The sequence below is a fragment of the Ornithorhynchus anatinus genome, chromosome 5, assembly GCF_004115215.2.
Source record: "Ornithorhynchus anatinus isolate Pmale09 chromosome 5, mOrnAna1.pri.v4, whole genome shotgun sequence".
NCBI classification, from domain to species: Eukaryota; Metazoa; Chordata; class Mammalia; order Monotremata; family Ornithorhynchidae; genus Ornithorhynchus; species Ornithorhynchus anatinus.
Window position 1 is genome coordinate 57044611 of NC_041732.1, and position 140096 is coordinate 57184706.

General features: G+C 52.0%; 5 protein-coding genes and 1 non-coding gene across 21 annotated transcripts in view; 2 read left to right on the forward strand and 4 right to left on the reverse strand.

Moving 5' to 3' along the window:
• The first annotated feature begins 6252 nt into the window (after positions 1–6252).
• Positions 6253–16983, forward strand: MMP23B (matrix metallopeptidase 23B). The gene is made up of 8 exons (XM_029065697.2): positions 6253–6621; positions 7354–7490; positions 8237–8376; positions 12073–12240; positions 14503–14667; positions 15221–15331; positions 15681–15807; positions 16527–16983. Exons 1-8 carry the CDS (start codon positions 6442–6444, stop codon positions 16699–16701), a joined length of 1203 nt encoding a protein of 400 aa, XP_028921530.1. The 5' UTR covers positions 6253–6441; the 3' UTR covers positions 16702–16983.
• Positions 16984–17302: 319 nt separating this feature from the next.
• LOC100089998 (cyclin-dependent kinase 11B) lies at positions 17303–37518 on the reverse strand. Of its 7 annotated transcripts, none has more exons than XM_029065689.2 (20): positions 37439–37518; positions 33736–33861; positions 32906–33021; positions 31874–32001; positions 30872–31010; positions 30076–30230; positions 28495–28617; positions 27511–27606; positions 27235–27387; positions 26595–26657; positions 26026–26201; positions 24426–24516; positions 22860–22981; positions 22341–22446; positions 21287–21408; positions 20839–20946; positions 20315–20431; positions 19820–19968; positions 18955–19144; positions 17303–18838 (listed from the first exon to the last, which is right to left on the reverse strand). In XM_029065689.2, exons 2-20 carry the CDS (start codon positions 33844–33846, stop codon positions 18746–18748), a joined length of 2358 nt encoding a protein of 785 aa, XP_028921522.1. In that variant the 5' UTR covers positions 33847–33861; positions 37439–37518; the 3' UTR covers positions 17303–18745. The 7 variants fall into 7 exon arrangements, with proteins under 7 accessions (XP_028921522.1, XP_028921527.1, XP_028921526.1 ...); XM_029065694.2 differs by having other exon boundaries at positions 26026–26195; positions 30076–30212; positions 37431–37509; XM_029065693.2 differs by having other exon boundaries at positions 30076–30212; positions 37431–37509.
• Positions 37519–45052: 7534 nt separating this feature from the next.
• SLC35E2A (solute carrier family 35 member E2A) lies at positions 45053–79592 on the reverse strand. Of its 6 annotated transcripts, none has more exons than XR_005660022.1 (10): positions 78506–78766; positions 63513–64027; positions 62363–62498; positions 60619–60746; positions 58117–58237; positions 54673–54726; positions 53781–53853; positions 52984–53129; positions 49701–50947; positions 45053–45656 (listed from the first exon to the last, which is right to left on the reverse strand). XR_005660022.1 is itself a non-coding variant. In XM_029064869.2 (10 exons), exons 3-10 carry the CDS (start codon positions 63823–63825, stop codon positions 50710–50712), a joined length of 1209 nt encoding a protein of 402 aa, XP_028920702.1. In that variant the 5' UTR covers positions 63826–64027; positions 78506–78593; positions 79535–79583; the 3' UTR covers positions 45053–50709. The 6 variants fall into 6 exon arrangements, 5 of the variants coding, with proteins under 5 accessions (XP_028920702.1, XP_039767977.1, XP_028920704.1 ...); XM_029064869.2 differs by adding an exon at positions 79535–79583 and having other exon boundaries at positions 45053–50947; positions 78506–78593; XM_039912043.1 differs by adding an exon at positions 79535–79552 and having other exon boundaries at positions 45053–50947; positions 78537–78593.
• A 16578-nt stretch (positions 79593–96170) lies between these two features.
• LOC103170872 lies at positions 96171–120127 on the forward strand. Its single transcript, XM_029066491.2, has 9 exons — positions 96171–96306; positions 101399–101495; positions 102402–102555; positions 107662–107819; positions 108820–108996; positions 112880–112996; positions 117392–117478; positions 119441–119588; positions 119864–120127. The coding sequence occupies exons 1-9, from the start codon at positions 96287–96289 to the stop codon at positions 119893–119895; spliced, it is 990 nt and encodes a 329-aa protein (XP_028922324.1). The 5' UTR covers positions 96171–96286; the 3' UTR covers positions 119896–120127.
• On the reverse strand, positions 105216–105353 carry LOC114812501. Its single transcript, XR_003760153.1, has one exon. It is a non-coding gene; the product is annotated as a small nucleolar RNA SNORA7 (small nucleolar RNA).
• Positions 120128–122224: 2097 nt separating the features above from the next.
• The window catches only part of NADK (NAD kinase), a 36006-nt gene continuing 18134 nt past the window's right edge, over positions 122225–140096 (reverse strand). For 3 of the 5 annotated variants that reach the window (XM_039912046.1, XM_029065412.2, XM_029065414.1), the window contains 10 exons: positions 137739–137822; positions 129302–129431; positions 128748–128856; positions 128463–128548; positions 127646–127748; positions 127156–127310; positions 126567–126666; positions 126063–126220; positions 125441–125523; positions 122225–124892 (listed from right to left, as the gene is read on the reverse strand). In XM_039912046.1, coding sequence (XP_039767980.1) covers positions 124745–124892; positions 125441–125523; positions 126063–126220; positions 126567–126666; positions 127156–127310; positions 127646–127748; positions 128463–128548; positions 128748–128856; positions 129302–129431; positions 137739–137822 — 1156 coding nt within the window. In that variant the 3' untranslated portion in view covers positions 122225–124744. Of the gene's footprint in view, positions 124893–125440; positions 125524–126062; positions 126221–126566; positions 126667–127155; positions 127311–127645; positions 127749–128462; positions 128549–128747; positions 128857–129301; positions 129432–131684; positions 132398–137738; positions 137823–140096 lie in introns of those variants that run through there. The other 2 variants (XM_029065413.2, XM_007670495.4) reach the window with 2 other exon arrangements.

Below are 140096 nucleotides of genomic sequence, written 5' to 3' on the forward strand. Positions count from 1 at the left end.
GAGAGGGAAGACAGTCTTAGAAATATTGACTATGCATATTTTCACAAGTGCTAAGGGTGGACATAGCCAAAATGCAAAAGGCAGGTAATGGGTTGATAGGGTGGGCTTCCTGGAGGAGGAAAGATTTTTTAAGGAAGTCTTGAAGGGTGGCAGATTTTAGGGGGAATTGAGTTTCAGGCACTTGGTCTGAGAGCATGAGTTTGAAGACAGGCAAGGGGAGAGCTGGGTGCAGTGAAAGAGGAGGATGTGGAAGGAGTGAAGAGTGGGAGTTGGGGTGGAGGGGGCTGAGGAGAAAAGTGGAGAGGTTGGGGATTGGCTGGAGAGGAACCTGAAGCCAAGTCTTGATGTGGAGAGGGAGGTAGGCAACCATTGGAGAGAGCTGAAAAGAGGGGAGGCATGGGCCGAGCGATGCTTCGGGAAGTTGATCCAGGCAGCAGTGTGGCTGGTGGACTACGGTGGGGAGGGGCTGATGCATTTGCCCAATTGTGAGACGTTGAGCTCTTGAAGAGGGTAATGGCCCAGTGGGTTAAGAAGGGGCGGATCTGTGAAACTTGTCTGCTAAAATTGGTAGGTCTCAGCAGTAAATTCTAGGCTGTAAACTCCTTGTGGGCAAGGAAAATGTCTACCAACTCTTGTATTGAACTCTCCCAAGTGCTTACTTACTACAGTGCTCTGCACACAGTAAGCCCTCAGTAAATACCATTGCTGGGTAGGTTGGATAGGAGAGCAAGATGCCAGGGGCTTCTTTCCCCTTCCTCTCCCTCCCATTCCCCATTCCTCCGTTTTCCTTCTCCACAAGAGTTTTCTGAAAGTTCAGGCTCCTTGTCTGGCAAAGCTGGCAGCAGAAGGCAGCAGGGGCAACAAGACCAATCTGCTTCCTACACAAGCATTCCCAGAACAGGGCAGGGGCCTTTGGCGTGAGGGCCTAGAAGAAAGAATATAGGCCCAGGAGTCAGGGAACCTAGGTTCTAATCCCACCTCTGCCCCTTGCCTGCTCTGTGGTTTTGGGCAAGACATTTGACTGCTCTGAGCCTCAGTTTCCTCATCTGTAATTTGGGAATTAAACGGCTCTTCTCCCTCTTAGACCGTGAGCCCCATATGGAACAGGGACAGGGCCTGTGTCTGATCTGGTTGTAATGTGTATCTACCCTCAGCATTTAGCACAGTGCTTGGTGAATATTAAGCACTTAACAAATACCATGATTGTTGCCATTATTAGAACTGGCACTAGAACCCAGATTGTCTCGATCATTGGTGTTTGTTGAGCACTTTGTGTGGATTACTGTACTAAGAGCTTGGGAGAATACAATCCAATAGATAGGACAGAGTGAGGAATAGGGAGGTAGGGGTGAAAGCTTATAAAGGAAGGCTTCTTGGAGAAGGTACCATTTCAGTAGGACTTGGAAGCTGGGGAGAATACTGATCTAACGGGAGGGAGGGAGCGAGGGGTTAACAGCGGAGGAGGAGAGATCGAGGCCCAGCCAGTAGGCTGGTGTTAGAGGAGCCAAGTGTGTGGGTTGGACTGTATGGGCAAGAGGAGCCAGGTTAAGTAACGGGAAGAGAGCTGATTGAGGAAGGGCTTGAACCTGAATTTTCCGACCCACATCCTGGAGCTCTTTCCATTGGATCACACTGCGTCTCTTGGTTGACAACCAATCGATCGTATTTCGGTCAGTGGTATCTATTGAGCACCTACTGCATGCAGAGCCCTATACTAACAGCTTGGGAGAGTATACTCTAACAGAATTGGTAGATATGATCCCTACCCACAACAAGTTTACAGTGTAGAGATGGGGCACATCATTAGAATCTTAAGGTGGTCCCCCAGCTTCTTAGGTTCCCTGGGGTGCTGGGAGGGAGTGACTGGGGACCTGGAAAAGTGGAAAATCACCACCATCCCATACCCACCCAGCCCTGTCGTAGGACTTGTCCACCTGCCAACAGTCTCCTGGAAGTCCGAGGAGACTGGGTCCCACCCCCAACAGCAGGGGGTGGCATCCCTGTCTCCCAGGACAGACAAGGACAGGGCAGGGGATGGGAGAAAGGAGCAGATTCTCAGAAGGGGCAGCTGGGGTGGAGGAGGGATTGGCAGATTTGGAGGACAGACCTCGGGAGTGACGTTGGGCCTAGGGTCTCTGGGAGTTTCTCCTCCCCCAATTCCTCTGGCCCAGAGCCCCCAGCGTTGCCAGAGATCCGGGGCAGCTGGGGGAGACGCGCGCCTCTCCTCCTCCCCATGTCCGCTGTCTTGCCCGAAGCAGCCTGTACTGCGGTCTGGAGCTCCAGCTGGTCAGAATGGCCAGCTCCCAGGTACTGCCGGACAGCCTCCACTCGCCTGCTTGGAAGTTGCATCTGCATCGGCTGTAGGCCTCGGCCCTCCCAAGAATCTCCTCCTCCTCTCCTTCCCACTCTGCTGGCTGTGCCCCCAGGCCCCCACCCAGGCCACAGTTAGGAACCGGCTTTCCCCAGGGAGCATCTCGGGGCCCGGCACCGGGTGGCACCAGGCGGCACCGGACTCCGCCAGCCTGGAAAGAGCCCTGCCACCAGGGAGAGGGGAGCTGCCAGCCAGTTGCTGTGTGGGAGAGGCCTCAGGGCGTAAGGCCAAGGAGGGGACCTGGCTTGACCCTGCAGCCCACTCTGGACACCTCTGCCGGGCTGACAGTGGCCTCCTCCTGAGGCCTGCCTGGCTGAGGGCTCCTCCAGCTGCCTGATGCCCTGCTCCACCACCGCACAGCACGGGCCCGGGGAAACCCCGGGCATCCACCCGAACATACAGAAGTGGTCTTTCCAGCCCACGGCAGCCACTCCCAAGTGGGCCCCCATATTCTGGGGGAGGAAAGTGGAGTCCACTCCATTGCAGCTGGCAGCACTTTCCCTCTGCTTTCCGGCCCGTTTATCCCTTTCTCCCCCTCGAATCCATAATAATAATAATATATCGTGGTATTTGTTAGAACCATAGGGGGGGGTCCCTCAGGGGTTCCTGCCTTGCTGGCCTGCTGTGTGATCTTGAGCAGGTCACATCCTCCCTGGGCCCGAGTTAATTCCCCAGTAAAATGGGGCTAAGCTATCTGCTCTCCTCCCAATCAGACTGCAAACCCCAGCTGGGAAGGGGTTAGGAAGGGATGGGGAAAGGGGTAGGTGTGGCCCTAGGCCAGAGGCAGCATTCTCTATAGCCCCCTTTCCTGTTGGGGGAGTGGGCTGAGGGGGAAGCCAGTTGAGTGCCCATGAGGGAGGGATGGGGAAGAAGACCCAGCAACTGGTGGGGGTGGTCCCCTCAGTCCTCACGGACCCTCCAGCAGAGGACGTAAGGAGAGAGGCCGGTTGGCTGGCCGGCTGGAGGGCTAGGAGTCTGGCCGGCTAGGAGGCTAGAAGGCCGGTCTTCTGGGAGGCTAGGAGGCCGGTCAACTGGCTGGCCGGGAGGCTAGGAGGCTGGTCGTCTGGAAGGCTGGTCTTCTGGCGGGGGCCCTCGGTGCGGCAGGGAGCAGCTGGAGGAGCTGTTGTATCTGGAGCTGCGGCGGCCTCCAGACCGCGCTGGCCAAGGAATGTGCAAGCTGGGCCAGCTGGAAGCCCAACCGGCCCGCAGCCTCCCTCCCTCTCTCCCTCCATCCCTCCCGCCCAGACCGGCTTTCGGCAGAGAGTGGGGAGGTGGGGGGACCCCGGGACTGCAGAGGCGGCCCGGACCCCCACCGGGAAGGCCAGTCTTACTTTCGGCCTTCTCCATGGGGAGCCGCGGGGGGGGGGGGGGGGAGGCCATGGACAGAGCCGGGAGAGGCCGGGAAAGGGAGGCCACACTAAAGAGTCCAGTCCAGCTGAGACCAGAGACACTGCCCCGGGACTCCCTCTCCCCCCACCCCCATTCCAGCACGCCAGGCAAGGGGGGGTCAGAGAGCTGGGGGGACGGGGACGCGCCAGACAGAAGGAGGAGGGAAGAGGAGAGGAGGGGGAAGCCGAGGGGGGGGGTGGGCGCGGTGGGGGAGAGGGAATCAGGCGCCCAAATGGGCCCACCCCCGGGGCCCCCCCTCCTGCCCCTCCGCCCCCTCCTCACTCTTGCTCTCCCCTTTCCTTCCCTTCCCATCGACCTCTCCGCCGTCAGCTGCCCCCTCTTCCCCTCCGTCCCCCGGGCGGGTGGGGGGACGGGGGTCGGGCCCCGGAGCCGAGGCGCGGCCCTGGCTGCGGCGCTTACAGTTGGCCTCGGGCCCGGCCCCACTGCCGCGGGTTCAGCAAAGGACTGGCCTCCAAAAGCAGCTAAGGAAAAGCTCCAAGATGCCGCTCCCGGCCAAGCCCTGGCCCGGCCCGGCCTGGCCGGCGAGGCGGGACAGTTGAGCTTCGCTTTCCAAGAATCACTGGCGGCTCCTGGCACCTCCAGGCAGCTCCAACCGCAAGCCCCTGCCACCTCCACTCAGACCCGGCCCGCAGAGACCAGCTCCAGACCCTGGCACCTCCAGTCAGCCCCAGTCCCCAGTCCGGTCCCTGGCACCTCTTGTCAGCCCCAACCCGCAGTGTCCGGCTCCAGCCCATGGCACCTCCGGTGAGCCCCAGCCCCTGGCACCTCCAGAAAGCCACAACCCGCAGGGCCCAGCTCCAGGCCCTGGCACCTCCGGTCAGCCCCAGACCCCAGTCCGGCCCCTGGCACCTCTTGTCAGCCCCTACCCGCAGTGCCCAGCTCCAGCCCCCGGTACCTCCAGACAGCCCCAACCCCGGTCCCCTACCCCCTCCAATCCACCCCAGCCCGCAGCCACCAGCTCCAGTCCACCCTATTTATTGAGCGCTTCCTCTGTGCAGAGACCTTGTTGAGCGCTTGGGAGAATACAATATAACAGACACATTCCTTGCCCACAATGAGCTTACAGTCTAGGCCCGGGCACCTTCAGTCTGCCCCAGCCAGCAGCCTCCAGCCCTTGGCACCTCCTGTCAGCACAAGCCCCTGGCACCTCCCTGCAGCCCTCAGTCCCCAGTCCCCAGCAGAGATGGCGTTTGGCCATCCCCGGCCGGAGTCAGGCTCACCGGCCATGCAGGACAGTTGTCCTGGGCCGGCCCAGAGGGTGCGGATCATCAGCCTGGGAACCCGTTACTGAGCAGGGATTGTCTCTATCTGTTGCCGAATTGTCCATTCCAAGCGCTTAGTACAGTGCTCTGCACATAGCGCTCAATAAATACCATTGAATGAATGAATCGGGGCTTGGAGGGTCAGTGGGTGAGCTGTCCGGCTGCCCCCGACTGGGTGTGGATAGCTCGACCCTGCAGGGCAGATCTGCTGCTGCCCCCAGCCCCCAGGTGAGCCCGGGGCAGGGGGCTTCGGCCCGTGAATTCCGAGGAGGGGCTGGGGGCTCCTAAGAGCCCGGGGGGAGGGGGCTGTAGCTAGATTTGGAGAGGTCCCCGGACTGTTGGACTCCGCGGAGCCGACCCCCGCCCGGCTTGGGCGGCGGATTGGGCCGGACACTGATTTATTTGGGGTCCGGGGGCCTGGACCCTGGACCGGACACTGAGCCGGGGGCGGGAAGGTGGCCAGGGACCTCGCCCCAGCTGGCTGCATTCCCCATCCCATCCGGCAGAGAAGCAGCGTGGCTTAGTGGGAAGAGCCCGGGCTTGGGAGTCAGAGGTCGTGGGTTCTAATCCCGGCTCTGCCACTTGTCTGCTGTGTGACCTTGGGCAAGTCACTTCACTTCTCTGGGCCTCAGTTACCTCATCTGTAAAAATGGGTATTACAAAAAAAAAGTGAGCCCACGTGGGACAATCTGATTACCCTGTTCCTACCCCAGAGCTTAGAACAGTGCTCTGCACATAGTAAGCGCTTAACAAATGCCATAATTATTATTATTATTATCCTTTTCACGGGCCCCCGCTGCCCCTTCCTTTTCCAGTACACCCCGGGACCCTCCGATCCCTACCTGGTTTATTCCCTTTCCCCGCCTCCCCCTTTTTGGCGCGAAGGAAAATGCCCTACTTTGAGGATTTATTCAGGCTTCACTTGTGCCAAGATAATCGGATGAGACACAGTCCCTGTCCCACGCAAGGGGCTAAGGTCCCGGAGGCAGACAGCGGGGGGGGGGGGGGCGGGAGGGGGGCGGGGACCTCCCCCCACCCCACCCTTTTTCAGAGGGGGAAACTGAGGCCCGGCAGGCCAGAAGAGAGTGAGGCCCGGAGCCGCAGCTGGTCCTGCGGAGGGGGCGGCCATCCCGCCCAGCTGCTTTCCCTTTAGCGGCTGCTGGGGCCGCGGCCCCGGGCCAAGTCACGTGAACCCCCCGGTTCCCAACCCCTCGCTTGGCCCGGCGGCCCAGAGGTAAAACCGGCGGCGGAGAGGGGAGCCTTCGAGCCCGGCTCCTGCCCCGCTGACAGCCGGCTCGACGCCCACCGCCCAGCCTCTTCCATCCTCCTCCATCCTCCCCCATCCCCATGCGGCCGGCCCACTGATTTCCCCCCCCCCGCCCCAGGCCAGAGGCGGTCATGGGGGGGACCCCTGGGGCGGAGCCCCCCGAGGGCGGCCGGGAGCTGGGTTCCTGCTGCAGACCCCTCCTGGGAGCACTCTGCCTCCTCTTCCTCCTCCTCCTCCTCGTCCCCCTCCCGTTGGTAGAGCTCCTGGAGAGCCTCGGAGACCCGGCCGGCCCCTCCCTGCAGAAGACTCAGGTGAGCCAGCCCGCCACGCCCCATCCTGGACCCGCCCGACCACGCCCTCCTCGGACACGCCCCATCCCATCCCATCCCATCCCGTCCCATCCCAACCCATCCCAACCCATCCCAACCCATCCCATCCCATCCCGTCCCTCCCACGGGCCCCCGCTGCCCTTCCCTTTGCCGCCAGGGAGCGACGCTGCCGGCCTCCCCGCAGAGGCAGGAGAGGCCCAAGGCCGGGAGGCCGTGGAGCCGGGTCACCCCCAGGGCAGGGGGCTTTGTCCAGGGTTTTGCCCCCTGCCCTCCACCCCCCCTCCGTCCTCTCCTCTCACCCCTCATTCCAGCCTCCTCCCTGGGGAGTCGGTGGTGGAGAGGGGGCTTCTGGCCGCCTTGAGGCCTGGCTCGGCTCTGAAGTCATCCTGCCTTCCAGCCAGGCTGGGGGAGGGTTGGGCTGGGGGACGAGAGGAGGGGGAGGAAGAAGCGGGGGAGGCCCTGTTGAGGGCGGAGCGGTGCCTGCACCCTCTCTGACTCCCTCTTCTCCACCCAAGCCCGCTGGACCGGCGCGGGACGGTCTGCCCGGCCCACCTGCTGGCCCTCCGCCTTCGGCCGGGCTCTGCCTCCTGGCTGGCTTTGGCTAAGACAGCCCTGTCCTACTGCCCGAGGTCTACTCTGAGCTCTTCTTTGCCCCAGATGGAGCCAGCCTGGACCTTGCCCCTCTCCCCCGACCCCCTCTTCTGTCTCTTTAAGGAAGATACCAGAGCCGCTGGCGCCCCTGGCCCTCGGCCCCCCACCGTCCCGGCCCCCCTGCCCCGTCGGACCCGGAGACGACGCTACACCATTACCCCAGGCAGGCTTCGTTGGGACCACTTCAACCTGACCTACAAGTGCGAGCGGTGAAGGGGTGGGGGTCTGGAGGGCGGTGGGATGGGGACTCAACAAGACCCGGGACTCCACAGATGAGGGAAGGAGTAGGGGTATCTAAAGGATCAGAGATGGGGGGGTGCTAAAAAGCTGGAAATTAAGCGCTTAGTAAGTGCTTTCTTTGCACACAGTAAGCGCTCAATCAATACAGTAAATGGGGTTGGTGAGTGGGTCTTGGCCCTGGCCCCTGCAGCTGAATGAGTGGGACGGGTCAGGCCTGGCTGGGACTGGGCCAGGACTAGGGCTGGCTGGCTGGTCCTGGGCTGACTGGGCTAGAGATGGTTGGGAATGGCCTGGCTGGGCCTTGGGCTAGGGCTGGCTGAGGCTGAGCTTGCTGGGCCTTGGGCTAGTGCTGGCCGGGCCTGGAACGAGGTCTCGAGAAGCAGCGTGGCTTGGTGGCAAGCGCCTGGGTTTGGGAGTCAGAGGTCGTGGCTTCTAATTCCGACTCTGCCACTTATCAGCTGTGCGTTTTTGGGCAAGTCACCTAACTTCTCTATACCTCAGCTATCTCATCTGTAAAATGGGGATTAAGACTATGAGCCCCATGTGAGACAACCTGATTATCCCAGTATTTAGAACTGTGTTTGGCACATAGTAGGCGCTTAACAAATATCATCATCATTATTATTATTATTAACTAGGCTAGAAGAGGGCTAGCCCTGCTAGTGGCTGGCAGGGTTCTGCGATGTGCCGGCTTCTCTGCCCCCAGGATCCTGTCCTACCCCAGGAACCTCATCAATGAGAGCGAGACCCGGCGAGGGCTAGCGGCTGCCTTCCGCATGTGGAGTGAGGTCTCCCCGTTCAATTTCAAGGAGGTGCCTCGAAGCCGGCCCAGCGACCTCAAGATTGGTAGGGTCCCTCCCCTCCTTTCTACCAGACCCCCAGCCACTGTTTGTGTGCATACACCCACACACTCACACATGCACACTCATTCAGCCGTGGTCCAGCTTGCAGGGATCTTTCCTTCATTCAGTAGTATTTATCGAGCGCTTACTATGTGCAGAGCACTGTACTAAGCGCTTGGAATGAACAAGTCGGCAACAGATATAGTCCCTGCCGTTTGACAGGCTTACAGTCTAATCGGGGGAGACAGGCAGACAAGAACAATGGCAATGAATAGAGTCAAGGGGAAGAACATCTCATAAAAACAATGGCAACTAAATAGAATCAGGGTGATGTACATCTCATTAAACAAAATAAACAAAATAAATAGGGTGGTAAAGATATATACAGTCGAGTGGACGAGTACAGTGCTGAGGGGGTGGCATGGGAGAGGGGGAGGAGGAGAGGGAAATGGGGGGAGAAGAGGGTTTAAGCTGCGGAGAGGTGAAGGGGGGTAGAGGGAGCAGAGGGATAAAGGGGGGAGCTCAGTCTGGGAAGGCCTCTTGGAGGAGGTGAGTTTTAAGTAGGGATTTGAAGAGGGGAAGAGAATTAGATTGTCTGAGGTGAGGAGGGAGGGCATTCCAGGACCGCGGGAGGACCGTCGGTCAAGGGTATTTTATTGAGTTCCTCTTGCATTTGTTCATCCACTCTGTGCGGGGCCCTGAACTAAGCACTTGGGAAAGTGCAGGATATGTAAAAGACATGATCCCCACCTTCAAGGAGCTTAGGGTCCGGTAGGGAAGACAGAAGAGAGGCTCCCAGTGCCAATTCTATCTGCTGGGGCAGTGCCGGTGATGGTGAGTTTCTGCTGTTAGGACCAGCTAGGGAGTTGGGCCAGGGGATGGATCCAGTAGGAATCATGAAAAATAGTTGGCTAACGCACACAACAGAGACCCAGTGGATGCCAAGGCAACCATCTGCTGGGTAGGGCGAAGCGTGGACCCTCTGCTGGAGTCATTTTGGCTCTCAGTGGGTCCCATACTGCGAGTGTTCAACACTTAGCTGCACTCCCGCTGGCCAACTCATTTTTATTCATTGTATTTACTGAGTGGTTACTGTTTGCGGAGCACAGGGCTTGAGAGAGTACGGTATAACAATAAACAGAAGCATTCCCCTCCCACAACTCGTTGCCAGCCAGTCTCCAGGGGAGGGTGACTGGAGCAGAGTGTGTGGGCTAGTGGCCCTGTGGCCACTAAGCACCGAGCACCAATCCCCCCTCACAGGGGCTCGGTCCCGAAGTCTCAGGATGGTGGCTCCCCCGTCGCTGTGGATGGGGCTCTTCATCATCACCATCAACTGTACCATCACCACCTGCCAACTCTAGTTGGCAGAGAAAGAAGGCCGACTGCAGGTGCCGAGAGCAGAAGCTCCTTGAGGTCGGGGATCGTTTCAATCAATCGATCCGGATTCATTGAGCTCAGGGGTTTAGTGGAAAGACCCCGGGCTTGGGAGACAGAGGTCGTGGGTTCTAATCCCGACTCTGCCACTTGTCAGCTGGGAGACTTTGGGCAAGTCATGCCACTTCCCTGGGCCTCAGTTACCTCATCTGTAAAATGGGGATTAAGACCGTGAGCCCCATGTGGGACAACCTGAATGCCTTGTTATCTACCCCAGCGCTTAGAACAGTGCTTGGCACCTAGCGCTTAACAAATACCATCATCATTACTATGTTCAGAGCACTGGGGAGTATGTCGTGGGCAGGGAATGTTACTATTGTTGTTTTGTACTTTCCCAAGCACATAGTACAGTCTCTGCACACAGTGCTAAATAAATGTTGGGCAGGGATTGTCTCTATCTGTTGCCGAACTGTACATTCCAAGCGCTTAGTACAGTGCCCTGCAAACAGTAAGCACTCAATAAACACGATTGAATGAAATAAGAATGAATGAATGAATGAATGAATGAATACAACACAGTTGTATTCCCACAGTGAGCTTGCAAAGTAGCGTTTACCAACTATATTGGATGGTAGGCTTCCAAGGGCTTAGTACAATGCTCTGCTCACAGTAAGCACTCAGTAAATACCCTCGATGGATTGTTTCCCAGGGAATGCTGGGAGTGGTATCTGTGTGTAGCTCATGCGTGAATGAATCGGTGTGGGCGCTTGGCCATTCTTAGCACAAATCTCTGATCACTTCAGTCAGTGGTATTTATTGAGCACCTACCCTCTGGCCTCTCTCCACCCACTCCCAATCCTCCTCCAGCTTGGCGTAGAGGAAAGAACACGAGCCTGGGAGTCAGGAGACCTGGATGCTAATCCTGACTCTGCCACTTGCCTGCCATGTGACTTTCGGCAAGTCGCTTCACTTCTCCGTGCCTCAGTTTTCTCATCTGGAAAATGGGGATTTACTACCCGTCTCCCTCCTTCTTAGATTGGGAGGCCCATTGTGGGGCAGGCACGATGTCTGATCTGATTATCTTGTATCTAACCCGGAGCTTAAAACAGTGCCTGGCACATAGTCCGCACTTAACAGATACCATGGGGCTGCCAATCTAGGTGGAAGGGAGTAGGATTTGATCCCCATTTTACAACTGAGAAAATCGAAAGGGAGTAGGATTTAATTCCCATTTTACAGCTGAGGAAACTGAGGCAGTGCAGTGACTCGCCCAAGGTCACGCACAGACAAGTGGCAGAGGTGGGATTAGAATCCAGGTCCTCTGACTCCCAGCCCCGTGGTCTTTCCACTGAACTAAGCTGCTTCCCTTCTAATTAGAGGAGAATACAGGTAGCAAATCACAGGTTTCCAGCCCTCAAGGATCTTACAATCTAATGGGGAGCAGACAAAAATTATTTCCAGAAAGTGAAAGAAGCAGGAGGCCCGCTTCAGGAAAAATAGCTGAATGTACAGATTTATAAGTAAAAGTGCACTTAGTTGCAGGGCTAAAACTAAAAACACCCAAAGGCTAAAGGTGGGAGTTGGGCAGAGATGACTCAGTGGAAAGAGCCCGGGCTTGGGAGTCAGAGGTCATGGGTTCGAATTCCGGCTCTGCCACTTGTCAGCTGTGTGACTGTGGGCAAGTCACTTAACTTATCTGTGCCTCAGTTACCTCATCTGTAAAATGGGGATTACTGTGAGCCTCATGTGGGACAACCTGATTACCCTGTATACCCCAGCGCTTAGAGCAGTGCTCTGCACGTAGTAAGCACTTAACAAATATCAAAATTATTATTGCAATGTGCAACTTTGTGTATATGTGTGTATTTGTTGTCCAGACCCCCGTGTAGCCATTGGCCCTCAGTAGCCATGCAGATGTGTGGAGAAGCAGCGTGGCTCAGTGGAAAGAGCACGGGCTTTGGAGTCAGGGCTCATGAGTTCGAATCCCAGCTCTGCCACTTGTCGGCTGTGTGACTGTGGGCGAGTCACTTAACTTCTCTGTGCCTCAGTTCCCTCATCTGTAAAATGGGGATTAAGACTGTGAGCCCCACGTGGGACAACCTGATTCCCCTATGTCTACCCCAGCGCTTAGAACAGTGCTCGGCACATAGTAAGCGCTTAACAAATACCAACATTATTATTATTATTATGTGTGTCCTGGCCCACTCTGGTCAGTGGCAGGGGTGAGGAGCTGGGCTGGGGGAACAGAGGTCTTGGGAGACAACAGGTCGATTCCCGGGCCGGAGTGGGGTGCAACTGGCTGAGCCCTCGCTCCCTGCGTATCCAGGTTTCTACCCAATCAACCACACGGACTGCCTGGTGTCCCTCCTCCACCACTGCTTTGACGGCACGACCGGCGAGCTGGCCCACGCCTTTTTCCCCCCAACCGGCGAGATCCACTTTGACGACAGCGAATACTGGATTGTGGGCAACACCCGGTTCAGCTGGAAGAAAGGTGACTGGGGTCTTCTGGGGGTGGGAGTGGGTAGGGCTTCTTCCGGGCGACTGGAATCTGATGGGAGTCGGGGTGACTCCAGCAAGTCCCTGGTGACTGGACTCCAGTGGTGGGGGTCGGGGCTGGAGGGGAGTGGGCAGAGTCTTGGCTTCTGGGTTGGAGGATCGGGGAAGAAGGGCTAGGTTAGGGAGACTGGCCCAGCCTGGTGAGAAGGCCTAAGAGAGACTTTGATTTCCTATCGTGATTTCCAACACACGGGGAGAAGAGGAAGTGGGATGCCACTGCGGCAGGAGGCCTGTAGAGGATACAGCAGTCAGGACTTATTATTAATAATGATAACAATTATTATTATCATGGTATTTGCCAGGCACTGTACTGAGCACTGGGGGGGATACAAGCAAATCGGCTTGGACACAGTCCCTGTCCCAAAAGGGGCTCACAGTTTCAATCCCCATTTTACAGGTGAGGGAACTGAGGCCCAGAGAAGTGAACTGACTCTCCCAAGGTCACACAGCAGACAAGTGGTGGAGACAGAATTAGAACCCATGACCCTCTGACTCCCAGGCCCACGCTCTATCCACTACGCCAAGCCGCTTCCTTAGCAAAATAGGACGGAGGGGGGTTCGGGGTGGAGCCTGACTCTCCTCATGGGGAGGGGACTTAGTCGGACAGTCAATCGTATTTACTGAGCGCTTACCGTGTGCAGAGCACTGTACTAAGCAATTGGGAGAGCACAATATAACATTATAGCAGCCATATTCCCTTCCCACAACCAACTTACAGTTTAGAGGGGGAGGCTGACATTAATATAAATAAATAAAATGTCAGATATGTACATGGGGAGAGAGAGAGGAGGATTTGGGGGCTTTCTGTATGGGGCTGGCGGGATGGGAGTGGGAGGATGGGGAACATTTGGGGGCCCGGGTGGCAGCTGTTTTGTGGTTCAGCCGGTTAGCTCGTCTGGGAGCCGCTGGGCCGGGCTGAGTCACGCAGCAGCTCCTCCACGTGAGGCTCTGGATCGGGCCTCGCAACCCCAACCCGCGGAGGGAGGGAGGGGCTGACACGTGCATCTTCTCCACACTGGGCTTTGCATTCTTGCAGCCGAATGTAACTGGGAACCGACCAGGGGCCCGTCTGGGACCTCCGAATGGCCCTGTGAAAGGAGGCCCGAATTCGGGGCTTGTAGCCCTCAGGTTGTCAGTGGCCTGGATATACGGGGCTCCAGGTGCGTGTGGGATGCCATCCGGTCCGGGATTGGGGGCAGTGGGCCACGGGGAGAAGCAGTGTGGCCAAATGGAAGGAATGCCGGGCTGGGAGACCAGAGTTCTAGGCCCAGCTCCGCCACTGGCAAGCTGGGCGACCTTGAGCAAATCACTTTGCTTCTTTGGGCCTCTGTTGCCTCACCAGTAAAACGGGGGTGAGATCCCTGCTCTCCTTCCCTCTTAGCCTTTGACCCCTTTCTGAAGTGCAGGGGCCATCTGTTTCTCATCATTATCTCATAGCAACCCAGGGCTTAGCACACAGTAAGTGCTTACTCAACATCATTGTGGTAATGAAAAACCCCTAGCTGAACAGTCCCGGAAACCCTGAGGAAAAATTCTGCTCCTCTAGCCACAGCTCCCTACTGACTTTTGTTTTTAATTTGTGTGTTGCTTATTTGTCCTCGTCCCTTATGGCTGTTGTAATGTTTTAGTGTTTCATTGCTCCTTATGTGTTCAACTCTGGTCCACTAACCCCACTATATTCACAGGTTGTGAGCCCCTAGAGGGACAGGATCCATGTCTAATAATAATAATAATTCTGGTATTTGTTAAACGCTTACTATATATATGCCAAGCACTGTACTAAGCACAGGGGTGGATTCAAGCAAATAGGGTTGGACACAGTCCTGGTCCCATGTGGGGCTCAGGCTCAATCTCTATTTTACAGATGAGCTGACTGAGGCCCAGAGGAGTGAAGTGACTTGCCCAAGGTTTCACAGCAGACAAGTGGTGGAGCCAGGATTAGCGCCCTTAACCTTCTGATTCCCGGGCCCATCCTCTATCCACTATGCCATAATTTCTTCCTGTATACTCTTTCCTAGTACGTAGTACTGCACAGAGTAAGCGCTTAATAACATACTACTACCGAGCCCAAACAGAAACTGGGCGGCAAGGATGAAAAGAAACCAGGTGGTGAGATGAGGAGTAAGGTGAGGCGTGTTGGTAGGGTTAGGAGTGGCACACTGAGGGCCTCGCCGTCCCCTCTGTCCCCTCTCTTCAGGCGTGTGGCTCACGGACCTGGTCCATGTGGCTGCCCACGAGATAGGCCACGCGCTGGGCCTCATGCACTCCCTGAATGGGAACGCGCTGATGCACATCAACGCCACACTGACGGGCAAGAAGACCATTTCACAGGACGAGATGTGGGGCATCCATCGGCTCTATGGTAAGCGTGGGAGCTGGGCGGGGGGGTGTGGTGTGGGCTGGGCTACACCCCCTTCACTCCCTACCGTCTTGGCCAGACCAACCTGGGGCAGCAGTGGGGGCAGATGGGGCTTAGCCGTTCCCCCGGGAGTGGGGGTTAGCTGGACTACAGGGGCCCAGGGTCATTCCCCATCTTCCGAAGTGACCCACCAGTCCAGCTGGGGGGTGGGTGAGGGGAGAAGACTCTCTGCTCTGGACCAGGCAGCTCCCCTACCCCCACCCCACCCCACCTCCACCCAAGCCCCCAACACTCATCCCCCGTACCCTTGCTACCTGACTTCACCTCATCCAGGCCCGCCCCCTTGCAGCAACCCCGGACTGGCCCTTGGGGCCAACATGGGTGACTCCGCCCTGCCCTTTGCTTGGATCCATCCATCCACAGCCCCTCCGCCTGCCCACACTGTTGCTGGAACACTGGACTGCCCAGGACCAACAGGCTGGGCTGGACTGGGTTTGGTCCCTCCCTGGGGCCAAAATAGGGCCTGAGGTCTGACTGACCCCTTCTATCCCCTCAGGCTGCCTGGACAGGCTCCATCCCTGCCCATCATGGGCTCGGAGGGGTTTATGCGACTCGCGCAGGAAGTTCATGAAGAAATTCTGCCCCAACAGCTGTGACTTTTGCTACGGTACTGCATGCCCGGGCTCCCATCCCAGTCACCTCTGCCCCTGCCCTGACCCCGAGGGGGACGGGGCTTCCCCTCTGACTCAGCCCTCGTCTCCGGCACCCGTGGGAGAGGCTGGCCGGAATCACGGGCCGGCGGGGTGGCTGCCCCTGTTCAGCTCAGCCCACCCCGTCCCTCGGTATCAGGCACCCCCCCACCGTAGCCCTCCATCCTGGGTCAGTAGGGTGGAAGCAGTGCCCTGGGGTCCACGTTCAGCAGCGTGGCCCGGCCGCTCCCTATGGGCCTAGGCGGGGGCAGGGGGTTTCGGATTGGCTCTAGAACCTCAACAACCACACTCCTTCTCCCCGCACAGAGTTCCCCTTCCCGACGGTAGCCGCCACCCCTCCGCCCCCCAGAACCAAGACCAAGCTGGTGCCAGAGGGCAGGAACGTCACCTTCCGCTGCGGCCAGAAAATCCTCCACAGGAAAGGCAAAGTGCAGTGAGTCCTTGGCCCCTCTCCGTCCCCTTCTCTACCCGCCCGTCTCCCTCCCCCACTCACCGGTCAGGGAGCCCAGGGCCCCATTTGCCCGGGCTCACTGGGTGGTGCTGGCCGCCGGCCGGGCCCTGTCCAGTAGTGTTACAGCCGTGGATGGCTGTGTTCAGGCTTTTCATTTCCGGGGCCCGATCTCCCTCCACCCCCTCTCCTGCTGCTCAATTCCATGGCATGGAAGTGGTGCCAGTTAATAGGTAAGTAAGGGAACGGTTTGGGCATGGGGATTTAGGGGTGCCTCTAGAAAGATGGTCAGTGGTGGGGATTGCCAAAAAAGGTCCCAAATGCTGTTCCATCCTCTACAGGGTGTAATAATAACTACGGTATTTGTAAAGCACTTACTATGTGCCAGGCACTATTCCAAACACTGGGGTAGATCCAAGGTGATCAGGTTGTCCCACGTGGGGCTCACAGTCTTAATCCCCATTTTACAGATGAGGTAATTGAAGCAAAGAGAAGTTAAGTACCTTGCCCAAGGTTGCACAGTGGACAAGTACCACAGGGTCGATAAAGTGAGGTCCCGTGTTCCTGAGTGATGGCAGGGCTCCACTACAGCTGTTCCTCTCCATATGGGGGGGTGGGGAAGGGGGTCAGAGAGGGTGGGGCTGGTGGGGGAGCTGCACATCGCTTCCCCTTAACCCCTTGTTTGTTGGCCCTGCCCCATGCAGCTGGTACAAGGACCGGGAGCTGCTGGAGTACTCCTACCCAGGCTACCTCGACCTGAGCGATGCCCACATGAGCGTCATCGCCAACGCCATCAATGAGGGCACCTACACCTGCATCGTGAAGAAGAAGGAGCGCATCCTCACCACCTACTCCTGGCGGCTGCGTGTGAAGCGTTAAGTGGGGCCGGGGGTGGCTGGGGCCCCGGGCCAAAGAGCTCCCGCTCCCCTGTGCCCCTTCCTGTGGGGTGGGGGCTCAGGAACAGTGAGGCACCCGCTTCCCCAGAATGGACTCTGTGGGCCAGGACAGAGGGGAGGGGGCAGCGGCGAGGCCAATTGAGTGGGCTGAAGCCTGAGACTTTGCTACGGCGACTCCCAGCCCAGGCCGGCAGCCGGTGGGGGCACCCGGGTGAGGGGGGTGCTGCCGGACAGGGCCCGAATGATAAATGCTTTTGCCAAAGAACGACTGCTGCCCTGAGCCTTGGGCTGGGAATGGGGAAGGATGGAATGGATTGGACCAAACACGAGAAGCAGCAAGGTGAGGGGGCAGGGAGATGGGGAGTTCACCTCTCCGGTGACCGGCTGGGGGGCTGGTGCTGCCAAGGGGACTTCGGGTTTCTCCCAGGGGATCAGTCCTCCCTGCTTGCTCTGGCCTGCACGGAGTTTCCCCAGGGTTTGGGCAGCAGCGGGTTAGGGTTTCCCCGGCAGGCCGGAAGTGGGAGAGGAGAGGAGGGGAGTTGTCTCCGTATCCTCCGCCCTGCAGCTGGGGTGAACCGGCCAGCTGCAGTGTTGAGACATTCTCTTGGTGCCAAGACATTCTCTTGGGGCCGTGACCCAAGGGGGGATTCCTGGGAGAACATGACGTTGCTCTGATGGGAGTTTACATTAGGTTATCGGCTGGCCCCGGGCCCCGTCTGCCCAGAAATGTGCTTCCCTTCCCTTCCTCCATCTCCAGCACCTCCCTCCGGCTGGCCGGTGCAGGCTCCCACGTGGCAGTGGGACTGGAGCCTTTTCTCCAGAACAGCACTCTGGCACTGGGCCCACCCCCCACTTACACCCCAATAAGGCCAGGGTGGACTCCTGCTGCTGAAGGGGGTCAACCCGTGGGAGGACCACGCCTGGGTCGGGTCATCCCCACGCACCCATGCTTCCTCTGTGCCTGTGTGGGCTGGAGGGCTTGCTGTGGACATGTGGCTGCTGTGAGGCATGAAAAATAGTGCTCGGCTCCCGCCGGGTCCATCGTGCTACTTCTCTACAATCAGTTGGCACCAGCAACAAGTTGCAGAAGTCTTTTCACAATACCCCCTGCCCATACACCCTCTTTGCCTCAGGAAGGGGGAAGCAGGGGGCTTTCTAACTGGGCTTCTCAGGTACCTTTCCCACCACCCTCTGTGCCACCATGCCCTGATGTGCCCCTTTGCCGCACCGAGCCAGGGGACAGGGTGTCTGCTCTCTGAGGTCCAGCTACCACACACATGGTGAAGTTTTCCTCCAAGAATATTTTACTCTATTTTAAAATTTATGACAATCTTAATATACAAAACTGCTCCCCGTGGCTCCGGACCCCTTTCGACAGGGAAGCAGGTACCCCCTGCTCCTCCCACACAGTCTGGGGTCCCCGCTACAAAAGAGGCTCCAAGTTGTAGAAAACAGTGAGACGATTCCTGCGTTGGGCCGGACACGTGGGAAGGGGAGGGAGGGTTTGGGTACGCTAAGGGTCAGGTGGGAAGTGGAAGGGCTCCTCTGACCACCCCCACCAACCCCTGCCCCTCTCCCACAGCCATTGCTCTCCTACAGTAGCGCCCGTCTGGGATGATGGGGCCAGGGTTCACGGTACCCCAGCACGTCACTGACCCTGCCAAGGCCGCTAAGACCCGGGTTGAACATGGCAGGTTTCCGCAGGGCCCATTTCTGGGGAAGAGCTGGGCCCACCCAAGACGTGGCCCTCCCCTTCCCTGACACTCGGTAGGGAAAATGGAATTTCACTCCAAGTGGTACGAGCTCAGAAAAAGATGGGGAGGGAAGAAAACCAGCAGTAAAGGCCCAAGAGTGTCCTGGGGCTAACCGGCTGAGCTCAGGCCCCCGCCCTAAGGCTCCCCGGTGTCATGGGGGGAGAGGGGGGGCGTAGGGAGGTGGGGGTAGCGCAGCCGTGAGCGGAAATGACCGTCGGTCCCACCCCTGGCAGCAGGCCCCAGTCCACGTCACATCCCGGGTCAGCCTCTGGTTTAGAACTTGAGGCTGAAGCCCGGCCCGGCAGCAGAAGCCCCCTGGTTGGTGGTGGTGAGGTGGAAGCCCGTGTCCTTGAGGTCATCGTCCCCCTGCACACAGACCGGGGAAGGGGAGCATGTGAGGGGCTCGGGCAGGGCAGCGGGGGAGGCGGTTCCCCCGGGGCCAATCCAACTTCCCTCCCCCCAACCCCACCCCATCAACCTACCAGCTGGCTGTAGCCTAAGCCACCCTCCGGCGGGCGGGGGCTGGTCCCCCGCTTCACCCGCTGCTGCTCACTCTTGGCAGGCCACGTGGGGAACATGGATGGGTCGATGGGCAGGGGCGTCTCTTGGAAATACTCGTGCTTCAAGCCGTCCTCGGCGGTGATCCTTCTCCCAGGGTAGTAGGTCAGGAACCTGGGGGACAGTGGGGAAATTGGGTGGCAGGCACCCAGCCCAGTAGAATTTGAACGATGCTCCCTTGCTCCCCTCCCCGGCATCTCAGACCCCTGGCCCGATCCCAAGCCCCACACCCATTCATTCAGCCGAGGGAAAGCTGCAGGCCTCAGAGCAGCTGGATGTCCTGTGACGGGCCCCTGCCACGGGTTCTCAGGGCAGACCAGGGCAAATGGTGTTTTGGGGGCAGGCTGGAGCCACCAGAGAATAATAATAATGTTGGTATTTGTTAAGCGCTTACTATGTGCCTAGCACTGTTCTAAGCACTGGGGTAGACATAGGGGACTGGTCTAGGGTTCTGCTGGTGCTCAGGATGTGAGGACCATAGAGGGGATTAAAGAGCGACGGCCCCGAGCAACGGTGGCTGGGGAAAGGTTAACAACCGCGGTTGAGCCAGAAGTCAAAGGGGATGGGAGACGCCGTCTCCACTTCTTAGATGGGTTTCTGGTGATGGGGAGGGGGAAGTTGGTGACCAGCTGCTCTCCCAGGTGGGAATCGGCTTAGAGGGCAGCAGGCGGGCGTGCGGTTAGACACAAAGAGGACCAGTCCCACCCGTCTGTCGTGGATGGGTTTGCCGCCCACCGGCCCAGTGAGCCCTCATGGGCCCTCCCGTGGGGGGCTGCTCCGCTCCCTCACTTGTTCATGAGGTCGAATCCCTGGTCGGAGAGGAGGGCCCCGAAACGCTTGCGCAGGTTGTTGTAGGGATACTCGGTGAACGTCATCTTCTTCACCGCCGGCAGCTCGTTGTAGCCGGGCCAGATCTTCTCGCTTGGCGTGCCCAGGTCCTGCAATGACCACCAGTGTTGCCCGTGGGGCCCACCCCGTCACGCCCCAGCGGGCGACCCCACAGGGACTGGAGCGGAACTGGGGTGAGAGGGGGGTGCCCACCCGGCCACGCCATAGGTCCCTCTTCAACAGGCCGCCGAGCTCCAGGGCCCCAGCAGAAGGCAGGAGGCGCCCCATGGCTGGGAGAAGCCACGGGTGCAGTGTTGGGGGGGTGTGGCGTTGGAGGTGTGGAGGCCGCATCTCCAGCTCCGTGACCCCATTTGGCCCTGGCAGCCGCCAGGTCAGAACGGTGGTCCCCAGTTCCAGCTCTGGCGCTCAGGGACTGGGAAAGCCTGGGCACGCTACCTTAAACACCTTGTTGATCTGGTCGATTTCGGACTTTCCTGGAAAGAGCGGTTTCTGCGTCAGCAGCTCCCCAAATATACAGCCCACTGACCACATGTCGATGGCAGTGGAGTACTCCTGAAATAGGAGGGGCGGCATCACATGCTCGTGCACGGCAGACATGGCGGCCACAAGCCCGCCCCGGGGGAACGGTCCCAGCTCTACGCCCCAGTAGGGATGGGAAGGGTCCCCGGCACCTGGCATCCTGAAGATCAGTGTCCCAAGGGCAGTAACCCCCAATAATAATTATTGATAATTGTGGTATTAGTGAAGTGCTTATTATGTACCAGGCACTGTGCTAAGCGCTCGGGTTGATAGAAGTTAAGCAACTTGCCCAAAGTCACACAGCAGACAAGTGAACAGATGGGATTAAAACCCAGGCCTGTACTCTATCCACTAGGCTGTGCTGCTTCTCTAAGTATCCTGCACCCTGCTCACCGCCCCCAAGCACACCCCACCCTGCCCCAATGGAAACGGGCTCCTACCTTAGCGCCCAGCAGCAGTTCTGGGGCCCGGTACCACAGTGTCACAACAACCGGTGTGTAGGCCTTCAGGGGAGACCCGTACTCCCGTGCAAGGCCAAAGTCCCCCACCTAGGAGCATGGGAGCAAACAAGCAGGTGAGCCCTACCTGACCCCGCCGCCCCCTGGCCAAACCCTCACTTTAATGCAAGACCCCAGGCGGGTCCAGCCCCGATCACTTTCTGGCCGGGTTAGGCAGCAGATGGGAGGCTCCGGCCCAGGGCTGCCACCGGCTCCAGTGGGTCCCCTCCTGAAAGGTTCCTGCCAAAGGCTCAGGGGATTCAACCAAAACCACCCTGAACTTGCTCCCTGCAGCGTGAGGTTACATTGTCACGGCCCAAACCCAGGGCCACTCTGGGCCACACTGTGTCCCGGCCACTGGCCCTGCTTGGCCCTTGGCTGGCAGTCTTACCTTTAGGATGCCGGCGTGGCTGAGGAGCAAGTTGGAGGTCTTGAGGTCGCGGTGCAGTATCCAGTTGTCGTGGAGATGCTTGACTCCCCGCAGTAACTGAATCATGAGGGTTTTCACCTCCCCTGGGACACACAGACCCGGCCCCAGGTCACGCCACCCGCCCTTTCCCCTCAAGAATCAAAGCCCCCTGTACTCCTGCTACCATGTGGAGAGGGAGGACAGACACCTGACCACAGGCTTTTGCCAGCTCAAGTCCCACTGGGTGGTACATTTTTACTGTTTCCTAGGGAAAAAGATCTCACTGACCCTAGAGGGGATCCCTCCTTCTACTCCTACACTACACTCCAGAGCCCAGATCAATGACCAACATCACTGCGATTCTCTCATCTCTCCCCTTCTCAAAAGTCTCCAGTGACTACTGGTTTTCCTGAGCACTAAGTAAAACCTCGAGACCAGTTTTCCAGGGTCTCCTGGGCTCTCTCCTTATCTATCTGCCCTCTCCAACTCCTTCACCTCCAAGTTCCACTCTGCCCTGCAACTCCCTACTCCTTCAAAAGTGCCAGACCACAGATCCCCTAAGTTTCAAGGTGCTCCTGAAATCCCACCTCCAAGTGGCTTTCCCTGATCCACTGAGTACCTACTGTGGGCAAAGCACTGTCCTAAATGCTTGTGTGGTCACCCTAGGTAGAAGTCAAGATCACTGCCCTCTAGGAGCCTATGGTTTAGCCAGAAAACACACACGAAGTGATTTAGAAAAAAGGGAAAGTAAAAACTGGGGTGCAGGGTGAGTAAATACTGCCACCCAGGGCGCAGACACTCACGCTGACCCCACAGTCCTCCTGGACATATCCATCTACGTCCTTTTAAAGCCCTTCTTTTTTCCCCTCGCCGACTTTCCATTCCCTTTTCCCTTCTAACTGTAAATGATTGTGCATCAGTCATTCCACCATCAAACCGTAGACTCCTCCCGGACAGGACCGAGTGCGTGCGTAGCGTTCTGCGCACCGTAGAGGAGAACCCCCGGCAGGCTGCGGTGGCTGGGGTGGGAGGTTACCTGGTAGGAACGGCTGCTTCATTGTTTCCATCAGACTCTTGAGATCGTGCTCCACGTAGTTCATCACTATGTAGATCTTATCCATGTTGCTGCCCACCACGATCTCCTGCCGAAGCAAGCCGTCAGGCCGGCCTGAGACTTCCAGCCCCTCAGCCTGGCCATGCTAGGTCACATCTGCTCGGGGGGGCTAGGTGTCCACATCCTCGGGAGCTGGAACTCACCCGAGGCCTCCCTCCCCGTCTCCGGCCCAGGCCGACCCACGACCGGGTTCAGCGCCGGGGCAGAGGCCTTGGGGTGAGTAGAAGCCCGACTGGCTCCCTTTATTCATCCCCCGTCCCAGCCCCACAGCACTTATGTACATATCTGTACTTTATTCATATTAGCATCCGTCTCCCCCTGTAGACTGTAAGCTTGTGGACATGGAATGTGTCCGTTTATTATTATATTGTACTCTCTCAAGCACTAAGTACAGTGCTCTGCACACAGTAAGTGCTCAATAAATAGGATTGACAGACTTACCCGGACTGTGACAATGTTGGGGTGCTGGGCCTTTAGAATGGTGTTGATTTCCCGGAGAGATGTGATGGGAAAACCTTCTTTCTCCTTCTCCATTTTCAGTCGCTTCAAGGCCACAATCTCATCTACGAGGAGGAGGGGGTAAGCGGAAGAGTGAGGGAGAAGAGTTACGAATGGAGCCTGTGGCCCAGGCTACCAACAGAGGTCTGTGGTTTAAATGATCCAATTCCTTCTGGCCTAGGGGGGCAAGCTGAGCCCCTCTGGGCAGGAAACCAGTCTTGTGGGTCTGCTACTGGCGGCAAGGCATTCACTGGGCGACGGGGAAGCAGCATGGCTTAGTGGAAAGAGCATGGGGTCTGGAGTCAGAGGACATGGGTTCTAATCCCGGCTCCGCCACTCGTCTATATGACCTTGGGCAAGCCACTTAACTTCTCTGTGCCTCAGTTACCTCATCTGATAATTGGGGACTAAAACTGTGAGCCCCCCGTGGGGCTTCTGATTACCTGATTACCTTCTATCTACTCCAGTGCTTAGAACAGTGCTCGGCATATACTAAGCGCTTAACAAAAACCATAATTATTATTAATCATTATTATTATTATTCCTACCATGAGGCAGTGCCACGGTGAAAGTGGGAAAACCGGAAAACAACTCTGGAAAACACGATCCCTCTTCCCTCTCCCCAGTTGCTGTTGTCTGGGTCCCAGACGGACTCTGAACCTAGATTCTTCTCCACAAAGTCCCAGAGAGGTCCTAGAACCACCAGAGAGGACATGCTAACTGCTTGCAGCAACCCCTTCAGGTTGGACTGTGCTGCCTGACCTGACCTGACGGCTATTCTGGGGGTTATTTTGCTGCTCAGAATCCAGAACTGAGACAGCCCAGAAAAGAGCCAGAACAGAGCAATAAGACAATATCCCTCACATCAGAAACTTCTGTATGTCTGCCCCCTAGCATCCAGTGCCAGAAAAGCAGGTTATTAAATAATAATAATAATAATAATAATATTTCTTAAGTGCTTACAATGCGTCAAGCACTGTTCTAAGCACTGGGATAGACACAAGTTAATCAGGTTGGACACAGTCTGTATCCACTATGGGACTCCCACTCTTAATCCCTATTTTACAGATGAGGTAACTGAGGTGCAGAGAAGTGAAGTGACTTGCCCAAGGTCACAAAGCAGACAAATGGCAAAACTGGGATTAGAACCCAGGTCCTTCTGACTCTTAGGCCCATGCTCTATCCACTAAGCCACACTACCCCAGTGCCCAGGGCCTCCCTGCTCTGCAGTCCATGCAAGCAGACCCTCCACCTGCCCCCCCTCTGGCCCAGTCCTCGGGGACCAGAGGCCTTTCCTAGTGTGCTGAGGAGAAAATGTTCTCCGCCTGAATGACGGACTCAATCTCTTCCGCACCCCTCCAAGTGTTGGAACCCCATCCCAATCTCCCATGTCCCTCCGCCTCTCCAGGAGCAGGTTTCAATGGGCCAGGCTCGATCCCTGTCCACAAATCGGGAACATTCCCACCCCCAAGAACCCGATCGCGGCCCCCGCTGCCAGGTGGCACTAACCGGTTTTCTTGTCCTTGGCCCTGTAGACCACCCCATAGGTCCCTTCCTCGATTCGGTTGAGACACTGAAATTCCTCCACACTGCGACAGCCCTGTGGACAGATGCATGCTTGGTACATGGGCAGAGCCTGTGGTCCTGCCTCCGGGGACAGTGGGGCTGTAATCCCAACCATGTGGAGAGGGGAGAATGGGGCTTTAAGCTCAACTACGGGGGTTCCTGAAACTTTTCTGGTCGGCTGCCAATCTCCCCATCCCTCCCGAACAGCAACTCTCTCTGCATCAAGCGGGAGCTCTCCTGACCCTTGGCTTTGAGGAATTCAGTGGAATCCTCTATTTATCCATGCTCTCTTTTCCAACTGCACCCCAACTCCCAATCTCTGGTACTCTCAGTCCCATTTACTCACTGGGTCTCACTTTCAACCCTCCCGCCACCAACTTCTTCCTCCTGCCTCCTCCACTGCCTGGAATTCCCTCCCCTTTCTCATCTTAGAGATCACTGCTCACCCCATCTTCAAAGCCCTGAAATTTCATCTCTTCCAGGAAGCCTTCCCTGATTAATCTCTCATCTCTCCACCCTATAGGCTTCCAACTGCCAAGTCACCATTGCTTTGTCACCTAAGCACTTAGGCACTCATTACCCCACCCCTCCCCCTACCATAGCATTTATATATATCTTTAATCTTGATACTCGCCCCTACTTGCAATAAAATTTGAAGTCTCCCTTTCCTGCCAGATGTGAAGCTCCTTGAAGGCAGAGATCATGCATACTATCTCTACTGTACTTTTCCAAGAACATAGTACAGTGCTTGGCACAAACAGGACCTGAAGTAATACAAAGACCACTGACGTCTGTAATAGCTCTGGCAACTCAGAGACAAGTGACAACTGCCCCTTGATCCCCTGCCAGGTGGAAAGACACCCTCTCCGGCTTCCCCTGGGCCATGGCAAGATGGAAGAACGACAAAAAGGAAGGGCCCAATAAATCTCCTCAACCCAAACTCCACTTTCCCAAGTCTGGCCCTCTGCCCGGCCGTGGGAAAGGGCAAAAATGGCCCTTCTGACCCTGGGTGCCTCCAGCCAGTTGAACCTCTCTTCCTGCAGCCAAACCTCCCCTTCTAGGTACCAGCATATGGTCCGCCCATTCAAAGAGGAGGCTGATGAAACCACACCTGGTTGCCAGGCCTAATCCCCAAAAGTGACCCAGACGGACTACACCAGCCCGACCTGGACCCAGAAGCCATGGGGCAAGGAGGGGAGGGAGATTTTAATCACCCATCTTGGAAGTTCCCTTATGCTACCGACCTTACTAAGTCAGCCATTTGTGGAAAAAAAGTCTCTCCCACCTCCATGAAGTTAGTATAGCACCAACAGCTAGGGGCCCAGAGGACCCAACCCTGTTTCCTCAGGAACACCACTGGATGAATAACCATCTTCAGGCTTCACTCTCCCTTTGCCCCTACTGTAGCCACCCCTCATTATGACCATCACAGCTGCCCACAGAAAGGCGGAGAGGAACAGAAATGTCAGGGGATAAGAATGGAGCAGGGGACGGAGACCCCTCTGAAGCCGGAGCATCTGGCAGAGGCTGTGGGGGCCCTGACCTGCAGCGCAGGGAGGTACTTGGGGAGCTCCTGCTGTAGTTCGACGGGTGAGGCGGCCGGAGAGTCGGGAACATAATCTCCCTCCGTCATGGCAGTGGACTGGGGAGTCACCTCTCCCACCTCTTCCTCGCCTTCCTCACTCTCTCCCGAATCCCGGTCAAATCTTGACTCTGGAACTTTAAAAGTTAGAATCAAACAAGGAACCAGATCCCAGGCCGGGGAACGGGAGAGAGGAAGGGGGAGCCGGCACTCGGCTTCCAGGTGCAACAGGAAAAAGTGTCCTGGACTGGCCAGGAGAGAGAACACATGGGCTCCCCCTGCCCTAGGCTCATTCCGCCCTCCAAATCCACTGGAATCCCTGGATTGTGGGCACCTTAGGGAGAAAGCAGAGGTTAATGGGTGGGGCCTAGGAGAGGAGGAATCATGGCCAGACCCCCAATCCCCTCTCCACCAGCCCCCAGAAAACCCCTGCCCCTCCTGGGTGGGGCCTGAACTCCACCTCTCCGCTCCTCCCAGCCCCGGCCCCTCCAGCCTTAGTCTGAGAGCACAGACGGGGCAAAGCCTCTTACCAACTAAGACGTGGTTTCCATTCTCTCGCTCTTCATCGCTCATTTCTTCCTCACTCACTTCCTCTGCAATCAGAATGTCACCGGCCCATCATGCCCGGCCCGACCCAGATTCCAGTACAGTCCAGCAATCCGAACTCACCCTATCGGGAAGCCTTCCCCAATTCACTCCCTATGCCTCATGTCACGTCAGCCCATCAGCCACCCTCAACAGTGACATATTCATAACCACCCTCAGCACTCATATATTGAGAGACATTCAACTACCCATTCAATTCTTTTTCCTGATATTTCATGCCAGCACATTTATTCTTCTATCTAATCTCTGCTCCTGCTCCCACTTTCCACTGCCACGTTAATGATTTCTATCCAGCTCTCCGTTTTAGACTGTAAGCTCCTGGAGGACAGGCGGAGTTCGTTTTGCTCCCCTTGTAAATTCTCTCAAGTGCCTATGGTAAGCACTCAGTAAATGCCAATGACTGAATGATCAGGAGGAAAGGAATGGAGGCTTCTCGGCCAGAATAGTGGTCGTGCTGGGGAACTCATAGGTAGAGAAAGGTCCTGGAGGCATGAATTCAGCTCAGGATCCTTGTCCGACGGGGTGGGGAACCAATCGGCGGGCCAAAGGGGTCACGTCACTCACCGGCAGACTGCTCTGAGGCTTCCTCAGAATTGCTGCCCGTCTCCTCCTCTTCCTCCTCCTCTTCTTCCTCCTCCTCCTCTTCCTCTTCCTCCTCCTCCTCCGACTCCTCGCTGCTACTTTCTTCCTCTTCTTCCTCGGAGCCCGATCCAGATTCTGCCGGGGAACAGACACAGAGAGCCGGGGGGATGAATTTCCACAGTTCCTCCGGTCAAGCAGATCACCGGGAAGCTCCCTTTGCTGGTGCTGAGGCCCAGACTGGAGGCCACCCAACTCTACCTGAGGAAGATTCGGCTGAACTTGTTTTCCTCTCGCTGTCGCTCACATCCTGCAGGTCGGAGAGGGGGTCTCTCTCTTCGGGCCGCTCCTCCTTCACTGAGAAACAGAGCAAATACAGCAGAGTGGGAGAAAGAATCCACTACTCAAGATGACCTTCAGGATTTTCATTTGTCTAAATTCCCACTGAATTCAGGACGGAGTCGCTCTCGCTCTCACTCCCACACAGTTGAAGAATAGCCATATTCTTAATATACCTGAAAGGTCACAGAGGACCACAGGCAGACTGGGAGACAGCCCTCTCAACCAGTTGAGAATTGAATTTTACTCATCCACAATGCTTGCATATAGAAGCATATTTATTTGAACGGTTCAATTTATTATGACTGCACCTTTGGGGAATATTTTAAAGTCTGTTTCCCCCATTAGAATGCACTCTAATGCAAGCTCCTTGAGGGGAGAGGCCATGTCTCGTGTTGCTACTGTACCTCCCAAGAGCTTAGTACGGTGCCCTGCATTCAGGAGGCGTTCAAAGTACTTCTACTTCAACTGAAAATCTGATCCAGACACCGTTATCCAGAAACGTGTTTGGTGACCAAACCCTATGGTCACGGTTCTGTTGTTGGATAAGATGCTGAAGTGTCTTTGGGACCTGGCCCCCACCTAAAGATAGGATAATCAACGGACCACTCCAATCCAACACCTCTGGAACTGTTAATGCTTTTCCGTGAGTCCTCAGTGAAAATGTACCTTGCGACCACAAGCCCATTGATTTATAAACTGGCTGATGATTCCCTTGCAGTTGAACCACCCCTCCCCATCTGGGTTACCCTGGGAAAAGGGGTCTGGGCCCCACTCACCTCTAGGGAAGCCCATCCCTGGGTCTAAGTTTCGCCTCAGGCCACAGCAGTTCCGGGGCGCTCAATCCCTTCCCTGCTCGTCCCATCCCCTTCTGAGGCTCCCAGAGCCCAACCCCCACTTGCTCACCTGGCTTCCTGCTGTCCGCTTGCTCGAATCGTTCCCGCTGCTGCCGTAACGGGCTGCGGCTCCAGTGGCTCACTTTCACCTTGTCTCCGTAGTCTTCCCTCACGGTCCGGTGGTGGGCAGACACTGCAGCAGAACAGGGAGCAGAGCCCGGCCTTTGAAAATGCCCGGCCACTAACACACTCCGCCTCTCAGCAATGCCACCTACTCTCTGGGCCCCTGGCTGCCTTTGCCCTCCTCTGCAGCACCCAGCTAGATGTCATCCTCAAGTCACCCAGCTTTACCCACAGCTCCCGCAAGGGCCCCAGGGCTGTTTCCACTCTTCTGAGTCCACTTCCCACGTAAGTACAAGGCAGCACAAACATGGAGCCCAGCGGCTCAGAGCCCTCGGCTGCCACGTTTAGAGCATCTGGAAGGCCGTGGCCGTTTGTGAGCAGGAACTGATGACTACAACCTCCAAGTTCCGTTGACCAGTGTGTTCCTTACTGCCTGTGACTTTTACTGTTGAATTACAACTTGTTTCCATCAGTATCTCTGACCAATGCCTGCCCTCCTTTTCTTCACTCCCTGAAACTGAGAGGTCCTTATAGGCCCTTAGGACCATGCCTAGAATGATTTTTGGGGAAATGTTCCAGGGCTTTTTTTTTTTTTAATGGTATTTGTTAAGCACTTACTATGTGCTAGGCATTGTACTAAGCCCTGGGGTAGATACATGCTAATCAGGTTAGACAAAGTCCATGTCCCACTTGGGGCTCAGAGTCTTAATCCCCATATTGCAGATGACGTAACAGGCAGTGAGAAGTGACATGACTAGCCTTCGGACACAGCAGACAAGTGGTAGAGCCAGGACTAGAACCCAGCTCCTTCTGACTCCCAGGCCCTTGCTCTATCCACTAAGCCAGGGCTTAGTACAAGCACACTGTAAGCATTTGTCAAATCACGATGAGCAGAAAATCTGTTGTTTCCCTCTTACTTCAGAGCCTTAGCCATCAACATGATCACTTTTGGGAAGGGGTTAGCAACTGGGCTACTGTTTAACGCAAGCCATTAGAGTATAAGCTCCTCAAGGGTAAGGACTGGGTCTTTAAAGAACTCTCCCGGCACCCGGTACAGTGGTCTGTGCCGAGCAGGAGCTCAATACAAATCTACCAAGTGGAGTCTGAATGTCCTTTAGTGTACCGGTGTGGGTGGACAGAGTGGAGAGACACAAAGAAACACAGTCTTTGTACTTATGGAAAGGACAGATTGGGTTTGAATGGCTCATCAAGAAATTTGTTTGTGGGTGGCCAAGACCTTTGGATTTGGCAAGACCCATTCCTTTAAGGGCCCTGGAATTAACTCTATCCTCACTACAATAAGCTACTGTGAGGAGGCAATGGGCTCAGGTGTTTTCCAAGGCCAGTCAACCTGGGACAGTACTTGGAGGCAGAATTCACCTACAGGCAGGACTGAAATGCTAGTGCATTCCCACACCACCCCTTCCCACCGCGCCTCCCCCAGAGCCTGGGAACCAGAGAGTTTCCCAGTCCTCCTTGGGCTCTGCCCTGGGCCCCAGGACCCTCTCGCCTCCACTTCCACCATTACCTTCTCGCCGTGCTTCTCGTTCTTTGCGCCTCTCCTCAGCTCGCCTTTCCCGCTCCTTCTGTTCCCTCTGCTCTTTCTGCTGCTCCCTCATCTTCCGCTCCCGCTCCCGTTTGCGCTCCAGTTGTTCAAGGCGGTCCCTGGAAGCAATCATATGCCTATTTTTTTTTTAATTCAAGTAGGAAGGGTCAAGATTTTTTTTTTCCCCAACATTTCATTTACACTTAAAGCACAGCATCTGTTCTTTTCAGGTCAGCCAACACCAATGCTAGCCTCGGGTCGTCAGATGGCCAACACCAAAGCCGACCTCCAGGGAAGAGGGGCATCCCAGAGCCAGTTGGGGCCAGTACTAATCATTCTGAGGCCTCAGACCAAAGCTGAGCCTTTCACAGAATGAGGCGCACGTATTTCTCGCAGCGTTTCAGCTCTGTCAACTCCCTGGGCCAAAGACCTGGCTCAAGTGACAAGTAAGGGCCTAGGTTTGTGTAAAGATCAGGAGGTGAACTCTGGGGAGCTAGGAGTCCCAAACTGGACTTCCCCGGGACTCTTCCAGTGGGGCGACTGAGCCTATGAAAATTAGGGGGGGCGGTGTGTCCAAGGTGGGGTATGGTTACACCTAAGAATAGTCAGCATATTGAAGACCCACTCCCAGGGGTCTGGTTCTGGGACAGAATGTACCTGGGCCCAGCAACACCACATGTGGGGCCATGTGGTGGGAGAGTGGATGGAAAATGGACAGGAGAGAAAGGAAAGTGTGACCCTGCCATGTGGACCTGGATCTAACTGGTAGCGCCCTCACCTCTCTCTCCTGGAGTGCTCCCGGGCCATCTCCCTCCGCTTCTGCCTCTCCCACTCGCGTCGAGCCTTTTCCTGCTCCTCGCGATGCCGCTTCCGCCGCTCATGCTCTCGTTCCTTCTCTTTCACCCTGGCATGCTTCCCTGATGGGCACAGACACTGCATCAACAGCCCGAGGCGCCGGCTGCGGGTCGGAGTTTAATCCAGGAAAGACTGGGGGAAACCGCACTCCCCTCCAGATAGGTCTGAGTTGGGTTTACTGCATGCTGGCTTAAGACGTTGCTGGCTGGGGGGGCTCCTCCCGATAAGAGGGAGCTAAAGATTAAGCCAGGAGTTGAGATGTTTCGGATCAGAAATCCACCCTGGATATGTACCAAGGAGACCAACTCTTGAGCCTCTGCTTCAGTGACACTTGGACTGTTCTGGCTCTGACGCCAAACCCGCCTTTTCCCCCAATTATGACGGATGCTGGGGAAAGAGACGGTGGCCCATATCGTTGTATTATATCTACCCCAACGTCTGGCACAGTGTTTGGCACATAGGAAGCACTGAAATACCACAATTATTATTATTAGATCATGATTAGATTATGAGAAGCGGCATGGTTTAGTGGATAGAGCCCGGGCCTGGGAGTCAGAGGGACCTGGGTCCGAATCCCGGTTCCGCCACGTCTGCTGCGTGACCTTGGGTGTCACTTAACTCCTCTGTAACTCAGTCACCTCATCTGTAAAATGAGGATTAAGAGTGTGAGCCCCATATGGGACAGGGGCTGTGTCCAACCTGATCAACTCATAACTTCCCCAGAGCGTAGAACAGTGCTTGGCACATAGTAAGAGCTTAATAAGTACCATAATCATTATCATCATCATCATCATCATCATCGTGGGACACAATCGGTATCTAAAACAGGTCTGGGCTTTCGGACTGAGCTAGAGTTGCATATCAAGATGCCAAAGGACCAAATTAAAACAGACTTCCAAAGAGAAATGCTTCTCCAGGTCATTACCCCCTTCTGTCGAATGGCTTCGGTGTCTACGCTTTTCTTTCCTCTTTTCATCTTTCCTGTGGTGGGTTTTTTCCTTCCGGGACATTTGCTGTGGTGGTTTGATAGCCAAGGAGTCATCTTCCTCTCCTCTGTAATAGAAAGCCAGTGGCCCAGCCCCGTCACGAGTCGGGTAATCAGAAAGCGTTACAACGTGAGCAACCCGGTCGTTAGCCCTGACTAACCACCACGGCTATGGGCGGACACTTTGGTCACCAGGCGGCCTGTCCCCCTGCCCTCTCCGGATGCGGAGACCCCGCCCGAGTGGGAATGACTACCGCAGATCAAACAACCACATCAGATCCAGGCCTGTACGAATGCAAGGCAGGCTGGGATTCACCATTTTGGAGGTGAATCAGCAAATAGGATTCACCATTGTGGAGCCTGGCTTGAAACCAGAGCCAATAAAAGCCGTTTTCGAAGGCGAGTTCCAGGCGGGAGGGCGTGAAAAGTCAACATGCACTTCTAGCAGGGTTTGCAGATTGTGATTCCAAGGCCAACAGTTGGGTAGCCAGAAGGGCCTGAGCCCTGGTCCCCACCCACAGCTCGGAGAACTCACGCTCACGGCCACTAACTGGTGGCACCACAGGGTGGTTGACGGGGCTCTTGAGAGGCTACCGGACAGGAATGCGATGCCCTTGACTGCTCACTGGTGGCTTCTGGGCAAGGTCTGCCCCAACCCACCACGGAGGTTCTTCTGGACCAATCTGCCCCCTTCCCCTCTGAAGCCAGCTCTGCCCTTACCCCCCACTATGTCACCATCACACACCCGCATGCATGCATCCCCCATACCCAAGAGGTAGCCATAGGAAGGCAGCAGTTGGGAGGGTGAGGGAGGTGGAGCAAGTCACTGGGCAAATCCCCATGCCCACCCCACTCATGCCTCAAGAACTTTGAAAGATGATCATGGGCGGCTCCTCGGGACCAGGAATTCTGTCCCGTTCCAGGATCTGGCGGCTTGGAGGACCCACCGACACTTGCTGCCTCTCCCCTCACCTATCTTCCATAGAATCTTCTCGCCTATAGGGGGAATTCCGGATCGTTATCTCCATGCGGTGATCTCTCAGCTCCCCCTCCTCAAGGGAATCTCGCTTTGAGTCTCGATCATCAGACTACGGGTGGGGGGAAGAAGAACAAAAAGAATGAACTTTTTCTCTGGCAGCGAAGACCATTTTTAAATGACAATCAAGGAATTCTTCAAGAGCTCACAGACCCACACCTATTTCCCAGGGGCCTGGGGAACAGAAGCAGAACCTGAGGCCCTCAAGGAGCTACAACCCTCTCCACCAAGCAAGACTGTACCAGCCAAGAGGAACTCAGACTGAACTTGGCCTGTACACTCAGGAAGGAGACACTGACTCCAAGACTCATCACCAGCCTCCTGAAACTTCCTCCCGGGGTTGGGGAAGGGGGCTCTCATAAAAATGAGGCAAGAGAGAAGTTCATTTTTAGAATCGAGATGATCGACAAGAAGGATCTCCCCCCCGCCCCCAATACCATTTTACTGTCACTCGGGAACGAGATTACTGGACAGGTGCCCAACAGTAATATTAGTCTAATTATACTCGGGCACCTCCAGTTTAGATTCTGGGTTCCCAAAACTGTTTTAGCCACAGCGATTCTGCCCAGAGAGCACTTTAGTTGGTGAAAGGAAACTGAGCAATCGGGTGTTTTTGTTAATTTTGGGAAAGAGATTTTGGGCTCACCTGCGACATTTGGAAGTACAAAACAACTTCACCGAAGAAGCGATGTTCTAATGGGAAAATGAGGGTAAAGAAATTAAACCTTCTCTATTAAAACCCAGGATGCACACAAAGATGGCTTACATTTTTTATGCGTTTTATCTCTGCCTTCTCTTCTTGCTCCTTCCTACGCTTCTTTTCCTGAAGAATTTCATCTAAAGTTTTCACTTTCCAAGAGTCCTTTTCATCACCCATTTGAGTTAAAACACACTGGAAAAGAACACAGTGACACAATGAGAGCTCTGCATCGCCCCGGGTTGCCCCGTCGGGAGTGGCAGACAGTGGGGGTGGCAGGCACTGGAGGTGGGGCGGCCCAGGAGTTCCTCCTAAGTCTCTTTGACGTCCGGGCACTCTTCCCGGAGGCCACAGGTCCAGAGGGTGACTTGGACAGAACACGCTTGGCTAGGCGGAAGAATGGGTGACACAGGGCCATAACACAGGCACGCATGGCAGTAAAGCAATGGAGACCCTGCAGGGATGCTACTTTCAAATGCTGCTTTCAAGCAGGATCAAAGGTCGCTATGGCAACATGATTAGCGACTCATTAGGATGGCTGCCTTTCAATGTATATCCCTGGGCATAGGGGAAGCCAGATGTCTAGGCACAAACCATCGCCACTACTGGAAAAACAACTCAAGTGCACGTCCTCCTGGCCTGGTAAAAACACTCCCCCGCCCCACCGCCACTTAGAAGACTAGGCAATGCTCACCCCAGATTGTGAGAAGCAGCGTAGCCTAGTGGAGAGCAGGGGCCTGGAAGTCAGAAGGACCTGGGTTCTAATCCTGGGTCTGCCACTTGTCTGCTGGGAGACCTTAGGCAAGTCACCTAACTTCTCTGTGCCTCAGTTATCTCATCTGTAAAAGGGGATTTAAGACCGTGAACCCCATGTGGGACAGGGGCTGTGTCCAACATGATTAGTTTTTAATCCACCCAGAGCACATAGTAAGTTTTTAACAAACACTATAAAAAAATTGGGCAGAAATGGTGCACAACTGCATTTCTATGGACAGAGTGTGCATGTGTGCAAGAAATCACAGGAAACTCAGCAACACTCATACTCATGGACACAATCTCACAGTCAGGAAAGGCACCTAATAATAATAATGATTGTGGTATTTGTTAAGTACTTACTATGTTGCCAAGCTCTGTTCTAAGCACTGGGGTAGATATAAAGTAATCAGGTCAACATAGTCCCTGTCCCACATGAGGCTCACAGTCTCAATATCCATTTTACAGATGAGGGAACTGAGGCACACAGAACTAAAGTGACTTGCCCAGGGTCACAGTAGATACGTGGCACAGCCGGAATGAGAATCCATGTCCTCTGTCTTTCAGGCCTGGGCTCCGTCTATTAGGCCACGCTGCTTCTCAAGCACTTACTATATTCCAAGCACTGTTCTACAAACTGGGGCAGATTCGAGTCAAACTATCAAGCACCTCCAAACTGATGCACTGAACAGGAAACCCCCTGCAATCCACCACTGAGAGATGAACTTTAAAGCCGTTGCAAATCGCTTTCCTGGGCTGCACTTACAAACTGCAGAAGTGAAGGGCAATCCAGACTACTCGAAGCAAGCTTTTTGTGTTTCCCACAACCTTCTTGATTTTCACCCTCCGTGACAGAAGCCAGGTACTCTTTCCATAACCCTGTATTTCCCATTGACACAGTGGTGGACACGACAGCGGGGTTTGCACAAACCCAACTATGGTGTGCTAGGCAGAATGGTTGCCCATGATACTGGCACACTTGGCCGCTTCTGGGTCAACGCTCAACAGGGTTACTTGCCCCACCACCTCTGAAACACCCGAGCACCAAGGGGGTCAACATTGCTTAGCGACATTTAATTGTAAACATGCTGGGAGGGGGTTGTGTCTCATGTTGGAAGGTTCAACTTTCTGTAGGGCTGGGGGAAAGCTACCACTCACCACCCGAATCACCCTTGAGACTGTAAACTGGCTGTGGGCAAGGACTGTGCCTACCAACTCCATTGCATTATACTCTCCCAAGGCTTAGTAATAATAATAATGATAGTATTTGTTAAGCGCTTACTAAGTGCTAAGCACTGTTCTAAGCACTGGCACTGGTCTAAGCGCAGTACGGTGCTCTGCACGCAGTAAACACTCAATAAATACACCGACTGAAGCAGTGTGGCCTAGAGCACGGGCCTGGGAGTCCAAAGGACCTGCTTCTAATTCTAGCTCTGCCACTTGTGTGACCTGGGCAAATCACTTTATTTCTCTGTGCCTCAGTTCCCTCACCTGTAAAACGGGAATCAAGAATGCATCCAACCTGATTAGCTGGTATCCGCCCCAGCCCTTATTATAGTTATACTTCACTTTGGAGAAGCAGCGCATCCTAATGGGTGGAGCCCAGGCTTGGGAGTCAGAGGTCGTGGTTTCTAATCCCGGCTTCGCCACTTGTCTGCTGGGTGACCGTGGGGAAGTCACTTCACTTCTCTGGGCCTCGGTTACCTCAGCTGTAAAATGGGGTTTGAGACCAGGAGCCCCACGTGGGACAGGGATTTGTCCAACCTGATGATGCTGTATCTATCCCAGTGCTCAGTACAGTTTCTGGCACACAGGAAGCACTTAAAAAAAAGTCACTTCTTTACGCTCTGTGTTCCTTCGCTGGGACAGGGCCTGAGTCCAACCTGATTAGCTTGAATTCCCCTCCATTGCTCAGAACAGTGCTTGGCACATAGTAAGTGCTTAACAAATATTATTATTATTGTTAATTGATGCCAAAGGGGCGGGGAGCCCTGTGGCTCACAGAATCGTATTTATTCATTCATTCAATAGTATTTATTGAGCGTTTACAATGTGCACAGCACTGAGCTAAGCGCTTGGAATGGACAATTCGTTTTAACAGATTTACTGAGCGCTTACTGTGTGCAGAGCACTGTCCCAAGCGCTTGGAATGGACAATTCGGCAACAGATTTACTGAGCGCTATGTGCAGAGCACTGTCCCAAGCGCTTGGAAAGGACAATTCGGCAACAGGTAGAGACCATCCCTGCCCAACAACTGGCTCACAGTCTAATTGGGGGGGGGGGGGACACAGACCACAAAACAAGTAGTCAGGCGTCAATATCATCAAGATAAATAGAATCATAGACATAGACAGATCATGAACAAAACAGAGTAATAATGATACACAGAAATCTGCAGCAGTGCTGGGGGGGGAGGGGAAAGAGTGGGGGAAGGGGAGCAGAGGGAAAGGGAGGGCTCGGCCTGGGAAGGCCACCTGGAGGAGGGGGGCTCTCAGGAGGGGCTCGCTACACCCCCCCGGTTCCTCCCGCCCCTTCTCCTCGGGATCCCTCCTGTTCCAGAGGGGCAGTCGGGGGGTCTGGAAGGGGAAACACTGAGCCATCGTTTAGACTGTGAACCTGTCACTGGGCAGGGATGGTCTCTCTCTGCTGCCGAACTGTCCATTCCAAGCGCTTAGGACAGTGCTCTGCCCATAGTAAGCGCTCAATCAATACGACTGAATGAACTGATGCCTCTCTACTTGTTTTGCTTGTCTGTCTCCCCCGATGAGACTGTGAGCCCGTCACTGGGGCAGGGATGGTCTCTCTCTGTTGCCGAACTGTCCATTCCAAGCGCTTGGGACAGTGCTCTGCGCGGAGCCGAGGGGGGGAGGAAGGGTCGTCCTTGCCCGGCTGGGCCGCCCCGTCCCCCTCACACCTCCCGCCCCCCTCCACAACTCCCGGTCCCGCTCCGGCTCCCGCGGAGGAGCAAGAAAAGGCGGGAGCCGCCGCCGCCGCCACCGCCGCCACTCACCACCGCACCTGCCGCCGCCCACACCGCCGCCGCCGCCGCCCGCCGGGCCCCGAGACTGAGGAGAGGCAGCGCCGGGCGCGGACGCTGCACGTCACTTCCGGGCGGGGCCGGACCCGGGCCACGGGCGCCGGATGATGACGTACCCCGGGGAGGGAGGGGGCGGGAGGGAGGGGGATGGCCTCGCCTGGGCTGGCTACATGGCTGACTGACTGAATGGCTGACTGGAATGACTGACTGACGACCGACTGGCCGACTGGACTGGCTGGCTGACTGACTGACAACTGACTGAATGGCTGGCTGACTGAATAGCAGGCTGGCTGGTTCGCTGACTGACTGGCTGGCTGGCTGGCTGGCTCGCTGACTGACTGGCTGGCTGACTGAATGGCTGACTGGAATGTCCGACTGACTGGACCGTCCGACTGACTGGACTGGCTGACTGACTGACTGGCTGGCTGAATGGCTGACTGGAATGTCCGCCTGACTGGACTGGCTGGCTGACTGGCTGGCTGAATGGCTGACTGGACTGTCTGACTGACAACTGACTGGCTGGCTGACTGAATAGCTGACCGAATGACTGCTGACTAGCTGGATCATTGACTGGCTAGCTGACTGACCAACAGACTGACCAAATGACCGGACCCACTGACCGACAGACTCAGTGACCGACGATTAGCAGCCTGGTGGTAGCGGTTAGAGCCCAGGCCCGGGGGTCAGAAGGTCAGCTCCATGACCTTGGGCAAGTCCCTTCCCTTCTCTGGGCCTCAGTTCCCTCATCTGTATATTATTATGTTGATGTTCGTTAAGCGCTTACCCTGTGCCAAGTGCTATTCTAAGCGCTGAGGGGAATAGAAGGTGATCGGGTTGTTCCACGTGGAGCTCACCATCTTCATCCCCATTTGATAGATGAGGTAACTGAAGCGTAGTGAAGCGACTGACCCAAAGTCACACAGCTGACAGGCGGCAGAGCTGGGATTCGAACCCATCACCTCTGACTCCCAAACCCAGGCTGTTGCTGCGACTGTCAGCCTCAATGAATACCATCGTCATTATCATCATTACCATACTGCCTCTGCCCACTCCAGTGCCTACTTCACTCTGCTGCCCAGATCATTTTTCTTTAAAACCATTCAGGACATGATTCCCCACTCCTCAAGAAACTCCAGTGGTTGCCCATCCACCTCCGCAGCAAACAAAAACTCCTCACCATTGGCTTTAAAGTGCTCAATCACCTTGCCCTCTCCCACCTCACCTGGCTACTCTGCTACTACAACCCAGCCCTGGCACTTTGCTCCTCCACTGTGCCTCGATCTCGTCTATCTCATCTCCCACCCCTCAGCCATGTCCTCCCTCTGGCCTGGAACACCCTTCCCCTTCAAGCCTGACAGACAATTACTCTCCCCCTGCTTCAAAGCCTTGTTCAAAGCCTGCACATCTCCTCCAAGAGGCCTTCCCTGACTTAAGCCCTCCTTTTCTCCCCCTCTTGTGTCTCCCTGACTTCCTCCTTTTATTCATCTCTTCTAAATAAATGTCTCCCCCTCTAGACTGTAAGCTCACTGTGGGCAGGAAATGTGTCTGTTTATTGTTGTACTGTACTCCCCCAACTGTTTAGTGCAGTGCTCAGCACACAGTAAGCACTCAATAAATATAATTATATAAATCAGTTAAGCGGGTTTCTGGGATTTCTGTCTGTGGTTCCGCATGTGGGGTGGGAGGCAAGGGGCTGGAAGCTGGTGCTCACGTATGGATTGGGGGCTGCAGGTCTAGGGGCTGAGGGGTCAAGGGGCCGAGGCAAGGGGTCAGCTTGTGTGGAAGCAGCATAGGCAAGGCAGGGTGACCATCAAGACCTGCCAGTCTAAACTGCCTTGCCTCTTGGGCCCAGATCTGTTGATCAATCAGTGGCATTTATAGAGCACCAGCATAGGCCCATTTCAGGTCATTCGCCCCTCCAGTCCATGTCCAGAGTGGAAGCGTGAAGCAGCGTGGCCTAGTGTAAAGATCCAAGCCTGGAAGTCAGAGGACCTGCGTTCTAATCCTAACTCCACCACGTACCTGTTGTGTGACCTTGGGACAGTCACTTAAATTCTCTGTGCCTCAGTTCCCTCGCCAAGGCTATACCTATCTTTTTCATGGTATTTGTTAAGTACTAGGCCAGGCTCTGTACTAAGTGCTGGGGTAGATACAAGTAATTAGGTTGTAAACAGTCCATGTCCCACATGGGGCTCACTGTCTTAATCCCCATTTTACCTGTTCTTACTCCTTCTTAGGCAGTGAGCCCCAAATAGGACTTTATCATCTTATATCTACTCCAGAACTTAGTATCGTGCTTGATGCACAATAAATGCTTAACAAACACTACAATTATTATTATTATTATTATTATTAGCTGGGTACTTGCCCAAAATATTCCCACCACCCTCGCTCCAGTCCTCCCATCCACCGCCCTGAGCTCTTACGACTTTTCGGTCACACTCAGACCTTACATAATAGCAGCCTCCTATTTATTTACTCTTCTATGTATCTTTCCAGACTTCTGCTATTACCAGTTATAGATTTGTTTTTCCTCCTGCTTTCACCATTTGTAAATAATCCATATCTGTCATTTCCCTGGTTGAAATGGTTGAAACCCCCTGGAGGGCGGAGACTATACCTTTTGCTTTTATAGTGCTCTCCCAAGTGCTGAGTCCAGAGGCCCAGAATCCAAGTCAGAACCGCAGACTGCCCCGGCTACAGAAGCTGCCACACAACCTTACCGAGGTTCTAAAGTTTGCAGTGGTCCATGTTGTGGCTGCTTCTGTCATTGTGGGCAGGGAACGTGCATGCTAACTCTGTTGTTTTGGACTCTCCCAAGTGCTTGTACTCTGGTCATAGTAAGTGCTCAAAAAATACCAATGATTGTCATTTTCCTCAGGACATGGCGGTGAATATATTTACACATAAGAGTAATAAGTACCATTGAATTAACATACACTCAAGTGCTTAGTACAATGCTCTGCACACTGCAAGTGCTCAATGAATCAATCAATGGTATTTACTGAGCGATTACTCCGTTTAGACCACTGTTCTAAGCACTTGGGAAAATACAGTACCATTTAGTTGGTAGACAAGTTCCCTGCCCACGAGGAGCTCACAGTCTAGACAGAGGCAGACACTAAAACTAATTATAGGTATGTACATAAGTACTTTAGGCCTTGGGGTGAGGTGAATATCAAGTGCTTAAAGAATACAGATCCAAGTGCATTGGTGATGCAGAAAGGGGAGGGAATAAGGGACATGAGGGGAAGGCTCTTGGAGGAAATGTGATTTTAGTGAGGCTCTGAATGGGGGAGAGTGGTGGTCTGTCATATATGAAAGCAGAGTGAGTTGTTCCCATGCCAGAGGGAGGATTTGGGCAAGGGGTCAGCTGCAAGACAGATGAGATCGAGGTGCAGCAAGTAGGCTGGTGTTAGATGAGCAAAGTATGAAGGCTGGATTGTAGTAGGAAATCAGTGAGGTAAGACAGGAGGGGGAGACCCAATTGAGTGCTTTAAAGCTGATGGTATGAAGTTTCTGTTTGATGTGGAGGTGGATGGACAACACTGGAGGTACTTGAGAAGTGGGAAGGCATGGACTGAATGGTTTTAGGAGGGCTTTGGACAGATCTGGGGAGAGACGGTTCCAGGCTGGGATGGGGGCAGGAAACTGCTCGAGGCAAAGGAGGTACAGTTAGTAGGTGAGCTTGGGCTGAAAGAAGAGAGTGAGTTGAGAAGTAGCAGGTGAAGACCACAGATATATAAACCAAGAAGAAGTTTACAATCCAATGGGGGAGACAGACATGGGGAATTATTGACAGATACTTGGAGTGGTAGGAAGAACAAGACTCAGAAAGGTGGAAGAGCAAACGGGCCAGGATAGATGATCAGAATCAACTCGAATAATTGGATGTGTAGAAATGCTGAAAATACATAAGTGCAAGGGGTGGGAATGATGCATAATTTATTACCGTAGTGCCTTGCTCCTCCGAGCCCTGTCCAAACAGCAGTTAAACAAAATCTCCTCTGGGGCTATTCACTTGTGTTTCTCTTGCTGAGAGGGAGGTCTGGGCACCTCTCTGCTGACCGCACAGCTTCTAAATGTGGGTTTCCTGCCTATGGTCAGAAAAAAAACCTTTTTTTTCAGCTTTTCTGACCCAGTTTTCTTTCATTCATTTATTCAATCGTGTTTATTAAGCATTTACTATGTGTAGAGCCCTGTCCTAAGCGCTTGGGAAAGTACAATATAACAATAAACGGTGACATTCCCTGCCCACAGCCAACTCACAGTCTAGAGCAGGGGAGACAGACATCAATACAAGTAAATAAAATGACAGATATATACCTAAGTGCTGTGGGGCTGGGTGGAGGGGGAAGAGCAAAGGGAGCAACTCAGGGCATTGCAAAAGGGGGTGGGAGATGAAGAAAAGTGGGGCTTAGTCAGGGAAGGCCTCTTGGAGGAGAAAGGCCTCTGACATGGAGACCTGTGGTAGTACAGGGAGGCATGTATGTGTACCCAGAACTGTCCAGACCCTACCTATGAACATGCAATTTGGAGGGGAAAAAAAAGGAGCCCTTCTAGGTCTTCCCAAGGCATCACTTTTTATCCTTATCTCCTGTCTACCTGCAGTATGGGGTCACTGTCATATTAGTCACGTTTTGTGCTTAAACGTTGGGTTTTTTTAAATTTTTTATGGTATTTGTTAAGTGCTTACTATGTGCCAGGCACCGTACTAAGTCCTGGGGTAGATACGAGTTAATCAGGTTGGGCACAGTCCATGTCCCACATGGTGCTCACAGTCTTAATTCCCATTTTAAAGGTGAGATATCTGAGGCTCAGAGAAGTAAAGTGACTTGCCCGAGGTCACACAGCAGACAAGTGATGGAGCTGGGATTAGAACCCAGATCCTTTGACTTCCAAGCCCATTCTCTATCCACTGGGATACACTGCTTCTCATTTATAGAAATCTCCTTTAAAGGAAGCCTCTCTGGGCCCCTGTGGCAGGCCTGCCAGGCATCAGGCCCTTGCAATCTCACTCAGTGTTCCTCCTGGAGTGCACAGAGGGGCGAAGACCTGAAAACGGCAAATGGTCTGTGATAATAATAATAATAAAATGGAATTTGTGAAGTGCTTACTATGTGACAAGTACTTTTCTAAGCGCTAGAATAGATACAAGTTAATCAGGTTGGACACAGTCCCTGACCCACATGGGATTCAGTCTTAATCCCTATTTTACAGATGAGGTTTATATAAGGCACAGTGAAGTGACTTGCCCAAGGTCACACAGAAGACTAGTGGTGAAGCTGGAATTAGAACCTAGGTCTTTCTGACTCCCAGGCGTGTGCTCTATCCACTAGACCATGCTGTTTTTTGTGATGGTCCCAGGGTCCCACAAATCAGGAGCAGAATCAGGATGGGACTTTGGAATTCTGGCCATTCCTGTACTCCACCAACCCTCTTTCCACCAGAAAAAGGTTTAGACATTCTCCCTTTAAAGTGCTCAGGATGGTTCCCAGCCCTCATCAGGAGTTCCATAAATGAATTCACTCCTTCATTCAATCATATTTATTGAGCACTTACTGTGTGCAGTAAGCACTTGGAAAGTACAATTCGGCAACAAATAGAGACAATCCCTACCCAAAAACCATCAGCTTGACTGGCTGCATTCAGAGTTGTTTAGAGTGCGGGTGACCCGTATCTCTCCAGATTCCTAAGGCAATAGGCATTTGAAGCAAGCTACTGAGAGATTGCAGTTTTGACAGTCAGTCAATCAATGGTATTTATTGAGCAATTTCTGTGTACAGAGCAGTGTACTAAACACTTGGGAGAGTAAAACTGTGGTAGGCACGTTCCTTGCCCACAGTGAATTTGCAGTATGGCTGGGGGACACACACATTAGGGTGAATACTAAGTGACTAAAGGTCACAGAAAATGATTTCTTAAGCATTTACTATGTGAAAAGCACTATTCTAAGAGCTGAGCACTGTACTAAGTGCTGAGATCCAAATGCATAGATGACACAAAAAGGAGAGGGAGTTGGGGAAAAGAGGGAAAGGCCTCTTGGAGAAGATGTGAACTTGAGGTTTTGAAGATGGGCAGAATAATGGTCTAGTGTACATGGAAGGGGAGGAAATTCCAGCCAGAGAGAAGACCTGATGATGATGATGATGATGGTATTTGTTAAGCACTTACTTTGTGCCAAGCACTGTTCTAAGCACTGGGGGAGATACAAAGTTATCAGGTTGTCCCAGTGGGGCTCACAGTCTTATTTCCCATTTTACAGATGGGTTGGCAGTGAGATAGATGAGATAGGGGCACAGTGATCAAGCTGGTGTTAGAGGAGTGAAGTGTGCAGGCTTGGCTGTAATAACAATAATAATATAGTAGATGAGTGAGGTATTGTAGGAGGGGATGTGATTGAGTGCTTTAAAGCTAATAGTAAGGAGTCTCTGTTTGATGTAGAGGTGGATGGGCAACCACTGGAGATTCTTGAGAAGTGGGAGGATGTGGGGTGAGTGTTTTTTCAGAAAAATGATCTGGATAGCATAATGAAGTATGGACTGGGGTGGGGAGAGACAAGAAACAGGGAGGTCAGCGAGGAGGCAAATGCAGTAATCAAGGTGAATAGGGTTAGAGCTAGTCTGTGAGCCCGCCAGGGATTTTCTCCATTTATTGCTGAATTGTTCTTTCCAAGCACTTAGTCCAGTGCTCTGCACACAGTAATGCTCAATAAATATGATTGAATGAATGAAAGGGGTTGGATGAGCATAGTTGCTGTTTGGATGGAGAGGAATGGACAGATTTTAGGAATGTGGTGAAAGTGAACCAACAAGATTTGGTGAGATTGAATATGTGGGTTGTATGAGGATGAGTTGAGGATAATACTAAGGCTATGAGCTTGTAAGATAGGGTGGATAGTGGAATTGCCTATAGTGATCGGAAAAGCATGGAGAGGACAGGGTTCAGGTGTGAAGATAGGGCACTCTGTTTTGGATACGTTTTAGTTGTAGGTGGTGATGATGATGATGGTATTTGTTAGATGCTTTACTATGTGTCAGGCACTGTACTAAGAGCTGGGATGGATACAATCAAATCAAGTTGAACACTGTCCCATGTAGGACTCAGTCTCAATCCCCATTTTACAGATGAAGTAACTGAGGCAGAGAAGTGTAGTAAATTGCCCAAGGTCACACAGCAGACAAGTGGTGGAGCCAGGATTAGAACCCATGAACTTCTGACTCCCAGGCCTGTGCTCTATCCACTATGCCATGGAGATGCTCTGAAGGAAGGATGAAATGTGAAACTGCCAAGGAGACTTAACAGGTAAATTTGCATAAACATGGTAGTTGGAAGTCATGAGAGTAATTGAGTTGCCCAAGGAAGTGGGTGTAGATGGAGAATAGAAAGGGACCCAAAACTGAGCCTTGGGAGACTCTCAGTGTCAGAGGGTGGAAGGCAGAGGAGCCTGCAAAAGAGACTGAGAAAGAGTGGTCAGAAAGATAGGAGGAGAACCAGGAGAGGACAGTGTCAGTGAATCCTAAGTTGGATAATGTTACAAGGAGAATGTTTCAATACAGAAACAGTCGGGACAACAGGTACTGAGGAAGACGAGAAAAGAATGAGACATATACTTTATTTTCTTTTACAGATCCACCAGCCCAGGCAGAAGCCATGCTGCCTGCCCAGCTCCAACACAGAAATAACCATGAAGTATCCACAGGATTCATTCTACAGTGTCAGTCTATGGCCACAGTGGAATCAACTGGGTGGGTAAATTAGCATCTACCCTGGAAACAGTTGATAGAAAGCAGGGGAGCTTTCTCCCCCGTTTCATAAATACTGCAACAGTGGACGTACAAAACACACAGGAGTTCTCCCACGGAACGTGCGGGGTATTTTCGATCGACACTTTTCGGTTTGGTCCAAAAACACATGTAAGATTTGGCTCTGGTGAAAGAACAGTTACTGGAACTACTTTCGAGTTACTGGAAATGGCAAGTTTGACATTCACCATCAGGAGGGGAGTTGCCGTTTGTGAGGGGTGGGGGAGTGGGGGATGCTTGGTCCGTTCCATTCCTTTCCTCCCTTTTGTGCCGGGCTGTGGCCTCTGGATCCCAACAATGACCAAGCCATCCTGCGTGGGTTTGTGCCACTTTGTGGCTGGTGGGTCTCCAGGATGCGTCTGACCTCTTGGCTCCAGTGTGTGGCTGTGTTTCTCTGAAAATATGGGGGCATATTTTTAAGTGGCTTTTTATTTTCTCTCGGAGGGCTGTCCTTCAACTTGCTCGCTGCAACCAGGCCTGCCTCTCCTCCTGTCCCAGATGGTGAGGGGGCAGGAGGAGGGACAGGGACCGGGACTCCCACCTACCACATGGGTCATAGAGGGAATGGAAATGAAGCAGGTGCAAGACTCCGGCCTACCAGGTGCTCAGCACCCTCACAGGCATTGACTCCATCTTTCGAGATCGGCGTCTGGCACCTCGCCACCTCCCCACTCTGCCCCTTGGGCCACGAACACCAGCCACAAGACAGGTTCCTTCCTCGACGCTTCCAAATGCACTCTTGGCTCAGCTCACGGACACCCTCTCCAGGTGCGGCAGCCCGGAAGGACCATATCCCTCCCCCTTGGCTGCTGTTTGATCCAAAACACTGACAGGCAGAAGAGGCATTTATTAGACACTGGGCACATGGCCAAGCCCTCCCTACTCCATCGCCAGCTCAGAACTGGAGAAGGGGAGCCAGGACCTAGCTCCCTATGTTCCTCCCTCACTCCCAGCTTGGAGAAGACGGGGCAGATTCTATGTTCTGGGCCTCTACACCCAACGATAATGAACTTTTAGCGTCCATTCACCGCCCTCGGGAGAAAGGAGAGGCTGGGCTGTGAGGATTTTAATCTTCCTACATTGGTCACTGGCAGGGAGAAAAACCCCAGAGTGGAAAAGCAGCAGCTCTAGAAGGGAGGAACTGAGCCCCTGGTACAGTGCTGGTCTGAGGGACGCCAGCATGTTTCCACCTTCATTTCACCTTTCATTCCTCAGGAAGACCGAACAATGTACACTCAGGTCCCACATCACATTTTTACTCGGACAGATACAACTGCCCTGTTCTTCTTCCCCAGACAGAGGACTGGAGAATGCATTTGCCACCGTGGTCCCCAGCAAGCTCTGTTCAGGTTGAGCCCACACTGACATCTTTCAATAAGGCCTGAAGAAGTCAAAAGGCTTCTGTTTTCAATTTGGGATTGCTGAGACCCTTTTTGGGTTTCTTTTACTGTTCCCTTCCTCTGGCCTCGAGATGATGTGAGTCTGGATCCAGGAGGACAGGATCATGGAAGAACAGACGAGGAGAGGACTAGTGGGAGGTTACCTGCTGACCCGGGCCTACAGCTCTCTGAGAAACTGCCTAGTACCCTGAATCCTGGAAGTGGCCCAGTGGGAGTTTAGGAGGGTTATGCTGTTGCCATGGGCACTTCTTCCCCACACCAGAACTCTCCTCTCCCATCCTGTGGCCTCTCCACTGGCCCAGCATCCACTAAAGCCTGCTGGTGCTACTTCTGCACTCCTGCTGGGCTAACATTGCCACGTGGACCCCCTGACAAGCATCGGAGGCAGAAAGTGGGTCCACTACACTCGCTCTGCCACCTAACCACAGAGGTGCCATGAAAGTTTTGGGAGGGGGTCTTTGGGTCTGTGGTGCCTCTGGGGACACATACCCCCACCCGTCACCCAGAAAACAAATGAATCATGCCAGGAAATGGAGGGTGCCCATCAGCCACTGAGTGGGTGCTGTATCACAGCTCTTCAGCTCCTGGGGCAGCACGTTTCGTGTCAAATGCCCAGGCATCTTTTACGGGGCAGTGCCGTGGGGTTGGCTTGTTGTTGCTGGGATGCAGGGGTAATGGGGAAGATGCTGAGCCTCTGGAGTCCCAAGCCAAACTGTTTCTGTCATAGTGAAGTGAGACTTCCCTCCCCAGTCTCTGCAGAGACACGTGACTGAATCTCTGTAGGCCCGGAGCCTCTTGTGGCTGGATGACCGGTCTGGGTTTGCCCTACAACGAGGGACACCAACCCAGAGGCAGTAGAGGTCTCAGCATCAGCTGAACCCACCTGGGTGACTGCTTCCCTGGGTACCTGCTAAAGGGAACTTGTTCTCTATCCAGGTGCGGTACACAGTTAGTAAGACCACACGGCACCAACTGGGGACTCCAGGAGCAGCAGGAGAGGGAGAGATCTCCCGGGACAATGCGTTCTGGGACCCTAGCTCCACCCGGCCACAGAAGATGGCAAGAAGGCCACTGGACCCTGCGCTCTGGATCTCTAGTCCCGGCTTCTCTGGGGAGGGGAGGTTGGAGGGGGACCAGCAGCTTGGGAGAATATACCCCCATGACTGGTGTATCCCTCAGGAAGTTTGAACACTGAAAATTCTCGGTGAATCCCCAAGGGCCTCTCCCTGGGATCAAGGAACCAACCTCCCCACTCACTTCTGTCACCCTTAGGTCAGTCTCCAAGAGACCTGATTATTGCTTTTCATGGTGGCTAGATGGAAGCTTCAGGGGCAGGAGGTTTAGAGGTTTAGATTTCCAGGAGAAAGGAAAACAGCAAAAGCATTGTGGGAGCCCAGTCTGACTGACAGTGAGAAAACGGAATCTCGGCTGTGGTGGTTATGGAAGGGGAAGCGGGGGCCGGGCCAGATCGAGGCTCTTCTTCTCTTTTATGGAGCAAGAAGAGGCCCACCCAAGTCCGCCTGGCTGTCTTCTGGGGATTACAACTGCCAGACATGGCCTTGCTGTCTTCTCCTCTCTCTCTCCCTTACCAGTATCGTGACCAGGATCCCCAGAGCCAAGGCTTGGCCACAGAGACCATAAATCTCGGGTTTGGCCTGCCACTCCGGCCCCTGGGTGGTTGAGCCATTTCACACGGAATCAGTTTGGCAGGACAAGATGTCTTAGAAGAACTCGCTTGGCCCCTCCCTGCCAATGGGGACCCCTCACCACTACCCATCCTCTGGGCTCCAATGGGATGATCAGACCCCAGCACTGCTGGACTAAAAAATCCCAGGGACATCCACCCTGGCCAGAGAGGGAATACGGCCCAAATTCCTTCCTCCCCACCCTTTTTTTGGGGGTCAGGCTCTCCTGGAAACCCCAATTCTGAGGAAGAAGCCATGGGCTCCTCAACCTGTGGAGACCCCCGTGGTCTGGGTGCCCGCCCAGATCTCTCCCTTAGCTGCACCTGCTCCTATTCCCTCAGTCAACCCCATTCTCACAGTGGCTGCCCAAAGAGCTCTGGGCAGGGTATCAGCAAGGTTGGACTACCGCTACCAGGGGAAAGACGAATAGCCACAGCTGGTTTCTAACTCACTTGGATCAAGGGATGTGCTACTCGGTTTTCACCTTGCTTTAAAAGAGACCCATTGAATTGTTAGTCTTGGGAACAGAGGCGAGGAAGAGGCAGCAGGATATAATCAGAGCCCTTCCCTGCCGCTCAAGGGGCCTGGGCCAGTCCTTGAGCAGGGGATGTCAAGAGGCATGGGATGGTGGTGGAGTGCCTAGGGAGATCCCTGGCTAGTGAGAGTCTAGTTGATTCCCTGGGGGAATTGCTCTCCTCTCTGGAGAAGTTCTGGGCAGGAAACAGTGGCTCTCCTGTCCTGGCTTGGGAAAGAAGGCTCAGTCCTCTTGTCCAGGGAGAGCAGGGGGATGGGGCAGCAGGCCCCAAGGAGCTACGCAAAGGAGAAAACCTCCAAAAGCGGTTTCACATCTGCTATGCTGAACCACAAAGAAACGATTAAGAACACGAAGTGAGCTACGGCCCCAGCCATTTGGATCTAAACCCACCAGAGTTGTGGAAAAAGGAGGAGGAGAAAACTGTCCTCCGTCATCCATTCGGCTCGGGCGATGCTCCTGGCGCTCCCCGATGGCCCTTCTATGCTAGCTGCCGGGTTACCATCCCACCACGGGGTACAACAAGGGGTCAGGGTGGAAGATTGCCAAAATGGAAGGGGAAGAGGTTTCCCTTTGTTATTGCACACGGGGGATGTGGAATCAGCCCAGGGAAAGCCACCCCCTATCCCATTCTAGATGGTCCTTGGGGGGCAGGAGCCAGGAGCGGGGTGGCAGGGGAGTGTGGTAGGTGAAGAGGACACACATTTCCGAGACGCTGGACAAGGCACCCGACTGTGCCCACAGGAAGAGGGGGAGTTGGATAGCAGGAGGAGGAAAGAGGGTGGGGGTCTCCTCTGCCATGGTGCAGCAACCCACCTTACCTCTCCAGATCCGTGAACCCGAATATTTGGCCCCGTTGTCCCAGCTGCACTCATCCGGGAGGTAGGCTGGGCCTTTCTAACCGACAGCAGGCAAACCTCTGCGTTGGCTCCACGAGGGCGTTTTGATTAGTCTGATTTTTAGTGACTTGGGAGTCCCCAAAGTGTGCAGGCAGCCGCTTGAGGAAGTTCACTGTTCTTCCCTGGCCCCACATGCGGAAACCACTCCCTCGTCAGCCTGGACTGTGGGGCCGAGTGTCACTGAGAAAAATGGAGTCACAGCTGTGGGGGGATGAAAGGGGAGGTTGGGGGAGAGGCGCAGGTAGGGGGCTGGGCTTTCCTATTCTGCAGCAATTTGAAGCCCACCCAGGCCTGCCTGGTTGTCTCAGGGTCGGGGATTAAGAATGCCAGGCTTGGCCTCGGTCTCCTCTGCTCTCCTTCTCTCACCAGTGTCCAGGCAGGGATTCCCACGGCCTGGCTCTGGCCACAGAGCCCCTTAATCTTGGGCGAATCCTTGGTGATTTGGCCGTGATTGCCCAAATGCTGCAACTCTGTGCTCACTCCTGTGGGAAGCCGCGGGAGCCATGTGTGTGTCAGGGGAGAGGGTCCATTTCCTGCCCCTTCCTTCCACCAGGGGATGGGGCAGATGGCTTGTTTCACATTATTTTGGTGAAGGGGTGCTCTCCAGTGGCAGGGGGGGTCAACTCCCTTTCTGGATGTCAAGGTGTAGAGGCTCCTCATGCTGGGCAGGGGGCAGTGGTTTTAATCTCAGAGATGAAAGGATCGGAAACCTTTTCAGCCTGCGGCCTGTCCCTCTAGTTCCAGTCGGCGGAGCTCGGCTCCCTGCCTGACCCTCACTCACTCACTCCCTTTGACCTTTCTTCAGATCCAAAGGAGCAATGGGTGCAGGAGGGGCAGGCCTGCCTGCCGCCTGGAGAGCAGCCCCATAGGGGAGGGAAGGAGTAGCTAAGGAGCCTTCCGGCGGGCGGCTGAACAAGCTCCCTAGATGACGTCAACGATAAGGTTTCGGGTCCTTGGAAATCAGTGGCTCGGCGTCGTCAGTGGGGCTCTGGCTGGTGGTCCCGAGGAGTTTTTGGATGGCCTCTTGCTGATGCTGTTTAGCCTTATTGTACAGCAGGACGCCGATGGTCACCAGGACCGTCCCGACGGCTGACAGGCTGGTGATTTTGTTCCCGAAAATGATGATACTCAGCCAGATGGACAAGGCGTGCTTCACAGTACTGGCCACACTGAAACGAAAGGGCGGCAGCATTACTGTTACCTTCTGCGAAGCAGTGGGCCTAGTGGAAAGAGCAACAGGGCTGGGAATCAGAGGACCTGGGTTCTAATCCTGCCTCTGACACTTGTCTGTTGTGTGACTTCTCTGGTCCTCACTTCCCTCATTATTAAATGGTTCAAGACCTGTGCTCCCTCCCTTAAGACCGTGAGCCCTCTGTGGAACAGGGACTGTGTCCCGCCAGCCTATATTCTATCTATGCTAGGACTTAATTCAGTGCTTGGCAAATAGTAAGCACTTAAATTCCACAAATATTTTTCTCCTTCTTCTTGGTGTTATTATTATCTGAGCCACTTGTTGACTCTTTTGGGGAGAGGGAAAGTCAGGAGTGATGGATGGTCCATTCTGGGTCATTGGAGGGAGACTCTCAGGAATGATCTCTCCCTAACCATGAGGGTGGGTGTCCAAGAAGGCAAACAGCACCCTGTTTTTTCAGACATCCTGGTGCCTCTTTTGGATACACAGTCCTGGCAGACTGCCTTTAGGGTCAACCGAGAAGTGGCATTTGCTTGTCCTTAAGTACCTCTTTCAAAGAGAAACTTTTCTGATCTTGAAAGCATTCAAAGTTAAGATTCTTTCTGGAAATGAGGTCCACTCAGGCTTATTTGAAAGCAAAGGCCAATTTCCCAAACAAATCAGGGACAGAGGTGAATTCACTCCCAGAAGTTTATTTATCCCTTTGCTCTTCCCTCCTCCCAATCCCAAACCACTTATGTACATATTTGTAATTTTATTTACTTGTATTGATGTCTGTCTCCCTGACTCTTGACTGTGAGCTCGTTGTGGGCAAGGAAGGTCACTGTTTATTACTGTATTGTACTTTCCCAAGCACTTAGTAGAGTGCTCTGCACACAGAAAGCACTCAATAAATATGATTGAATGGATGACTGCACATCCAAGCTCAGTGTCAGGTTCTGTCACCCAGATGGACCACCCCATCACTTCCTTTTAGTTACCAGAGCTTGGGTTTTCCCCTAAGACTTCAGAGCCGGTTTCAGACAGTAAGCCAAATAAGCCATCTTCTCAGGGTGCCCTGCAGCAGGGACAAACAGGAGGGCCTTTCCAAAAATGGCCATGTCGCTGCCCTCCTCTAAGATGGTGGCCAGACAAGAATGATCTGTTGGGAACTGAGTTTTGGAGCCAAGCTGCTTGGGGAACTCGGCCAGGAGATGAGGACGGAAGAATGCTCTTCCACAAGGTGCTGCATCAACTGTCATTTGATTGCCTATTCCGTTGCCCACCCGTGCAATGTCTTGATGGTGCTAAGCAGAACGAGCAGCCATTTTGGCCCTGACCCAGGGCTGACCTGAGTGCTTCCAAGTGGTCAATCAGATAAGTGAGGTCAAGCCCTCCGCATTCAGCTTTCTTGATCGAAGTTTGTCTCTGACTTTGTGTGCTTTCAGAGAGTGACGATGAGAACATGGTGCCCTTCAGAGAGGGCACAGAGGCATCAAGGATTGAAATGTTCCCGTTGGCAAGGCTCGCTGTTCTGGGCTGTTCCGGACCCTGGCCGAGTTTTACACAGGGGGTAGAGGGGTTCCCCCAAGGGACTCAGGCAGTATTTCCTAAGAGAAACTCCCTGGAAGAGGCTACTTGGGCAGCATTATTGTTTCTTTGGCTGACGAAGAGTGGTGTGTTAATGGTGAGATATTAGTTGTCCCAGGGAATGTTGGGAGGATGGGGGAGAGGGAGAGGTTGATGGAAGATAGAGGAGATGCAGGAGGACAGAAAAGCATGATGGGGGAGGCAGCATAGCCTAGTGGAAAGAGCAGGGAGACTAAGATTCTAGTCCCAGTGCTGCCATCTGCTCTATGTCAACTTGGGCAAGTAACATACCTGCTCTGTGCCTCAGTTTTCTCCTCTATAAAATGGGGAGAAAACACCTGTTTTCTCTTCCTCTTAGACTGGGAGTCCCGGCTGGGACAGGGACTGGGTCCAATCTACTTATAATGCCTCCTTGGGCCATCCTCCTTGGGGAGTCTGAGTTACCTGAACGTGACCGGTGAGATCTTTCCCATCAAGGCGTAGGCGGTGACGCTCTGGAGGTGGAACAAGGCACCGTCAATCAGGAGCAGCAGGATGATGTCCTGACTGTAGCTGAAGCTCTTCCCACTCTTGCCAATCACGGGCACATCCTGCAGGGGTCAGAAGCGAAAACCAAAATCCCGGTCTCTGTGTTGGCCCCTCGAGCCTGAGATCTGGAGGCTGTGCGGCCTCCTGGACGAATTGGGAGAAGGGACCCGTGACCCTCACTGTTAGCCTCGTCTGCCTTCCTGAGCTATGGGGTGAGGGCTCTGGCGATGCTAGTCGATACACAGTCTGTTCCCAGGCTACTATGCATCCATAGGCTTGGCACGCCCTGCCTGGCACATCGTTTTCTGGAGAAGCACATTCTACTGCCTCTGGCTGTGGCTCAGCCTCAGAGTGCAGGAGCTCTGAAAACTCCAACTCCTTCACCCGCCAAAGCCAGCTGATGCTCTGTGCCACTCCAGCCACTCTGTCAGTGGCAAGTCAGAAGGGAAAGTCAGTAGTCCTCCCCAGTGGCCCTCCCCGGGGCAGGGCTGGGTTCTCTCTCTCTCTCCCTCCTCTGCCGTTCCTCAGCAGGAGGACCCCCCAGATGTCACCTCCCCTGCCTCCAAGAGACAGTGGCACTCACAGAGGCAGACCAGATACACTCACTGGCCTGACAAGTGGGAATGGGGTGAACAGAACCCAGAGGCTCCCCGACCAAACAGGCGGCAGCAGTGCCCATGGCCCATAGTATCCTTTCCTGGGACACTGCTCACCATGAAAAAGATCCACGCTGGAATTAGCATGATGACTGCCGCCGCACTGGTGTAGAACTGGAGTTCCGGGGCACTGCAGAGGGACAGACAAACCCTGTAAGGAAACATCTCGTCATCTCCCCCGTTAGACTGTTAGTTCTTTGAGGGCCTGGGTCTTCAGACCCTACTCTACTTTTTCCAGCAGTGTTCTGCCCATAGTAGTTGCTCAACACTTACTACTGACTGATTGCAGGACATTCCAGGCTCTGTCTGAAGGAGGCAGGACGGGTTGGTAAACCAAGCCTGTTGGCTTCAAAGAGTCATTCCCCAGGGAACCAGGCTAAAAGCCTTTGGGAAGGCAAGAGGTTTTATAACGTGCCAAGGAGAATTAAGGACAGAGTTTGTCTTTCTTCCATAAGGATGGGGAGGGTGAGCACTTCCAAAGCCCGCCACAAGCATTTCACAATGGTGGGGCTACTGTATAACAGGGAGAGAAGCAGTATGGCTTAGTGGATAGAACATGGACCTGAGAGTCAGAAGGACCCAGGTTCTACTCCTGGCTTTGCCACTTATTTGCTGTGCCACCTAGGGCAGGTTACTTCACTTCTCTTCACCTGGGTTAGTTCATCTATAAAATGGAGACTAAGACTGTAAGCCTCATGAGGGATAAGGACTGGGTCCAACTTGACAATTTTGTATCTACCCCAGTGCTAAGTGCAGTACTTGGCATATAGTAAGCACTTACCAATTGCCATTAAAAAAAAAAAAGATTGGGGGGAACTCCAAAGGGTTCACCCACCACCTGGGGTTGGAAAGGGCTGGCAGGAGCACCATTGTGGCTCTGAAAACAGGGGTGATCGGCCTCGTGAACACTCTAGATCGGCCTAACTCAAGGCTTCAGCCGGGTACTTACGAAAATCTGTATTTCTCCCCACTGAGCAGTTTCTTGGAGAAAACATTCTGCAGACTGGGAAATCACCAGAAAAAAAGCAAAAAGTGAAGCCTGGAGACATTGAGCAGTTCCCGCAGCAAATCTCTCTGCTATCAGCTGGGAGGAAAACTCATCCAGAAACACAAAACAATAAAAACTTTGCTTGCATATGGGCCACAAATACTCTAGAGCTTACGTAGCTGATTTTGTTCTGGAGCGTTCTGAGATCATGTTCCAGAGTCAGCTCTCCCCCAGAGTTTCTCTCCTTACACAGCAGCTCTCTTAGCCCTAACCCTCTCCAGCTTGTGCTCTTCGCTCCTCCCACACTTGCCTTCTAACTATGCCTGGCTCTTGACCCTCCCACAGCTCTCCCCATCTTGAAAACCCTCCTGAAATCCCACCTCCCCCACGAAACCTTCCCTGATTAATTCACCACACCCAAGTCCCCTCCATTTATACATCCCTATGTTCAACTGTTCAGCTATTTGTGCTTCCTTCTTTATTCCTGCTCTCCCTCTGGCTATGGCTTTATGTACATAATATAGGTTCATCTACCCCCATGAGACTGCAAGCTCCTTGAGGGAAGGAGCTTGCTACTGTTGCACTTTTCCCAGTGCTGACAGGAAGTGCACAGAATACCCCAGATTTCTGTTTTTCACCAGGCTGAAAACTCTCAGACTAAACCATTTCTTAATAAGGATGGTATCTGTTAAGCACTTTCTATGTGTCGAGCACTGTTCTGAGAGCTGGGGTAGATACAAGTTAATCAGGTTGCACACAATCCCTGTCCCACAGGGGGCTCACAGTCTTAACCAATGAGGGGTGTCGATGCAGTTTGCGTATCCCACTCAGCCCTGTGATGCCATCTCTCCCGACCCTGTGGGGACCCTCCATCCATTTTGGCTCTGAGTGAAGCGGTGCCCCAGGCGTGCAGAAGCTCCCTGTCCTGCTGCTGCAATTAATGGTCCCGGGCAGGGGCACCATTCAGCCCTGCCCTCCTGCCAGCATGCTGGACCGGAAGACAGCTCCCAATCATTTGATCACATGAAACTCTCACCTGCCTAATGGGGTCAGAGAAAGAGTCAGTCAATTGTATTTACTGAGTGCTTACTGTGTGCATAGTACACAGTGTACTGTACTAAACGCTTGGGAAAGTACAATGTAACAATATAACAGACACATTTCCAGCTCACAAAGAGTTTACCGTCTAGATGGGAGAGAGACTATTAAAATGAATATATAAAATTACAGATACTGTACAGAAGTGCTGTGGGGCTGGGATGGGGGGATGAATAAAGGGAGCAAGCCAGGACGATGCAGAAGGGAATAGGAAAAGAGGAAAGGAAGGCTTAGTCAGGAAAGGACCCTTGGAGATGTGCCTTCAATAAGGCTTTGAAGTGGGGGGGAGTAATTGTCTGCCAGAAACGAAGAGGGAGGGCTTTCCAGGCCAGAGGCAGGTTGTGGGTGAAGGGTCGGTGGTGACATCGACGAGACTGAGATATGTCTATATCACCACCGATTCCTCGCCCACAAGCAATCAGGGGTAATGCCAAGGTCTTTAATGTCAAGGTTTTGAGCTTGTGAGACAGGGAGGGTGATGGTGCTGCCTACAGTGATAGGAAAGTCACGGGAAGGACAGCATTTGGGTGGGAAGATGAGGAGTTCTGCTTTGGAAATGTCAAGTTTGAGGTGTCAGCAGGACAGCCAAGCAGAGAGGTCCTGAAGGCAGGAGGAAATGCAAAACTGCAGAGAAGGCGAGAGATCGGGGGCTAGAGAGGTAGATTTGGGAATCATCTGCATAGAGATGGTAGCTGAAGACGTGGAATCAAATGAGTTCTCCAAGGGAGAGGAGAACAGAGGAGATCCAGAACTGTGCCAGGAGAGAGTTGGAAGAGAGGAAGTGGAGGCGTAGAGAGGTGTAGATTACTTGCTCATGGAGTTTGGAGAGGAATGGTAAAAGGGAGATTGGGTGAAAACCAGAGTGGGTCGTGGGGTCAAGAGAGGGCTTTTTAGGAGAGAGGCTACATGGGCATGCTCCAAAGTAGCGGAGAAGGAGATACTGGGAAGTGAGCAGTTGAAGATGACATCCAAAGAGGGAAAAATTGATCATAGCTACTGCTATGATAAGGTGAGAAGGCCTCTGCCCCTTGTCTGTTGTGGGACCTTGGGCAACTTACTTCTCTGTGCCTCAGCTTCCTCCTTTGTAAAATGGGAATTCAATACCTAATCCCCCTCCTACTTAGATTGTGAGCCCCAAGTGGGACAGGGACTGTGTCTGTCCTGATTATCTTATATCTACCCCAGCACTTTCATTCATTCATTCATTCAATAGTATTTATTGAGCGCTTACTATGTGCAGAGCACTGTAGTAAGCGCTTGGAATGAACAAGTCGGCAACAGATGAGACAGTCCCTGCCGTTTGACGGGCTTACAGTCTAATCGGGGGAGACGGGCAGACGAGAACAATGGCAATAAATACAGTCAAGGGGAAGAACATCTCGTAAAAACAATGGCAACTAAATAGAATCGAGGCGATGTACATTTCATTAACAAAATAAATAGGGTAATGGAAATATATACAGTTGAGCGGACGAGTACAGTGCTGAGGGGATGGGAAGGGAGAGGGGGAGGAGCAGAGGGAAAGGGGGAAAAGAGGGTTTAGCTGCGGAGAGGTGAAGGGGGGGTGGTAGAGGGAGTAGAGGGAGAAGAGGAGCTCAGTCTGGGAAGGCCTCTTGGAGGAGGTGAGTTTTGAGTAGGGTTTTGAAGAGGGGAAGAGAATCAGTTTGGCGGAGGTGAGGAGGGAGGGCGTTCCAGGACCGCGGGAGGACGTGGCCCAGGGGTTGACGGCGGGATAGGCGAGACGGAGGGACGGTGAGGAGGTGGGCGGCAGAGGAGCGGAGCGTGCGGGGTGGGCGGTAGAAAGAGAGAAGGGAGGAGAGGTAGGAAGGGGCAAGGTGATGTAGAGCCTTGAAGCCTAGAGTGAGGAGTTTTTGTTTGGAGCGGAGGTTGATAGGCAACCCCTGGAGTTGTTTAGTATAGTGCTTGACACATACTAAGCACTTAAATGCCACAATTATTATTACCTTGATCATCTGATCAATCAGTTTATGGGCCTGCAACAGAGTTTCTGAGAATCAGCCCACATCCTTCCTTTCTTGGCCATGGAAATCAATCAATCAATCAATCAAGGTATTCATTGAGTGCTTACTGTACTAACTGCTTGGGAGAGTACAATCAACAGAGTGGGTAGAAAGGTTACCTGCCCTCAGTGAGCTTACAGTCTAGAGAACCCAGCAAATGCAGGATGTCTTTTCTCCCTCTTTGTCCTTTTAGGGACTACAGGGAAGCTCCCCACACTGTGAAACTAGCTCTGCTGCACGGTTCTCCGGCCCCCTCATCCCGATGCCCCGGCCCGCTTCTCCTCACCAGTCCATGATGTTGGTAGACAGCGCAGCCGAGAAACCCAGGACGTTGAAGCTGAGCTCCGTAGCTGTGCAGAGGGCCAGCCCTCCCATGACGGGAATGAGGGAGAGATTCACCAGCAGACCTCAAATGGAAATTAAAATAACAATATTGAAATTTTAAAGTGCATTTCCAGCACCATTGGCCCAAGTGTTTCTGTCTTGTTGCTGGAAGGACAAACAGAGTTCTGGCTGGGCGAATTCTGGTCTCATTTGCTGAAATTCAAAAATCAAGAGTTTTCTTTACCTCAATGCCAGAAGGGAAGAGTAGTCAGAAGAAAAGTCAAAAAAGTGCTATAATTCTATGTGAGAGAGAGATAGGAGGGGAGGAGAGAAAGAGCAGAGATGCAGACAGAGACAGGACGAGAGAGAGCAGAATCTCCCTATCTGGACTAGAGATGGGGAGACCAACCTAAATCACTGGAAAATCCAAAAGTAGAAATGATTTTCTGAAATGATGCTTTGGCATTGTATGTCTGTCTGTTACTCAGCCTGAGCATATAGATGGTATGGAGCATTCTTTCGGCTAATTCTGAGATAGGGAAAGGAGAAAGGGCATTCTCAGCAGGAAAATTGAGAAGCCAGGGGGTGTGGATTCAGTCAGAAAGGGAAGGTGGTCTGATCAATGGATCTTTCCCTCTCATGCTCACCCACCTTTCCCATCTTTGCAGCCCTTGGGGGGGACACGGGGCAGACTGAAGCTACATTTCTACATGGATCGTGAGCCTGGGTGGGACAGGGACTGTGTCCAAATGATTATCTTGCACCTACCTCAGTGCTTAGTACAGTGCCTGGCACAGAGTAAGCGCTTAAAAAACACCACCATTATGATTATTATCGCAAGGTCCTTGTGGGCCTGGATTCTGTCATCTGCATATAGTGACAAGCATTTAATGTTGGTATTTGTTAAGCGCTTACTATGTGCAGAGCACTGTTCTAAGCACTGGGGTAGATACAGGGTCATCAGGTTATCCCACACGAGGCTCACAATCTAAATGCCCATTTACAGATGAGGTAACTGAGGCACAGAGAAGTTAAGTGATTTGCCCACAGTCACACAACTGACAAGTGGCAGAGCTGGGATTCAAACCCATGACCTCTGACTCCCAAGCCTGTGCTCTTTCCACTGAGCCACGCTGCTTCTCTAGTTCAGTACTCTGAACCCAGTAGATACTCCTAAGTACTACTGATTGAAGCCTAATAACCCCATCAGCTGCTCCATTCTAACTTCCTCTCTGTTCCCACCCTCAGCTGGTGTTCCTCTGCTTTACTCTCTCATAGGCCCCCTGTCCCTTTTCTCTGTCTCTGGCCCCATCCCCTTTTCCCCTTTCTTCCTCTCTTCCCTTCTCCATTTTCACAGCTTTGATGGCGACTGCTGGTTCCTCGTGGCAGCCTTTTTTGGAGGACCAGTATTTTTGTCATTTATTATTTATATATAATAAGTCTGTATTTAAGACTGTGAGACCCAAGCAGGACAGGGACGATGTCCAACCTGATTTGCATGTATCCACCCCAGTGCTCAGTACAGTGCCTGGCACACAGTAAGCACTTAACAAGTACCACCATTATTATTATTATGATGCATTGGCGTGGCTTAGTGGAAAGAGCACGGACATGGGAGTCAGCGGTCATGGGTTCTAATCCCAGCTCCACCACTTATTAGCTGTGTGACTTTGGCAAGTCACTTAACTTCTCTGTGCCTCAGTTACTTCATCTGTAAAATGGCAATTAAGACTGTGAGCCCCACGTGGGACACCTGATTACCTTGTATCTACCTCAGAGCTTAGTACAGTGCTTTGCACATAGTAAGCACTTAACAAATGCCATAATTGTCATTATTATTATTATTGGGAAACTGCAGCTCAGAGTGTGACAAATTTCAAACTGCAGGGAGTCCAAATTAACAAGATTTATTAACAAGCCATCATTCTTGAATGCTGAAGCCATGCCCACCTTCCTCTCAGGAACACCAGAGCCTTTATCAACTCCTTCATCTCCCAGAGATGATGAAGGGGATTATCAGCAATTATCATTATTGTATCTGTTGTCCCAGCACCATTCTAAGTGCTGGAGTAGACACAAATTAATCAGGTTGGACATGGTCCCTATCCCACTTGGGACTCATAGTCCAAGTAATAATAATAAAAATAATGATGGTATTTGTTAAGCACTAGTAGGAGGGAGAAAAGGTATCGAATCCCCATTTGACAGATGAGGAAACCGAAACACAGAGAAGTGAAATGACTTACCCAGAGTCACACAGCAGACAAGAGGCAGAGCTGGGATTAGAACCCAGGTCCTCTGACTCCCAGGCCCGTGCTCTTTCCACTAGGCCACGCTGCTTCTCAAAGAAAGGAGTATAGTGACAGCCCTGCAGCCCTGTCCCCTCTGCGCAGCCCCCAACTCTGGGCTGCGGGAGGGAGGCTCAAGCGGCCTCCTGTACCCGGAGGTTTAACAAAGCACCTACCAGTGTATTCGCCAAGGATCATCCTGGACATGATGACGGTAAAGATCGGGGCTGAGCTCTTCACTGTCTCGGCGAACGAAACGGCCACGTTCTTCAAGCTCACCAGGCCTAGGACCACTGTGGCGAACCTGAAAACAGCCAGCCAGAATCACATGATTTATCATAACCTGCACTCGCATCTTGTTCAGTTTCCAGACACCAAGGGGGAAAGAGGTTGATCACACAACGTGTCCTTGGACAGCCTTAGCCAACAATGATGGAGTTAATTCTCCAGCTGAGGGCAGATAAGTAGGCATGCTAGGATCTCCTGATAGGACCATGGGTGTTGGCTCCATATGGACAGTGGAAGTCAGTGCCCTTCCAGTCGTATGTGTAGGGGTGATGGAGGCCCAAGTCCCTTGGGTTTCCAATTATGGGGATGACATGGATCAGTGGTCCCTGGCTTCCAGCTGTGGGATGACACCCTCTAGACTTCCAGCTGTGGGGGCATCTCCATCATTCCCCCCACATTTATTTCAGCTGGACTTCCGGCCTCACTCACCCTGGGTGTTACAACCACAGCTTCCGAATGGGGCTGGAAAAAACAGCTCTTTCAGACCTGCCCCGCTTGAGGTCTACCTTCTGTTCCCAAGCCCAGCCTAGCTCATTCTTACCTTACAAGCCTCCCTCCTACCTCTTTGCCCCACTCAAAAATCGAAGAGTTGAGCCCCAACATTGAGGGTGAATTCCTCCTCTTTCCAGGAAGAAGCTTTGCTGCCACGTGGCAGAAGGGGTTTCTGTTCAGAAACATGTTCACCCATGGGAGGTGAGTGTTCAGGGGCACAATCGGGTCTGTCAACAGCAGCCACAGAGATGGACTGCTGGAGAGGCGGGGCTCAGGGAGAAAGGGAAGGAGGGAGGGACGAAAGGAAGAAGGGAGAAAGGAAAGTGAGAAGGGAGGAAGGGAGGGAAGGAGGGAGAGGGAAGGAGGGCAAGTCTGCCTTAAGCTTGCTTTGTTCTCTGAGGTGACTTGAAGGGGAAGGGCAGTCCCAGATTTCATTGGACGAGCAACCCAATGGCAGTCCTTTTCTCTTCACGCAGTTCTTAGCTCTTTCAGTCTCCTCCCTTTGATACTGAGGTATATGTATTTGGACACTCAATTCTGTATTCAGTTCTTTCATCCTGATTGAGAAGTTTTACTTCCTTTAATAGATGTTCTGGTTTTTCCTCTCGCTCCTGCTACTGGTAAAACATTTTTCTATGTCTGCTTCCCCAATTGGACGGTAACCTCCTTGTCTTTGCTGAACTCTCTCCAAGTTTAGAATACTGCCTCAACCTTTGTAGGTGATTGGAGTAGCAGCTATCTTATCTCCAATCATCAATAAGCTAAATAACTGTACTGGCTGGAAAGTGAATTAGAACAAGCACGTTTGGGCAGCAAGAGCCACGGAAACTGATCACTGAGGGAGCTTGAGATCTCTCTCAAACACAGGGATGCCACCGCAGTGACCCCAAGGCAGGGCAGCATTCTGTCCTTCCGTAGGACCAGGACATCTGGACAGACAGCGGCCAAGGACTCCCAGAATCAGACACTTTGTCTTTGCTTAATGTGCTTGATTCCCCCCTCTAGACTGTAAGCTCATTGTAGGCAGGGAATGTGTCTACCAACTGTTGTTCTGTTATACTGTACTCTCCCAAGTGCTCAGTATAGTGCTCTGCACAGAGTAAGCGTTCAATAAATACTACTGATTGCTTGATCGCTTACCTCATAAGGCCCACGAAGAGCATGATCATAATGAAATTGGGCGGGTACGCTATCCGGGTTTTGTGTTGGTATAAACAGCAGGGAACAAAAATTTTAATACAGCCGATGAAGGTGGTGGAAAGCATTTGAACGGCACCTAGTGAGAGAATGGAAAAGCAGGATGAGTTGGACGCTGGACAGGCTCGAGGGTCAGCTGTTCGAGGATCTCCTTAAGGCAACTAAACAGCAACGGTGCCATCTTGACATCCTAGCCCATTCCACTTCCTACCTGATGCCTAAAGAAAGTTCTCTCCCCCAAATTCAGTACTTCAGCTGGGGAAAAATCCATTTTCTGCCACACCCCTATTTTAAGATCGTTTCGTGCATGTGCAGTCTTGGAGGCTGCTTTTACCGCATGGGAATTAACTACATGGGGCCCGGGCATGAACCATATGATGCACCTTCAATTTTACCTCATCAACCATTCTTTCGGAAACCAACCCATTTCTCTCTACTGCCTTTGTCATCTCTGTCAGTACCTGAGCCCCTTTCACCCCCCAGAGATGCACCCCTTCCCATGCACACACAGAACTCAGACACTCAGAAAGAACTCAGGTCAGGCCCCTCCTCATCTCCACCCCCACATTTCCCTGGCCTCTCAGATCACAGAAAGCAGAGAAGTTGTTGCCCAGAGCATGATGACTGTGGTCTTCCTGTGGGTTTCCCTAGCAACCAAACCTCTGATGGACAGTTTGGCTGCTGGGGAAAATCCAGACTCTGTGTTTTGCAGAGGTCTGGGTGATTCCAAACCTCAGCACCTGACTCTGTGCATTTCTGGATTTGATATGACCCCTCTTCATGGGGAGTGGAAAGGGTCTAGCCCTTGCATGGGTTATGACTGCAAGACAACTCGGCTTGAAGTCAGGGGCAGAAACCTACCCTCAGTTCAAAATAAAATGGCGGCCCCTTGTTCTCTAAAACCCCATTCGCTCCTCCACAGAGACTGAGTGGCTTAGAGCCCACACGGCTCAACATCCTCACAGAAAACACTTTCCAAACCCAAGGAGAAGTCTTGATGGGCCTTTTGGAACCAGTCCCTGGGAACGGCAGCACCCCCCACAACAGATCAGGCCCCCCGCTCCCTAACCCGCAGCTCCCCCACCAGGATCACCGAGCATGCTGGGCTCCCCTTCCAGCAGGGAGAGGATGTACTTGTTGAGAAACAGGGTGCAGAAGCTGAAGAAGAACCACAAAACGAGGTAGAGAAGGGCGTGTGAGTTCCATATCCCCGAGTCGGACTCGATGACTGTTGTCTCGGTGATGGTGATCTTCAAGACATTTTCTTCCGGGGCGCTGTCGCTTCGGGAGAGGACCAGTTTTTCACTGCGGTGCGTAAGGAAGCCAAAGAATGACTTCCCCTTGGGCTGCTCCTCGGGGACGGCGGCCGGATCTTCCTGGCTGGGATCTTTTGTGAGAGATGTCATGCTGGGCTCGTTGGCTTTGGTCCTCCTGCTCCCCCGCTGGTGGCCCGAGGCCAACCGACTCTGCACCCCTGGGCGGGCGGGAGTCACGGGATCAATCGGCTGCCGGTGGCAGTCTGGTTCGAACCTTTGAGAAAGCAGGAAAGCACGTGGTTCCTACAAACGGATCCCGTGGCTACTTCCGGGGGTCAGCTTTGCCGCAGGCCTGTAGAGCATCAAAGAGAATGACGGTTATTGCTCTGGGAAAACACCTCACGACATGTGTGAGTCAGCAAAGGAGTGGAAAGGGAAAGAGTGATCTCCAGGACACGAGGAGCAGAGTTGCCTAGCGGTAGTGGGCAGAGCCCGGGCCTGGGAGTCAGATGACCTGGTTTCTAATGCTGGCTCTGCCACTTGTCTGCTGTGTGACCTTGGGCCAGTTACTTCACTTCTCCGGGCTTCAGTTACCTCATTTGTAAAATGGAGATCGAGATTGTGAGCCCATGTGGGACATGGACTGGTCCAATCTGATTAAGCTGTATCTGCCCCAGAGCTTAGAACAGTACCTGGCACACAGTAAAAGCTTAACAGATATCATTACAAAAAAACTCTATTACTGACATTTGTTGGGAGCCTATTTTGTAAAGAGCACTGTACTAGGCTCTTGGGAACCTGCAAAAAAAATAACTTACACTGAAGACAGGCCCTAACCACTTGGTGCCTTCAATCGTAGTAGCGGAATGGGGTGGAGCAGTGTTTGACACAAGGCAAGCCCTCTGAACTTACCAGAACTATCCCTTTCACTTAGACTATGAGCTCCATGTGAAACAGGGACCACAACCAGGCAGATTATCTTGTCTCTACCCCAGTGCTTAGTTCAGTGCTTGCCACATAATAAGCCCTTAATAAATATCCTAATTATCTCCCTCTGGCCGAGAACCAACCGAGCCCCCAAGGCTCTATGGTTCCCACTTTACTGCTTACAGAAGCACTGTGGGTTAGTGACAGAGCCTGGGCCTGGGAGTCAGAAGGTCCTGGGTTCTAATTCCAGCACTGCCACTTAGCTGTGTGACTTTGGGCAAATCACTTCTCTGTGCCTCAGTTACCTCATCTGGAAAATGGGGATTGAGACTGTGAGCCCCACATGGGACAACCTGATTACCTTGTATCTACCCCAGCACTTAGAACAGTGCTTGGCACAAAGTAAGCATTTAACAAATACCATCATCATTATATCTGCTTCTGACCTTGGGCAAATCACTTAGTTTCTCTGGGCCTCAGCTCCCTTATCAGTAAAATGGGGATTAAGATGAGGAACCCCATGTGGGATAGGGACTGTGTCCAACGTGATTAACTGGTATCTACCCCAGCACTCAGTACAGTGCTTGGCACATAGTAAGTAGTGAACAAGAACCATAATTATTATTATTAACTACCAAATGCACAGGGAAAAGACACTCCCATCCCCAAACTGCCCATCCACAACAGAATCTTTTACTTCTAACCTTGGATTTTCCCATGCTTGATCCGCCACCGATCAACCTGGGCCCCTCCAACTCCTCCACCCCTGTGCCGCTCCCTAAGTAATGACGATGGTATTTGTTAAGCGCTTACTATGTGTCAAGCACTGTTCTAAGCACTGAGGTAGATACTAGCTAATCGGGTTGGACACAGTCCCTGTCCCATGTGGGCTCACAGTCTCAATCTTCATCTTACAGATGAGGTAACTGAGATACAGAGAAGTGAAGTGATTTGTCCAAGGGCACAGAGCAGACAAGTGGCGGAGCTGGGATTAGAACCCATGTCCTTCTAACTCCCAGGCCCAGGCTCTATCCACTAGGCCATGCAATGGGAACCCAAGAGCCAGCGCTCCTGCAGGGGATGGCTTTCTTTTTCTCAGAACCAAGGTATCCCCTCAGTTCCTCCTGCACCTCCGTCACAGGAGAGCCTCAGCCCCGCCATCTGAGTCACCTTCTCTCGTGAGCACAGTTGCTCCTTGGCTCGCCAATTCACAGGGCAGAGAACTTTGGCCTCTGGTGGAGCCAACTGGTTTTTTTTATGAATCATGGTGCATTATAAAGAGCAATGTGTTTACAAGCTGCTCTTATCTCCTCCCTGCAGGTGCCAGCACAATAACTGCCAAAGAATCTGCCCATCCAAGGCAGATGGTCTACCTCCCCAACTAGGATGTAAGCTCCTTGTGGGCAGGGTTCGCGTCTAACAACTCAAATGGCTTGTACTCTCCCAACTGCTTAATACAGTGCTCTGCACACAAAAATACCAGACCGTTTGATGGATTGACTGATCACCAAGGCATAATTAATTCTGAAATCATCTTTTCCCCCCACAGGACATTCAAATCTCCTTTGGGTGGAAGAAGCCATCTCGATCGAATTCAGTTAGTCATGGAACTCAGCCCGCCAAAAACTACCTCGCTGCTCCATCTCCCAGGGTGGGCTCGGATGGGGTGGGACCTAAGACTAACTTCTACCCCTCAAGCCCAGAATCGCTATGTCATCTCTTGCTTTTGGGTCAAACGGTGGGATCTCTTTGGCCACTTTACATTCAACATGGGCCATTCAAATGGCACCCCGGGTTTCTTTTTAAGGCTTTGGGGATTTTGCATTTGGGGATTTTCCAAGCCAACAGAACCAAGAAAGAGAGGGTTCTCTTCACATGAGGCTTTCAGGCTTCCAGGTGGGTCCAGAGAAGGGATAATCCATGGGATTGTATCACTTATCAGCCTATTCCCATGAGTTGCTCATTTGTCTGGAGGAATCTTAGGCCAATAAATGCCAGAACAATGGTACTGCTAGGCCTTGTGAGCCCCAAACATTTTATGTGTGCTGTGCCTCTGTTTCCTTAACTGTAAAATGGGGACTAACTACCTAGACTGTGAGCCCCATGTGGGACAGGGTCTGTTCCCGACCTGATTAACTAATAATAATAACTATGGTATTTGCTAAGCGCTTACTATGTGCCAGGCACTATACTAAGCACTGGAGTAGATACAACGTAATTAGGTTGGACAGAGTCCCTGTCCCACACAGTGCTAACAGTTTTAATCCCCATTTTAGAGATGAGGTAACTGAGACACTGAGAAGTGAAGTGACTCGCCCAAGGTCACACAGCAGACAAGTGGCAGTGTCAGGATTAGAACCCAGGTCTTTATGAGTTCCAGGCCCATGCTGTATCCACTAGGCCACGCTGCTTAGTACGGTGCTTGACACATAGCAAGCGCTTAACAAAGACCATTGTAATACTCATAATACTACTAATGTGTGGGGTCTCAAGAGGACAGTCAGAGAAGTTTTGTGGAAAGAGTATAGACCTGGGAGTTGGGAGACTCGGGTTCTGGGCCCAGTTCAGTTACCAGCCTGCTGGGAGACCACAGGCAAGTCATTTAACCTCTCTGGGCCTCAGTTTCCTCCTCTGAAAAGTGGGGATGCTGAGGGCATAAAAAATGAGAGGATTATGGGATTCTCCCTCCAAGAACCTCGGTCCTTATACTTCTGGGCTGGGAGCTCGTGTGAAGGAATTGTTTAGAGTAACTGAACTGTACACATCGTTTGCACGCTTTTTTTTTTAAGTAGTATTTATTAAGTGCTTACTTTGTGCCAGGCCCTGCTTTAAGTGCTGGGGTCGATACAAGCTAATCCGGTTGGTACATAGTCCCTGTCCCACCCAGGGCTCACGGTCCTAATCCCAATTTTACAGATAAGGTAACTAAAGCACAGAAAGGCTAGGTGACTTGCCCAAGGACACATAGAGAAATGGTGGATCCAGAAGAACACAGGTCCTCTGACTCCCAGGCCCAAGCTCTATCCAATCAATCAATGGTATTTATTGAGTGCTTACTTTATGCAGAGTACTGTACTAAGGGCTTGGGAAAGTACAATACAAAACTAGCAGACATGTTCCCTACCCATAACAAGCGTAGGAGGCCACGCTGCTTCTCTTCCGCTCATGTTCCCCTGGATTTCTTGGCAGGAATGAGCAATGAGCAAGTAGGAGGGCTAGGCGGCATAGAAGGGCATAGAAACATTTGTGACGTTCAGTGCCAACTGACAGCCAATGTGAGCGCCTTTAGGGCTGGTCCACCCCCTGGAACTGGAAGGCCAGAAGCCTCGGTAGCTGCGGTCAATGATGCCCCCAGTGACCAGCTATTCTTTTCAGGATTTCTGCTAGGCCTGTCTACCTCCACCGAACACTCTAATTTGGTCAAAAACTGTCACCACCAATGGCACGGCCCTAGTCGGCAGAATAGTAACGAGAACCCAGGCCTCCTGAGCCTCTGAGCCATGATCTGTCCCACCTGAACCAAAAATAATAATAATAATAATAATGGTATTTGTTAAGCGCTTAGTATGTGCCAAGCACTGTTCTAAGCACTGGGATAAATACCAGGTAATCAGGTTGTCCCACATATGGTTCACACTCAATCACCATTTTGCAGATGAGGTAACTGAGGCACAGAGAAGTTAAGCAGCTTGCCCGAGGTCACACAAATGACAAGTGGTGGAGCCGGGATTAAAAGCCATGTCCTCTGACTCCCAAGCCTGTGCTCTTGCCACTAAACCATGCTGCTTCTCCAATAGCGGTGAGATAGTTGATGTGAAACTGTTTCAGGATGCTACAATTCATAACTGTGGCATTTGTGAAGCGCTTACTCTGGGCCAAGCACTGAACTGAGCACCAGGGTAGACACAAGATAATTAGGTCAGACACAGTCTCTGTCCCACACAGTGTTCACAATCTAAGGTGGAGGGAGGACAGGAATTTAACCCTCATTTTGCAGAAGAGGAATCTGAGGCACAGAGCAGGCAATTGACCTGCCCAAGTCATACAGCAGGCAGGTGGCAGAGCCAGAATAAGAACTCAGGTCCTCTGATTTCTAGACCCAGGCTCTCTCCATGAGACCGTGCTGCTTCTCGCAGTTGCTATTGCACTGTAAAATGGTGGTACAACTATTACTAGGTGTTTACTCTGTTCCAAGCACTGTACCACGCCCTGGAATAGATAGGGATAATCAGATTGTAAACTCCTTGAAGGCAGAGATTGTGTCTACTAACTGGACTAGATTCTCCCAAGGGCTAAACCTAGTAATCCCTCGGTGTAACCACTCAAGCAATATCACCGATGGACCGATAGATGAGATACAGCCGCTGCTCCTTATGGGGCTCACAATCAAAGAGGCGAAGAGAGCAGCGAGGCAGAGAGTCTTTTTTTTGGAAGAAGCAATCGAGGCCCAGAGAAGTTAAATAACTGGCCCAAGTCATCCTGGAGGCTAATGGCAGCCCTGGGACAGGAACCTGACTCTCAATTCTGGGTTCTTTCCCTCGGACCCTGCTGCCTCCTGCCCAGAGAAGCATTATGGAGCAGTGGATAGAGCATGGGCCTGGGAGTCAGAAGACTGGATTCCAATCCCGGCTCCACCACTTTCATTCATTCAATAGTATTTATTGAGCGCTATGTGCAGAGCACTGTACTAAGAGCCACTTGTTCTCTGTGTGACCTTAGGCAAGACGCTTCACTTCCTTGGGCCTCAGTGACCTCATCTTAAAATGGGAATTGAGATCATGAGCCCCACGTGGGACAGGGCCCTTGTCTAACCCGATTTGCTTGCATCCACTCCAGTGCTTAGTACAGTCCCCATGACATAGTAAACGCTTAACAAATACCATAATAATTATACTTCGATGGCCCCCTCCGACTGGGGTCATCACCCCACTGCAGCCCGCAGGCTGATCAGAAGGTTTCTTTATCTCACCTGCCGTAACCATCACGGGCACCCAAGAGTGGCTCCAGGGAGAAGCCCCAAGCCCAAAGATCAGGGTCCCAGCTCCCACAGCATTTCCAGCATACAGTGAGAAGATCATTTGTTCCCTGAAGGCTCCCGACTACAATTTTTTTTAAGCTATTTATTAGCATTTAAGTGCCAGGCACCGTACCAAGCACTGGGGCAGATACAAGTCAGTCAGGTTGGACACAGTTCCTGTCCCACATGGGGCTCACAGTCTTAATCCCCATTTTACAGATGAGATAACTGAAGCACAGAGAAGTGAAGTGATTTGCCCAAGGTCACACTGCAGGCAAGTGGCCGAGCCAAGATTAGAATCCAGGCCCTTCTGACTTCCAAGCCCATGCTCGATCCAGTAAGCCACACTGCTTCCAAATCCCAAGAGATCCAGGGCACAGAAAAGGAAGGACCAGATCCAGAGCAGCTTAGTTGCCAACCCGACAGGGCAGACTGGGGAGAATATCCAAGTCAGGTTTCTCTCCCCAAAAGCTCTCAGCCAGGAGTCGGGAAGAAATCTGACCTCAGTGGACACCCCAAGTGATTGTGATTGGTTCATATTCTCCCAGGCATTTAGTACTGTGCTCTGTACACAGTAAGTGCTCAATAAATACTACTGACTGACTGATTTGGGGTACTTTCCTTTTGGTTTCCAGCTCCGGAGCAAGCCTGACCTGACAGTCCCCAAATGGGATTCGCCACCTTTAGAGGTTCTTTAAAAACCCCCAAGAGCTGGCGTCAGGTGGCCAGCTGCCCCCCACCCACCATCAGCCTTCGCCTTCTCTGAAGGGTGGGGTCTCCCGGAGAGCACGGTGTTCCTCTGTGTTGGAGGATCCGGTTCCCGACAGGCCACATCCCCAGGAGACAGGGAATGAGTGTCCTTGGCTATGCCGCTGCCCTCACTGTTGGCCAATAGTTTGGACATAGGTTTTTGGGAGGCCCCACATGGCCCACAATCCCCTGGCAGAGTCCCAATCTGCCACCTCCCCTGGCAGAAAAAAATATTTCCACCCCAACTCTGGAGAGAAGCTGCTTTCTGGCCACCAATAAGGCCACAGCCTGCAGCCCTCCATGTGCTGGGTGAACCAATTTTATCCCTGGAGAGAAAATTTGGTGAATTACACGGAGTTCTTGCTACATCCCCATCCTCCGCACCTCCCCTTCCACCCCCTTCCCGTCTTCTGCAAACCGTTTGGGCCCAGTGGCCTCCGCCCCCTCATCCTGAGATCCCAGATCGGGATGTTCCGTGTAATCCCTCTGAGAATTTACCTTCTGAGCTGCCTGCACAGGAAGCATTCCTGCTACGCTCTGAGGATCCTGCTCAGCTAGCCTAATCCGCGACAACCCGTCTGTGCACTGAGCCTTCATCCCCAACGAGCCATTTACATCATCGGGACTATTTAATAATTACCAAGCGCCTGCATCCCAGAAAATGTATTAAGTGCCCTGAGGGCCGGGAGCCAACCCTCTTACCCACCTGGAAGGGGAATGGGAAGGTAGTGTTAAAAGAAAACAAGGATCGATTTCTGGGAGTAAACTACATGCCGCCAAGCTTTGAACCCCGTGAGATTAAATTGCTGCTATAAAATATTTAACCTCTGCCTAGATTCACAGCCTTTTAATGAATGACTAAGCCAACCATCAATCCCCCCGGCCCCCGTGATGGTCTGTTGGATGTACCGAGCCGCCGAGTCTCAGTCTCCCGGCTCCCAGCCCCACCATCCCGGGGAGGATGAGGAACTCCAGGCCTTGAGCTTGCAGCTGAGGATGGGGTGAACCGATCCGGGGACCCCTTCAGGACCCCAATGGGGGTGCCCAGGTTGGAGGAAATGGCTCAACCCGCCCGGAGAAGCAAACTCCCAAAGAGTCAATTCCGGTACCCTTTTGCTGTTCCAAGGCCAGCTGTGAGCTAAAGAAACCAAGCAAACTCCCTGCCATACTGGGAGCTGCTGAGGCTTCTTTACAGAGCTGCAGTTCCCGATCCATGAAAACCAAGATCCACGAAAACCCAGAACTGACACTTTGAAGCCATCAGTCCTCTAGAATGAAAGCTCGTTTTGGGCAGAGAATGTGTCTGTTATATTGTATTCTCCTAAATGCTTAGTACTGTACCCTGCGTATAGTAGATGCTCAATAAATACAATTGACGGACTGATTGACTGACAACATTAAAGAATTATAGCAGAGATATGGGGAAAAGACGACGATTCTCTAAGCTTCCATAAACATCCCAGATCAGATGTCTCAAGAAATCGAGGTCAAATTTTGGATGGGCGGACATGGCTCCTGCTCTGGATTTAATTCCGTGCTCACACTGTCCCTAAGAGGCGGTTTGTTGACCAGATAGACCGAAATGTGGCTCCAGGGCTGACTCTCTGCCTGGAAACTCCAAAGGCCAGGCTCCAATTAGCCTTCCCGGACCACAGGCCATCAGGAAGGCAACCATCTTCCCGAATTAGTGAGCAGAGGGGTTATGAGAAGCAGCATGGCCTAGTGGATAGAATACAGGTCTGTGAGTCAGAAGGGCCCGGGTTCTAATCCTGGCTCCGCTACTTGCCTGCTGTTTGAATTTGAGCAAATCACTTCACTTTTCTGTATCCAAATTACCTCATCTGTAAAATGGGGATTAAGGCTGTGAGCCCCATGTGGGACAGGGACTGTGTCCAACCTCATTACCTTGTATCTACCCCAGTGCTTAGAACAGGGCTTGGCACATAGTAAGCACTTAAATACCACAATTATTATCATAATTATTATGGACCTGGGTTCTTCTCCCAGCTCCGCCACTTCCCTGCTGTCTGACCTTGGGCAAGTCATTTTGTTTTTCTGTGCTCAAATTACTTCATCTGCAAAATGGGGATTAAGTCTGTGAACCCAGGTGGGACATGGACTGCGTCCAACCTGATTAGCGTGTATCTATCCCAGCGCTTAAAACAGTGCCTGGCACAGTCAGCACTTAACAAATATCATTAGAAAAACAAAAAAGGCAATGTCTCTGGAGTCTGGCAGGAACATGGCCAAGATTGCAAAACAAACAGAACCCCCATCCAAGTCCTGAGTTCAGATCAGATGGTCTTGTTGTCTTCCAGATCAGTTAGTCAGAGGTGGTATTTATTCAGCATTTAATAAATGCCAAGCCCTGTGCTGAGCCCCGGGTAGTAAAAGGAAAATCAGACTGGACATAATCCCTGTCCCATACAGGGCTCCTAGTGCAAGAGTTAGGGAGAGCATGTCTTATCCACATTTCACAGAAACTGAAGCCCAGAGAGGTTAACTGACTTGCCCAAGGTCACACAGTAGGCCAGTGGCAAAGCTGGGACAAGACTCCCTGGTTTCCTGGATCCCTGCCCCATGCTCATCCCACCAGGCCACGGTAGCGACTATTAGGCCTTCCTAATTGGTGGGTGGGACTGACAGTGAGCTTACACCAAAGCCTAAATCTGCCCTCTTTCCCTAGAGGAGGTGGTCTGGGTGATGCACGTTGCTCACTGTTCAGACAAAGAGAAAACCAATATCATTTTCAGCTAGTCAATCAGCATTCTTCCACCTGCAGAAGCCTAGGCCCCACGTACATTACAAAGAGCAATCGATCAATCAATGGGATTTACTAGGAGCCTGCTGGAAGCAGGGCGCTGGCAGAAGTCAAAGATGGAATCTCTGTCCTCAAGGAGCTGACAGTCTAGTGGAGAAGATGGACTCAAAAGAAATTGAGGGCCAGAGAAATGACTTGCCCCAAGGTCATGCAGGAGGTAAGTGGCGGAGCCAAAATTAGAACCTGGGTCTTCTGACTCCCAGTATGATGTTCTTTCCACTATGCCATGCTGCTTCCCCCCACACTGAAGATAACCACTCTTCTTCTCTCTTAATTTTGTGAATGGGGTCTGATCTGATTGTTCGTTCAATCATATTTATCGAGCACTTACAGTGTGCAGAGCACTATACTGAGTGCTTGGGAGAGTACAATACAACAAAATGATTATCCTGCATCTACTCTGGGCCTCAGCATAATGCCTGGCCCAGAATGAGCCCTCAGTCCATACCCAACCAAAACTAAGACTCCCTCTCCAGCCCATGCTTCCAAGGAGCACTGCCCAGATGATAAGGCGATTAGCACGATACAATACTAGCCGAGGGCTAGTCATGCCCTAATTTGTCTGAGAAAAGCAAGCTTCTAGGGCTGAAGGCCCAGGTTTCAGGTGAGGATCTCCTTTTCTGTGTGTTTCATTCAATCGTATTTATTAAGCGCTTACTGTGTGCAGAGCACCATACTAAGCGCTTGAATGCCCAGGAGCCCTGGGAGGCGGCCATGTGGGGGCTGGCGGGTACGTTTGGTGGCATGCTCGTCCGAGGACCCGCAGAATCAACACCCACCAGGACCCAGCTGTGGGGAGGCAGAGAAACCCCCTGCCACACCCCAGGGCTCTGAAAAGGGGTTTCACTCCCACACCTTCATCCCTCGTGCGCTCAACAGCTCAGAATGATGAACAGCCCAGAAACCTCGGAACTCCCTTCCTCTTCCTATCCGACAGATCCCTCTCCCCACTTCCAAATCCTTACTACAATCACACCAGCTCCAAGCGCTTAGTATGGTGCTTTGCACACAGTTAGTGCTCAATAAACACGATTGAATGAATGAATGAATGAAAAGAGGCTTTCCCAAGACTAAGCCCCATTTCCACTACTCCCTCTTCCTTCTGTGTTGCCTTTGCTTTTGGATTTGCATCCTTTACATCCTTGATATTCATCCTACTGCCCTTATGTACATAGCCATAATTTAATGTCTGTCTCTCCCTCTGGACTATAAGCTTGTTGTGGGCAGGGAATGTGCCTGCCTGCTCTGTTGTACTCTCCCAAGCCCCAAGTAAGCACTCAATAAATACCAATGATTGATTGACATCTGCTCCAAGCCGAGAAATGACAATCACCGAGTGGATTTGGAATGTACTAGCACTGCACTACGTACAAGATAATCAGATTGGATACAGGGCTCACAGTTTAAGTGAGCGGGTGAACAGGGATCTTATCCCCATTCTAGAGATGAGGGAAACTGGAGCCCAAAGAGGTCAAGCAACTTGCCAAAGATCCCCCCAGCTGGTCCGAGGCACAGCTGGAATCTCCTGACTCCCAGCCTCAATCTCTCAGTGATGAGGAGGCCAAGCTATCCTCTCAAGTCTTGGGCGATGGGAGATAATTCTCCTTCCATGGATGAAGGCCCCAGAGATGGAGCAAAGCTTAGAATTTTTTTCTTTTATGGTATTTTTTAAGCACTTACTATGAGCTAGGCACTCTTCTAAGTGATGGGGCAGAGACAAGCTAATTAGGTTGGACACAGTCCAGGTCCTACATGAGGCTCACAGCCTTAATCTCCTTTTACAGATGAGGCAACCGAGGCGCTGAGAAATGAAGTGACTTGCCCAAAGTAACATAGCAGACATGAGGCGGAGTCAGGATTAGAACTCAGGTCCTTCTGACTCCCAGGCCTGTACTGTATCCACTAGGGCACGCTGCTTCTCTGGGTCAGACCCCACCGACTACAACGTCATTAAAGGAATCTTTCTAGATTGTCAAGAAGTGATACCCGCTGTGGCGGATGGGCCGTGAGAAACAGGAGGGATTCTGGAAGCCAGTGGTCTCTGGCAATGACCCAGCTGGTCCACAGCTTCAGCAGGGCTCATTGGGGGATGGGTAAACCCTGTGGTTGAAGCATTGGTTCTGCTCATCCGCTTAATAAGCGCCTGTGAAAGAGTGACTTTTTCTAATAATAACAATAATAATGTTGGCATTTGTTAAGGGCTTACTATGTGCAGAGCACTGTTCTAAGCGCTGGGGGAGATACAGGGTAATCAGTTTGTCCCATGTGAGCCTCACAGTTAATCCCCATTTTACAGATGAGGGAACTGAGGCACAGCGAAGGTAAGTGACTTGCCCACAGTCACACAGCTGACAAGTGGCAGAGCCAGGATTTAAACCCATGACCTCTGACTCCCAAGCCTGGGCTCTTTCCACTGAGCCACGCTGTTTTCTGATCTTCCATTCTTCCTGTTTCATCCTCAGCAGTGCTGACATCTTCCCCAGCCAGAAATATAGGGCTTGGACACTTCAGAACTCCAGAGACCAAGAAGCACTGTGGCCTAGTGGATGGGCCTGGGAGTCAGAAGGACCTGGGTTTTAATCCTGGCTCCGCCACTTATCTGCTGTGTGACTTTGGGCAAGGTCACTTCACTTCTCCTTGCCACAGTTACCTCATCTGTAAAATGGGGATTTAAGACTGTGAGCCCCATGTGGGACATGGACTATGTCCAACCTGATTGCTTTGTATCTACCCCAGTGCTTAGAACAGTGCCTGACGCATAGTAAGCAATTAATAAATATCTTTTAAAAAATATATGATGCACTGATGGATCTTGCTAAGTGGATACAGGATGGGACTGGGAATTAGGAGGCCTGGGTTCTGCTCTCAGTTCTACCCCCCAGACAGCTGGGTGAACTCGGGCCCGTCACTTTCCCTTGTTAGGCCTTAGCTTCCCCACCAGTAAAATTAACCTGAAATTCCCATGTGAGGAAAAAGACATCAAACCACAGATTCTCTTGCATCTGCCCCAGGGTTTAGCGCATTGCTTGGTCAGAGTTAGTGTTGAATAAATACTATTTACTAATCACTCAGGACCTGTCCTGCCTCACTCAAGTCTCCAAAGAGTATTTGGAGAAAGAGAAGCCCTAACCAGAGTGGAGCACGAGGCAGGGCGGTGTTCAGTTGGCTTCCAAACCGGCATTCCCAGCTGAGCACGGGCTTAGAGAAGCTTCTGTTGTCCAGTTCTCAGCCGAGGCGGTCTATCGTACTGAGTCGCCTGGCGATTTTGCAGTATGGATCCTGGACAGGCACAAGTGAGCATTTTCACTTGAGAGCAGGACTGTAATTCCAACCTAGATATCCAGAGGTAAACAGACCGCAGAGGACTTTGTAAGAATTTCAAAACAGCCTCCTCGCCCCACAAAACAATGTTCTTTCCCAGACTCTACAGGCCGCGTGGTCTAAACACGGAATGATAAGACAGAGAGGATCACGGGTTCCCTTAAGCTTTCCCAGCTCCAGCTCCCTAACAGCCCAGGAAATGTATAATCTTTTTCCATCTGTTAGAAGGGACCTCAGACACTTAACAAACAGGACTTTCAGGAAGGACAACAAGGTTGACTAGACAACAATCAATGCACAAGCAACTTCCTCCCTGCCACCAGCAAGGCTTTTGCTTTGTTGTTCGGTCTCTGCCCTTCCCTCTCCCATCTTTCCTAGGGGCACCCAGCTAGCAGGAATTAAGCTGTTTCAAGATGCGGGCACGGTTATCACAGGAGTTTCATCTTTAGGATGAGTTTGTTTTAAATCAAGAAAAGCAATGGCTTCTTCAGGCCACATGAAAATGCCTGCCATGTCCTCTAGGACAGAACACACATGACCTGATACGTGAAATCATTACGTGTGGATCTCCAGAGGAAGGTCATGGGCTCCCGAAGAGAAACTGCATGGCCTAGTGGATAGAGCAAGGGTCTGGGAGCCAAAAGGTCTTGGGTTTTAATCCTGGCTCCGCCACTTGTCTGCTGTGTGACCTTGGGCATGTCACATCACTTCTCTGTGCCTCAGTTACCTAATCTGTAAAATGGGGATTAAGACCGTGAGCCACATGCAGGACAGGGACTGGGTCCAACCCAATTTGCTTGTATCCACCCAATTTGCTTAGTACAGTGCCTTGCACATAGTAAGCACTTAACAAATACTACAATTATTGTTATTATTATTATGAAGAGCCAGGAACGGGTTGTTGGGACTATATCGAGCCGGCTCATGGCTCCTGATGATCTAAAGGAGAGGTCAAGATCCATGCTGGCAACCTCCTGGCCTAACACTCTGCGGAAATGGGTGGGCTAAAGGGAAGGTCCATCCTCAATGATTTTTTCCTGGTTAAAATAAGCCTCCCTGAGTCTTCACAAAGTTGAATCTTTCCTTCTGGGCTCTGGGGTTAAGAGAGAAGAAGCATGGCCTAGAGGATGGAGCACAGACCTGTGTTCTAATCCTGTCTCTGCCACTTGTCTGCTCTGACACCGGGGCAGGTCATTTGAGAGTGGTTTAGTGGAAAGAACACGAGCCTGGGGGGGTCAGAAGGTCATGGATTCTAATCCCAGCTCTGCCACTTGTCTGCTTTGTGACCATGAGCAAGTCATTTCACTTCTCTGTGCCTCAGTTTCCTCCTCTGTAAAATGGGGATTAAGGCTGCCAGCCCCCTGTGGGACATAGACTTTGTCAAACCGGATTAGCTTGACTCTACCCCAGCACTTACTACAGTGCCCGAAATATAGCGAGCGCTTAACAAATACCCCGATTATTATTACTATATTACTTAGTACAGTGCCCGAAACATAGCGAGCACTTAAATACCCCGATTACTATTACTGTTATTACTTCTCTGTTCCTCCTCTATAAAATGGGCATTAAACCATACTCCCTCCTTAGACTGTGACCGTCCTGCTCCCCATATGGGACATGGATTGTGCCCAACCCGATTAGCTTGTTTCTACCCTATGAGAAGCAGCATGGCTCAGTGTAAAGAGCCCAGGCTTGGGAGTCATGGGTCATGGGTTCAACTCCCGGCTCTGCCACTTGTCAGCTGTGTGACTGTGGGCAAGTCACTTAACTTCTCTGTGCCTCAGTTACCTCATCTGTAAAATGGGGATTAACTGTGAGCCTCATGTGGGACAACCTGATTACCCTGTATCTACCCCAGCGCTTAGAACAGTGCTCTGCACATAGTAAGCGCTTAACAAATACCAACATCATTATTATTATTATTATTGTTACCCCAGCGCTTAGTAGGCTCTTAACAGATACCATTAAAAAAAATCAAATCATCTACTTACTCAGGGTTTATGATGATCCCCCAGAGCTCACCTTCTCGGAGTCCCAAGTGTCTTCCAGCTGGCTGGGGGTGGGGATGGTGGTGGGGAGCTGTGCCGAGAGGCCCCAAAGAGTAAGTGGAGATGAACATCACCCCTCCACTCTCTCCCCAGGGCTGCTGTGTGTCCTCCAGTTGGCCGGGGGGTGGGGATGATGGTGGGGGGCCGTGCTGAGAGGCCCCAAAGAGTAAGGGGAGCTGGACAGCACCCCTCCACCCCCACCCCAGGACTCCTGGGTCTTCTCCAGTTTTCTGGGGGTGGGGATGGAGGTGGGGGACTATGCTGAGAGGCCCCAAAGAGTAAGGGGAGCTGGACAGGATGCCTCCACCCCCACCTCAGGACTCCTGAGTGTCTGCCAGTTGGCCGGGGGTGGGGATGGTGGTGGGGGGCTGTGCTGAGAGGCCCCAAAGAGTAAGGGGAGCTGGACAGGACCCCTCCACCCCCACCCCAGGACTCCTGGGTCTTCTCCAGTTTTCTGGGGGTGGGGATGGAGGTGGGGGACTATGCTGAGAGGCCCCAAAGAATAAGGGGAGCTGGACAGGACCCCTCCCCCCCACCCCAGGACTCCTGGGTGTCCTCCAGTTGGCTGGGGGTGGGGATGGGGGGCTCAGCTGAGAGGCCCCAAAAAGCAAGGGGGGATGGATAGGACCCCTCCACCTCCACCCCAGGACTCTTGGGTCTCCTCCAGTTGTCTGGGGGTGGGGATAGAGGTGGGGGGCTCAGTTGGGAGGCCCCAAAGAGTAAGGGGAGCTGGACAGGACACCTCCCCCCAACCCCGAGACTCTTGGGTCTCCTCCAGTTGTGTGGGGGTGGGGATGGAGATGGGGGGCTCAGTTGGGAGACCCCAAAGAGTAAGGACAGGACCCCTCTCCCCCCACCCCAAGACTCCTGGGTCCTCGAGCCCCCATCTGGCTTTGCCCCTCTCCCCCTTCCACCTTGTCCTTTCAATGAACGCCCCTTCCCTTCCCTTCCCTTCCGTTCCCTTCCCGGTACCTGCCTGCGGGCCCGGGACCCCGGCGGGCCCGGCCATGGCCCGCGTCCGGAGCTCCGGCTCCCGATCCGGCTCCGGGTCCCGCTCCGGCTCCGGCTCCGGATCCTGAAGGGAATCCGGTCCGGGTCCTGCTGCCGGCCCGGCCGCCGCGCGCATGCGCCACTTCCAGGGCCCTGCTCTCTCTCCCCGGCCCTCCTCCCCGCGCTGTCAATCTGCGCAACGCTCTTCGACTACTAATAAAGCCATCTTTTAAGCGTTGACTGTGTGCTGAGCACTCAACTATATAATACTGGCATTTGTTAAGCGCTGACTATGTGCAGAACACTGTACTAAGCAGCGTGGCTCAGTGGCAGCTGGGATTAGGACGCAGGTCCTTCTGACTCCAGACTCCACTTCCCTGCTGGGAAGCAGCGTGGCTCCGTGGAAAGAGCCCGGGTTGGGGAGTCAGAGGTCATGGGTTCGAATCCCGACTCTGCCACTTGTCAGCTGGGTGACTGTGGGCGAGTCACTTCACTGGGCCTCAGTTCCCTCCTCTGGAAAATGGGGATTAACTGTGAGCCTCACGTGGAACCACCCATTACCTTGTATCTACCCCAGCGCTTAGAACAGTGCTCTGCACATAGTAAGTGCTTAACAAATACCAACATTATTATTAATAGCTGAACACCGAACTACTAATACTAATAATGATATTTAAGCGCTGACTGTGGGCGCTAATAATGATATTTAAGCGCTGACTGTGGGCGCTAATAATAATGGTATTTGTTAAGCATTGACTGTGCTGAGCACTGTACTACTATTACTACTACTAATAATGCCATTTGTTAAGCGCTTACTATGTGCCAAGAACTGTTCTAAGCACTTGGGGAGTACACGGTAATCAGGTTAATAATAATAATGTTGGTATTTGTTAAGCGCTTACTATGTGCCGAGCACTGTTCTAAGCACTGGGGTAGACATAGGGGAATCAGGTTGTCCCTCATGGGGCTCACAGTCTTCATCCCCATTTTACAGTTGAGGGAACTGAGGCGCAGAGAAGTGAAGTGACTTGCCCAAAGTCACACTAAGTGGCAGAGGTGGGGTTAGAACCCATGACCTCTGACTCCTAAGTCCTTGCTCTTTCCACTGAGTCACGCTGTGAACTACTATTACTACTACTAATAATGGTATTTCTTAAGCGCTGTGTGCTGAGCACTGTACCACGACTAATGATAATAATGGTATTTGTTAAGCGCTTCCAATGTGCCAGGCACTGTACTAAGTGTTGCGGTGGATACGAGCAAATGCGGTTGGACATAGCCCCTGTCCTGCATAGGGCTCACATTCTTAATCCCCATTTTACAGATGAGGTAACTGAGGCACAGAGAAGTAGAGTGACTTACCCAAGGCCACACAGCAGACAAAGAGTGGAGCAGGAATTAAAACCCATGACCTTCTGACTTCCAGGTCTGTGCTCTAACCACTGCTACTTCCCATCTAACCCACTGGATGGCTCCACTTTCATGTCCTGCAGGCACTCTGAACTTAGCATCATCATTAATGGTATTTATTGAACCCTTACTATAATAATAATGGTATTTACTAAGTACTTACTTTGTGCCAGGCACAATACTGAGCACTGGGGTGGATGCCAGCAAATTGGGTTGGACTATCCCATGTGGAGCTCACAGTCTCACTTGGGAAAATATAATAATTAATAGTAATTATGGCACTCATTAAGTGCTTACTATGTACCAACCACTGTTCAAGGTGCTGGGGTAGATGCAAGTTAATCAGGTCAGACATAGTCCCTGTCCCACATTGGGCTTACACTCTTAATCTCCATTTTTTACAGATGAGGTAACTGAGGCACAGAGAAGTTAAGTGACTTGCAGTACAACAGTGTTGGTAGTCACATTCCCTGCCCACAACGAGCTTACATTCTAGAGGGGGAAACATACATTAATATAAATAAATAATTTATAATGTGTAATTTATCGTGGCTCAGTGAAAAGAGCCCGGGCTTGGGAGTCAGAGGTCACGGGTTCGAATCCCGGCTCTGCCACTTGTCAGCTGGGTGACTGTGGGCAAGTCACTTCACTTCTCTGTGCCTCAGTTCCCTCACCTGTAAAATGGAGATTAACTGTGAGCTTCACATAGGACCACCTGATTACCCTGTATCTCCCTCAGCACTTAGAACAGTGCTCTGCACATAGTAAGCGCTTAACAAAATACCAACATTATTATTATTATTATTATTTATAGATCTGTACATAGACAACACAGAAGGGAGAGGGAGCCGAGGATAAGAGGGCTGAGTCAGGGAAGACTTCTTGGAGAGGTGACTTTTATAGGACCTTTATAGGCATATGTGGAGGGGGAGAGAGTTCCAGACCAGAGGGAGGATGTGAGAAAGGGGCTATGGTGAGAAAGATGAGATCAGGGCACAGCATGTAAGCTGGCACTAGAGGAGCAGAGTGTGCAGACTGGACTAAAGTAGGAGATCAGGAAGGTGAGATAGGAGGGGGTGAGCTAATAGCATGCCTTAAAGTCAGTGGTAAGGATTTTCTGAGATGGATGGGCAACCATTGGCCATTTCTTAAGGAAAGGGGAGACATGGATCAAAAGCTTTTTAAGAAAAATGATCCGTGCAGCAGAATGAAGTATGGACTGGAGTGGGGAGAGACAGGAGGTGAGGAGGCAAGATGCAATAGTCAAGGTAGGATAAGATCTTGAATCAGTGTGGTAGCAATTTGGCTGGACGGGAAAGGGCAGATTTTAGCAACGTTGTGAAGATAGAACTGACAGGATTTGGTGACAGATCGAATATGTAGGTTGAATGAGAGAGACGAGTCAAGGACAATGCCAAGTTTACAGGCTTGTGAGACAGGTAAAATGTCTATAGTGATGGGAAAGACAGGGAGAGGACAGAGTTTGGGTGGGAAGATGAGGAGTTCTGTTTTGAACATGTTTGAGTTGTCAGTGAGACATCCAGGTAAAGATGTCCTGCCGACACCTTAATAATAATAATCATAGTATCTGTTAAGCACTTACTGTGTGCCAGGCGCAGTACTAAGCACTGGGATAGATACAAGCAAATCGGGTTGGACACAGTCCCTGTCCCATGTGGGGCTCATTTTACAAATGAGGTAACTGAGGCCCAGAGAAGTGAAGTGACACAGCAGGCAAGTGATATTAGAACCCATGACCTTCCGACTCCCTGGCCCGTGCTCTACCCACTACGCCGTGCTGCTTGACACCTTAACAAATCTAAAACTCCTCATCTTTGCCTCTCCCTAACTTTCCTATCTCAGTCAATAACATCACTTTCCCTCCTGTATTAGAAGTTCGCAACCTTGATGTCATCCTCCGCTCTTTGCTATCATTCAACTCTCACATTCAGCCTACTGCTATCATTCAACTCTCACATTCAGCCTACTGCCAAATCCTGCCAGTTCTTCCTGCACAAAATCTCCCAGATCTACCTCTTCCTCTCTACCCAGGTCCATACTCTGGTCTCGCTATGACTAGATTATGGCATTACTCCTCGCTGGTCTCCCAGCCTACAGCCTTTCTCCACTCCAATCTATATACTGCATGCTGCAGCATGGATCGTCAGTCACTCAATGGGTACACGACACTTGGGAGAATACACTACAACAGAGTTTGTACATGCCTTCCCTTTTCAGAAGAAGCTCAGTCTAGAGGGGAAGACAGACATTAAAATCCATTACAGATGTAATATACAGTATAGAAGTGCCATGGGGCTGAGAGTGGGGTGAATAATAATAGCAAGTGCTTCAAAGGCTCAGCTCCAAGTGCATAGGTGATGCAGAAGGGAGAGGGAGTAGCAGAAATGAGGGCTTAGTCAGGGAAGACCTATTGGAGCAGATATGATTTTAATAAGACTTTGAGGGTGAGGACAGTAGTGCTCTGTTCGATACGGAGGGGGAAGGAGTTCCAAGCCAGAGGCAGGACACGGGCAAAACGTTGGCGGCGAGATAAACAAGATTGAGGTAGAGTTTGTAGGTTGAAAATAGAGAAGCCAACTGAGCATGCTGGGTTGTAGTAGGAAATCAGCAAGTTAGATAAGAGGGGACATGTTGATTAAGGACTTTAAAGCCGACGGTTTCTCTTTGATGCAGCAGCGGTGGATGGACAACCGCTGGAGGTTCTCGAGAGGGGAAACCTAGACTGAACTTTGATTTATAAAAATGATCTGGGCAGCAGAGTAAGGTGTGGACTGGACTGGGCATTGCTCAGCCCACCTCTCTCCTTTTTTTAATGGAATTTGTTGTTTACTACATGACAGGCTCTGTGCTAAGCACTGGGATAGATACAAGATAATCAGATTGAACACTGTCCATGTCCCACCTGGGGTTCCCAGTCTTAATCCCCATTTTACAGATGAGTAACTGAGGCACAAGGTCACACAATAAACAAATGGCAGAGGAGGGATCAGAATCCAGGTCCTTCCAATTTCCAAGCCTGTGCTCTTTCCACTGGGCCACACTGCTTCTCCGAAGAAGGGTGGCAAAGGGAGAGGACATCAAAGAAACCAAATAGCCTCCCTTCTCAGGCTTACTCTCCAAACCTCCACTAGCTTTCTGTGTCTCTACTCATCAAATAAAAATGCCTCACAATCGGTTTCAAATCCCTCCACCATCTGGACCATCCTACCCATTGGTTCCTTCACCCATTATTCTCCAACCCACTGTGTCCACCCCTCTGAGTCTAAACTTCTAGCTGTACCTTGTGCTCTACTTTCCCACCGTCAGTTACACGAACCAATAGCTTGTCTTAGCACTTAGGTGAACTTCAAAGAAAACACCACTTGCATTGAAATTCACCAATGAGTGACTGTACACTGAGCAGGCCTATGCGGAAACCCACAACCCTGGCCACACAGTGCACTTTAAAAGTTGTTATGTTTGATGTTCGCAGCATCCGGTGTTGTTTTCACTTTGCCTCTGTGTCTTGTTCCTCACAAAACTTTTGCTCAAAAAGAGTCACTCTCTTTCTCTATTGAAATACGTCATAGTGATCTATCCTTGGCCACTGACTCCCGTTTTTCAGCAGGGATGCAACTTTGTCTGAGTCTTGTGTTTCCTTAAATGTTTCCTCTGCCCTCCTTTCTTTCAGTTTCCCAATTTCTGCTCTCTGAATAGAAGTTGTTTGGGTATCCTGCATTTGTTCACTCCCCTCTCATATGCCCCACCTGTGTTGAGGTGAGCAGAGAGCTTCGGTTCCAGGCAGTTGACTCAGTTGTTGTGTTGTATTCTCCCAAACGCTTAGTACAGTGAGTCAAGGAGTCAGATATGGAGGCCTTCCCTAAGCCCTCATTTCCTCTTTTTCCACTCCCTTGTGCATCACCCCAATTTGCTCCCTTTATTCACCCCTCCCTCGGCCCCACAGCACTTATGTACATATCCGTAATTTATTTTTATTAATGCCTGGCTCCCCTTCTAGGTCACTGGGGGTGGAGAATATGTCTACCAACTCTGTTATACTGTATTCTTCCAAGTGCTTAGTAGAGTGCTCTGCACATAGTAAGCACTCAATAAATACCTCTGATTGATTGATTGGAGTCTGTGTGTTTGGTTAGTTTAGTTTGGTCTGCAGCCTGACACCTCACTAGTCCCACAGCCCTTATGTCCATATCTTTAATTTATTTATTTATTTATATTAACCCCTGTATTCCCCCATCTAGACTGTAACTTCGTTTTGGGCAGGGAATATTTTTACTGTATTGTACTCTACCAAGTGCCTAGTACAGTGCTTTTCACACAGTAAGCACTCAATAAATATGACTGAAGTACTTAAACATTTTCTTCTTCTGCCACTCCCTGCTGCGTCACCCTGGCCTGCTCCCTTTATTCATCCCATTCCCAGCCCCCAGCACTTATGTATGTATCTGTCATTTATTTGTCTGTCGCCAAATTGTACATTCCAAGCACTTAGTACAGTGCTCTGCAAATAGTAAGCACTCAGTAAATACTATTGAATGTATTTATATTCATGTCTGCCTCCCCCTCTGGACTGTAAGCTCCATGTGGGTGGGGAATGCGTCTGTATACTGTGATATTGTACTCGCCCAAGCGCTCAGTACATTGTTCTGCACACAGTAAGCGCTCAATAAATACGACTGACAAGAAAATACCGTTATCATCATTATTACCTTTGTTCATTCCCCTCTCTCAGCCCCATAGCCCTTATGTCTATATCTGTAATTTATTTATATTACTGTCTGTGATTATTACCAAGCCTACCAATGGTTCTGTAATATTGTAACCAGTGCCCTCCAGTGGGATCTATGAGAAACTTCCACACCCATCCCCTTCGATCTAGCTAGAGAAGGGGCTACTCCAGTGGCCTTTTGGAAACTGGAAAACCATTCCATTCCTACTGATCAATCGTTCAATCAATCAGTGGAACGTATTGAGCGCTTCTTGTGTGAAGAGCCCCGTACTAAACCCTTAGGAGGGAACAATACAACAGAGTTGGTAGGCATGATCCCTGATCACAAGGAGGTTGCAGTGCAGGGAAGACGACATTAAAATAAATTACTGATTTTACATGAAAGGACTTGTTTTTTCTCCCTGCTTCCAGATACACCTTTCTCTATTTTGGAGTACTCTCTCATCACAGGAATCTCATTTTGTCCCCAAACATCCCTGCCCAGGGAGGGTGGCGGGGCCTAATGTAAAGTCCACAGGCCTGGGAGTCAGAAGACCCGGATTCTTATCGCTGCTCTGCCTCTTTCCTCATGTGTGACCTGGGGCAAGTCTCTAACTTCTCTGGGCCTCAGTTTCCTCATCTGTAAAATGGGGTCTCAAGACCTGTTCTCGCTCCTAATTAGGCTGTGAGCCCGGGAACATAGTAAGCACTTGGAAAATACCAAAATCATTTTTTAACTATTATTATTATTACAATATGAATTTTCCTTACTGTGGTTCTCTAGAAAAACACAGCTCCTCATGAGCCTTCTGAAAACCAGCTCCTTTCCCTACTGAGCAGGGGCCCAAAGCTGTTTTGAACCTCTATCACTGGTATGTTTACCACAAATGTGGCTGAAGAAAATTACACAGGACTGGGGATCAGGAGACTTGGGTTGTCGTCCCAGCCTTTCCATGGACCTGCTTTGTGACTGGGTAAGTCGCTTAACCTCACTTGAGACTTCAGGGTTCCTGAAAGATTGGGGACACCATGTGTCTTATAGCAGGTAAGAAATGTGACCCCAAGGCAACTGCCTTCCCTCCTAATATGGATTACCCTTGCTTGTAGGTAGCTACTGGGGAGAGAAGTTACTTGCAGCCCTGGAACAATAGATCAGCAAAATGGTGGCCGTCCTCTGTATGTGAAACAGAAGGAAGAATTCCCCAAAGCAGGCTGGCTCTACCATGATGTGACCTTTTCAGTGGCGGCTGCCATTTGTCTGCTGTGTGGCCTTAGGCAAATCACCTCATGTCTCTGTGGCCTCAGTTCCCTCATCTGTAAAATGGGGATTAAGATTGTGAGCCCTGTGTGGGACAGGGACTGTGTCCAACCTGATTAACATGTAACTACCCCAATGCAGTACCTGGCACATAGTAAGTGTTTCACGGAAGTGTTTAGAGAAGCAGCATGGCTTAGTGGAAAGAGCACTGGCTTGGGAGTCAGAAATCGTGGGTTCTAATCCCGGCTTCGCCACTTATCAGCTGTATGACTTTGGACAACTCACTTAACTTCTCTGTGCCTCAGTTACCTCCCTTGGAAAATGGGGATTAAGACTGTGAACCCCAATGTGGGGCAGGGACTGTCCAACCTGATTAATTTGTATCTACCACTTACCATCCTTATCATTATTATTGTTTCCTTATCTGTAAAACTGGATATAAAAAACTTTCACTCTCTCTGCTTCAGACTGCGAACACCATAATTGATTTAATTATCTTGTACTTACCCCAACAATGCTAGGTCCAGAGCGAGCACTTAATAAATACTAGAATGATAATAGTTTTGAATAATCATCATTACTGTTGAATCATGACCATGCAATCTGAAGTTTTGGGTTGGCCCCTGCCTCTGTCTCCTGGGCTTCCCAGACCCCTCCCAGGTTCTTGCCAACAATTCTGCCCAAGGCTGACAGAGAGCTAAGGGACTGAGCTGTCTCTCCTTGACCCCCAACATATCACCAATGGCCAAGGCATTGGTTTCTCCACACCTGGGCCTGGGCTGACTTAGGACAGATAGTGTGTGAGATCAGTGTAGTCACTGTACTCATAGTACCTCCATCTCATCTATCTAGCAGCCAACCTCTCACCCGCATTCCGCCTCTGGCCTGGAACGCCTTGCCTCTTCATATCCTACAATTAACTCTCCCCACTTTCAAAGCACAGCTCCTCCATGAGGCCTTCCCTAACTGAGCCCTCATTTCCTTTTCTCCCAGTCCCTTGCAAGTTGCCCTGATTTGCTTCCTTTATTCACCGTCCCTAAGCCCCACAGGATTTACGTACATATCCGTAATTTTGTTATTTATGCTTTCTCCCCTTCTAGCTGTAAGTTCATTATGGGCAGGGAATGCGTCTGCTATATTGTTATACTGTATTCTCCTAAGCGCTTAGTACAGTGCTCTGCACACAGTAAGCACTTAATAAATATAACTGATTGATTGATCTCAGGACCCCCTGCAGGGATGTCTTGGGATATCTGAATGGGTGGGAGGTGGGGGAGCTGCACCCAGCCTCTCTTGGGCTATGTATTGAGGGGGCCAGGGAAGGGAATGTATTGTACTCTCCCAAGCGCTTAGCACAGTGCTCTGCACAAAATAAGTGCTCAATAAGTATGATTGAATAGAATGAATGAATGGATGCAGTGGTTCTGGAACAAAGGGTAATCATCCCCATCATCATCATCGTTGTGGCATTTGTTAAGTCAAATAGATTGACTGACACTCACCATTACTCACTCACTATTAAGTTGTTAAGCACTTACTATGTGTCAGGCACTGTAGTAAGTGGTGGGGTAGATACAAACTAATCAGTTTGGACACAATCCCTGTCCCACCTGGGGCTCACAGTCTTAATCCCCATTTTACAGAGGAGGTAACTGAGGCACAGAGAAATGAAGTGACTTGCCCAGGGTCACAAAGCAGGCAAGTGTCAGACTCAGAATTAGAACCCAGGTCCTTCTGACTCTCAGGTTTATGCTCTATCCACTAGGTCATGTACTAACATATCCTAAAATGTACTAAATGCGGGGTTAAATCCAGTATTATCAGGTTGGCTATAGTCCTTATCTCACATGGGGCTCCCAGTCTAAAGGGGAGGGAGAATTGAACTTTCCAAGCGCTTAGTACAGTGCTCTGCACATAGTAAGCACTCAATAAATATGATTGAATGAATGAAAGAATAAATGAACAGGTATTTAATTACCAGATAAGTTCAGTGGCTTGCTCAAGGTCATGCAGCAGTCAAGTTGCAGCAGTGCAGAAGCAAGATGACCTAGTGGATAGAGCATGGGCCTGGGAGTCAGAAGGATCTTGCTTCTAATCCTGGTTCCGTCACTTGTCTGCTGTGTGACCTTGGACAAGTCACTTCACTTTTCTGTGCCTCGGGTATCTCATCTGTAAAATGGGGATTAAGACTGTGAGCCCCAAGTGGGGCAGGAACTGTGTCCAACCTGATTACTTGGTATAAACTGTTACGGAATTTTATCAGAGAAACGACTCTGATCTCGCAATCGCATGAGAGGGTTTCGTGACCTTGGTGTAGAAATGAACAGACTCAAGAGAGTGAGCCGAGAGAGCAGGAAAGGGTGGAAAGTGGCTGCCGCCCACCCGTTCACCCCCCGGGAGGTACGAGTGACAAACAGCCCCGAGCTGTCCCCAACCCCATAGCTTTATTTGTAAGCATGTTCCACTCGACTGCAGCTCTTCAAGCATGCACCCAAAATCCCACCCAATCCCCTTGCCTTGCCCGTTCTCCACCCTCCAGTCAGAACCAGTTCTTAGGAGTGGTCCCTATAAGGTAATGTAATTGACACATTGCTACCTAAATTTAACTGATTGATCTACCACAGGAAGGAGATTAAGCAGAGACAGGATGTCTAGTACAATATTGGAAGGAGATAGAACTGAAGACAGGATGGTCAATTGCCTAGTACAGTATGGGAAGGAGACAGAACAGAGACAGGATGGTAAATCGCCCAGTACACTACCCCAGTGATTAGTACAGTGCCTGGCACATAATAAATCGCTTAACAAATACCATAAAAAAAGGTAGCAGAGCCAGGAAGCAGCGTGGCTCAGTGGAAAGAGCCTGGGCTTCGGAGTCAGAGGTCATGAGTTCGACTCCCGGCTCTGCCACTTGTCAGCTGTGTGACTGTGGGCAAGTCACTTAACTTCTCTGTGCCTCAGTTACCTCATCTGTAAAATGGGGATTAACTGTGAGCCTCATGAGGGACAACCCGATTACCCTGTATCTACCCCAGCTCTTAGAACAGTGCTCTGCAAATAGTAAGCGCTTAACAAATACCAGCATTATTATTGGAGAAGCAGCGTGGCTCAGTGGAAAGAGCATGGGCTTTGGAGTCAGGGCTCATGAGTTCGAATTCCAGCTCTGCCACTTGTTGGCTGTGTGACTGTGGGCAAGTCACTTAACTTCTCTGTGCCTCAGTTCCCTCATCTGTAAAATGGGGATTAAGACTGTGAGCCCCACGTGGGACAACCTGATTCCCCTATGTCTACCCCAGGGCTTAGAACAGTGCTCGGCACATAGTAAGCGCTTAACAAATACCAACATTATTATTATCATTAACTCAAGTCTTCTGACTTCCAGGCCTGCACTCTTTCCACTAGGCCACTCTAATTTCCCTACTGGATAGGGAACAGTGGGTCCACTCTCCCCACACTCTGCCCGAGAAATCGGCGCTTTCCTTGACTCCTCTCATTCAACCCACATATTCAATCCATCACTAAATCCTGACGGTTCCACCTTCTCAGTATCGCTAAAATCTGCTGTTTCCTCTCCATTCAAACTACTACAACATTAATACAAGCACTTACCTTTTTGCTCCTTGATTACTATATCAGCCACCTTGCTGACCTCCCTGCCTCCTGTCTCTCCCCACTCCAGTCCATACTTCACTTTACTGCTGGGATCATTATCCTACAAAAATGTTCAGACCATGTTTCCCCACTCCTCAAGAAACTCCAGTGGTTGCCCATCCACCTCCACATCCAACATAAACACCTCACCATTGGCTCTAAAACACTCAACCCCCTTGCCTTCTCCTACCTCATCTCTTTACTTTCCTACTACAATTCAGCTCGCACACTTTGCTCCTCTAATGCCAACCTTCTCACTGTACCTCCAGCTCCTCTGCCTTGCCACCAACCCCTGGCCCACATCCTGCCTCTGGCCTGGTGCGTCCTCCCTTTTTCAAATCCCTCAGACAATCACTCTTCCTCCCTTCAAAGCCTTATTGAAGGCACATGTCCTCCAACAAGGCCTTTCCTGACTAAGCCCTCCTTTCCTCTTCTCTCACTCCCTTCTGCATTGCCCTGATTTGCTCCCTTTGTTCATCCCCTCTCACAGTCCCAAAGCACTTAAGTCCTTATCTGTAATTTATTTTTTTAGATTGTCTCCCTCTCTAGACTGTAAACTCGTTGTGGGCAGGGACTGTGTCGTCTCATTGTTATATTGTACTCTCCCAAGAGGTTAGTACAGTGCTCTGCACATAGCAAGTGCTCAATACAATTGCATGAATGAAAGATGGGACTTCCACAAAGTGGTGCTAAGAAGTTTTATTACGTTGCTTGCCCTGACCCAAATCGTTCCTCCATCACCATGATGCAGCTCAGTTGCTCCTAAATAGGCTTTGTTCAGACAAAGGGGGTGGAGTCAGGGAAATGATCCAACCCCAGGCTCCAAGAAACAGAATTCCAGACTCCGAAGGAGTAAATATTTTCTGTCTCTTGGCGAAACTTGCGCAAAACAAAGACAAAGAAAACAAAGCAAAAAAACCCCACCCAAACTAAACCCCCCAAAAAAGGCAGAGAGAGAGAAGAAACACCCTTTGTTTGATTGCTCCACGAAGGCTTCCAGTCAGTATGACAGCTTGGACATTTTAAGGCTGCACTGTCTTTTTAAGGTGGCCCAGTATGGAGAAAACCCCTATGATGCCGACACCTCCCCCTTAGGAGAAAAGCTGTCAGAGACAATGAGAAAGTTACGGATAAGAAAGAGATAAGCCCAGTTCTGTTGTGACGCGTTTTCATTGCACAATTTGAACAGAACACAAATGAATAGTTAGGGATCATTCCTTCCCCAGCTTAAATCTAAGTGGCTTAACTTCTCTGGACCTCAATTACCTCATCTGTAAAATGGGACGTGGACTGTTTCCAAGTCGATTAGCTCGCAACTAATGCTTAATACAGTGCCTGGCACATAGTAAGTGCTTAACCAATACCATCAAAAAAGGGTCCACATGTTTGCACAAATACATATAGTGGAGGAAGAAATGCAGCCCCACAGCACATAAGTCCATATCTGTAAATTATTTATATTAATGTCTGTCTCCCCCTCTAGACTGTAAGCTTGTTATGGGCAGGGAATGTGTCTGTTTATAGTTATATTGTTCTTCCCAAGTGCTTAATATAGTGCTCTGTACCCAGTAAGCGCTCAATAAATACAATTAGTAGTTGAATGACTGGCTGAATGACATGAGGTCAAAGAAAAAAAAAGACCTAGTGGAAAGAGCATGGCCCTGGGAGTAAGAGGACCTGAGTTCTGATCCCGTCTCTATCACTGGTCTGCTATGTGACCTTGGGTGAGTCATTTAACTTCTCTATGCCTCAGTTTCCTCATTTGGAAAATAGGTATTCAATACCTGTTCTTCCTCTTACTTAGACTGTGAGCCCCATTTGGGGCAGGCACTGTGTCCAACCTGATTAACTTGTATCTACCCCAGTGCTTAGAACAGTACCTGGCACAAAATAAGCACTTAAATATAATAATAACAATAGTAAGAATAATGCTACTATGTTTCCCAGTCCCTGTTTCAGCCTTATTGTTCTGTACTGTCCCGACAGGACTTAGTGTTTCATTGTGTTTTTACATCATTATTTAATACATTAAAATTGCTTTGAGTGGTAAGGGTGTAAAGCATTCTGACTGCAGTGGACATAAAAACATAAGAGTTATATCAAAAAAAATTCTTAAATGAAACAATCAGTGGTATTTATTGAGTGCTTACTGTGTGCAGAGCATTGTACTAAGCACTTGGGAGGGTACAGTACAATAGGGTGAGTAGACATGATCTGGAACCTCAAAGAGCTTACAATTTAGTGAGCAGCCAGATATTTTAATAAATTACAGGTAGGGGAAGGAGCAGAGTAAAAACATATGTACATAAATACTGTGGGACTTTGGGAGGGATGAACATCAAAGCGCTTAAGGGGTACAGATCCAAGTGCCTACATGACACAAAAGGGAGGGTGGGGAATAGAATGGGGAATGAGAACTTAGTTGGGGAAGACCTCTCAGAGGAGATGTGATTTTATTAAGGCTTTGAGGGTGAAGAGAGTGATGGCCTGTCCAATACAGAGGGGGAGGGAGTTGCTGGCCCGAGGGAGACTGTGAGCCAAGGGTCAATAGTAAGAGAGATGAGACCGGGGTTCAGCAAGTAAGTTAGCATTAGAGGAGTGAAGCATGCAGGCTGGGTTGTAGTGGGAGATGAGTGAGGCACCAGCCTCCTTGCTGACCTCCCTGCCTTCTGTCTCTCCCCACCCTAGTCCACACTTCACTCTGCTACCCAGATCATTTCTCTACAAAATCATTCAGTCCATGTTTCTCCACTCCTCAAAAACCTCCAGTGGTTGCCCATCCACTTCCGCATCAAAAGAAATTCCTTTCTACAGACTTTAAAGCACTCAGTCACCTTGACCCCTCCTATGTTACCTCGCTGCTTTCCTACTACAATCCAGCCCACACACTTTGCACCTCTAACACCATCCTACTCACTGTACCTTGACCTCATCTATCTCACTGCCTCACCATGAACACACGTTCTAGAGATGCGCCATTTAAAAAAAATGAAACTTCTCTAACCCTCCAGTGTGGCATCTTGAGAAAACTAGCCCAGCTTTCCTTCCTTCCTTCAGTGCTGCTATCTCACTGCCGAATTCTCTCCCACATCCTGCCTCTGGTCTGGAATTTCCTCATCCTTCATATACAACAGACCACCACTCTCAGCAGCAAGACATAGTGGATAGAGAAAGAAGGCTGATGCAGTAATCTAGATGGGATAGGATGAATGATTGCACTGATGCGGTAGCGGTTTGGTTGGAGAGGAAAGTGTGGTTTTTAGGGAGGTTATGAAGGTGAGGCCGAAAGGATTTGGTGATGGATTGGATATGTGGGTTGAATGAGAGAGCGGAGTCAAAGATAATGCCAAGGTTATGGGCTTATGAGACGGGTAGGATGGTGGTGCCATCTACCGTGATGGGAAAGTCCACGAGAGGACAGGGTTTGGGGGTCTACCGTGATGAGAAAGTCCAGGAGAGGACAGGGTTTGGGGGTGTAGACGACTCGCTCATGGATTTTGGAGAGAAAAGATAGGACCCCATGGAGGCAGGAAAGTGTCAGAGGGAGGGGGTATCACGAGCTCACTGTGGGCAGGGAATGTGCCTGTTCATTGTTATACTGTAGAAGCAACATGGCATAGTGGATAGAGCAAGGACCTGGGAGTCATGGGTTCTAATCAATAGTATTTATTGAGCGCTTACTATGTGCAGAACACTATGCTAAGCGCTTGTACTAAGTCTGCTGTGTGACTTTGGGCAAGTCACTTCACTGTGTCTCCGTTACCTCACTTGCAAAATGAGGCTTGCGACTGTGACACCCGTGTGGGATGGGGACTGTGGTCCAGCCCGATCTACTTATACCCACCCCAGCACTTAGTACAGTGCCTGGCACATAGCAAGCGCTCAATAAAGACGACTGAACCTGGTTTATGAGACATGGTTTATCAGCCCTTTATTTTTGGAAAGCAGCCCCAGGGAAGTGGTGGTGGGGACAGGTTCGGGCAGACGAAGCCCCCGCCCTTGACCGCCTCCAGAAAATGCAGAAGTGATGGGTCAATCGCCACTTGGGCAAGTGTTGTTCTGGTATGGGGATGTTGAAAAGGAACCAGGCCCCCGCCGGGTCACCCTTTTTGGGAAACCATCCCTCCCCTCAGCACTGTGTTCATTTGTATATATTATCCTATTTATTTTGTTAATCAGGTGTACATCCCCTTGATTCTATTTATCGTGATAATGTGGTCTTGTTTTTGTTTCGTTCTGTTTGGCTCTGCTGTCTCTCTGCCCCGTTTGGACTGTGAGCCCGTCGTTGGGCAGGGATGGTCTCTGTTGCCCAATTGTTCATTCCAAGCAATTAGTCCGGTGCTCTGCACATAGTAAGCGTTCACTAAATATGACTGAATGAGGATGGTTTCTCTCTGGTGCCCAATTGTCCGTTCCAAGTGCCTAGTCCAGTGCTCTGCACATAGGGAGCGCTCACTAAATACGACTGAATGAGGATGGTCTCTCTCTGTTGCCCAATTGTCCGTTCCGAGTGTTCAGTCCAGTGCTCTGCACATAGGGAGCGCTCACTAAATACGACTGAATGAGGATGGTCTCTCTCTGTTGCCCAATTGTCCGTTCCGAGTGTTCAGTCCAGTGCTCTGCACATAGTAAGCGCTCACTAAATACAACTGAATGAGGTCTCTGTTGCCCAATTGTCCATTCTGAGCACTCAGTCCAGTGCTCTGCACATAGTGAGCGCTCAGTAAATACGACTGAATGAGGATGGCCTCTCTCTGTTGCCCAATTGTCCGTTCCGAGCACCTAGTCCAGTGCTCTGCACATAGTAAGCGCTCAGTAAATACGACTGAATGAGGATGGTCTCTATGTTGCCCAATTGTTCTGAGCGCTTAGTCCAGTGCTCTGCACATAGTAAGCGCTCACTAAATATGACTGAGGATGGCCTCTCTCTGTTGCCCAACTGCCCGTTCTGAGCAGTTGCTCAGAGAAGCAGCGTGGCTCAGTGGAAACAGCACGGGCTTTGGAGTCTGAGGTCATGGGTTCCAATCCCAGCTCGGTCACTTGTCAGCTGTGTGACTTTGGGCAAGTCACTTAACTTCTAACTTCTCGGTGCCTCAGTTACCTCATCTGTAAAAGGGGGATGCAGACGGTGAGCCCCACGTGGGACAACCTGATTCCCCTGTATCTCCCGCAGCGCTTAGAACAGTGCTCGGCACCTAGTAAGCGCTTAACAAATACCAACATTATTATTATTATTATTATTCTGAGCGCTTAGTCCAGTGCTCTGCACATAGTCAGTGCTCGATAAATCACTGGGCAGGGATGGTCCCTATCTGTTGCCCAATTGTCCATTCCAAGCGCTCAGTCCAGTGCTCTGCACATAGTAAGCGCTCAGTAAACACGACTGAATGCAGATGGTCTCTGTTGCCCAACTGTCCATTCTGAGCGCTTAGCCCAGTGCTGCGCACCCAGGAGGCGCTCATTAAGCACGACTGACTGGAAGGTGAGGAGGTGGGGCCGCAGGGGGCCTCGCCGGAAGTGACGTCAGCGGAAAGGAGGGGAGCCAAGTGTGGCCCCGCTCTTCCCCCCTCCCCCCCGCGCTCCCCTCAGAATCTGAGCCATGTAGCCGGGAGACCTCCGCCACCGCCTCTCCTCTCCTCCTGCCCGGGGAAGAGGAGGTGGGGCGACAGGAGGCTCCGCCGTAACCAACATGGAGCCGGAGGGGAGCAGGTCGGTCGGGGCCCGCAGACCACGACGGGGGAGGGGAAGGCGGCGACGCCGTTGCCAGGCAACGGCCGCTCCCGCCGGCCGCCGTGCCCCATTCGCACCCTCTGGACGGTCCCATCGCGACCCTCGGGCGGGGGCGGGGGGGGGAGGAGTGAGGACCGTACCACCGGACGCCGGGACGGGGGTGTGTGTCGGGGGGGACGAGGTCGGCCAATCCCCCTTCGTGTGCTTGGGGGAGGGGTGAAACGCTTCCCACGTTGCGGGGGCGGGGGGGGGTCGCTTGAATTCCCCCCCCTCCAACTTCCCCTCCCCCTCCGACATGGATGGAGCCCGGTCCCGTTCCCTTTCAGGTCCGGGATGGTTTTCCCCACGGTCCGATCCGGGAGCACGTGCTCCACCCTGGAGACCAGCCCCTCCCCTCCCCCCTCCACCTTGAGGCCCCCAATCGATCAACAGTATCTATTGAGCCTCGACTGAGGTGGAGCGACTTGGCCAGGGTTCCCCCCTGCAGCGGGATTAGAACCCACGACCGTCCAGCACCCGGGCTCTATCCACGTTGCTCCTTCTCGACCTCCTACTCCTTAATAATAATGATGGTGGCATTTGTTAAGCGCTGACAACTTAACACTGTGCCAAGCACTGTTCAAAGCGCTGGGGGGGGGATAGAAGGTGATCAGGTTGTCCCACGTGGGGCTCACAGTCTTCATCCCCATTTTCCAAGCCCCGCCCCCTCCCATTCCTTCCCCCCTGTTCTCTAATAATAATAATAATGATGGCATTTGTTAAGCGCTTACTATGTGCCAAGCACTGTTCGAAGTGCTGGGGGTGGATACAAGGTGATCAGGTGATACCATATGAGGCTCGCAGTCTTCATCCCCATTTTGCAGATGAGGTCACTGGGGCACAGAGAAGTGAAGTGACTGGCCCAAAGTCACACAGCAGACAAGTGGCGGAGCTGGGATTAGAACCCATGACCTCTGACTTCCAAGTCCGGGCTTTTTCCACTAAGCCACGCTCTGGTCAACTTCATAGTGCTATCCCCGTGGTCCCGCTACCTCTGCTTTGCTCAATGCCTTCCCTTATGGAGATATATTTCCTCTTGCTGGTCCCTAGGCCCTCATTTGAGTTTTTGTAATAATTATTATGGTATTTGTTAAGCGCTTACTATATACTGAGCACTGTTCTAAGCGCTGGGATATAGGGTAATCAGCTTGACCCACGTGGGGCTCACATTTTTTTAACCCCTATTTTTACAGCTGAGGCCCAGTGAAGTGACTTGCCCTAGGTCATACAGCAGACAAGTGGCAGAGCTGGAATTAGAACCCACACCTCTGACTCCCAAGCCCGGGCTCTTTCCACTGAGCCACCCTGCTTCTTAATGAACTGAATTCATCCCTCTAGACTGTAAGATCCTTGTGGGCTGAAAATGTGTCTACCCAACTCTGCCATACTCTCCTAAGCGCTTAGTACAGTGGGCCTCTGCCCACAATAAGCGCATAATAAATACCATTGATTGAGCATTGTACTCTGTTTATAGAGCTCTGCCACATAGCTGCTATGCAACCTTGGGCAAGTCACTTCACTGTACCCCAGTTCCCTCATCTGTATAATGGGGATCAAGACTGTGAGCCCCATGAGGGACATGGATTGTGTCCAACATGATTATCCTGTATCTACCCCAACATTTAGAAAAGTGCTTGGCACGTAGTAAGCGCTTAACAAATACCAGAATCATTATTATGAGCACTCCGGGAGAGTACAGTAGGAGGTAGCAGACATAATCCCTGCCCTCGAGGAATTTACAGAATGTGCAGGGGCATGGGGGCGGCACAAAGTAAATTGCAGATAGGATCCTAAAGGGAATGAAAGATAGATATGTGGATGTTTAAGGGCTTAAGTGGTAGTGAATGTAAGTCGATATGTACAGAATAGCAGTGGGTGGTTGTGAATGCCCAAGTGCTGAGGTGGTAGTTGGGAAAATATGACCCCTGGGGGGAAAGAAAACATCAGGAAAGGCCTTTTGGTGCTTTCAGAAGGGCTTTGAAGATGCCCTAGTAGAAAGAGCATGGGCCTGGGCATCAGAGGATCTGAGTTCTAATCCTGGCTCTGCCACTTGCCTGCTGTGGTGATCTTGGGCAAGTCACTTCACTTCTCAATTACCTCATCTATAAAGTGGCGTTTAAGACTGCGAGCCCCATGTGGGACAGAGACTGTGTCCAACTACAGCAGCGCTTAGTACAGTAAGCACTTAAATACTGTTAAAAAAAAAAAAAAGCTGCGGTCTGGTGGATTTGAAGGGGGAGGGAATTCCAGGCATGAGGAAGAGCTTGAGGAAGGGTGGGATAAAGGATTTGGAGGCCAGGAGAGATCAATCCATCTGAGTTTACTGAGTGTTCACTGTGTGCTTGGGAGAGTGCAGTACAACAGAATTGGATTCCCTTTCCATCAGTTTACAGTCTAGAGGGGGAGGGAGGAGAGATCTATACGCTTTAAGCACTTGATATTCACCCCACCCTCAGCCCCACAGCACTGTAATTATGTAATGTCCGTTTCCCGCTCTAGACCGTAAACTCTTTATATGTGAGGAATGTGTTTGCCAGCTCTGTAGTATTGTTCTCTCCCAAGCACTTAGTATAGTGCTCTGCACACAGTAAGCACTCAATAAATATTATCAATTGATTCCTAAAGCTTTTAATGGACTTTTTAAAAATGGTGTCTGCAAGCAATTACTACGTGCCAGGCTCCGTATGAAGTGCTGGGGTAGATAGAGGATAATAAGACTCCCTGCATAGGGCTCACAGTTTTACTCCCCATTTTACAGATGAGGGAACTGAGGCCTAGAGAAGTGAAGCCACTTGCCCAAAGTCACACAGCAGGCAAGTGGCGGAGACAGGGTTAGAATCCAGGTCTTCTGACTCCCAGGCCCATTCTCTTTCCACTAGATCACACTGCTTTTCATAGCCTATGGTCAGGAGTTTCTGCTTGGTGTGTTGAGATATGGTTGAGCCATTGAAGGCTTTTGAGGAGAGAACAGACAGGTGTGGAAACATCGCTTTAGAAAAATCATCCCGGCAGCAAGGTTGACGTTTGAAATGGAGAAGGGAGAAACTTGAGGTAGGAAGACCATAGAAGAAACTGATAGAGTACTCTAGTCAGGATATTTTAGACGGTCCTAGGAGTCCGAGGACCTAGGTGAGAGGTTGAAGATGGCAGTTAGGGAGGGAAAGAGGAGACGAGAAAGTGTTTTTTAAAAGTGTGAGGGGGCAGCAGGAGGAGACAGGTCTCCTGAGCTCTGGGTGTGGCTTTATTACTATGAGGTGAATGGGAGAAACCTTCAGGGCTGGATTTTCCACACTGGCAAAACTCCCTGCTAGTTTATCTAATGGGCCTCTCCCCTGGCTGAACCTCAGGGTGGCTGTTCCATGTTAAAATAAAAGTCTCATTTTTTTTTCTTTTGATGGTATTTAACCTCTTACTATGTGCCAAGCATTGTACTAAACACTGGTGTAGATACAAAATGATCAGGTCAGGCTTAGACACTGTCCCACATGGAGTTGACATTCACAGTGGGCAAACAGATATTGACTCCCCATTTTGAAGCAAAGTTTGTGTGAATTAGGTGAGTTGTGAGAATAATTAGGATTTGAGCTCAACTGAAGCTTAAAAGTTGTGGAGACAGCAGGCCTGGCTTGGGAGTCTGGAGAGCTCTAGGAGAGCTAATATTAATAATGACAACAATACTAGTGGTATTTCTTAAGTGCTTACTCTCTGTCAAGCTCTGTACTAAGTGCTGGGTAGGTCCAAGATAATCAGGTCCCACATGAAGCTTACAGTCTAAGTAGGAAAGGAGAACAGGTATTGAATCTCTATTTTGCAGATAAGGGAACTGAGGCACAGGAAAGTGAAATGACTTCTCAAGGTCATACAAGAGGTACATGGCAGAGCTGGGATTAGAATCCAGGCCCTCTGGATTCTACGCTACGCTCCTTCTCATCGTGACCATTTCTCCTCTCGCTCCCTCCCGGGGATCCAAGCACTCTGAGGAAGAAAGAGAATAAGTGTCATTTGTTCCATTTTGGATGTTACTGTTTTTTAAAAACCCCAAGTTACAAAACCGTTGTCAGGAAATTAGGCTTTCGCTTCCTCTTGGAAGTGAATGAAATGCAGATGTCAAGTGGTGGACTTGCCCAGATACAGGGGACAGAAATCCTGGGTTTTCACAACTGCAGTCATCTGTTGGTATGTACACAATATCAACCAAGAGCCCGGGCTTGAAGCCTCAGGGTCCCCCAAGATAGAAGGTCTGGAATGTTCCCAAGTGCCTAGTTCAGCACTCTGCACACAGTAGATGCTCAGAATAGCTTTCTGGGCACAAGTGTTGCCTGGTGCTCTGTTCAAAGTAGTTGGTACAAACAGTGCTCTATGCCCCTTAGGCATTCAGAAGAGAGTTCTGAGTACCCACTCTGCCAAACTATAACATTCGGTTTGTTGCAGGAGCCCAGTACAGTACTAAATTTTGAGCACCCTCCCTCTTCATATCTGAGAGACGATCACTCTCCTCACCTTCAAAGCCTTACTGAAGGCACGGCTCCCCCAGTAGTCCTTCCCCTACTTGGCCCTCATTTTCTCTTCTCCAACTAGGCCCACATCTCCTCTTCTCCCACTCCCTTCTGCATCACTTGGTACACAGTAAGTGCTCAATAAATGCAGTTGAATGAATGAATAAACGAATCACCCTTGCATTTGAACTTGCACCCTTTATTCACCTCTCCCTCCATCCCACAGCACTCCATATCCGTAATTTATATATGTTTATATCTGTCTCCCCCTGCTCTAGACTGTAAGCTTGTTGTGGTCAGGGTAGTGTCTACCAACTCTGTTCTATTGTAGTCTCCCAAGCACTTAGTACAGTACTCTACAGTAAGGGCTTGATATGGATGATTAATTGGTTGGTGGTGGTGGTGAAGGAAGAGAGGGTGTCAGAGGTGAAAGAACTAGGATGGGTGGGGTTGGAAAATGTGTCCAAAATGCCTGCTCATCTTGCGCCGTCTGGAGTTGTTCCCATTTGGGTTTCACTGCAATGTCTTTCTTTCAGTGATCTGTCGTACTCACCGCCCAGCGAAATGGCCGAGGCTCCAATGCCCAACCTCACCCCAAGGCATCAGGATCTGATCCCCACTCCGTGCGGCCCTGTGAGTACCCCCCCCCCCCCACTGTGTTTCTGGGGCACAACCTCGGAGGGGGGGCACTGCTAGTCCTGTGGGGGCACTGGGCTTGGGGGCGTTGGCGGTGGGGCCCACTGGTCCTGGAGGCACCGGTCCTGGGGGCATTGGTAGTGGAGCACTTGTCTAAAGGGTTCTGGTACTGGTGGTACTGGTCCTGAGATCTCTAGTATTGGGAACACTGGCCCTGAGAGCTCTCGTACTGGGAGCACTGGCACTGGATTTGGGGGCACTGCAGACAACAGATGTGTGCACCATGTGTCTGGGACTGTAGGTTTCTCAGTGGCCTTTTCACACACACACACACAGACACACACACACACGAACTTGACAATCAGTGGGTCCACCTTTGAGTGTTCCCAATATCAAGATCAGGGGACTAGGAGATTCCTCGTTCTGATCTCCCAGGCTGGGGAGGTTTTTTTGGGATGGTGAAGACCGAGTGGGGAATGAGTGAGGGGAGAGAGGGAGCTTGGCAGATGGAAGTAGAAGGTGCTGGGAATTAGAGGGGCTGAGAGCTGGCCTCCACCCCACTTTGAGGCTATCAGGGACAGAACCTGGACTGTAGGAATGGCCTAGTGAAAAGTGCCCGGACCTAGGAGTCAGAGGTCATGGGTTCTAATTGAGGCCCTGCCACATGTCTGCTGTGTGACCTTGGGGCAAGTCACTTAACTTCTCTGTGCCTCAGTTACCTCATCTGTAAAATGGGGATCAAGATTGTGAGCCCCATGAGAGACATGGACTGTGTCCTATCTGATTGATTACCTTGTTTCTACCCCAGTGCTTAGAACAGAGCTTGGCACATAGTAAGAGCTACACAAATACCACAGTTACTATTATTATTAATATTGACATTTCCTCTGCGGCTGGGTCCAGATAAAACGATGGTCAGAATTGTCCTCTCTGGTCAAAATCTACTTCTGCATCACCCTCATGTCACTGCTGAGCATCATGGGACTGACTCTGAAGAGCCTCGCACAGGAGTCTGACGAAAACTTCACTGTCTCCCTCATCCAGCTGATTGGCGTTGGTAAGTGGGGACCAGAGGCCCCCCAGGGACTGAGCCCAGGGACCCGAGAAGGGAGGGTTCAGGTTCCTCCTTCTGCCTGGGGGTGAGGGGGCTGGGCTTTCTGCCCCAGGAGTTGGACCTCCCCCCGTCCCCTCTGAGATCCAAGTAGGGGCCAGGACTCCGGGCCCACCACAAGCAGAGGAGGCTTCAGCCGCTGGTGTCTGCTTCATAGTCGGGGGACCGGAGTAGTTTAGGAAGCAAAATGAAAACAAGCCTAACTGGGTCAGAGGATGCATTTTGGGGTGGGGAGAGAGAGAGAGATGCTCTTTTTAACTCTCTCTCCCTCTCTCTCTGCTCTGTCCCATTTAGGGCTTTTCAATCCCCATTTTACAGGTGAGGGAACTGAGGCCCAGAGAAGTAAAGTGACTTGCCCAAGGCCACATAGCAGACAAGTGGTGGAGCTGGGATTAGAAACAGCATAGCTTAGTGGAAAGAGCTTGGGCTTGAGAGCCAGAGGTTGTGGGTTCTACTCCCACCTCTACCACTTGTCAGCTGTCTGACTTTGGACAAGTCACTTAACTTCTCTGGGCCTCAGTTACCTCATCTGTAAAGTGGGGATTCATTTATTCAATAGTATTTATTGAGTGCTTACTATGTGCAGAGCACTGTACTAAGTGCTTGGAATGTACAATTCGGCGTCAGACAATCGCTGCCCAATGACGGGCTCACTGTCTAAATGGGGGAGACAGACAGCAGAACGAAACAGAACAAAACCAAAACAAGACAACATTATCAAGATAAATAGAATCAAGGGGATGTACACCTCATTAACAAAATAAGACTGTGAGCCCTACGTGGGACAACTTGATGACTTTGTATCTATCCCAATGAATAGAACAGTGCTTGGCACATAGTAAGCGCTTAACAAATACCATGATTATTACTATTATGACCTTCTGACTCCCAGGCTCATGCTCTATCCACTGTGCCATGCTGCTTCTCATGTCTTTTGTCCTGCAATGAACCCTACTTCCAAGCTTCCAATCCTCACTGGAGGGAGTCTTATCCTGCCATTCCCCATTGAGGCTGGCTTGCCTCATGCTGAAAAAGTTTGATTGGGCACATGTGGGCATTGACTGTTGCACCCGATCTCAGCCACGGAGAATGTTTAGACACCACCCCAGCTTTGTATACCTCCAGTTTGCTCTGGGGATTCTGTCCCATTGGCAAACTCTAATAATAAAAATAACTGTGGTATTTGTTAAGCACTTACTATGTGCCAGACACTGTTTGGAGCACTGGGGTAATAATAATAATGTTGGTATTTGTTAAGCACTTACTATGTGCAGAGCACTGTTCTAAGCGCTGAGGTAGATTTTCAGGGTAATCAGGTTGTCCCACGTGAGGCTCACAGTCTTAATCCCCATTTTACAGACGAGGTAACTGAGGCACAGAGAAGTTAAGTGACTTGCCCACAGTCACACAGCTGACAAGTGGCAGTCAGAATTATAACCCAGGTTCTTCTGAATCCCAGACCTGAGCTTTATCCACGAGGTCGTGCTGGTACTTACCACTCTCCCAAAGGACAATTGGCCTTCTCGATTTGGTTTTTTACTTCTTTGTCCACCAGTGTATCGCTAGACAGGGGGCTGCCCGAGGGAAGAGGCAACCTTTGGTCAAGGGTTGCTATGGAAATCACCAGGGCTTCCTGGGTGCAGGCTGGGCCACAGCTACCTGCAGGTCTAGCATATCCCCCGGAGACAGTTCTGCCTACCTCTCCTCGGCCCCAGGCGGGTCCCAGAGTCTCCTGGCTGCATGCATGGAAGAGTGGCTCTTAAACGATGCTGAAACATTTCAAATCTACAGCACAACCACTTGAGCTGCTGCTCCTGCAACTCAGTTTTCCAGCCATGTCACTGTCCGGTCTAAAGCATTGCAACTTGCTGAACTTGGAGCCTGGGGAAAAAAAAATCACAATTTCTCCAGAGGCCCTAAGCCCCTAAATTTTCAGCGCCCTGCCCAGCCCAGCCTTGTCCTGCCCTACCCTGCCTGGTCCTACCTCGCTTGACTTCGTCCTGCCCCGAATTGCTATGCTCTGCCCAGCCCAGCCTGGCCCCGCCCTGGAGGCTGAGCCTCCTGGAGTCCTGCCATCTGCCCTCTGGCCCTGGTCCTAGCATGGCTCAGTGGAAAGAGCATGGGCTTTGGAGTCAGGGCTCATGAGTTCGAATCCCAGCTCTGCCACTTGTCGGCTGTGTGACTGTGGGCAAGTCACTTAACTTCTCTGTGCCTCAGTTCCCTCATCTGTAAAATGGGGATTAAGACTGTGAGCCCCACGTGGGACAACCTGATTCCCCTGTGTCTACCCCAGCGCTTAGAACAGTGCTCGGCACATAGTAAGCGCTTAACAGATACCAACATTATTATTATTATTATTGTCCTGCTGCTCGTGAAAATTGTCTTGACTTATGCTGTCGAGTCGTCTCCGAATCTTAGCGACACCATAGACACATCTCTCCCAGGACTCCCCACATCTACTTGCAATCGTTCTGTTAGTGTATCCACAGAGTTTTCTTCATAAGAATATGCAAGTGGTTTGCCATTGTCTTCTTCCATGCAGTTAACTTGAGCCTCCACCCTCGTCTCTGTCCCATGTCGCTGCTGCCCAACATAGGGGAGTTTTGACCTGTAGCAGTTTACCTTCTGCTCGCTAGCCACTGCTCAAGCTAGGAATGGAATGGGTATGCCTCTGCTTGACTCTCCCTCCTGTAGCCGAAACTGGTAGAGTACTGAAAACTCTCCAGGAATGGGCCTGAGAGGTATTGTGAAAATTACAGGAGGAAAAAACCAAGACTTGGTGTCCCGCAGGGTCTCCCCGTTGCCCCTCAACTTGCCTCCCGGTTTCCTGGGTTGGTCCAGGGAGAGGAGATGGGTTTGGGATCTGCAGGGTAGGGCGGCAGTCCAGCCCCGAGCTTGTCGTTTCCCGGACACTCCTGCCAGCCTGCTCATCTCCAGGGCAGCGGGGCAGGGAATTGGGACAGGAAGGGCTGAGGCCACCAACGTTCCGGTTAGAGTCGTTTTGACTTCCAGCACTGGCCGAGGGCATGGGGAGAAGATCCTGGAGAGAGGCCAGCAGGTAAACCTGGGCTCCCCTGTGCCTTTGGAGCTTGCAAACATTTACCCAGTCAACACCGCTGCAGTTCACACACCACCAACCGCTGTCTCGTTGGCAAAGCAGTTGGGCCGGGCCCCTGCTACCCCTACCTGTCCGGCTCCTCATCTTCCCACTAGGGACCACTGGGCTCGTTTGCACGGGCCCAGGGGTGAAGCGGCAAGGGGCCGTGCCAGGGCACTGCCCTGGCTATCCACCTTGCTTTCTGCAGTCCTTTCCCTCTGCAGAACTCAGGCCTTGGTGGACTGAGGGAGCCCCCCAGCAGAAGGCGAATGGGTGACAGTTGGAGCTGAGAGCGGGGTGGTAGAAGGGATCGGTGTCCAGACCTCAGCCCTACACTCTCCCCGCTCCAGCAGACTGACAGCTTCACTTGTCCGGGGCCACCCCCTCCACTTGCCCATGGGCTTCTGAGAAATGTGAGCTAGTTGTGGATCCTCAGCAAAGACCAATTCCCTGCCTTTTCAGCGAAGTCATGGTTAGCCCCTCCTGCCCAACTCGGGAAACACCATGCCCCCGACTCCTGCCCTAACCTGACTCCTCCAGCTCCGAACCTGGCTGTTCAGCTCAGAATCTTACTTCCTTGGTGCCCCCTCAATCAATCAATTGTATTTTTTGAGTGTTGGAGAAGCAGCGTGGTGTAGTGGATAGAGCGTGGGCCTAGGAGTCTGAAAGTCTTGAGTTCTAATCTCAGTTTTGCCACTTGTCTGCTGTGTGACCTTGAGCAAGTCACTTCACTTCTTTATACCTCAGTTATCTCATCTATAAAATGGAGATTGAGACTGTGAGCCCCAAATGGGACAGGGACTGTGTCCAACGTGATTTGCTTCTATCCATCCAGTGCTTAGTACAGTCCATGGCACATAGTAAAGCGCTCAACAAATATCACAGTTATTATTATTATTTACTAAGTGCAGAGCACTGTACTAAGCACTTGGAAGAGTACAATACAACAGAATTTGCAGACACGTTACTGGCCCCAAACGATCTTACAGTCTAGAGGAACTCCTCTAAGCAAAGGGCCCCAGGGTGCAGCCTGAAAGGTTTGATTCCTCTCACCCTGTGCCCTGGCAACATGGGCATACACACACACATACACACACACACACACACACACACACACACACATCCTGACTACTCCCCCCAAGCCCGATGGTAACCCCATCCCCAGCAGACCCTACAAGCTGGCATTGTGGGAGATTTCCCTAATGATCAGGCCCACTTCCTCTAGCGAGTAAAGGGAACTGGATAGTAATAATAGTAGTAATTAATTATTATTATGATACTTAAGTCCCCTCTCAGGGTCACACCTGGAGAGTACCCAGTATTCTACCAGTCTCAGTTATGGGAGGGAGAATCAGACAGAGGCATATCCATTCCCTTCCTAGCTTGGGCAGTGACTAGCGAGCGGAAGGCAATCTGCTATAAATCAAAATTCCCCTGTGCTGAGCAGCAGTGGCATGGGGAGAATCAAGGGCAAAGACTCAAGTTTACTGCGTGGAAGGAGGCGTTGGTAAACCACTTGTGTATTTTTACCAAGAAAACTCTGTGGATACACTACCAGAATGATTGCAGATGGATGTGGGGCGTTCTGGGAGAGGTGTGTCCACGGTGTTGCAATGGGTTGAAGATAACTTGACGGCATAAGACAAGACAAAACTTAAGTGCCAAGCACTGTTGTAAGCACTGGGGTAGGTACAAGTTAATCAGGTTGGACACAGTCCCTGTCCCTCATGGAGCTCACCCCCTTATCCCCATTTTACAGATGAAGTAACCGAGACCCAGAGAAGTTAAGTGACATGCCCAAGGTCACACAGCAGACATGTGACAGACCGGAATTAGAACCCAGATCTTCTGGACTCCCAGGTCCTTGCTGAATCCACTAAGCCATGGCCCGGGGGATCGAGGTGGGGTTTGGGTTGGGGGTGGCCTGGGGGCTGAATGGGTTTTCTTTGGACCAGTGTTCTGCATTTACTACGTGACCAGAGGCGTCCTGCAGGAGAACCGACAGGAGCTCATGGCGTTCGTGCTGTCCGTGCTGTTGGTCATGCTGCGCTCCCTTGTCAACTTCCTCGTGCTCTCATCCAAGGAGAAGCCCCTGGAGAAACCCACCATACTGGTCAGCAAACCCTTCCCTGTCCCCCCCCCCCCCCATCACCCCACCCTGGCTCCTGCTTCCAGTTCCTCTTTCCCTCCCCGGCTCCTTCCTCTCTCCTCCCGCTCCCCAGAGGTCAGCCGGAGACACCCAAGAGCCAGCTTGGCCTGGTCTGGGATTTAAGAGGAAACCCCACCCCAACCCCACTCGCTGGCAGGATAGGGCTGCAGAGACCACCCAGTGCCGAGCACAGTGCGTCACACACAGTCAACCCTAAATACATTGCATAGCTAAGCCTGATGGCAGCTACCTTCTCTCCCTGTAGCCGTCTGCCACAGCCTGGCTCTCTTAATTAGGGTATTGATTAATTATGTCAGTAAACCTTTACTGCGGTAACTACATCCTGGGGTAGATAGAAAATAATCTGATCGGACACATTCCCTGACCCACAAGGGGTTTACAGTCTTAAGGGTAAAAGCAGATATCCCCATTTGACAGTCGAGTCACGTTAAGGTGGTGGTGGGTCGAGGGGGAGGGGGGTTGTGATTGGGGTGGGATGGAGGGGAGCCGCTGCCGACGCCGTGGTAGAAAAACCGCATCCGGGAGTCCCTTGTTCCGGGCTACCTTCTCGGTTCTCTCCCAGCCCAGGCCACTACCTCTCCTGCCCCCGGGTCAGTGGTCTCCACCTGTCGGCACGGGGACAGGGTCGGGAGCCAGAGCGGCCTGCTTCGTTCGTGTTTGGCCATGGCATTCCAGAGGGCCCAGTGAGGGTTCAGGCTGCCCGTACCTTGGTGTGTGCGGGCATAGCTTGCCGTTGCCAAGGTGATCCTAGCTCCCCACCCTCTCCCAGCCCCCCATCTCTCCCACATCTGGGTTCCAGGGCAGACCCGAGTCGCTTCCACCGTGCTGTCGGCAGCCTCGGATCCCACGGCGGCGCGGATGGCAGTGGGCTGGGGGAGGCCGACGGATCAGCCCCCTGCCCCCCCCGCTGATGGAGGCGGCACCGTCTTCTCTCGCCACACAGGCCCGGTTTGTGGTGATCCTGCTGGTCGGCAGCTTCGATGCCATCTGCGCGGCAGTCCTCATCTGGAGCCCCAGCGTGATGGCCTTCCGTGTGGGCGGGGCCCTGGAGAGCCTCCAGGCCCAGTACGTCATGCTCAACCTCTGCTTCTCCATGCTCACCTTTGACCTCCAGGCTCAGGTACAAAATCTTGCTCGGGTGGCTCTGGCCAGCAAGCCACCTTGTCCATTGGGGGTGCCTGGGACCCGGGGTGCAGCAGTTTGGCGGGGAAGGAGAGGTGCACGGGGGGAGGAGTGGGAGGCAGGGAGGATTAATCACCTTCCGCCAGGGTTCTCAGCTGGGCGAATCACTGTCATTTCCGTCCCCAACGGGGACCAAATAATGATAAGGACAATAATAGCAATAATAACAGTGATGATTACAATAATGATCCACATACCAGTAATGATAATAATAACTTGAACACTCAGAGCGCCTTCATCGCCAGCACCACGTTTTTCCCTCACAACATCCTGGTGAGGTGGGGCGAGGTGAGGATTATTCTCCCCATTTTTCAGATGGGCAAACGGGGATCCAAAGAGGTGAGGCGACTTGCTTGAGGTCACAGAGCAGACCAGGAGCAGGGCAGAAGCTGGGTGTCTCATGGCTCTTATACCCACGCCATTGACAATAGGTCATGCAGAGTCTTTTCTCAGCAGAAAGGCTAGCCGGTGGCCTGACTCAGGGAACTAAACCCAAGTTAAGATTCTGCCTGAGCTGGAGGATGTGGTGGGCCAGGGAGGAGGGGGTGCGCCTACTGAATAAGAGAAGCAGCTTGGCCTAGCGGATAGAACACGGGCCTGGGAGTCAGAAGGTCCTGGATTCTAATGCCGGCTCCACCACTTGTCTGCAGTGTGACTTTGGGCAAATCACTTCACTTCTCTGTGCTTCAGTGAACTCATCTGTAAAATGGGGACTAAGACTGTGAACCTCATACGGGACAGAGACCATGTCCAACCTGACAACCTTGTATCTATCCCTGTGCTTAGTCCAGTGCCTGGCACATAGTAAGCGCTTAACAAATCACCATAAAAAAAAATACTCCTAATGGGAAAATAGTTTCTGACTTGAAGTCCAGACCTCCGGGGGCCAGGATCTGCATGTTGGGTGTGGATGTGTCTGGACAAAGAAGGGTTCAGGAGAATGGGGAGTGGAAAGGAGGGGGTGCTTTCCCACCTGCACCCCAAGTCCCCCTACTGATGGTAGATACAGCCTGGGGTTGGGAGTCAGGGGACCTAGGTTGTGATCCCACTCTACCACATACATAATAATAATGGTGGTATTTGTTAAGTGCTTACTGTGTGCAAAGCACTGTTCTAAGCACTGGGGGGATACAAGGTGATCAGGTTGTTCCACGTGGGGCTCACAATTTAATCCCCATTTTCCAGATAAGGTAACTGAGGCACAGAGAAGTTAAGTGACTTACCCAAAGTCACACACCTGGCAAGCGGCGGAGCCGGGATTTGTACCCATGACCTCTGACTCCCAAGCCCGGGCTCTTGCCACTGAGCCACGCTGCTTCACTGTAACATGCTCTGTAACCTTGGGCAAGTCACTTTGCTTCTGTAGGCCTCAGTTTCAGCATCTGTAAAATGGGGATAAAATACTTGTTCTCCCTTCTGTGATCCCAGGTGGGGCAAGGACTCTGTCCAACCTGATTATCCTCTATCTACTCCAGCGCTTGGCACATAGTAAGCCCTTAACAAACACTCTAATAGTAATAATTGCGTTTGTTTTTTATTATTATTATGGCTGAGGTATGGCCCGTTATGACCCTGGCGCCCCCCCGTCGATGGGTGTCTACGTCCCTCGGATGGGTGTCTATGCCCTCCCTTAATTTGTCTCTTCCAGTCAAGCCCAACTGGAGCCTGAGTTGCCCAAAGGGGTTATGTCCACGAAAGGCCAATGGCACAGAAAAATGGCACAAAGGCCGGTGGCTCTCCCCAGGCTTGCCCCATGACCCCTGTGCTGGTGACCTCCCTCCTCCTCAGAGAGGGACTGTGGCCAACTCTGTAGTGTGGGCTAAAGTTTGGGAAGGGACATTCCGTCCTGTTGGCACAACCCCCATCCTGCCCAAAGCACGCTCCACTGTCAGGGCTGCCTACCCGCCCAAGCCTGCCTTCCTTCCTTCCTTCCTTCCTTCATGGGCTCCAACTCAGCCAGTTCTCACTGGACATTTGAAAAGCAGCTTGTCCCAAGGGCAGGCATGTTTATTAATTCCTGGTTGAGGCCACCAGAGTGGATGCCACTGACCTCCTTCAGGGGTCGAAGGTCGACACATTGCCCCATCCGTTTTGGCTCCTACCAGCTGGCCCTTAGCCTTCTGGAGGCTTTGCTCACAACCCCGGGGGTCAGTCGTGGTCCACTGGCCAATTCCAGTGCCTCCTGCTGGCTCCAAGATCCCACTTTCCCCATCAAGCCCAGCTTTTGCCTAGCTCTAATCCAACCCAGGTTGGGGGCACGTTCCTGCCAGGAGAAACTTAAGGACATAGGAACTCGGGGGGAGCGGGCAAGAGTGTGGCAACTCCTGTCCTCCAGAAACCTGCAGGTTTGGGGGACTGGTTCTGTCTCCCTGTGTCCTGTTTAGTGTCCCCATGGGCTTTATTAATAATAGTAGTAATAATTATTATTATTATGATACTTGTTAAGTGTTTACTATGTGCCAAGTACTCTAAGTGCTGGGGTTGTTACAAGTTAATCAGATTGGATGCAGTCCCTTTCCCACATTGGTCTCACACTCTTAATTCCCATTTTTTACGAGTGAGGTAACTGAGGAACAGCGAAGTTGTGACCTTCCCAAGGTCACACAGCAGACATGCAGAGGAGCCAGGGTTAGAACTCAAGTCCTTCTGACTCCCAGACCCATGCTTTATCCACTGAGCCAAACTGCTTCGAGCACTGGATCCAGCTGTCCCGCCTGGGACTCTTACCCAACATCACTCAGTGACTGGGAGTGGAGTTAAAGAGGCAGTGAGGGTCCTGGCCCTGCCTCCCCCTGCAGCCCAGGCCCTGCCCATCTAGAGACGCAGTCCAGAGCAGAGGAGTTTGCACTTCTTGGATCATTGGCCAAACTGCATCTCCTTGGACCTGAGCTGTAGCCCGGCCCAGAAAACCCCTCAGCAGGCCTCAATGGGCTGAGGAGACCCCTTGGCTCTGCTGGGAGCGGGCGACAGCTCCGTGGGGCTGATGGGAACCGGGGCCTGCTGGGCCCTGTGGCACAGTGGTCTGAGCTGGACCCTGGCCACCCTCATCCCGGGGATCTGATCAGACCACAAGCAGTGGAAGGACCCCAGATAGGGCTTCCCTACACCCCATTAGCTGTGCCCAGCCTGCCTGTCCCCTCAGCCAACCCTGTCTCCCTGCTCCCCAGACTATCACCTCCCTCCAAGCTGGGGGGTCAGAATGGCACCCCATTTACACCTAGCATCGCAGCAGAGACATGAGACCCCCCAGGGGTTGGGCTCTGTCTGCCTCTTGGCTCCTTTACAGTTTCTCCGACTGGATCAGAGCCCTTTTTGGGATGTGCTGGGGAACATCTGAATGGCTCCAGCCAAGAAAACCTACCTACCTACCTCCTACCTACCTTCCTTCCTCCCCCCATCCCGCCTTATATTTATTGAGTGCTTACTGTGTGTACTGTACTTAGCGGTTGGGAGGGTACAGTATAACAATAAACAGACACATTCACCACCCACAGTGAGCTTCAGCCTTCCTGGCAGGAGAAGGGCTTCTGGGTCTGGCACTCAGCAGTGGGGAGGCGCTGTCAACCATGGGGGGTCTCGGTCTGACTTCCACAGTCCTGAGAGAGCAAGTCCCTGGCTCCAGTTGGCAGTGTTGAGTGGGAGATGGGTGGCCATTCCCGAATGCTTTGGAGGCAGAGGGCTGCTGGGGTGGAAGGAGGGAAGGGATGGGGGAGGGAGTGGGTTCGGGCCCCTGACAACCTCAACAGGGCAGAACCTGGGCCCACGTCCCACATGAAGCCTGGCTTCTTGCCCGCATAGTGACTGACCTCTCCCCTTCCCAGCTGTGCCTGTGTGTGCTGCTCCTGACCTCCGGCCTGTACGTCTCCTTGCAGAACAGCATCATCCTGACCCTCGGCGTGCTCTGGGCCGGCCTGAAGGTGGCCGTGGGCATCGTCGCAGTGAGTCTGAGGGCTGGTGAGGTGGTGGGGGACCTGGGAGAGCTTGGAATCGGTGGACACCTGTCCGGGCCCCTCAAGGAAGGAGGTCCTGCCTTGAGGTGGTATCTGTGAGGGTGGGGGTGGCCAGAGCCTGCTGCACACTCCAGGGGGTTGCTGGGTGGGGGCACCATGGCCATTCGCCCCTCTGGCTGCCCTGAGCCCATTTCCACAGTTGGAGAAGGTCACACTGGAGTCCCAAGGAGGTCAGCTGGGTAGGCAGAGAGGGATGAAACTGGTGGAGCCCTCAGGGAGACCAGGCTGGAGGACAAAGGGTGGGTGAATGGGCTGTGCAAAGATATCCCCAGACCTGGTCAGAAACCAGGGATCCAGCCCAGCGAGCTACTGGGGAACAATAGCTTTCCTGGAATCTAGTGGTGCTAGAGGCATCACCCCCATAGCTGGGAACCCAAAAGCAAGACACCCAGCACTGGAAATCTAGTTCTCCTGTGGACCCAAGGGATCTGGGATCAAAGCCCTCGGCCCCATTTCTACCAGTGACCCGGGGGCCGGGAAGGGTCCAGACTGCCTGGCTAATCTCTCCATCTGGGGGGCTAGTGGTGTGGGCAGGGAATGTGTCCGTTTATTGTTATATTGTACTCTTCCAAGCACTTAGTACAGTGCTCTGCACCCAGTAAGTGCTCCATAAATACGAATGAATGAATGGTGGAGCCCATCAAATGTCCACACCAGTCTCCAGGACTTGGTGTCTTAGGGCAGGTGTCCCCAGGCCTTTATCATCCATCCCAGGCTGGCAGGACCTGGGCTAGGGGGCAGGGGGAGCTGGAGGCTGGCCAGGTGAGGAGCAAGTAGGGGCAGCCTTGGAGTCCCAGAAGACCCCAGGATCCTCCTCAGGAGCCAGGCCGACGGTGACTAGGACATTCGCCTCCATGTGCTGCTGACTCCAGGCACCAAGAGCAGGTCAGGAGTTGGGGTGAAGGGTGCTGGTCAGGGCCCCTCCGGGGCTGGGCAGCTAGAGATAGGGGGCCATACTTACTGGAAAATGGCCACCCTTCAGGGCCATGTGGACTTTCCCTGAGCCTCCTCTTGGGCTGAGCTGGCCCCGGGTGAGGGAGGAAACGGGTGAGGCCAGGTTGCTGCTGTTAGGAGCAAGGGAACCGTGGGGTGCAGCCCAGAGGCAGCGGATGGGCAGGGGCAGGGGAAACTGACCTGTCAGGTTGGTCAGGTGTGCCTGCCTACTGAGTTGCTCTGGGCTTTGCCCAACCCAATCCCATCCAGGCTGCCGAGGGCCTCCTCGTGCAACCCAGGAGGAGCCAAGGAGCCAAGGCCACTCTGCGGACTCTGGGCATCCAAATCTAGAGCCTTGCCAGCCTGGGATAGGGAGGCCCAAAGACCCTTCCCCCACTGAACTGGAAAGTGAGCTGGGGCCTGAGAGGGTGACTTGCCCGAGGACCTTTGGTCTGGACCCAGGACCCCCAGCCTCAGGCTCTTTCTAGATTCTATGCTGTCTTCCTAATTCTCCCCAAGGGGACCCAGAGAGGATAAGGAATTTGCCCAAAATCACCCAGCAGAGTCAGGGCAGAACTGGGGGATAGAAAGAGGAAATACCATGGGGAATTCGTTATGGAGGGTATCTGGAGAAGCAGCAAGGAGATGAGCTGGATACCAGCATTAGAGAGTGAGCTCCTTGGGGGCAGGGTGTGGGTCTCATGCTTCTGTTATACTTACGGTGTGTGCACCCAATGAGTGTTCAGTAAATACCATCACAACTACAGTTATTACTGCTACTACTTTGGCCTTGTGAGAAGCAGGTTAGCCTAATGGCTAGAGCACAGGCCTGGGAGTCAGAAGGATCTGGGTTCTAAATCTGGCTCTGCCACTTGTCTGCCGAATCTCCTTGGGTAAGTCACTTCACCTCTCTGGGCCCCAGTTACCTCATCTGTAAAATGGGGATTAAGACTGTGAGCCCGATGCGGGACAGGGCCTGGGTCCCTTGTATCCCCCAGTGCTTAGGACAGTGCCTGCCACACAATAAGCACTTAACAAATACCATAATTATTATTATTATTATTATTGTTATTACTGCTATCACTACCAGAGACACCCTGGGTCCCACCAGCTCATCCCAGCCCAGATAAGGGGCCTCTCCTTTGAGAGTTTCCAGGCCTGGGCATGGGTTTTACCTTAGGAGGGTAGGAGGGTGCTCACTGGGCCAGAAACGGATAGCTGTATGACAGTCCCCCAAGGGTGACACCTTTAGAGTGCTGGGATTTGGGTGGGGGTGGGGTGCAAACTGTCAGAAGGCCGGCCCGGAACCGGGCTCCAAATCTCCTGCTTTGGGCAGCGGGTGGGGTGAGGGACTGAGGGGGGATTTACAGGGTCAACCCATGGCCCAGCCCACTCCAGGTACTCCTAGGTGCTGGAGGGGGATTCGGGGGTGGAAACCCCGCCCTCATGGTTAGGGGTGGGCCATCCAGTACCTCTAAAGGGTTGGATAAGACATTGTCTCCCCCACTAGACTGTAAGCTCGTTGTGAGCAGGGAATGTGTCTGTTTACAGTTATATTGTACTCTCCCAAGTACTTAGTACAATGTAAGCACAAAGTAAGCTCTCAATAAATACGACTGAATGAATAAATGAAGTGCCCTCGAGGAGCTTCCAGTCTAATAGGGGAAGATAAATGTGGAACCCAAAATGTTTCCTTAAACATACATCCCGGGTGTGGGAATAGGTCAGAATTGTCAAGGGGCTTTGGGTCTGCCAGGGCAGAGATATACTGGCCTCTTGTCTTCCGGTTAACAAACTAGAAGAGAAAGACAAGGAGCGTGGAAAACTGTAATTACCCTCACACCTCCGGCTGCCCTGCCCCAGTCTCCTCAGAAGCTTAGAGTCCCCTGGATACTATCACACTTTCTGTAATTACAACCCTCTCCAACACACTTTGCATCTCTCAAACAGTCCCTTTCTCAGAAGGCGTTCAAAGGGCTTCCCGGATATGATCTTCTTCAGCCTCCACGAGGCCCCTGAGGGGAGGGGAGAAGTCGAGAAGTACCTTCCCATTTTGCAGGTGGGAAAACTGAGGCCTAAAGAGGGGTCAAAGCCAGGGTAAGCACCATAGGCCTCCTGACTCCAAGGTCAGACTCTGCTCCCACCTTTTGGAGTCCCCATTCTTGGCTCGACTAGTGTTCCCAAGACTGAGGTGGAAACCTCCCACCAGGAATGATGAGACCGCAGGACCGAGAATCCGCACTGAGGAATCGGTTCCAGGGCCAGCACTTTGTTCAGTGCCACTCAGTCAATCATATTGTTGGGGCGCTTACTATGTGCAGAGCACGGTACTAAGTGCTTGGGAAAGTACAATATAATAATAATTATGGTATTTGTTAAACAATATGTACCAGGCCCCGTACTAAGCACTGGGGTGGTTGCAAGCAAATCGGGTTAGACACAGTCCCTGTCCCATCTGGAGCTCACAGCCTCAAACCCCATTTTAGAGATGAAGGAAACTGAGGCACAGAGAAGTCGAGTGACTTGCCCAGTGTCACACAGCAGACAAGTAGTGGAGCTGGGATTAGAACCCATGACCTTCTGACTCCCAGTCCTATGCTCTATCCACTACCCCATGCTACTTATATATATCGTTAAACATAATATAACAGTCACCTTCCCTACCCACAGTGAACTTGCAGTCTCTCATCTTTGCCAGCTGTGGCCACAGGGGCATAGTGTGCAGCGAGCCGGTACGCAGGCAGGAGTGCAACATAAGAAGTGCCTTTATCTACGTTAGCTGCAGGCAGAAGTGGGATTAGAACCCAGGTCTCCTGATTCCCAGAGCCGGACTCTCTCCACTGGACCAACAATCTCCCGACTTCCCAAGTGAGGACCTGGAGCCCAGGGTTGGGGGTGGTGGTAGCCTGTAGGAGAGTCTCCTGAGGAAATGAGCCAGACACCCAACCAGGGGCCCGACCCTCTGCTCATAATGAAACGGGATGCACCTGTACACAGAGACGATGCAGGAAAAGAAACAACAGTGAGAAAATTTGTTCCCAAGTTTGGACTGAGGTGGCCAGCGTTGAAGGGCCGGTGCTTTGACTAGGACAGCAGGCCGAGACCCCAGAATCCAGTGGTCTGGGACGGTCCCTCGGCCCACCTGTGATGGTAGGATGGCCGGGTTCCATCCAACATCGTGCCCCCTTGAGAACAAGGCTGCGGGAACACGGCTGACTGGGACAAGGAGGGTGGGAGAGGTACTGCTCAAACCACCACGACAATCGTGGATTCCTTTGCGTCTCGGCACTGAGGTTGGTCCTCTACAATCCTCCCTCTGTGGGGGGCGGGTGGGGGACCCCGACAGCAGCTGACCCATTCACCACCTCCTGCTGCCACTGTCCTATGCAGATTCTAAAAGAGCTCAAGGCTCTGGTGTGGATCTTCGTGCTGCAGAACCTACCAGAAGTGGCTTACCTCTGCTACCTCCTCTACACGGTAACTCCTCGGGGGAGCCCAGGGTCTCAGGGTGAGGGGGAGAAGGAGAAGGGTGGAAGAAGAGGGGGACAGTGGAGCGTGACAATGCCACGGGGTGGGGTGGGGGGGCAGGGGCAGGGAGCCCCCTGCCCCAAGTCACCTCATTCCTCCCCTCGGGGCAAACCCAGGGTCTAGACCCTGAAGCCTCCTTTCCCACTCTACACATGGTAAGACCCTAGTATACGGCCACTGTACACAGACCCAGCACCGTGGGATTGTAATTGCCTCCTCGCATTCCTCCAACACTGCGGGAGAGCACCCAACCTTGGCACCCCGGGCTTATACGCATGCAGCCCCTGGCACCGGCACCACCACCATCAGTGGTATTGAATGCTTACTATGAGCAGAGCACTGTACAAAGTGCTTGGGAGAGAATAATCCCATAGAGTTGGCAGATGCATTCCCTGCCAGTCTAGCTTTCAGTCTAGATGGGACAGCAAACAGTCCTGGCATTGCAGGATTGTATGCACCATCCGGCACTGGTGCCAGTTTAGTGGGGTTGCCGGAAGCAATGCTCCACCACTCAGTTATCTCAGTTCGCTCCCCTCCCCAAAGCCAGACCCACCTTAGCTTCCGTGGGCCCTGGTGGGTGAAGGCGAGGAGCAGCCTGAGGCCAGCAGCGACTCCACCTCTGCCCTTAGTGGCCAGGCCCGGGCACCGCCTATTCCCTACCGGCCCCTGGGCAGATCTCTCTCCGACAAACCTCCTAGAAATAATCCCGTCGGAACCGCAACTTGGCCGGGCTGACCCACCCACTGGGCTTTTCTGAGAGGCACTGGGCAAGGGGATGGGAGACCCCCCTCTGTGGGTCTCTGTGGGGGCCCGGGTATGTGGTGGGAGACTGGAGCCCCCCAGTTTGAGGAGCCTGGGCTCAGGAGTGGAAGAAACTTGGTGTTCAGGTTTCTGGACAAACAACATCCCTCTGGTGTCAGCAAATATTTGCTGAAGCATTGGGGCCAGGGAACCCGCGAGGTCCGGCCCGGCCTAGCCCCCAGAGACCTTGCCGAGCCCAGAGGGCAGTCGCACCCACCGGGGAGCCAGTCTCGCTTTCCGGTGCCCACAGATGTCGAGCGGCTGCCAGAAGGAGGAACGAAAACCAGCTTCCCCCTCAAGGCTCATTTGCATTGTAACTGGGCACCGTGGCAGGGGGAGGGAGTGACCATCCTTCACTGGTGGTCCAGCTTCCTGACCTGCGACCGTGAGCCTTAACCCCGCACCACCCAAGCCTCTCAGGGCTTATCCTGGGTGCATAGCACTAGCAGGCACATATTTTGTGCAGGGCACTATAATGGGCATCTATTGTATGCAACGCCCACTCTGCACCATACCAGGCATCCACTGTATGCAGAGCACTATACTAGAGATTTCCACGTGTGCAGAGCACTGTACTAAGCATCCACTGTGTGCAGAGCCGAATACCAGGCACCAATTGGTATGCAGAGCATTGTACTAGATGCCCACTGTACCACTGACAGAACTGTACCACTTAGAGTGAGCAGAACACTACTATGCCAGATGCTTACCGTGAGCCTTGCGGTGTACTATGCACTAGGGAGCCTTCGGTAAAAGCAGAAGATACAGTTCCTGTCCTCGAAGAGTTTACACTGTAGTTGTAAAGATAGATGAACCCAAATGATAAGAATTAGATAAGTAACAAACCCACAAATGAGGGTTAAGGCAGCTGAGACCTGTGGGGGTTGGGGAGATAGCAGTCAGTGATGGGAAGCTTGGGGAGAGTGGCTTTTCAGGGGGAGAGGGGCAGAGTGTTGCCTGTTTGAGGGGCCCCTTGGGTCCAGGAAGAGCCTGACCTCGAGGAGGGAGAGCAGGTTTGCCTCAGCCTAGGCCAGCTGTGTGTCCAGAGTGGGGGGTGTCCCGCCAAAGCCAACATCAACACCGTCCGTGTCCACCCTTTCCCTGGCCCAGGTCTCCAAGGAGTGGGGCCACGACAGCTCTTACATGGGGGAGGCGGCAGCCATCGTGGGCTCCTGCATCTCCGTGACCATCAAGTCGGCTCTGTTCTGGGCCCTGTTCCACGTGTATCACAGCTTCGGGCAAGGCCTGCGAGAGAGAAGTGAGTGTGTGTGTGTGTCATGGAGGAAGGGTGGGGGGTCCTCAGGGGGTACTAGAGGGATGGAGCCCGATGGCACGGAGGGTTCAGAGCAGCCCAGGACCCTCCCTTCAAGCCCAGCCAGGATTCCAGGGCAGGCTGGGTCAGTGCAGGGAGCCGGGGCCAGTCACCACCCCTAAGACCAACGAGGGCTTCTCAAATGTCCACCGGTCTGGACCCCTTCCCCCACCCCCCCCCCCCCCCCCCGACTGCTCTGAATGCGGTCCTCTCTCCCGCAGTGTTTTCTTCCTATGGAAGAATCGACGCCTAAGGATTCCAGGCTTGGCCCGACCCGGAGCCAGCGAGCCCTCCAGCCGCCAGGACCTCAAGGACCAGGGGCGACCAGAGAGGGGCAGCGACCCTCGCCTGGGCCCCAGAGAGGGGCTGGAGGGGGTAAGACGTCGGGCCAACGTTCACCTCTGGCTACTCTCCACACTCGTGCCAACCTCCCTACCCTGTCCTACCTGGTCCGGTCTGGAAATCCACCTCCGATTGTTCCTCAAGTCCGGAGTGGCTGGGGCTGAACCCGAAGTCTCTGCCGGCCCCCTCCTCCAGCCTCAGGAGGGTGTGTGCGCGCCCTTGTGTTTGTGTGCATTTGGCCATGGGTGTGGTGTGCTAGCGTGTACACCTGTGTGCGTACGTCTGTGTGTGTGTGTATGTGTGTTTATCAGCACCCTCTCCCAGCGGCAGCCCCCTGCACCCTTCCCCAGCCCCCTCCCCGAGCAGGAGAAGGAAGCTGATGTCTTGTTCACTCCAGCTTAGAGTTCCCAAGGAAGCGAACACTCTGTGCCACCCGCGGTGCGGGATACGGCCATCGAGGGGTAGCCGGAGAGAGGCTGCTCCAAGGCACAAAACTTTCAGCCGAAGCTCTGGCAGCCCCTCCCCCCAGCAGGCCTGGGGCCGCCTGGCACACCCCGGCGGAGGGGGCAGAAGGGCAGCATGGCACCACAGGGCTCAGGGCGCTGCCGCCGCCACGAGAGGGACCATTGGGGGACGGAGCCCGGGGACAGAGCCCTGGTGGCCCCGGCCTGCCAAGAGTCAGCCCCCAGCTGTGCCTTCGGGCGGGAAAATAGCAGGCGGAGTCTTCCCGGTTCAGCAGCCTCTTCCCTCCCTTTCCCACTTTGACTCAGGGCAAGGGACTGCAGGGGTAGCCCCCTCCCTCCGCCCAGGTCACATGCCGGACCCCGCAGACCGCAGATCGGTGGCCTGGGCCCCTGCTGGTTTGGGTCCCTGCCAGATCTAGCCACAAGCCACCGGCCCTCTGTGGAAAGCGTCCACCCTGGAGATGCCGGGAGGCGGGGTGGGTTTCCGAACCCACCGCCGATAGAAGCGGCCTTTTCCCGAACCTTGTCGCCAGCGCTCAACTGGTTCCCCCTCACCCCTGTGCCTGCCCCGTGAGGGCAAAGTGCCCTCTGGTCCGGTCCTACCCCTTCCGCCCCAGGCAGAAGGCACTGGTCTCCTCCTTGACTGTGTCCTCGCTTGCATCTTTGCCAATCTCTCCCACCCTCTTCTTCCCCAAGTGTTCCGGGAAGAACAAGGAGGTGGGGGGAGGGGCCAGAAGCCTTCAGGTGCTGCCCCTCACCCTGCCTGCTCATACTCCCATTCACATTTCCTCCAGCTCCCAGTGCCACCAGACTCCCTGGTACACCAGCCACCTTGCCCCACCTAAACTTGGGGACACAGGTGCCAGCCTCGAGGGGCTTTATGCCAACCACGGGTGCCAACAGGGTGCTGGTGGAAGCTGTCCAACAAGCCTGCGGTCACCCTTGAGGAGGCCTCCAGATGGTCCCCCAGGTTCGCTTTCTCAGCTGCCATTTCTGGGCTTCTCTGGGGCTCACAGAAGGCATGGCCTGTGGTGGGACAGAATGTTATTAAGCTCCCGGGGAAGTAGGTGAGGGGAGGGAAGAGGGCTCACCCACCTGGGATATACCAGCTTGCCAGCTGCCAGATACACATCTAGGCAGCCTTCTTACAAGATGGTGGAAGCTAATGCTGGTGGAATCCTGACTGTAAGCCCCTTTGAGGGCAGGGATCGTGACTTACAGACTTTATTGTACTCTCACAAGAGTTCAGTACAGTGCTTTGCACACAGCGCTCAATAAATATCCTGGTTTGGTTGATTGTCCCAGGTTTCTTGCTCCCTAAACGGGTCCCTGTTTAGCACTCTGCACCCAGCAGGTACCCAGTACAACACGGGTCAGCAGCGGTCATGTGCTCCGTTGGAATCACAACAGCTGGGACAACTGGCACCAAGAGTTGACCCAGGGCTATGCCCCTGGAACCATTTCCTAAGCCAGGTCATTAGCCAGGCTGGGGCCATATTGGGCCTGCTCTGGGTCCCTGGTCAGGCTAGCTGGAATCCTGGGTTAAAACCTCACCAAGGCCGAAGGAAGAAGCTAATACATTTCCCATTTCTCTATCCCTTTTCTCTGCTCCATGGACCTTTCTCCTTCTGGGGATAAATGAGTGAAATGCCTCATCATCAGTTGTCTCCTATGAGGAGACACCCAAGGCTGACCCTCTCCCTGCACTCCCCAAGAGGGGACAGTCCAAGCCCTCCTCTGACCTGGAACTGGACCCAGAGATGCGGCCACATGACCCAGCTTTTTAAAAAATGGTTTATTGAAAGGCTCTGAAAATAATCTCATCTTTTCTCTTTATGCTTTCAACAATATTTAACAAATTTCCAAAGTATTAACAATATGAAACATTAGGAATTCTTTCTGAAAGTTCAAAATGAGGCTTTAGACTTGGTTAAGTCCCGAGAAGTTGGCTCTGGAGCCTGTTTTCTTGCTTAATCATTTTTCTGGAAGTTTCCACACACTATTTTTCTCTTCAAGCACGGTCACAAGTCTCTTGCTAGTCATGTGCATGTGGGCAGAGCTGGTTGAAACTCTAAATCAGAACGGCGGGTGAGTGGGCAGGGCAAGACCCCACATGTGTCTTGAAAGAAGCCATTGCGGAACGATGCCGAGCTTGTTGTCAGGAGAGAATGTGTGATTTTAACAGATAAGGGAGCCAGAAAGCCATATAAAATAAATATTAGTTCACGCATTCCCCCCAGCTAGACGACTCTCAGAAGCAAGCCTGCTCCCCGATCCTGGGGGAAGAGACTTTCGGGGGAAGGGTCACTCCAAAGACAAAGTCGACCCTCCCTCAGGGAGCCGAGTGGCTGCCTGCCTCGGGTCGGCCGGCCGATTCAACTGGCAAAGACCTTAAATTCCTTGAAGATGAAAATGCGTATGATGTGGACTTGAGGTTACAATTTATAAACATGCTCGTTTGAAAATTACCAGCTTGCTCTAACTTGGAAAGGCCGATTCCTGTTACAAATACCAGCTTCCCTGGGGTTAGGCGAGCACTCCCCCCCTCCCCCGGCCAGGATCACCTGGTGCTCAGTGTCAGCTTTCAGGTCCGGCCCATTGATGCTCGCATTGACAGAGGGGAGGCTGAACTCAAAGCCCTTTCCTAGACCTCACTCTGCCTTACTGCCTTTTAACTGTCAAAGAGGCAATGTTTCAAAGCAACAACGAGAAAGGCCCAGCTACTCCAGGACAATAACTTTGACCAAGAAACCCAAAGCAGCTTCTAACGGGGAAAGAGTGTGAGGCTCAGGGTTTGTGCAAAGACACCTGCAGGGTCTCCTGTCCTTCTCCCACTCATAGCCAGAGAAGCCCAAACTCCAGCTGACCAGCACTTTCATCCCGGGGAGCCTCGAGCCTCTGGGAGCCCAAGCCTGGACTCCCAGCTGGGTCTCTGGTGGAAAGGAGTCCCTGCACCTTAGCTGGGAACCAATTTCCTGCTGTGGGTTACCCAAGGGCTGCCTGAGCCCTGCAAGGGATGCTGGAGGGAGCCCTCCTGGCTGCCCACTCCGGGCCTCACACATGCTAAAAAAAGAAAAGCCGAGTGAAACTTCTCAGGACAGGAAGTCACCTGTCACCCTACCCCGCGGCCGACAGCCTGTACCCCAACTCGCAACACCCCCTGCCCCACCCCCACTGGTTCAGGCGTTGGCCCCAGACAGAAGACAAATGTAAACAGCCGGCTGGGTCACACTACAGTACCGACTCCGCTGGTAGAAGCCCCCATTTCCACCTAGCCTCCACAAACCCACCGACGACAAAACATTCCCAGGAAACTAATGCTAGAGATTTCGACAGAATCATTTACGAGTCCTCTCGCTGTTAAAATAGCTCCAGGTGGGCCGAAGGCAGCACTGCGGGGCTTGGAATGTGCATGTTGTCCAAGCGTGTCCTGCTCAGGCCCGGCCAGAGGCCGGATGAGATGCTTCGGTTGTTCAACCGGGCCTGAGCGGCCACCAGTCCAGCCCCTGTGTCTGACCAGGGCGAACAACCCATCGGTGGGGTAGCTGGAGCAGGCTGAGTCCACATCCCACTAAAAGAAACCGCAGCACGCCCCTGGCTCGACGCAGACGTCCCTTCGACTCAGCATCGTGTAAGCACCCTCTCCTGCCGGAGGTCTGGGAGAAGGGAAACCAGCTCAGAGTGGGAAAGGACCAGTTGTATCTGCTGAAGGCCACGTCTAAGAGGAGGGGGGAGGGGGGTGTTGAACCATCCCAGAACAGGGTTCGCTTGAGACTCTCAAAAGCAGAGTTGGGCTTCCCTCTCAACTCTGGCCAGAAAATAGACAAACCGACATGATGGGAAACTTCCTTCCCCTTGCTACAGGATAACAGTGTCCAATGGGCTTCTGGAGATCTCGTGTCCAGTATCCCAAACCTGAAGATACGGCCACTTTGGGAGCAGGGGCTGCAATCGAGTGTGTGGGCGGAGAGAGATTTATTTGTGGCCATTTGCTTAGAAAGATCGACCTAGTTCTAAGCCGGCTTCTCTGTAAACACAAAACACCGAACGCGATGGATTGGGCTGACGGACAGAGGGACAGAGCCGCACTCCCACTCCACTGCTGGCAAACAGGAGACTGGGTGGCAACTGCTCACCAGCGGATCGGATATAGATAGGTATTTACAAACCCACAGGTGCACACATTGGTCTCGTCTAACAGCGTGGGGCGGAAGGAGGGAGGGAGGGAAAGAGCCTGATAGGATCCACCCCTTGGCCTCCGTCGGGCTCACCAGGCCGCCCCACCGGAGCCGGAGCTCAGAATTCCTCCTCTTCAACAGTAAAGTGATTCTGTTTCTTCCGCACGTTCCAGTGCAAGCACTCGGCGAGGCTCTCGAACCAGTCGCTCACCGGGTCGCGGAAACAGATGGAGGGGAGGGGGTAGCAGGAGGTGGTGATGCTGATACTGAAACAGGAGGAGAGGTGGCATCATGTGAGAGGCCTCACCCACCCTTAACCCGCTAAGGGTTCCAATCAACTCCAGGACAGACCACCCACCCACCCACCCCGGGGATCACACCCGCCTCTGGACGGAGGGCTGGGCAAGCCCGGGGTCCTCAGAGCGAGGCTGGGGCGGCAGTGGGGGTGTGGACAGGAAGCAGGAAGCATGAGAGTCCGGCGGCGAGCTGGAGTCCCGCATCCCCCAAAGCCACGGAGGACTTCTCCGGGGTGAGCTCCTGCTCAGGCATCTGGAGGCCTCGCAGGCTCCAGCTGTGGCGGGGGAAACTCTACACCCAATGCAGGCCGGGCTCCTCTGAAGGGAAGGGGTGGGATACTCCCATCTCTTTCCAAAGCCCCACACGGAGTTGTCTCAAAAAGTTCCAGAGACTGCCTTCTTCCCTCTGAAAACAGTTGTTCAAGTGGGTCGCCGAGCTTGGGTCCCGCTGGGGCCCAGCAGTCCCACCGGGGCGAGGCCGGGACCTGACCGCGGGCTTTCTCAGAGCCACACCTCACCTGTCTCCGTAGCTGATTTCCTGCCGCCTCCGCCCATCGAATGAAACCCAGGCGGTGTTCCTGGCCTCAGGGGACAGCATGATCTGAAAATTGGCCAAGTGTGAAATAGGAGAGAGTGTGTTCTCAGGGTGTCATCTAGGCAGGGAGTCACAGCTAGTGGTCTTTAGCGGCACTCACTGTGTTACTGTTCCCAGATCACTGCTCATCTGCCTGGGCTCCCTTCCTCTCCCCTCTTAGTTGGCATTCTTTTCCTCCCCACCCCCACCACACCCCTGCCCCACCACGCCCCCACCCATTCCTGTTTCTTCCACTGCAGGACACTCTCCTCCACACCCGTGCCAACCCCAATCCTGGATTCTCCCGATTCTGGAGCCGACTCCTGCACGCGGAAAACTGGCCTGACCTTTCCCGGGGCTGCCAGACACCACCCGGGGAGCCCCGGGAACAAGTGGGATAGAGAGGCGGCGGCTTGGCTGTTTGGAACCGTCTGGGCCTGGAGGCACCCCCTGAACTGGGCCGTGAAGAGGGGCGCCACCTTGCTGCTCGCCACTTGTTAGAAAACAGCCCCTCTCAGGCAGTTTGTCTTCCGCCCACTTCAAGGGAGAAAAGCATTTGGACTAACCTTGAGCTCCACTCCGGCGGGGACCACGATGGGGCGGAAGGACAGGGAGTGTGGGCAGATGGGGGTGATCATAATCGCGGGAACGTTGGGATGGATCATGGAGGCGCCCGCGGCGGCAGCGTACGCTGTGCTCCCGGTGGGCGTGGAGACAATGACTCCTGGAGAGAGAACATCCGTACTTCAAAACCCAGCGCACCCGCTGACCCCCAGTCCATTTGCTGGCCGGGACTCCCGGAAACGGGGAGGACTTTTCTGGTCCAAAGGGAACCACTCCTGGACTCTGGGGTGGCAAAGCTGCCTTGTGAATGCTTTGGAGCTAGGTGGGCGGGTCTGAATGAATCCACTTTCTGGAACTTTGACCGCCCCCACAAATCCCCAGTTTTTTGGAGCCCACGCTGGGACAGCTTTTCCTTTAGTTCAGACTGTTGGTGTCCTAGAGCCCGGCCCCTCGCCCCCACGAAGAGAATCTCAACCGGACGGGCGAATGTTACGAATGTTACCTACCATCTCCTTGCACCGTGGTGATCAGGTGTCCGTCCAGATAAACATCCACATTAGAAAGGTACGATGAAGGACCGCGATCAATCACCACTTCGTTGAGGACCTAGAGTTGAATATCAGATGCTGTAAATAAGTCCCCGCAGAGGGGCCTGGACCCCATTAGAGTGAAAGCCCCTGGGGGACTGGGAACACAACCGGTGCTTTGGATGTTCTCTCCCCAGCATTTAGTCCAGTGCGTTGCCCTTAGCAGGCATTCAGTATATACCATTACCACCACCATCACCCAACAGCTCAAGCTATAAATGACTTCTAGGGCTTTCAAGTGTTCTGGACAGGATTCCCACATGCCGGAGGCCCGGTCTGAAAAGCTGCTGAACTTTAGACAGGGAAGACCAGGAGGCATCCAGCTGTTTTAGCCTGGGAGCTTAGCCTCATCGGCCAGAACTGAAACACTTGAAGACACTGTCAATGTCTCCAGGTCAGGAGGATACGTCAGTGACAGTTTGGAGAAGGTTTTCTGATGGGTGTTTCAGTCCACCCCCACTGGGGCAAAGCACAGCCCAACTTGGGTCAGGAGAACGGCGAGGCTGACCTGATACTGCATCACCTGCTTGCCCGGTTCCCTGTCCGGGGCCGTGGCCACCACCCCGTTCTCATCAATGCCATTCTGGAGTCCGGGCTTCTTCTCTCGGAGTTCCTTCACCACTTTCACCTTCAACCTGCTGCGCAGGACGATGGCTGCATTGCCTGAAGAAATGAGAAGAGGGGACGGTGAAGGTGGAGGGGGAAAGGGCAGGGGAGCAGACCAGGGACCCCACTGGCTTCTACTGTTACTAGTCCCCACCACGGTGCCCAGCCCAGTGCTAGCCTGCAGTCAGTCGGGCACCAGCGTGGGTGCTGTTTCTTTACATTCTAACTGGGGGACTGGGCAATGTTTTGAAACCTTTCGCAGGGAGCTCTGGCATCCCCAGCATTCTTACTACCTCCGCCAGAAAGGTGGCCCCCAACACAAGGGTGAAACACTCCAAGGCCAAAGGTGGTTGCACCCGGCAACCGAGCCAGTTGTCTTTCCCTCAACTCACCTTCTATAACCTGAGTGACTTGGGACTGGAAATTCTCGAAGTTAAACGGGGTCAGGAATCCAAGAGAGCCGAGGTGGAACGCCATGACCGGTGGCACGCTGCCCTGTTGAACCAAGTGGGTGAAATGGGGGCCGTCTGGGACGGACAAGACCCCAAGGACCTCCAGTCTGCTTGAGAGTTCAGAGTCCTGAACTCAATTTGTGCAGCCCACGCAGAGAGCGGGCTCAGGTCTCTCTGAGCACTGCCCCTGCCTTCGGCAATGGCCTTCGCTTCTGACCCTCGGCCACTCGGGGCAGATAAGAATAAATCCCGCTCCAGGAGAAAGCGAGGTTGGACTTCACACCAGGGCCCCTGACGGAGATCGAACAGAACTGTTCTCCCAAGGGGCTGGCATGGATTTCCTGGTGACACAAATGTTTGTCATTCTCTTCTCTCTCACCAGGACTGTCTCTTTCCCTCCTCCCCAGTCCCCGAGGATACCATCCTCCTCCTCCCCGCCCGTTTGTTTAGGCTGCAAGTCAACTGGTGGAATCAGCAATCACATTGCAATCACTTTCCGGCCTTGAATTGGGCCTGGAGTGATGCCGGTGCTGAAAAGACCTTGTGGAGAGTTGTTCTCCCTGTTCTCTTAGTTTTTACAAAGGCAAGTCCCATCCGAGCCCCCCACCGACCTGCCTTCCATGTGCAGGCGGGATCCCCCAGGGGGCTTCCTTTCCATCCCCAAATCCAGCCTCGCACCAGGGATCAGAAGGTGAACATGCGCCACTGCTCCCCGCCTCTCCACCTTGCCCGGGCCATTCTCTTTCTGTGGACTTACTTGGAAGAGAGAAGACGCATAGAGCAAGGTTCCATCCCCTCCCAGGCAGATGATGAAATCTATTTGATTGGAGATGTCATCATAATCTAAGGAAAACAAACACCGATCCTTCAGTGGACTGCCGATCGACAAGGAGGACATTTCCTTGGTGAGGGACTCTCGGGGGTCGGAAGGGATGAAACGGCCAGAAGCCCAGTGTCGGCCCACCACCTGGACATTTCTGACAGCTGGCAGGGCCGAGACAGAACGTGGCCAACGGGCTCTGGCTTGCCAGCGGCACTTTACCTTCTCTGAATGTGCAAAATTTCTTCTTCGCTGGTCCGAAGTTTTCATCGTTCACTATGGCTGGGTCTTCTAACACTTTCTTCTCCACATAAACAATCATGTTGTTCTCCTAAAACCAACACAGAACCACATTAACAAATATTTATTAAAACACCAACAGCAAAAATAGCCTCACCTAGGCAGCCCCGGGCTCGTTACACCCACCAACAGCTTAAGAACACTTCAAGTGGGAGGGCAGAGAGATCAAACGTCCCCTCTGGAAAGGAGGAAAACAATCTGGTTCACATCCACTATTTGCAGCCTTCGGAGAAATAGTTTGGATCCAGATTCTTGAGCCAAGGGGAGATGGTGTTGGTCAATTCAGGGGGCCACAAAGTTGCACTGCTAATTCTCTGCGCAGTCCATTATGCTCACATGACTGTTCTAAACTAGATGCCTCTCCCGCGAGCCCAAGGGTCCAGCGCATGCAGGATCTCCCTCCGAGGTGGGGGCCGCTGCTGCAGCCCCAGGAGGACCACCACGGGGACCAACCCTAACCCACCCGGTGGACTCACCTCCATGAGGTACACGCACAGCTCTTTGAAAGGTTGCAGTAGGCTGGCATCTCGGATCTTTTTTATCACGAGGACGCTCTTTGGAGACTTGTTCCATGTCAACCGCTGGCTCGCAGGGTCCTGAATGTGCCTGTGGGAAAGGAGAGAGGAAATGGGCGCCGGCGGGGAGGTGAGGCTGATGCCACTGACTTCCGGGCTGCGTGAAAAAAAAAAAAAGCCCCGAGCCAGACACGGAGTGTGACTGGCCCTTGAGTAGCGGTTCTCCAAAAATCCAAGAGGTGGCCTCTAGGAGGTATTTTTCGTTTTCCTCAGGTTTCAGAAAAAGGACCCCAACCATAGTGTCCAGACTAGTGTGGCCACAGGCCCTGGACTCCTTGACTCCCGACATTCCATTCATTCAATCGTATTTATGAAGTGCTTACTGTGGGCAAACCACTGTATTAAGCTCTTGGAAAGTACAATACAGCAATAGAGACAATCCCTGCCCACAACGGGCTCACATTCCACCCACCCTGGAGTGCCCAAAACTATCCCCCTCCTCCAGGCACCTGGTCGCTTCTTGCCCTTCCCAGATCTCGACTCCAGATCCAGTACTTTCAGGAATCTGCCTAACCAGCCCGGATCCGGCCATCCTTGACATCCGATTGGACTTTACTTCGGTGGATCTGTGCTGATGGTATTTATTCTAGGAAGCCAGTTCATCCCTGTGGGTTCTCGGGGCAAGGGTTGGTCTGTCACGTCCTTAGACCACACAGCAGCTCACTTCTTGAGGGCAGGCACCAGTCCACCTAAGCTCTATAAGGAAACCTTACACCTTGACTAGCCACCCAATGGGCGGTCAAATGATAGATGACGAATTAACTGGTCAGTTTCAAGTTGCTACTCAATTTGAAATCCAGCAAATAAGCTTTACCACCTCTCCCTACCTTACCCTGCCCCACCTGTAAAGGAAGTTCAAATGAGTGGACAAATGACCAGAAACTCATCAGTGAGAAAGTGGTAGGGTAAGGGAGGGTTGAGGTTCACACACAAACTGGATAACTGCTCCCTAAATAATTTAGAGCTGCCTGTCTGGACCTCCAACAAACCACAGCCCGAGAAAGCACACCTGTTAGAGGGGAGAGGCCAATAGTCCTATTTCTAGTCCTGGTTTGCCTGTTCCTGTCTGCAGCAACTCGCCAGGAAAACAGGAATTGTGGAAAGGCAGGGAAAACAACACATTTCAATTCCACTGCCCTGACTGTTCCAGCCAGTCAATCGTATTTGAGTGCTTACTGTGTGCACAACACAACTCCAGCATATCTGGTGGCCTTGGATTACATCTTTATGATGGTTCCCACAGATTTCAAGGGCCTTCAAAATTGACAGATCTAAATCAGACCCATCACAAGATGCTAACCTCTACAGGGCACATCTCAATTTGCCTGTGGGTTTGTAAAATAATAATAATTGTAGGATTTTGTTCAGCGCTTACTATGTGTCAAGCACTGTTCTAAGCGTTGAGGTTGATACGGGGTAATCATGACGGACACAGTTTCTGCTCTACATGGGGCTAACGATCTAAGCAGAATGGAGAATGGGGACTATAACCCTATTTTACAACTGAGGCCCAGAGAAGTGAAGCGATTTGCCCAAGATCACACAGCAGGCAATTGGCAGAGCTGGGATTAGAACCCAAGGTCCTCTGACTCCAAGGCCGTGCTCTTTCCACTAGGCCACACTGCCCCTATGAAATGGGGATTCAATACCTATTTTCCTTCCTACTTAGACCATGAACCCCATGCGGAACAGGGCCTATGTCTGACGACCTTGTATCCACCCCAGCACTTAGTCCAGTGCCTCAGTTTCCTAAACTGTCGAAAAGTGAGGATTCGGTACCTGTTCTCCCTCCTACACAGACCATGTGGGACCTGATTACCTTGTATCTACCCCAGTGCACAGTACAGTGCTCAACACGTTGTAAGTGCTTAATGAATACCACAATTATGATTATTATTATAACAGCGGCTGGCTCATAGTAAGTGGTCGACAAATACCCTCAAGATTATTATTAGCTCAGAGAGAAGTCTTTCCTGCCCAACTGCTCTGGAGGAGGGAGGCATCTTAGTTGGAACTGGCCCAGAATGAAGCATGCCGTTCCTGGTAAGTACCAGGCAGTGTTGTACCTGCCTGAGGAAGCAGCAGCAGGACACGGGATGCAGCCCCTGGCCTGGCCTCAGAGCACTGGAGACAAGATTCCAGCTTTGCTCCTACCCAAGTCCACCAAAGATTTTCTTCCCCAAACAGGCAAGTGCCCAAGGGCACAGATCCTGCCAGTCCAATTTCAGGTTGAAGGGGTTGAGCGCGCCCCCCGCTCCCCTCCCCACATCTTTACGGTACTCACCATTTCCAGGTGCTTCTGCTAAAGGAGAAGTCATTCTTAACATGCTCTAAGATCTTCATGGCGCCTCTCAAAATCACACAAATACAATTCCAGAAACAGCCTTGAAATATTTACTCAACAGCTATCTATCTCCAAAGCATTGCAATCACTGTACGGCATTTGGCAAAAGTTAAAAACAAACCCTCCCCTTAGTCGCCGAGCCAAAATTCACCGTCGTTTTCTACGGTTTGGCTACACAACTAAGCCAGGAGAGCCAACTGAAATTAAAACACGTAAAACCATGGGTTTTATTATACTGCACATAATCCAGTCTTTTCTCTTAGTGCCCCATGACAGAAAGTTTTTTTTCTGACAGCCTGAGTCTTGCAAGAAAAATCCCGGATCGTCTGCCCTCTGGTAAACTGTCTGCTCTGGATTAGCCTCTCCTCCTTGTTCTTTTAAAAGGAAGATGATTGATCTCAGAAAAAAAATCTGAGCTGAAGCCAGCCCTTCCGACCTGAAAATCCTGCCATCTCATTCCCAAGCCCACGAACCCTCTCCCCGTGAGACAGAGAGAGAGAGAGAGAGAGAGAGCTAGCTGACGGTCTCGGGGCTCTCCCCTCTGCGCCGGACGCTGCCCAGGCACGCTCTCAGCCACTGGAGCTTCCACAAGGCTGCCTCCTCTGCTGCCACTACTGTCCTTCTGCCCCCTTCCCCTAGAATGGCTAGACAGCTGCCTGCCAGCCCGGCCCAGTGGGAGGAGCCATCAGGTGGCGCAAGGTCTAGTGTAAACACGATGCTTGGCCACCCCGGCCCGTAGCGGCTCTTGCCCCCTCCCCGCCTTCGCTCCACAGCTCCCAGGCTCAGCCCGGCTTGATTTTCAAACTCATTAACCCAAGCAAACTTTCCCACTCCACTGAAAACTGTCAAGTCACAGCATCACATTTTTACCGCAGCAGGGAAAGGGGAAGGCTGGATGGATGGACTGAAAGGGACACACACACACACACACAGAGCAAATGAGCTTCCTAATGGCCAATCCCCAAGCCATGAGAAACTCAGCCCCAGGCTTCCACCTTGGCTCTTGTCAGTCTCTCTAGACTGTGAGCTCGTTGTGGCAGGGACTGTGCCTGTTTACCTTAATTTTGTACTCTCCCAAGTGCTTAGTACAGTGCTCTGCACACAGTAAGCATTAATAAATACAATCGAATGAATGAATGAAAGTGCCATGCCAGGAATAAAAAAACACATTGGCATGCAGGAGAATCAAAACTTTTTCCTCAGAGCAGCCTCTCCAGGTAAGGAGTCCCGTCGGGGAATTCCCACCCGGAAGTAAACCATGTCAGGGGGCTGCCCAGGCACTCAAATCTCTGCAGGGCCCTGACCTAAGATCTCACCAGCCAACCAACTCGCTTCCTGCTCCCCAAACAACACGCCCAGCCAGAAGTGCTACGGATCCGTCCCTCTGAACAAAAACGCCCAAGGGACCGGAGAAGAGGGGAAAAAGCAGATATGCCAAGAATCCCATACCTGCCTTGACCAGAATACTGTTCACCAAGCACCCAGAAGGGCAGGTGGTCCAAGTAGTTTTAGCCGGTTCCATGATTGGCGTGTCAAGAAATTTTCATCTGAGGTTTTCAAAAGAGGAGCCCATTTTCAAAAGGGCTACCCCAGAACAAAGCATGAGCTGGCTAGTCCATTTCTGAATTCCTTCCTACTAAGACTGTGAGCCTCATGTGGGCTCTGATCATCTTGAATCTATCCCAGCGCTTAGGTCAGTGCTTGACACACAGAGCATTACAAATACCACAATTATTATTCTTATTATTCTAACTATGAATTTCTTCCCCATCTACTCACTGCCAGTTGCGGGATATAATATGCTGGGGTTTACATTCCATTGCTTCTACCTGTATTGATTTTATTATCTGTCCCCCTGCCAGATTGTAAGCACCTTGGGGGCAGGGAACGTGTCTAATAGCTCTAGAACGGTGCTCTGCACAGAGTAAGCACTCAGATATTCTTGATTGACTCACCTGATACTTATGTGGGCGGATGCATGCAGGGCATACGTTAAGAGTCGCAACTCATAGGTTATGGGTCAGAGGTTACAAAGAGCAAATGGCCACAGTGATCAAACACCAAAATGATTTCCTCTACACAAGTCACAGAAACAAGTTTTCATAAGCAAATGGAGATAGTAAAATCATTTTCTGGGTACAAAAAGCAACGTGGCCTAGTTCTAATTCTGGCTCTGCCCCTTGTCTGCTGTGTGACCCTGGGCAAGTCACTTCACTTCTCTGGGCCTCAGTTATCTCATCTGTAAAATGGGGATTAAGACTGTGAGCCCCATGTGGGACAGGGACTGTGTCCAACCTGATTTACTTGTATCCCTCTAGTGCCTATTACAGGGTCTGGCACATAGCGAGCGCTTAAATAGCAGAATTATTATTATTACTATTATTATTAGTATTAGTGGATAAAGCACAGGTCTGGGAGTCAGAAGGACCTGGGTTCTAATCCCAGTTTGCCTCTTGTCTGCTGTGTGACCTCGGGCAAGTCCCTTCACTTCTCTGGGCCTCAGTTCCCTCATCTGTAAAATGAGGAGTAAGACTGTGAGCCCCATGTGGGACACAGATTGTGTCCAAGATGATTATCTTGTATCTATTCCAGAGCTTAGTACAGTCCCTGGCGCATAGTAAGCGCTTAACAAATACCATGAAAAATCTATCAGTAAATTATTTAGAATAAAATAACCCTAAATTGTTACATTGGGAATTTTCCAATCGCCACCTTTAGAACTTGCTACTTTTAATACTGTTCACTCTTCTTCACAGATAAAACCTCCAATGGCTTAGTTCTTTGCTCAAGGACCTGGGGGTTGAGGGGAGAATGGGAATGACCATGAGGATGATGATGACAGAGTTCTGGAGAAAGCCAAGGGTGAAATGATAAACACCTTTGGCTTCTTTCCCAGTCACTCAATTTGGGCTTGGGAAGACGCTTATCAGGTTGTAAAGCAGTGGAGGAACTGGAACAAGTTGCACCTAGGGCAAGAATACTAAAGGGAAAATACGCCAGACATAAGTTTTAAAGGAAATTTTTTTTTAAATCCCCCTCTAGTGACCAGCTGCTATATTTGCCTCAGAGTCCTTGAAAAACATGCCAGATTTTAGAACGAGATACCTTTCTTTTAAAACCCGATTCCTTTCCAAGACCATCTCTACCAGTGTCTGCACACAGTAAGCATTAATAAATACGATCGAATGAATGAATGAAAGTCCCATTGGTAGAACTCATAACGATTTTGCAGACACGTGTCTTTGTCTCCATCTTCAGCTAGCACGTGTGCAGTGAGGAATTTAAGTGCTTTCCCAGGGATAAGAGCAAAATTACTTAACTTATGCCTACAAGCCAAGTCATCAAAGCACACTCAAATCTAGCTGCCCCTCCTCAAGAAGCCAATTCAGGTGCCTTGAAACAACTCCAGTCAAAACAAATGATTAAGAGGATAAAAAGTCTCTAAAGGAGAGGACTGATGAGCAAAAGGACAGTCAAATATTAATCCTAGGGGTACTAATGATGTCACCGCAAGACTGGTCATGGATTTCCAATTTTTTTTAGGTATCTGTTAAGCACTCACTATGTGTCAGGCACCGTACTAAGTGCTGGGATAGGTACAAGCTAGTCAGGTTAGACACGGTCCATATCTCACATGGGGCACACGATCTTCATGCCCATAGGAGTAAGAGGTCATGGGTTTTAATCCTGGCTCCACCACCTCTCAGCTGTGTGACTTTGGGCAAGTCGCTTCACTTCTTGGTGCCTCAGGTACCCCACCTGGAAAATGGGGATTAAGACTGTGAGCCTCCCGTGGGACAACCTGATTATCCTGTATCTACCCCAGCGCTTAGAACAGTGCTCGGCACATAGTAAGCCCTTAACAAATACCAGCGTTATTATTTTACAAATGAAGAAACTGAGACACAGAGAAGTGAAGTGACTTGCCCGGCACACAGCAGGACACGATGATAAAAATGGAACAAGTACAAAAATACTACACTTTCTCTTAGTTCCCTCAAGTTCACAAGTGGTAAACATAAGGAAATTCCTTCTGTTGTTCTTTTTTCAGAAATGATCATCTTGCCCCAAAATGAGGAAGCACCCCCTGCCTTCTCGGAAAATTACCACACCAAGACTAGTTTTGCAATGGCATTTTACAAGGCAAGTCCATTGTGGGCAGGGATTGTCTCCTCTGTTGCCAAATTGTACTTTCCAAGCACCTAGTACAGTGCTCTGCATAAGTAGCGCTCAATAAATACGACTGAACGAATAAATGAATGAATGAGGCAAGAATGTATGTCTTTTCAGTATGTCTTGGAGTCTTAATCTGGCTGAGGACAAGGTTCCTGTTGTCCTGGGGATGTTAGAGTGTTTCTGCATGTAATTAATAACAGTAATAATTATGGTATTTGTTAACTGCTTACTATGTGCCACACACTGTGGTAGATAGATACAGGGTTGTCAGGTTGGACACTGTCCCTGTCCCACATGGGGCTCACAGTCTCAATCCCCATTTTACAGATGAGGTAATAGAGGCATAGAGAAGTCAAGTGATTAACCCAAGGTCAGACAGCAGACAAGTGGCAGAGCCAGGATCAGAACCCATGACTGACTCCCAGGCCCGCGCTCTATCCACTAGGCCACACTGCTCCCCATACAAAGTTTCCCTGGGATGGGGATTAGAGCCCCACTGACTTCCCAGGCAGCCTTCCTTCCGCTTGGTGACCATCTCCCCCTCTAGACTGTAGGCTCATTGTGGGCAGGGAATGTGTCTACCAACTCTGGGGTATTGAATTCTCCCAGGTGCTTAGTACAACGTGGCAAGCAGTGGGGCTTAGTGGAGAGAGTAAGGGCCTGGGAGTCAGAGGATCTGAGTTCTATCCCTGGCCCGTCACTTGTCTGCTGTGTGACCTTGGCCAAGTCGCTTCACTTCTCCAGGCCTCAGTTCCCTCATCTGTAAAATGGGGATTAAGAGTGTGAGCCCTATGTGGGACTGTGGCCCTATGTGTCCAACCTGATTATCTTCTAACTATACCAGTGCTTAGTGCAGTGCCTGGTATGTAGTAAGAGCTTACAAATACCACAATTATTATTACTACTGTTATTACACGGCTTTGCACACAGTAAGTGCTTAATAAATACCGTTAATTGATTAATTGAATGATTAGCTTGATATTTGATGGGTCCCGGCACTGGCTCCCCACAGAATCCATCCATTTTGGCTTTGTTCCTTTCCAAAGTAAGGAAGTGATCCCAGACCGGACTCAGATCGCACTCAACGGAGTTTCTTTGGAAGCCAAGTCACACGGTGTGGTAGAACTCATATCAGAACTGCTTGGACCACTGGGAGCAGTAAAATGGTGGCCCGGCAGGCGACGCCCTTCCACAATGGTATCACACTTCGTTGGAGGAACATCGCCACTGCTCTCCTTACTTCCTCAGTTTTTCTCCCTTCTCAGCTCTTATTCTCCCCAACTCTCCCTATGCCCCCAGCTACTGGTCTCCCTCCCTGTATCCCCCCCTCTTCATTGTGCAGCAGGGAATGTGAGCTTCGCAGAGGGAAAGTGAGGGGTCCCTTGGCTTGAGACCTTGGGAAGCAGCATGGCCTAATGGAAAGAGCAAGGGCCTGGGAGTCAGGGGATGTGGGTTCTAATTCCGGCTCTGCCACAAGTCTGCTGTGCAAGTCATTTCACTTCTCTGGGCCTCATTACCTCATCTGTAAAATGGAGATAAGAGTGTGAGCCCCATGTGGGACCTTATATCTACCCTTGTACTTAGAACAGTGCTTGGCACATAGTAAATGCTTAACAAATACCACAATGATTATGAGATGGATTCCCACGCGCTTTTACATAATTATACTCACTTTTGTACTCTCCCAAAAGCTTAACACAGTGCTTCGCACAGACTGAACACTCAATAAATACTACTGCTCTTCACTGCATATAGTGAACGAATCATGACCATTCCATATAGGTGTCCCGTTCCCCCCTTCCCCACTAAACCACTTACATGATACTTTTGGGGTTCTGCAGCATGCAGGCCTTCGGTCCGAATGTGGTCACTGGGCTTGGCCCATGCAGGGAGCGGGTCCTCCTTTAGTGGAGAGAAAAAAACAACAACAACATTCAGTCTGTTGATTTCAGGAAAACTAATAAGAAAATCTGAAGAAGTTAGTTTCAGAGAGAAGGCCGTTTGAAAAAATAAAAGAGGTGAACAGGAAGTGCATTGTTTTCCAGGGACTGAACTGAATGAGCAAAGCTGTGACTTCATACGAAATGTAATTTTCAGCAGGCACAGGCACCAGCCCTGTACTTGGGTGCCTTGCACTTGTCCCTCTGGGTTGCTGCAACGTTCCCTAAAGGACATGCTCATCTGGGGATGAATTATAGAAACACAAACGGAGAAGCAGTGATGCCTGGTTGTTAGAGCAAGGGCCTGGGAGTCGGCAGGACCTGGGTTCTGTTCCTGGATCTGCTGTGTGACCTTGGGCAAGTCAGTTCCCTTTTCTTTTCTTTATCAAGTGGGGATTTTATGTCTGTTCTCCCTCTTACTTAAACCATGTGCCACATATGGGACAGGGCCTGTGACCAACCTGATTAACTGGTATTGACTCAAGTGCTTAGAACAGTACTTGACACATAGGAAGTGCTTATTAAATATAATACTACTAATAACAACAACAACAATTTGGCAGGTTCGGCATATCCCAGAGCATTTGGGTGAGTTTTCTTTCAGGAAATCCAACTGTACTTCCAGCTGGCACCCCTTTTTTTAAAAATGGTATTTGTTAAGCACTTACTATGCAGCAGGCACTGTGTGAAGCATCTGGGTAGATAGAAGTTAATCAGGTTGGATACAGTCCCTGTCCCACATGGGGCTCACGGTCTTAATCCCCATTTACAGATGAGGTGACTGAGGCCCCGAAGTGAAGTGATTTGCCCAAAGTCACAAAACAAAAAAGTGGCAGAGCTGGTAGTAGAGCTAGGAACTAGCTCCCTTTCAGCATATTTGTGAAGGCTAATAATGAAATGAAGATAGCAGCCATCACAGACCCAGAGTGCTTTCCTGGCTAATTCTAGTCTGAAAGACAAGCTTGGTATGAGCCAGGAATGTGTCTGCTAATTCTGTTGTATTGTACTCTCCCAAGCAGTTAATATAGTGCTCTGCACAGATTAAGCACTCAGTAAATATCAATGATTGATTGATTCATTCATTCAATTGTATTTACTGAGCACTTACTGTGTGCAAAGCACTGTACTAAGTGTTGGGGAGAGTACAATAAAACAACAAACTGACTCATTCCTGCCCACAAAGAGCTCACAGTCTAGAGTGGGAGGGAGATATTAATATAATAATAAATAAATTACAGATCTATACATATAGGTGTTGTGGGGATGGGAGGGAGGATGAATGAAGAAGCAAGTAAGAGCGGCGCAGAAGGGAGTGGGAGAAAAGGAGAGGAGGGTTTAGTCAGGGAAGGCTTCTTCGGGGAGATGTGCCTTCAATAAGGTTTTGAAGTGGGGGAGAGCAATTATCTGTCTGATATGAGGATTGATTGAAAGAAACCCCGCAAACCCCTGCTAGCAAGTGGCCGGAAGGTTCCAAAAGCCCTCCGAACAGCAAGAGACCATCTCTGGACACAAGCAATCACGGAAGCCAATGTCCCCCCGAACCCCGGCTGTGGGGCAAAGCTGCTGCTCCCGTCCCCAGAGCTGTCTGGAGTGGATTTCCAGCGTCACTGCCCCCAGCTCCCCAGTGAGGCTTGAGCAGGGCCGAAAACAGTCGAGAGAGGCCTGACCCGTCCATCTCTCCCAAATCCGCCTGTCCCTCCGATGCCCCATCCTGCTTGCCCCTATCCTTCTCCTTCCTGCCACTTCCCAGCCCTACCCCCTTTTTGTCCCCATGAAGGCAGGCCCGCTACTGTAATGGATGTCTAGGCAAGAAACAAAGCTGCAAACAGAGTAGAGCCCCGCCCAGAAACTTGACCATAAAACCAAGGGCATGGGCCCTATGGTCCAGAATGCCAAGAGCTCCACTCAGCTGGGGCACAGGTGTTCCAAGTGCTGGCGGTGGAGACCAAGGATTCATTCCTTAGCAATATTAATAATAATAATGATGATGATGATATTTGTTAAGCGCTTACTAAGTGCCAAGCACTGTATGTTCTAAGTGTTAAAGCAGTGTGGCCTAGTGGATAGAGCACAGGCCTGGGAGTCGGAAGGACCTGTGTTCTAATCCTGGCTCCACCCCTTGTCTGCTGTATGACCCTGGGCAGGTCACTTCACTGGTCCTAGGTTACCTCATCTGTAAAATGGGAATTGAGACTGTGAGCCCCATGTGGGTCAGGGACTGTGTCCAACCCAATTT

Bases quoted from the DNA above. Each gene is read 5' to 3' on its own strand.
- LOC100089998 (XM_029065689.2), bottom strand. From the start codon at position 33,846: ATGGGTGATGAAAAGGACTCTTGGAAAGTGAAAACTTTAGATGAAATT. The intron at 27,388-27,510 runs GTAGAGTTGGGT...GTTCCCCGGCAG, and splicing joins TTCAGCCGAATCTTCCTCAG to AATCTGGATCGGGCTCCGAG. The intron at 18,839-18,954 runs GTAGGTTGATGG...GTCTGTGTGCAG, and splicing joins GCTTAGGCTACAGCCAGCTG to GGGGACGATGACCTCAAGGA.
- LOC103170872 (XM_029066491.2), top strand. From the start codon at position 96,287: ATGGAGCCGGAGGGGAGCAG. The intron at 108,997-112,879 runs GTACAAAATCTT...TCCCCTTCCCAG, and splicing joins CCTTTGACCTCCAGGCTCAG to CTGTGCCTGTGTGTGCTGCT. The intron at 119,589-119,863 runs GTGAGTGTGTGT...TCTCTCCCGCAG, and splicing joins GCAAGGCCTGCGAGAGAGAA to TGTTTTCTTCCTATGGAAGA.
- MMP23B (XM_029065697.2), top strand. From the start codon at position 6,442: ATGGGGGGGACCCCTGGGGCGGAGCCCCCCGAGGGCGGCCGGGAGCTG. The intron at 6,622-7,353 runs GTGAGCCAGCCC...TGTCTCTTTAAG, and splicing joins CCTCCCTGCAGAAGACTCAG to GAAGATACCAGAGCCGCTGG. The intron at 15,332-15,680 runs GTACTGCATGCC...CTCCCCGCACAG, and splicing joins CAGCTGTGACTTTTGCTACG to AGTTCCCCTTCCCGACGGTA.
- SLC35E2A (XM_029064871.2), bottom strand. From the start codon at position 63,825: ATGACATCTCTCACAAAAGATCCCAGCCAGGAAGATCCGGCCGCCGTC. The intron at 62,499-63,512 runs GTGATCCTGGTG...TTCTCTCACTAG, and splicing joins AGGGGAGCCCAGCATGCTCG to GTGCCGTTCAAATGCTTTCC. The intron at 58,238-60,618 runs GTAGGTGCTTTG...TTTCCATTTGAG, and splicing joins GATCCTTGGCGAATACACTG to GTCTGCTGGTGAATCTCTCC.